The sequence below is a fragment of the Zea mays genome, chromosome 1 (genome assembly GCF_902167145.1).
Source record: "Zea mays cultivar B73 chromosome 1, Zm-B73-REFERENCE-NAM-5.0, whole genome shotgun sequence".
Classification (NCBI taxonomy): Eukaryota; Viridiplantae; Streptophyta; class Magnoliopsida; order Poales; family Poaceae; genus Zea; species Zea mays.
Window position 1 is genome coordinate 33,931,808 of NC_050096.1, and position 144,179 is coordinate 34,075,986.

The 144,179-nt window shown below is 47.7% G+C and overlaps 1 protein-coding gene across 1 annotated transcript; it reads right to left on the reverse strand.

Annotated features, from left to right (window-relative positions):
- Positions 1-36,991: 36,991 nt before the first annotated feature.
- Positions 36,992-40,725, reverse strand: LOC103633567 (geraniol 8-hydroxylase). The gene is made up of 2 exons (XM_008655260.3): positions 39,747-40,725; positions 36,992-37,794 (listed from the first exon to the last, which is right to left on the reverse strand). Exons 1-2 carry the CDS (start codon positions 40,638-40,640, stop codon positions 37,189-37,191), a joined length of 1,500 nt encoding a protein of 499 aa, XP_008653482.1. The 5' UTR covers positions 40,641-40,725; the 3' UTR covers positions 36,992-37,188.
- Between the last annotated feature and the right edge of the window lie 103,454 nt (positions 40,726-144,179).

The window sequence follows — 144,179 nt, forward strand, 5'->3', positions numbered from 1 at the left end:
AATTTTAGCCGTACGCCGTCGGCAAATTCCCGAGAGCGGCCACTTCGCTCGAGGCAACCTGGCGCACCGGACACTGTCCGGTGCACCACCGGACACTGTCCGGTGCACCACCGGACAGTCCGGTGCTCCAGACCGAACAGCCTTTTGGCTGTACACAGCCAACTTTTCTCTGACTCGATTTCTCCTGTTTCAAGCACTTAGACACAATACATTAGTCTTCAAAACAATGTACTAAGGCTTAGAAACATACCTTTACTCTTGATTTGCACTATGTCCACCCATGGGTATAGATTCACATTTAAGCACTTGTGTTGGCACTCAATCACCAAAATACTTAGAAATGGCCCAAGGGCACATTTCCCTTTCAATCTCCCCCTTTTTGGTGATTTATGCCAACACAACATAAAGCAACTAGAACAAGTGCAATATCACTTCAAATAAAACTCAAATTTATTTTGATTCAATTTGGCATATATGGATCATTCCTTTGCCACCACTTGGTTTGTTTTTGCAAATCAACCTCAAAATCCTATCTCTAAGTCAAATCCACTTGTAGAGACATCAAGAGAGGTTTTCCAAAGAAAATTGATTCAAGATTCCAAAAACTCCCCCTATTTCTCATAATCAATACTTCTCCCTACAAGAAGTCAACTTTTGACAAGAGAGACAACAAAAGAGTTTTGAAAAAGCTCTATTCTACTATTTTCAAAGACTCCCCCTATTTCTCATAATCAATACTTCTCCCTACAAGAAGTCAACTTTTGACAAGAGAGACAACAAAAGAGTTTTGAAAAAGCTCTATTCTACTATTTTTAAAGACTCTATTTTCAATCAAAATTTCTCAAGTGGTAGCTAATCCATTTATCGCTTTGGCCTTTATTTTCTCCCCCTTTGGCATCAAGCACCAAAACGGGATCAATCTTGGCCCCTTAACCCCATTGCCTCACCAAAATCTTCAACTAAGAGCAAATAGGCAATAAGAGTATAAAGATGAACTTGGAAGAGTTACTCTTTTCATCGGAGTGCAGTGGAAGTCTTGCATGGTCCAAGTCCACCTTTTTCCCTTTCAATTCTCCTTGGAGACTAAAACAACCGAACTCAAACAAATGGTTAGTCTCAAAGGGTCAAGTTGCAACACGTCTCCCCCTAAAACTGTGCATCACTTTGCAACGGACTTGTGAGGTCCAGGGAGTGTGTGTACAACTTGAGCAACAAAATGCAAAAAGGAACATGATCAAAGGCATAAACACATGTATGCTATAAATCAATCCAGGTTCCGCGAATCTAAGACATTTAGCTCACTACGCAACCTGCAAAAGGTCTTCTCATCTAGAGGCTTGGTAAAGATATCGGCTAGCTGGTTCTCGGTGCTAACATGAAACACTTCGATATCTCCCTTTTGCTGGTGGTCTCTCAAAAAGTGATGCCGGATGTCTATGTGCTTTGTGCGGCTGTGTTCAATAGGATTTTCCGCCATGCGGATAGCACTCTCATTATCACATAGGAGTGGGACTTTGCTCAGATTGTAGCCAAAGTCCCGGAGGGTTTGCCTCATCCAAAGTAGTTGCGCGCAACACTGTCCTGCGGCAACATACTCGGCCTCAGCGGTGGATAGGGCAACGGAGGTTTGTTTCTTAGAGTTCCACGATACCAGGGACCTTCCTAAGAATTGGCACGTCCCTGATGTACTCTTCCTATCGACCTTACATCCAGCATAGTCGGAATCTGAGTATCCAACCAAGTCAAAGGTCGACCCTTTTGGATACCAGAGCCCAAAACAAGGCGTAGCAACCAAATATCTTAAAATTCGCTTCACCGCCACTAAGTGACACTCCTTAGGATCGGATTGAAATCTAGCACACATGCATACGCTAAGCATAATATCCGGTCTACTAGCACATAAATAAAGTAACGACCCTATCATTGACCGGTATGCTTTTTGATCAACGGACTTACCTCCTTTGTTGAGGTCGGTGTGTCTGTCGGTCCCCATCGGAGTCTTTGCGGGCTTGGCGTCCTTCATACCAAACCGCTTTAGCAGATCTTGCATGTACTTCGTTTGGGAGATAAAGGTGCCGTCCTTGAGTTGCTTCACTTGGAACCCAAGGAAGTAGTTCAACTCGCCCATCATCGACATCTCGAATTTCTGCGTCATCACCCTGCTAAACTCTTCACAAGACTTTTGGTTAGTAGAACCAAATATTATGTCATCGACATAAATTTGGCACACAAATAGATCACCATCATATGTCTTAGTAAAAAGAGTTGGATCGGCTTTCCCAACCTTGAAAGCATTAGCAAGTAAAAAGTCTCTAAGGCATTCATACCATGCTCTTGGGGCTTGCTTAAGTCCATAGAGCGCCTTAGAGAGCTTACACACGTGGTCGGGGTACCGTTTATCCTCGAAACCAGGGGGTTGCTCCACGTACACCTCCTCCTTGATTGGACCGTTGAGGAAAGCGCTCTTCACATCCATTTGGTACAACCTGAAAGAATGGTGAGCGGCATATGCTAGCAAGATACGAATTGATTCTAGCCTAGCCACAGAAGCAAACGTCTCCTCAAAGTCCAAACCTGCGACTTGGGCATAACCTTTTGCCACAAGTCGAGCCTTGTTCCTCGTCACCACCCCGTGCTCGTCCTGTTTGTTGCGGAACACCCCCTTGGTTCCCACAACATTTTGCTTGGGACGAGGCACCAGTGTCCAAACTTCATTGCGCTTGAAGTTGTTGAGTTCTTCCTGCATGGCCAATACCCAATCCGGATCTAGCAAGGCCTCCTCTACCCTGAAAGGCTCAATAGAAGAGACAAAGGAGTAATGCTCACAAAAATTAACTAATCGAGATCGAGTAGTTACTCCCTTGCTAATATCACCCAGAATTTGATCGACGGGATGATTCCTTTGAATCATCGCTCGAACTTGGGTTGGAGGTGCCGGTTGCGCTTCTTCCTCCATCACATGTTCATCTTGTGCTCCCCCTTGATCACACGCCTCCTGTTGATGAACCTGTTCATCGTCTTGAGTTGGGGGATGCACCGTTGTTGAGGAAGAAGGTTGATCTCGTCCATCTTGTTCCTGTGGCCGCACTTCTCCAATCGCCATGGTTCGTATAGCGGCCGTTGGAACATCTTCTTCATCTACATCATCACAATCAACAACTTGCTCTCTTGGAGAGCCATTAGTCTCATCAAATACAACGTCGCTGTAGACTTCAACCAAACCCGATGATTTGTTGAAGACTCTATACGCCTTTGTATTTGAGTCATAACCTAACAAAAACCCTTCTACAGCTTTGGGAGCAAACTTAGAATTTCTACCCTTCTTTACTAGAATGTAGCACTTGCTCCCAAATACACGAAAGTAAGATACATTGGGTTTGTTACCGGTTAGTAGCTCATACGAAGTCCTCTTGAGGAGGCGATGAAGGTAGACCCTGTTGATGGCGTGGCAAGCTGTGTTCACGGCTTCCGACCAGAAACACTCGGGGGTCTTGAATTCTCCAAGCATCGTCCTCGCCATATCGATTAGCGTCCTGTTCTTCCTCTCTACCACACCATTTTGCTGTGGTGTGTAGGGAGCGGAGAACTCGTGCTTGATCCCTTCCTCCTCAAGGAACTCCTCCATTTGAAGGTTCTTGAACTCGGACCCGTTGTCGCTCCTTATCTTCTTCACCTTGAGCTCAAACTCATTTTGAGCTCTCCTGAGGAAGCGCTTGAGGGTTCCTTGGGTTTCAGACTTATCCTGCAAAAAGAACACCCAAGTGAAGCGGGAAAAGTCATCAACAATAACTAGACCATACTTACTCCCTCTTATGCTCAGATAGGCGACAGGTCCGAAGAGGTCCATATGCAGCAGCTCCAGGGGTCTTGAAGTGGTCATCACATTCTTGCTGTGATGCGCTCCTCCCACTTGTTTACCTGCTTGACAAGCTGCACAAGGTCTATCTTTTTCGAATTGCACGTTAGTTAAACCTATCACGTGTTCTCCCTTTAGAAGCTTGTGAAGGTTCTTCATCCCCACATGTGCTAAGCGGCGATGCCACAGCCAGCCCATGCTAGTCTTAGCTATTAAGCATGCATCTAGACCGGCCTCTTCTTTTGCAAAATCAACTAAATAAAGTTTGTCGTCTAATACACCCTTAAAAGCTAGTGAACCATCACTTCTTCTAAAGACAGACACATCTACATTTGTAAATAGACAGTTATATCCCATATGACATAATTGACTAACAGATAGCAAATTATATCCAAGACTCTCCACTAAAAACACATTAGAGATAGAATGCTCATTAGAAATTGCAATTTTACCTAACCCTTTTACCTTGCCTTGATTCCCATCACCGAATATAATTGAATCTTGGGAATCCTTATTCTTGACGTAGGAGGTGAACATCTTCTTCTCCCCCGTCATATGGTTTGTGCATCCGCTGTCGATAATCCAGCTTGAACCCTCGGATGCATAAACCTGCAAGGCAAATTTAGGCTTGGGACTTAGGTACCCAACTCTTGTTGGGTCCTACAAGGTTAGTCACAATTGTCTTAGGGACCCAAATGCAAGTTTTATCACCCTTGCATTTTGCCCCTAATTTCCTAGCAGTCACCTTTCTATCCTTTCTACAAATTGCAAAGGAAGCATTCAAAGCATGATATATTGTAGAAGGTTCATTTACTTTCCTAGGAACATTAACAACATTTCTCCTAGGCATATTATGAACAGCATTCCTTCTACCAACATTTCTATCATGCACATATGAAGAACTAGAAGCAAACATAGCATGAGAAAAATCATCGTAAGCATTATAACTCCTATAAGCATTTCTAGTTTGTCTCCTATCATGATACAAAAAGGCATGGTTCTTTTTAGCACTAGTAGCTATAGGGGCCTTCCCTTTCTCCTTAGCGGGAATGGGAGCCTTATGGCTTGTTAAGTTCTTGGCTTCCCTCTTGAAGCCAAGTCCATCCTTAATTGAGGGGTGTCTACCGATCGTGTAGGCATCCCTTGCAAATTTTAGTTTATCAAATTCATTCTTGCTAGTCTTGAGTTGGGCATTAAGACTAGCCAACTCATCATTAAGCTTGGAAATTGAAACTAGGTGTTCACTACAAGCATCAATGTCAAAATCTTTACACCTAGTACAAATTACAACATGTTCTACACAAGAATTAGATTTATTTGCAACTTCTAATTTAGCATTTAAATCATCATTAAAACTCTTTAACTTAGCAATAGTTTCATGACAAGTAGATAGTTCAAAAGAAAGCATTTCATTTCTCTTAATCTCTAATGCAAGTGATTTTTGTGCTTCTACAAATTTGTCATGTTCTTCATACAACAAATCCTCTTGCTTTTCTAAAAGCCTATTCTTATCATTCAAGGCATCAATCAATTCATTAATCTTATCTATCTTAGATCTATCTAAGCCCTTGAACAAGCATGAATAATCTATGTCATCATCATCACTAGACTCATTATCACTAGAAGAAGCATAAGTGGAGTCTTGAGTACTCACCTTCTTCTCCCTTGCCATAAGGCATGTGTGATGCTCGTTGGGGAAGAGGGATGACTTGTTGAAGGCAGTGGCGGGTGGCGGCGAGTCCTTCATTGTCGGAGTCGGAGGAGGAGCAATCCGAATCCCACTCCTTGCCTAGATGTGCTTCGCCCTTTGCCTTCTTGTATGCCTTCTTCTTCTCCCTCTTGCTCCCTTGTTCCTGGTCACTTTCATTATCGGGACAGTTAGCAATAAAATGACCAAGCTTACCGCATTTGAAGCATGAGCGCTTCTCCTTTGTCTTGGTCTTGCTTGGCTGTCCCTTGCGACCTTTAAGCGCTGTCTTGAAGCGCTTAATGATGAGGGCCATCTCCTCATTATTTAGCCCGGCCGCCTCAACTTGCGCCACCTTGCTTGGTAGCGCCTCCTTGCTCCTTGTTGCCTTGAGAGCAATGGGTTGAGGCTCATGGATTGGACCATTCAATGCGTCGTCCACGTACCTTGCCTCCTTGATCATCATTCGCCCGCTTACAAATTTTCCAAGAACTTCTTCGGGCGACATCTTGGTGTACCTAGGATTTTCACGAATATTGTTCACCAAATGAGGATCAAGAACGGTAAAGGACCTTAGCATTAGGCGGACGATGTCGTGGTCCGTCCATCGCGTGCTTCCGTAGCTTCTTATTTTGTTGATAAGGGTCTTCAGCCTGTTGTAAGTTTGGGTTGGCTCTTCTCCCCTTATCATTGCGAATCGTCCAAGCTCGCCCTCCACCAACTCCATTTTAGTGAGCATGGTGATGTCGTTCCCCTCGTGAGAGATTTTGAGGGTGTCCCATATCTGCTTGGCGTTGTCCAAGCCGCTCACCTTATTGTACTCTTCCCTGCACAAAGATGCTAATAGAACAGTAGTAGCTTGTGCATTTCTATGGATTTGTTCATTTATAAGCATAGGGCTATCCGAGCTATCAAATTTCATTCCATTCTCTACAATCTCCCATATGCTTGGATGGAGAGAGAATAAGTGACTACTCATTTTGTGACTCCAAAATCCGTAGTCTTCCCCATCGAAGTGTGGAGGTTTGCCAAGAGGAATGGAAAGCAAATGCGAATTCGAACTATGTGGAATACGAGAATAATCAAATGAAAAGTTCGAATTGACCGTCTTCCTGTAGTCGTTGTCGTCGTCCTTTTGGGAAGAGGTAGACTCATCGCTATCGTCGTAGTAGACGATCTCCTTGATGCGCCTTGTCTTCTTCTTCTTCCCGTCTTTGCGCTTGTGGCCCGAGCCCGAGTCATTGGACTTGTCATCCCTTGGCTCGTTGACGAAGGACTCCTTCTCCTTGTCGTTGATCACGATTCCCTTCCCCTTAGGATCCATCTCTTCGGGCGATTAGTCCCTTCTTGAAGAGAACGGCTCCGATACCAATTGAGAGCACCTAGAGGGGGGGTGAATAGGTGATCCTGTAAAAACTTAAACTTATAGCCACAAACACTTGTTAAGTGTTAGCACAATGATTGCCAAGTGGCTAGAAAGGAGTCTCAGTAAAACACAATACCACAAGAGATCAAACACAGAGATGACACAGTGGTTTATCCCGTGGTTCGGCCAAGACCAACGCTTGCCTACTCCACGTTGTGGCGTCCCAACGGACGAGGGTTGCAATCAACCCCTCTCAAGCGGTCCAAAGACCAACTTGAATACCATGGTGTTTTGCTTTGCCTTTCAATATCCCGTTTGCGAGGAATCTCCACAACTTGGAGCCTCTCGCCCTTACACTTAAGATTCACAAAGAAATACGGAGTAAGGGAGAAACTAGCAACGCACACAAGACTCAAAATCAAAGCAACAGCACGCACACAAGTCGCAACAAGAGCTCGCAACACAACTCAATGAGTCCACAACTCAACAAGAGCTCTAGATGCTATCACAATGAACCAAATGCGTGGAATCGATGTCTTGGTGCTTAGGAATGTTGTAGGAATGCTTGATATACTCCTCCATGCGCCTAGGGGTCCCTTTTATAGCCCCAAGGCAGCTAGGAGCCGTTGAGAGCAATTCTGGAAGGCTGATCTTGCCTTCTGTCTTCGGGCGCACCGGACAGTCCGGTGCACACCGGACACTGTCCGGTGCCCGATTTCTTTCCTTAAACGGCGCAGCCGACCGTTGCAGATCTGGGAGCCGTTGGCGCACCGGACAGTCCGGTGCACACCGGACAGTCCGGTGCCCCCTTCCGACCGTTGGCCCGACCACGTGTCGCGCACAGATTCCGCGGCCGACCGTTGGCCCGGCCGACCGTTGGCTCACCGGACAGTCCGGTGAATTTTAGCCGTACGCCGTCGGCAAATTCCCGAGAGCGGCCACTTCGCTCGAGGCAACCTGGCGCACCGGACACTGTCCGGTGCACCACCGGACAGTCCGGTGCTCCAGACCGAACAGCCTTTTGGCTGTACACAGCCAACTTTTCTCTGACTCGATTTCTCCTGTTTCAAGCACTTAGACACAATACATTAGTCTTCAAAACAATGTACTAAGGCTTAGAAACATACCTTTACTCTTGATTTGCACTATGTCCACCCATGGGTATAGATTCACATTTAAGCACTTGTGTTGGCACTCAATCACCAAAATACTTAGAAATGGCCCAAGGGCACATTTCCCTTTCACTTGTGTCTAATGCCAAAGGACCCAAAACCATTTGGGTACCTAAAGTCAAGAACTAAACTTGTTTTGTAGGTTTATGCATCCGGGGGCTCAAGTTGGATAATCGACAGCGGGTGCACAAACCACATGACAGGGGAGAAGAAAATGTTCTCCTCCTACGAGAAAAACCAAGATCCCCAACGAGCTATCACATTCGGGGATGGAAATCAAGGTTTGGTCAAAGGATTGGGTAAAATTGCTATATCACCTGACCATTCCATTTCCAATGTTTTTCTTGTAGATTCTTTAGATTACAATTTGCTTTCCATTTCTCAATTATGTCAAATGGGCTACAACTGTCTATTTACTAATGTAGGTGTCACTGTCTTTAGAAGAAGTGATGATTCAGTAGCATTTAAGGGAGTGTTAGAGGGTCAGCTATACTTGGTAGATTTTGATAGAGCTGAACTCGACACTTGCTTAATTGCTAAGACTAACATGAGTTGGCTCTGGCACCGCCGACTAGCCCATGTTGGGATGAAGAATCTTCATAAGCTTCTAAAGGGAGAGCACATTTTAGGATTAACAAATGTTCATTTTGAGAAAGACAGGATTTGTAGAGCATGCCAAGCAGGAAAGCAAGTTGGTGCTCATCATCCACACAAGAACATCATGACGACTGACAGGTCGCTGGAGCTCCTACACATGGACCTGTTCGGCCCGATTGCTTACATAAGCATCGACAGGAGTAAGTACTGTCAAGTTATTGTGGATGATTATTCTCGCTTCACTTGGGTATTCTTTTTGCAGGAAAAATCTCATACCCAAGACACCTTAAAGGGATTCTTGAGACGGGCTCAAAATGAGTTCGACTTAATGATCAAGAAAATTAGAAGCGACAACGGAACAGAGTTCAAGAACTCACAAATCGAAGGCTTCCTTGAGGAGGAGGGCATCAACCATGAGTTCTCTTCTCCCTACACGCCACAACAAAATGGTGTAGTGGAGAGGAAGAATAGAACTCTATTGGACATGGCAAGAACCATGCTTGATGAGTACAAGACTTCGGATCGGTTTTGGGCCGAGGCGGTCAACACCGCCTGCTATGCCATCAACTGGTTGTATCTACACTGAATCCTCAAGAAGACATCATACGAACTCCTGACCAGTAAAAAGCCCAATATTTCATATTTTAGAGTCTTTGGTAGCAAATGCTTCGTTCTTGTTAAAAGAGGTAGAAAATCTAAATTTGCTCCTAAGACTGTAGAAGGCTTTTTACTAGGATATGATTCAAACACAAGGGCATATAGATTCTTTAACAAGTCCTCTGGACAAGTTGAAGTTTCTTGTGACGTTGTGTTTGATTAGACTAACGGCTCTCAAGTAGAGCAAGTTGATCTTGATGAGATAGGTGATGAAGAGGCTCCGTGCATCGCTCTAAGGAACATGTCCATTGGGGATGTGTGTCCTAAGGAATCCGAAGAGCCTCCAAATGCACAAGATCAACCATCCTCCTCCACGCAAGCATCTCCACCAACTCAAAATGAGGATGAGGCTCAATTTGATGAAGGAGAAGATCAAAGAGATGAGCCACCTCAAGATGACGGCAATGATCAAGGGGGAGATGCAAATGATCAAGACAAGGAGGATGAAGAACCAAGACCGCCACACCCAAGAGTCCACCAAGCAATCCAACGAGATCACCCCGTCGACACCATCCTTGACGACATTCATAAGGGGGTAACCACTAGATCTCGAGTTGCACATTTTTGTGAGCATTACTCTTTTGTTTCCTCTATTGAGCCACACAGGGTAGAGGAAGCACTACAAGATTTGGATTGGGTGGTGGCGATGCAAGAGGAGCTCAACAATTTCACTAGGAATGAGGTATGGCATTTAGTTCCACGTCCTAACCAAAATGTTGTAGGAACCAAGTGGGTCTTCCGCAACAAGCAAGATGTGCATGGTGTGGTGACAAGGAACAAAGCCCGACTTATGGTCAAAGGATACTCCCAAGTCGAAGGTTTGGATTTCAGTGAAACCTATGCACCTGTAGCTAGGCTTGAGTCAATTCGCATATTATTGGCCAATGCTACTTACCATGGCTTCAAGCTTTATCAAATGGACGTGAAGAGTGCCTTCCTCAACGGACCAATCAAGGAAGAGGTCTATGTTGAGCAACCTCCCGGCTTTGAAGATAGTGAGTACCCTAACCATGTTTATAAACTCTCTAAGGCGCTTTATAGGCTCAAGCAAGCCCCAAGAGCATGGTATGAATGCCTTAGAGATTTCCTTATCATTAATGGATTCAAAGTCGGAAAGGCTGATCCTACACTCTTTACTAAAACACTTGAAAATGATTTGTTTGTATGCCAAATTTATGTTGATGATATTATATTTGGGTCTACTAACGAATCTACATGTGAAGAGTTTAGTAGGATCATGACACAGAAATTCGAGATGTCTATGATGGGGGAGTTGAAGTATTTCTTGGGATTTCAAGTAAAACAACTCCAAGAGGGCACCTTCATTAGCCAAACGAAGTATACTCAAGATATTCTCAGCAAGTTTGGCATGAAGGATGCTAAGCCCATCAAGACACCCATGGGAACCAATGGGCATCTTGACCTCGACACGGAAGGTAAATCCGTCGATCAAAAGGTATACCGGTCAATGATAGGTTCATTACTCTATTTGTGTGCATCTCGACCGGATATTATGCTTTCCGTATGCATGTGTGCAAGATTCCAAGCCGACCCTAAGGAAGCTCACCTTACGGCTGTAAAACGAATTTTGAGATATTTAGTTTATACTCCTAAGTTTGGGCTTTGGTATCCTAGGGGATCCACATTTGATTTGATTGGTTATTCGGATGCCGATTGGGCGGGGTGTAAGATTAATAGAAAGAGCACATCGGGGACTTGCCAGTTCTTGGGAAGATCCTTGGTGTCTTGGGCTTCAAAGAAGCAAAATTCCGTAGCTCTTTCTACCGCCGAGGCCGAGTACATTGCCGTAGGCCATTGTTGCGCGCAACTACTTTGGATGAGGCAAACCCTTAGGGACTACGGTTACAAATTAACCAAAGTTCCTCTTCTATGTGATAATGAGAGTGCAATCCGCCTGGCGGATAATCCCATTGAGCATAGCCGCACTAAACACATAGCCATTCGGTATCATTTCTTGAGAGATCACCAACAAAAGGGAGATATCGAGATTGCATATATTAACACTAAAGATCAATTAGCCGATATCTTTACCAAGCCACTTGATGAACAAACTTTTAACAAACTTAGGCATGAGCTAAATATTCTTGATTCTAGGAATTTCTTTTGATGTCTTGCATACATAGCTCATAAATATACCTTTGATCATATCTCTTTTATATGCTATGACTAATGTGTTTTCAAGTGAATTTCAAACCAAGTCATAGGTGTATTGAAAGGGAATTGGAGTCTTCGGCGAAGACAAGGCTTCCACTCCACTCCATAAATCATCCTTCGCCGTCGCTCCGAGCAACTCTCCGTCTTTGGTATAATCTTCACTCATGTTTTATTTTCCAAAGGGGAGAAAGTAGTTAGCAAAGGGCTTATATCTCACTCAAAGTATCCATTTTTGGCGATTCATGCCAAAGGAGGAGAAAGTATTATCCCAAAGCAAAAAGGACCGCACCACCTAATTAAAAAAAACTAATGATTTTCAAATTGGTATCTTATTGTGTTCAAAAGGGGGAGAAAGTAGTATTTTCAAAATCGATATCTCAAAACCCTCTTGAACACTAAGAGGAGAATTTCATTGAGGGGGAGTTTTGTTTAGTCAAAGGAAAAGCATTTGAAACAGGGGGAGAAAATTTCAAATCTCGAAAGTGCTTCTCAAACTTTTATTCATTTACCCTTGACTATTTGCAAAAGAACTTTGAAAAGAATTTATAAAAGAATTTGCAAAAACAAAACATAGTGGTGCAAGCGTGGTCCAAAATGTTAAAAATAAAGAAACAATCCATGCGTATCTTATAAGTATTTATATTGGCTCAATTCTAAGTAACCTTTGCACTTACATTATGCAATCTAGTTCAATTACACACTTCTATATTTGCTTTGGTTTGTGTTGGCATCAATCACCAAAAAGGGGGAGATTGAAAGGGAATTAGGCTTACACCTATTTCCTAAATGATTTTGGTGGTTGAATTGCCCAAACACAAATAATTGGACTAACTAGTTTGCTCTAGTCTATAAGTTATACAGGTGCCAAAGGTTCACACTAAGCCAATAAAAAGACCAAGAAAAGGGTTCAAACAAAAAGAGCAAGGGACAACCGAAGGCTGCCCTGGTCTGGCGCACCGGACTATCCGGTGTGCCACCGGACAGTGTCCGGTGCACCAGGGGACTCCAAGCTGAACACTTCACCTTCGGGAATTCTCAGAGACGCTTCGCTATAATTCATCGGACTGTCCGGTGCACCACCGGACAGTGTCCGGTGCCCCAGGGGAGAGCGACTCTGAACTCGCTAGCTTCGGGAATCTGCTCCGCTAAAATTCACCGGACATGTCTGGTGCACACCGGACTGTCCGGTGAGCCAGCGGAGCAACGACTACTTCGCGCACAACGGTCGACTGCAACGCATTAAATGCGCGCCTGCGCGCGCAGAGGAAAGAGCACGCGCGGGTGGCACACCGGACAGTCTACAGGACTTGTCCGGTGCGTCACCGGACAGCCAGGCGGGCCCACAAGACAGAGCTCCAACGGTCGGAACCCAACGGCCTGTTCGGTGGCGCACTGGACTGTCCGGTGCGCCATGCGACAGCAGCCTCCACCAAACGGCTAGTTTGGTGGTTGGGGTTATAAATACCCCCAACCACCCCACATTCAAGTCATCCAAGTTCTCCACCTCCCAACTACATTACAAAAGCTAGCATTCAATACAAGACACACCAAAAAGATCAAATCCTCTCCCAACTCCACACAAAGCTTTAGTGATTAGAGAGAGTGATTTGTTGTGTTCATTTGAGCTCTTGCGCATGGATTGCTTCTTTCTCTCATTCTTTCTTGTGATCATCTCATTTGTAATCGAGGCAAGAGACACCAATTGTGTGGTGGTCCTTGCGGGAACTTTGTGTTCCGATTGATTGAGAAGAGAAGCTCACTCGGTCCGAGGGACCGTTTGAGAGAGGGAAAGGGTTGAAAGAGAGCCGGTCTTTGTGACCACCTCAACGGGGAGTAGGTTTGCAAGAACCGAACCTCGGTAAAACAAATCCGTGTGTCACACTCTATATTCGCTTGCGATTTGTTTTGCGCCCTCTCTCTCGGACTCATTATTATTTCTAACGCTAACCCGGCTTGTAGTTGTGATTAAGTTGTTAAATTTCAGATTCGCCCTATTCACCCCCTCTAGGTGACTTTCAGTAGCAATATGCTAACGTGTCCGGTAGAGAGGAGCCAGAGCCCTATGTACATGCCAACGTGGCTGTCAGAGAGGTGCTAGAGCCCTGTGCATGCGATGTCGTGGCCGTCGGAGGAGCGCTTGAGCTTTGTAGAAGCATAGCTGTCGGGGCTGTCGGGACCTTGCTGATGTCTCCTTGCTTCCGTAAGGGGCTGAGAGCCGTCGTCGTCATGGGCGCATGCGGGGAGCCATCATTACTTGTCACCGAGGCGAGCCTGGATGGGACACCGGTCTTGTTCCCCCGTAGCCTGAGCTAGCTAGGGGTAGGGCAATGATGTACCCCCTGCGGCGTGGTCGGTCCGAGCCCAAGGTCGGGCGAGGCGAAGACTCCTCCTGAGGCCGAGGCCGGGGTTGGGTAAGGACGCGATTCCTCCCTAGGTCGAGGTTGAGTCCGAGCCCTGGGGTCGGGCGAGGCGGAGACCGCCTTCCGAGGTCGAGGTTTAGGCCGAGCCTTAGGGTCGGGCGAGGCGGAGACCACCTTCCGAGGCCGAGGCGGGGGCCGAGCCCTGGGGTCGGGCGAAGCGGAGCTTCCTGTGGCGCCTGAGGCTGGACTCGGCTGCTGTCAGCCTCACCCTGGCGGGTGGCACAATAGTCGGAGCAGGGCAGGCGGCGCTGTTTTCCTGTCAGGTCAGTCAGTGGAGGGGCGAAGTGACTGTGGTCACTTCGGCCCTGTCGACTGAGGAACGCGCGTCAGGATAAGGTGTCAGGCGATCCTTGCATTGAATGCTTCTGCGATACGGTCGGTTGGCGAGGCGATCTGGCCAAGGTTGCTTCACTGCGAAGCCTGCCTGAGCTGGGCCTCGGGCGAGTCGAGGGTGTGCCCGTTGCTTGAGGAGGCCCTCGGGCGAGGCGTGAATTCGCCTGGGTCTACTGTTCCTACCCGAGGCTGGTCTCGAGTGAGGCGAGATCGCGTCCCTTGAGTGGACGGAGCCTTGACCTGAATTGCACCCATTAGGCTCTACAGCTTGTGCTGATGGTGATTACCAGCCAAGTTTAAGAGTGTTGGGGGTACCCCTAATTATGGTCCCCGACAGTAGCCCCCGAGCCTCAAAGGGAGTGTTGGTACTCGCTTGGAGGCTTTATCGCACTTTTTTGCAAGGGGACCGGCCTTTCTCGGTTACATTTTGTTCCGGTGGGTGCGCGCGAGCGCACCCGCCGGGTGTAGCCCCCGAGGCCTCGGAGGGGTGGTTTGACTCCTCTGTGGTCTTAATGCCTTTCGTGATGCCTCGGCCGGTCTAGTTGTTCCCTCATGCGATCTGATCGTAGCCCGGGTGCATGGTCAGGTTCCAAGTTCTCGGGCTGGTTTGTTGACGCTGTCAACGGTTTGGCCGGAGCCGAGTTTGCGAGAGGAGCCCCCGAGCCTCTGCACAGAGCGAGAGGACGATCAAGGACTGACTCGGCTTTTATCATACGCCCCTTCATCGCCTTTCCGCAAGGAGGGGGGGAAGCGCCATGTTGCCCTCGGAGGGCGCCGAACATGGTGTCTTTAGTGAGTTGCTAACGGGTGATCCGAGTGGACGCCCGTGCCCCGTTCGATAAGGGTCGGCTAGTGGCCCAGAGGCGCGCTCCAAAAGTACCTGCAGGTGATTTGCCGGACCCGGTCCCGTTCGATAGGGTCCGAGGGCTCGATGCCTCCCTCTGATGGGATTCCGTTACAGAATCGCTCCTGCTGGTCTCGGAAATGTCCTAGGGTACCTCGGGAGCGTAGCTCGAGCCTCGGCCATGTATCGGACGTACCCAGAGTAATCCCTCGCTCTTTGTGTTCTGGGGCGGCTATCAAACCCTTTGAGGGGCCAGCCTTCGAACCCCTGATCAGTAGTGGGCGCGGAGCCCGAGTGCTCTGAGGCGGTTGTCGAACCCTTCCGAGGGGCCAGCCTTCGAACCTCTGATCAGGAATGAGCCTAAAGCTCGAGTGCTCTGGGGCGGCTGTCCAACCCTTCCGAGGGGCCAGCCTTCGAACCTCTGATCAGTAATGAGCCTGAAGCCCGAGTGCTCTGGGGCGGCTGTCGAACCCTTCTGAGGGGCCAGCCTTCGAACCCCTGATCAGTAGGAGGGCTTGGGGCCCGCTTCCTTCGTGGAGAAGGATCCCTTTCAAAATATCCCCTTTCCCGGTCCTTGTAGCAAGAGAGAGAAAGGGGAAGAGGAAAAGGATACGAAATTAAACGATATGGCGCACCTTTTTTGACATGGTCATCATGGCGGAGGTGAAACGTCGCCTGCTTCGCCTGCCAAAGGTGTCGCCTGCCCTACCACGAAGTTAATGCGACGGGACGGGTGGTTCGCGGGGCAGTCGTTGTGCGTGCGCGAGTCGTTCGAGGAACGAGCGTTTCGCCTTCGAGTTTGAATTTCGCGGCGGGTTTGAGCGAAGTGTTGAACGGGTCTTGCCCGGGCCTTTACATACCCAGAAGAGGGACTGGTGGTGGTTCTTTACTCTGCTGCTCGCCTCCTGCTTTGGTTTCTGCGACCCAAGGGAATAGCCAGAGAAAGAAAACCACGCACCTTGTCCGCTCCGCCGCCGCCCCTTCGTTTGGCGATGGCCGACCGGGTAACCGTCGTTCCGCCGCGCGACCCGTGGCCTTTCTCCACCGTCATGGTGGACGATCTGGAGGCCCTTGTCGCCGATGGTTTGCTCTGTCCCCTCTCCGGTGACCCGCAGCCGGAGTGCATGGTCCCTCCGAACGGGGCCGGCCCAACCCCGCCGCCGGGGTACGTGCTGAGTTTCGTCTCCTTCCATGAGCAGGGGTTCGAAGGGCCAGCAAGCCGTTTCATGCGGGCGCTCCTGCTTTACTACGGGGTGGAGCTGCACAATCTCAACCCCAACTCCATTGCGCAAGCGGCCATCTTCGCGGCGGTTTGCGAGGGTTTTTTGGGGATTGACCCCCACTGGGATCTGTGGACCCATCTCTTCACCGTGGAGCCTTTTGCCTTGACGATGGGGGAAAAGAAGGTCCGCATGGCGGTGCGAGCCGGTGGCTGCATCCTCCAGTTGAGGCAGGCGCGCGCGCAACAGTACATCCCCGCCATCCTTGTGTCTTCGAACAAGGGGTGGTAGCGCCGGTGGTTTTACCTCTGGAATGACGACGGGAGGCTCCCGTCGTTTTCTCAACGAGTGGTGACTGCCGCCGGCAGCAACTGGCGCTATGGGGCCACGCGCGAGAAACAGGAGAAACTCCAGCCCCTTCTGGAGGCCTTGCAGGAGCATACCGTTGGCACGCTCTACCTGCCCATTCGTCATGGGGTGAGCTACGGCGGCCCAGTCCACACGGATGTGGTGGTCCTCGCATAAGTCCAGGAACTTCCTGCCAGTGAACTGGGTGCCGTTGTCGGTGATGATGGAGTTCAGGACCCCAAAGCGATGGATGATGTTGGTGAAGAACGCCACCGCCTGCTCGGACCTGATGTTGTTTAGGGGTCGGACCTCGATCCACTTGGAGAATTTGTCGATATCGACCAGCAGGTGCGTGAAGCCCCCGGGTGCCTTCTGCAAGGGACCAACGAGGTCCAGACCCCACACAACAAACGACCAGGTGATGGGTATTGTTTGCAGGGCCTGAGCGGGCAGGTGTGTCTGCCTTGTGTAGAATTGACACCCTTGGCAAGTGCGTACAATCCTAGTGGCGTCAGCCACCGTGGTTGGCTAGTAGAAACCTTGTCGGAAGGCGTTTCCAACGAGGGCTCGAGGTGCTGCGTGGTGACCGCAAGCCCCCGAGTGTATTTCTTGCAATAGCTCCTGACCTTCGGCGATGGATATGCATCGTTGGAGGATGCCTGAGGGGCTGCGGTGGTAGAGCTCCTTCTCATCACCCAGCAAGACGAACGACTTGGCGCGCCGCGCCAGTCGCTGAGCTTCGGCTCTGTCGAGGGGTTGCTCTCCTCGGTGGAGATATTGCAGGTACGGGGTCTGCCAGTTTCAATTAGGCGTGACCCCATTCCGCTCTTCCTTGACGCGCAGTGCCTCACCCTCGGCGGCCGAGGGTGCCTCGGGCTGGGCCGAGGCCTCCTCGGGCTGGACCGAGGCCTCCTCGGGCTCGGGCGTGTCGTTGGTCTTGACGGAGGTTTGATGTAGGTCTCGGGAGAAGACGTCTGGGGGAACCGTTGTCCGCCCCGAGGCTATTTTAGCCAGCTCATCCGCAGTCTCGTTGTACTGTCGAGCGATGTGGTTGAGCTCGAGCCCGTAGAACTTGTCTTCTAGGCACCGAACCTCGTCGCAGTAGGCCTCCATCTTCGGGTCGCAGCAGTGGGAGTTCTTCATGACTTGGTCGATGACAAGCTGCAAGTCGCCACGAGCGTCGAGGCGCCGAACCCCTAGCTCGATGGCGATGCGCAACCCGTTAACCAGAGCCTCATACTCGGCCACGTTGTTTGACGTCGGGAAATGGAGGCGCAACACGTAGCGGAGGTGTTTCCCGAGGGGTGAGATGAAGAGCAGGCCCGCACCCGCTCCTGTTTTCATCAGCGACCCGTGAAATACATGGTCCAGAGTTCTGGTTGGATCGGAGCTGTTGGAAGCTGGGTGTTGACCCATTCAGCCATAAAGTCCGCCAAGACTTGGGACTTGATGGCCTTCCGAGGAGCGAACGAGATTGTCTCGCCCATGATCTCCACCGCCCACTTTGCAATCCTACCCGAGGCCTCTCGGCACTGGATGATCTCCCCCAGGGGGAAGGATGACACCACAGTCACCGGATGAGACTCGAAGTAGTGTCGCAACTTTTGCCGCGTCAGAATTACCGCGTACAGTAGCTTCTGAATTTGCGGGTAGCGGATCTTGGTCTCGGATAGCACTTCGCTGATGAAGTAAACCGGCCTCTGGACGAGCAATACATGCCCTTCTTCTTGTCTCTTGACCACGATCGTGACGCTGACCACCAAAGTGGTTGCGGCTATGTAGATCAAGAGGGCTTCTCCCGCAGCGGGGGGCACCAAGATGTGCGCGCTTGTAAGGAGCGCCTTTAAGTTCCCGAGGGCTTCCTCGGCCTCGGGGGTCCAAGTGAAGCGCTCGGTCTTCCTTAAGAGGCGGTACAGGGGTAGGCCTCTTTCGCCGAGGCACGAGATGAAGCGGCTCAGAGCCGTAAGGCATCCCATGACCCTCTGTACTCCTTTCAAGTCCTTGATAGGCCCCATGTTGGTGACGGCCGTGATTTTCTCCGGGTTGGCCTCGATGCCCCGCTTGGAGACGATGAACCCCAGGAGCATGCCTCGGGGGACTCCGAAGACACACTTCTCGGGATTGAGTTTTACGCCTTTCGCCTTGAGACACTTGAATGTCGTTTCAAGGTCAGAGAGGAGGTCGGAGGCTTTCCTCGTCTTGACTACGATGTCATCGACGTAAGCCTCGATCGTTCGGCCGATGTGCTCTCCGAACACGTGGTTCATGCACCTTTGGTATGTCGCGCCTGCATTCCTCAAACCAAATGGCATAGTAATATAGCAGTACATGCCAAAGGGTGTGATGAAAGAAGTCGCGAGCTGGTCGGACTCTTTCATCTTGATTTGGTGATACCCTGAGTAGGCATCGAGGAATGACAGGGTTTTGCACCCAGCAGTGGAATCCACGATTTTATCGATGCGAGGCAGAGGGTAGGGAACCTTCGGACATGCTTTGTTTAGACCAGTGTAGTCTACACACATCCTCCATTTCCCACCTTTCTTTCTCACAAGCACAGGGTTGGCTAACCATTCAGGATGGAATACCTCTTTGATGAACCCTGCGGCCATCAGCTTGTGGATCTCCTTGCCTATGGCTCTGCGCTTTTCTTCGTCGAATCGGCACAGAGGCTGCTTCACGGGTCGGGCTCTAGCTTGGATATCCAGCGAGTGCTCGGCGACATCGCTCAGTATGCCAGGCATGTTCGAGGGACTCCACGCAAAAACCTTGGTGTTCGCGTGGAGAAAGTCGATGAGCACTGCTTCCTATTTGGGGTCGAGCTCGGAGCCGATCCGGACTTGCTTGGAGGCGTCGTTGCTGGGGTCGAGAGGGATAGACTTAATCGCCTCTGCTGGTTCAATGTTGCCGGCATGGCGCTTCGCATCTGGCACCTCCTTGGAGAGGCACTCCAGGTCGGCGATGAGGGCCTCAGATTCGGCGAGGGCCTCAACGTACTCCATGCGCTCCACGTCGCATTCATACGCGTGTCGGTACGTGGATCCGACGGTGATGACCCCGTTGGGGCCCGACATCTTGAGCTTGAGGTAGGTGTAGTTGGGGACGGCCATGAACTTGGCATAGCATGGTCTCCCCAGCACTGCGTGGTAAGTTCCTCGGAACCCGACCACCTCAAACGTGAGGGTTTCCTTTCGGAAGTTGGAGGGAGTCCCGAAGCAGACGAGCAGATCGAGTTGTCCAAGGGGCTGGACGCGCTTCCCGGGGATGATCCCGTGAAAGGGCGCCGCACCGGCCCGGATCGTGGACAGATCGATCTGCAAGAGCTTGAGGGTCTCAGCGTAGATGATGTTGAGGTTGATGCCTCCGTCTATGAGGACCTTGGCGAGCCTGACGTTGCCGATGACGGGGTCGACAACGAGCGGGTACTTGTAACACTATAACAATCATCAAATAAAAATAATATATTTAGTTATTAATGGTATTTATGATAATAAATTTTCCATTTAAGTGTTTGTTATTTATTTCATTCAGAATGATTTTTTTATTGCTCATAAGTAAATTTGTAACACTATAACAATCATCAAATAAAAATAATATATTTAGTTATTAATGGTATTTATGATAATAAATTTTCCATTTAAGTGTTTGTTATTTATTTCATTCAGAATGATTTTTTATTGCTCATAAGTAATTTTTGATATTGAATATCATTTCTTCTTAAATTAAAATTCATATAAATAATAAATAAATATTAGTCCAAGAATTAATATGTTGTTTATAAATAATTTTGGTTTGATTATTATGATTTTTAGGGTTATTTTGAAATGTATTTTGAATTCGGAAAAGGAAAAGAAAAAAAAACAAAACCCTAACTAAATTGGCCCATTTGGCCCAGCAAGGAGCCGCGCCCTGCCCCTGGTGTCCAAGCCACCGCCGCCACCCTTCACTCTCTTTCTCTCTCTCCTCCCTTCTCTTCTCTCTCTGCTCTCTCCCAACGCACGCCGCCAGGAACCTGCAGCGCCGCACACGCCAAGCCCGCCTCCCCGCGCGCCACTCGGACCCGCCCTACAGCCGCGCGCCAGCGACCGTGTGACGTCCAGCTCCGGGACCGTGCACCGCGCGCCCAGCCGCTCGCCGAACTGGCTGCTCAGCGCCCTGCCCTGCGGTCGAGCAGCCGAGCTTGACCCGCCGAGCGACTAGCGCCCAAGGCCACCCGCGCCCTGCATCCACGACGCGAAGCCGCCGACCGATCCCGCCCCTGCACACCGAAGCCTGACCTCGCACCGTCCGTTTCTGCATCGCGTTAATGGAGATTTAACTCGTCTGTTCCTCTTCCTCCCCATTCCTCTCCCCGTTAGTGGTGATAATGACGACGTTAATGGCTTTGAAGACAGTCGTTTCTCTTCCCGTCTCTCCCTCTCCCCTCGCCTATAAAACGTGCTCGCCATCCCTGCTTTCACCGTCGCACACACTCCTCTGTTCTTCGCCTGCTCCTCACTTTCTCTCGTGTTCTCTTGTCGTGCGCCGCCCGTAGAGCCGGTCACCGTGTCCTTCATCGCCGGAGCAGCCGTGCTCGTCGCCGGACTGACCGCATCCGTACGCCGTTCCCCTGCTCGCCGGAGACGTGCCCGAACCCGTCCAAACCTCATCGTTTCCTGCCCGTCGAGCCGTTCACCGTCGTCCGTTCACTCAAGGTTGAAGTTAACCCACTGTTTTATTTTCTAAATCATATTTTGAATCTTGCGATTTATCGGTGTAACATTATGATGTGATTTGGTGATTTGTGTATGATTTTAGAGATTTCCGATGTACACGTGTAACAAAAATCGAACCTTGCGACAATATTTTAAAATGTGTATGATTTTATAGTTCTAAAAATGAACATGGTCACTATTCACTAACTCGGTGATTTTCATACTCGAAAACGTTTACAGATTTGATTTCGCTGTAGTGTGAGGAATAATAATGGTTAGTAGTATTTTAAATGTAAACATATTGACGTGAAGAAATTGAAATAGACACCAAGTCATGTATTTTCTAGTCGAATGAAAATATATATAGATTTTACTATTCCTAATAAAAGTATTCATAAGTATAACACTTAAGTACTTAGAGTTGGTAAAATATTTATGTGTGTAGTAATAACCATGAATATGTTATTAAAAGACTCATTTAGTAATTTAAAATTAATTCTTAGTATATTAATGTTAAAGGAATTAAACAAGTTTTAGTATACGTATAAATTCTATTTAGAAAAGAAAGGAGAAAACCGAAATAGTAGGATTTATAATGTTAAAATGACTTAACTAGGCACTCATACTTTTCTAATAAAGAAAATAATAGTTATGTTGATAAACATAGGTTTCTTACTAATGAAGTAGATAATTTGTTTCTAGTTTAAAATGACTTTTTTTAAATAGATATCATATTTAACAGGTTTCGTGTAAATGTTTAAGTATAGCCGTACTAAATAGTAATATGTCATATAACTTTTCTAATAATTATATAATGGCTTAATTAAGTGCTCACATTGTTATAACTAAAACAATAGTTAATAACATACCAATGAATATAATATTCATTTTAAATATTTAGGTCATATGTTTCGAAACTAAATGTAAAGATAAATAATAGAGTAATTATGTCCTCTCATAACCTAGTTAATTAGATTTATATTTATTTACAACTGGTTATATAGGCTTAATTTATCATTTAATCAAAATTAGTTCATATTATTTATATATGTGTCACTTAGTTTTTCCTAAAGAATAAACTAAGGAAATTAGTGTTCATGTTCTTTAATAACAATGTAAGTTTGTATATTGTTTTGTATATAGCTTTCTTAATAAAATATAGGACATGTACTTTCTAATAAAAATAAAATATAATTGTTTGTTCATTGTCTTTTTCATAAAAGTTCATTAAAGCATATATCATAACTTTCCATAAATAGGTGTTTAATAATAATAATGATCTTTTCACATAAAACCTATTTAGACTTATATCTTAATTTATCACAAGTGAAGGTTTAACAATGAATTATAATATGTTCCATAATGTTTACAAATAAATAACGTGTTTCGTAGCGCATTAACCTTAGATATAGAACATATATCTTTTATAAAAGGTTAAAAAGGTTTAGTAATGTTAAAACATGTTTTATCGTCTTATAAACCCTTAATATTAGACATATCACATATGACGATTTATAAAAGATTAATTTGGTGAACCTAATATTTGTATATTTTAAATTAAGATATTTTAAGCTTATGTCTTGTTTTGTAAAGTATATATCACACATTTTTGAAAAGAATATCTCTTATTATAACCATTACTTGCGACGTTTTTGAAAAGCGAACGCTCTTTTCGTTAGGCTTTCTTTTAGCTTTGCGTATGGTGAATGTTGTATGTTATTGAGTGGTGTTTGTTCTTCTTGTTTGTTTGTGTGATATTCAGTGGTTGATCTAGTAGTTAAGAATCAAGATCTATTCAGATCCGTGGAAGAGTCTCAAGTTTTCAATAAGCAAGGCAAGTGGACTTCTCCCTCTGCATACTCTGTTTGATCCTAAACAATACATTTAATAAAGTTTATTCTTTTGGATATATATATATGCATAATTTGACAGGTTACCTATTTAGATAACCTTTCCAACCTTATTCCTTGATCAAACCTGGGAATTATACTTTACATTTGTAGCTATGCTATTGCTACAACTTAACTTTATGCAGTCACTCCCGCTTATGATATTAATGTTACAAAATGGTAAGTTTACATTATTGTTGTTAACCCGATGGTTAAACAAGATTATTGCATATTAATTGGAACATGGAGTGACCACCCGGGAAAACAGTGCTACCATGAGAACTATCATGGCTCTGGTCTTGGCTAAATAACTAGGGAAGTCTTATGTTGGGTGTTGGTCGTGGTCGACCAGGAACATGGGCATCTGGCAAGCGCTTATAGTTCCGACTCAGGCAGATTGGATACGGGCATAGTTCCCAAAGCTTTACCCTGTAGTCTGGGCTATAAGTTGGTTACGGTAGGTGTACCTTATGCAGTTGACCATTTCCAGCATTTGCGTAATGAGGACTCTAGGGAGAAGCCTCGTAGTGAGACCCTGGCCATTCACCTCGGAAGTGAATACGGGTCTAGCTAACCCGGGCTAGAAGGGAATCGCGACTCATGGGTAAAGATGCGCCACCTCTGCAGAGTGTAAAACTGATATATCAGCCGTGCTCACGGTTATGAGTGGCCTGGACTCCTCACATGATAATTGAACTTGAAGATGGAAATAAATCGAGATCCGATGATCTGCCAATGGTTTGCTTAAGTGGTTTCACTTAAGTGTTTTTATATACTCTTATACCTTTGCTTAATGGGAATACTTGGGATTCACAATTATTAGTAAGACAGGTGTTGTTAATAAAATGTTGACCAACTAAAATGCTTACTGCTCAACCTTAGCCTCACCTTGTTACCTTGCATTAGTTTTCCCCCACTTGCTGAGCCCCGACCATAAGTGAGCTCACCCTTGCTTAATTTTGATCAGAAGTTGCAGATGAAGATATGATGCTGAACTTCATGGATGCTAGTCTAGTGATACCCCCGATCATCTTCCTATGGATGGATGTCCATATTTCGCTGTACTTTGATGAATAAAGGTTAAGACATTATGTCTGTTCGAAGTGTAATATGTTAATATAATCATTATTTACGCTCTTATGCATTGTTCTTTTGATATATTACACTTGTGACGTCAACATATGTGTGGAAATAGATCCTGGCACACATATGCCATGCACCCGACTCTGTCCCTTAGAAACGGGTGTGACAGAAGTGGTATCAAAGCAATGTGACCGTAGGTCGCTAGATTAGTTAGAAATGGAAAGCCCAGTCAGTCTTTCAAAGCCTGATATATTTTCTCCATAAAAACTTACTTTATATCAAAACTCGTCTCTTTTATCTTCAACCCTTCTTGTCTGATTCTTCATCTATCAGAAGGTTCTAATGAGAAGCATTGCAAGATGATCAAGCTAGGATTGCGGAACTTGAAGCAAAGTTTTCCAGAAGAAACCTTTTCGAAGCTATCAACGATGCCCTATCCTCTGTCTTATCCCCACTCCGCAAGAAGTTTTGCTATGGATCCTTTGGATCTATTACCAAACTTCTTGGCTAGGTTGATAGGATTGTTCTTTAGTATTAAGATTTTCGACTAGATCGGTAAAGACGATATTATATCATAGTGGTTTTCTAATCCCTAATATTGCTATATAATCCTTGACTTCTTATACTTTTGTTTTCTTGCCATTGTATTGCCACCCTTGCGCAATATGTACCTTGATATATTAAACTTTTGCCTCTCTACTTTTTTACTTGATAATGCTTTCTCCCTATTGAATTCTTATACTTTTGTTTTCTTGCCATTGTATTGTCATCCTTGGACAATATCCACCTCGAGATATTGAACCCTTTGTCTCTCTACTTGATAATGCCCTTGTATTTTGTATCCTTAAAAAAAGAAAAAAAACTTTCTCATATCCTTGGTTGTATAATTTATCCTCGCTTCACCAGTTAGTGGTTATCTTATTTCATTATTGGTCATTAACAATAATGTTTTGGTCTTGTCTAACTCCTTGATAATTCTTACCTGACTCCTTGACTTTATAATATCTTTCTTATTCCAAACCTTGTCTCACCTTTTGTTTTGGTTGAATGAGTAGAATTGGATTGTGTTGTGCTGGTATGCTTGAATTCATTGTTCTTTGTGTTCATGTTTGATTTGCTTCTTTGAAATGATTGTTGGTGTATTGTGTGACTTTTGTCCACAATGGCATCAGTTAGCTAGGTAAAACCTTAGATAAATGGTTTTTTCTGCTCTCTATAATCTGTCTTTGCTCAACCCTTTCGTCCATTCCATTCTTCCATACCCTTACAGATGTCAGACCTTGGAATGTCAACTACAAGAGATGTCACTAAATGCAAAGAATGCGGTGTGTTGGCAAGTCAAAACAACACTCTAAATAAAACAGCTGATGAACAGACATTGAAGACACAAAAGGATGCACAACCAAACCAACAAACAAGTGACCTTGGAACATGTTGTTGTTGTGAGTACTATGGAATTCCTTGTCGCCAGATCAGTACAAATGAAAGTGAAAGTACAAAACAGAAGAACCGAATTTTATTTTCTGACATAAACAGACAAATGTCTCCTCAAGAACAACTAATAGCATATTCTCTCATACCTAATGCACTGTCAGTTGATGAATTGCAAAGTATTCCAAAAAGGAAACATCACAAGGATGCCCATCCCCAAGAAGAAACACATGAGTGTTACATTGATGGATGGACTATTACTTGCACACAGTTTCAGCCTCGTCGTCGCATCAGGTCCAAGAAACAAAAAGGGAAACATGGAAAAAGTCAAGACATAACTTCAAGAAAAGCTTGCTATCAATGTGGACGTGAAGGTCATTACTTCCGTAACTGTCCTGAGAAGAGTTCACTACAGATCACCTCCGAGATGAAGCTATCTCAGTCTTTAGACATGGAATATGAACAAAAATGCACAGAAACTTCTACCAACAACGTAAAGACAACTCCACCATGTAACTTATCAAGTCGTGCTTGCTTTGGCTGTGGTAATACCGGCCATCTTGTTAATGGTTGTCCTAAGAAAGATGTGGAGATCAATAAGGTCCAAAAGAAAAGACAACACCCTCAAACCCATGCATCAACAAAGAATAAACAACGGAAAGAGACCACATGAAAGATAAGTTATGCAGTGACAGGAACCATTCCATATGATGATGCAGTAATTTTTGGAACACTAGTCATTCACTCAACTGTCGCCACCGTATTGTATGATCCTCGTACAACACATTCTTTTATCAGTGCCTAGTTTGCAACAAAGTATGGTATCTTTAAGTGTCCCTTAAGATCAAGAAAGACCATCAGTGCACCCGAAGGAAAAATGTTAGTAAACTACATATGTCCAAAAGTAAGTATTAAAATCAATGGTATAGATTTTTCCAGTTGATCTCCTAGTGATAGAATCAATGGGAAAGGATGTGATTCTTGGAAAGAATTGGTTACAAAGAACTAAAGCAGTAATCCAACATACTGAGAGAACCATATGTTTGGAAACTCCATCTGGAGAAACAACAGTAGTTGAAGACAACCGACCTCCAGCTCAGATTGGTACATCTATCAAGGACGAATAATATGTCGTTTAGCTAAAAGGAGTATGTCTCACGAAAAAAATGTCAAGTTGTTGCCCCTTTCAAGATTTGTAATCGTGCTAAGTGATATATGAATAAATTTGGAGAATATCTCGCACCTATTGTGTTTTGCCTCTTTATAAAGAAAATAAAGTATGGTGTCATCTACTATATGCAAACAATGTGATGCTCTACTCTAGTTGCCCTAAAGTCCCACTCAAGTCTTTCTCTCAATTTGTGCTCAAAGAAATACTGTTGGATCAGAAAGATGATTTGGATATCATGCTCTGAAATCTATAAGGTTCAAAAGATCTTTGTTAAGGATTATAACACTTGTACACTTTTGTAGTATGATGAAGCTAGGAGAAATATGAAACCATCCTTGTTCCTTGACTAATCTTATCTTGGAAAAGTTATGTTCGCTCTTTATCTTAATGTCATACAAGCCTCTTATGCAGTCTGTCTCACTAACTCTTTTACCCTCTGACTAGATGATGAACCCCAACGGAAATGAAGTAAATGGTGCCAATGACAATACCCCTACCTTAATAACTATGAATGAGAAAAATGAGTCACAGAGATATTCGATGAATGGAATGAAGAACAACAAAAGGAATAGAAAAATGTTTGGATACATGATTAGTCCACCTCAACCACAAGCAAAAGCTACGAAACACATGGATATCCAAACAGAAGAATCAAGTCAGGCTCAGCTATATGAGATACAGACACCCAGTCAACCCTCACCCCCTGTTGGTCAAACAAAGTTGACTCGCAAAGAACTCAAAGCAAGAGGTGCTTGCTACTACTGCAAAAACGAAGGACATCTCATTCGCGAATGCCCCAAGAAGCGTCTAGACCGAATAAAGAAGAAAGCTGCCAAGCATGACCTAAGCAATAGTTCAGAAGACCCACCATTCTATAAGTATGATGATGAAGGACGCATGATTAGTATACATTTTGGAGCAAAGAAGTAAGGAAGTTCCTTAAGTTTGGAAGAGTTCAATGAGAACTAAGAACCTACAAATAAACCATGTATCTCCCTTGCTTTCGTGCTAGCCTTTTTTAATCTCGAGGACGAGATTCTTTTTAAGAGGGGTAGATTTGTAACACTATAACAATCATCAAATAAAAATAATATATTTAGTTATTAATGGTATTTATGATAATAAATTTTCCATTTAAGTGTTTGTTATTTATTTCATTCAGAATGATTTTTTTATTGCTCATAAGTAATTTTTAATATTGAATATCATTTCTTCTTAAGTTAAAATTCACATAAATAATATAATAAATATTAGTCCAAGAATTAATATGTTGTTTATAAATAATTTTGGTTTGATTATTATGATTTTTAGGGTTATTTCGAAATGTATTTTGAATTCGGAAAAGGAAAAGAAAAAGAAAAAAACAAAACCCTAACTAAATTGGCCCATTTGGCCCAGCAAGGAGCCGCGCCCTGCCCCTGGTGTCCAAGCCGCCGCCGCCACCCTTCACTCTCTTTCTCTCTCTCCTCCCTTCTCTTCTCTCTCTGCTCTCTCCCAACGCACGCCGCCAGGAACCTGCAGCGCCGCACACGCCAAGCCCGCCTCCCCGCGCGCCACTCGGACCCGCCCTGCAGCCGCGCGCCAGCGACCGTGCGACGTCCAGTGCCGGGACCGTGCACCACGCGCCCAGCCGCTCGCCGAACCAGCTGCTCAGCGCCCTGCCCTGCGGTCGAGCAGCCAAGCTTGACCAGCCGAGCGACTAGCACCCAAGGCCACCCGCGCCCTGCATCCACGACGCGAAGCCGCCGACCGATCCTGCCCCTGCACACCGAAGCCTGACCTCGCGCCGTCCGTTCCTGCATCGCGTTAATGGAGATTTAACTCATCCGTTCCTCTTCCTCCTAATTCCTCTCCCCGTTAGTGGTGATAATGACGACGTTAATGGCTTTGAAGACAGTAGTTTCTCTTCCCGTCTCTCCCTCTCCCGTCGCCTATAAAACGTGCTCGCCATCCCTGCTTTCACCGTCGCACACACTCCTCTGCTCTTCGCCTGCTCCTCACTTTCTCTCGTGTTCTCTTGCCGTGCGCCGCCCGTAGAGCCGGTCACCGTGTCCTTCATCACCGGAGCAGCCGTGCTCGTCGCCGGACTGACCGCATCCGTACGCCGTTCCCCTGCTCGCCGGAGACGTGCCCGAACCCGTCCAAACCTCGTCGTTTCCTGCTCGTCGAGCCGTTCACCGTCGTCCCTTCACTCAAGGTTGCAGTTAACCCACTGTTTTATTTTCTAAATCATATTTTGAATCTTGTGATTTATCGTTGTAACATTATGATGTGATTTGGTGATTTGTGTATGATTTTAGAGATTTCCGATGTACACGTGTAACAAAAATCGAACCTTGCGACAATATTTTAAAATGCGTATGATTTTATAGTTCTAAAAATGAACACGATCACTATTCACTAACTCGGTGATTTTCATACTAGAAAACGTTTACATATTTGATTTCGCTGTAGTGTGAGGAATAATAATGGTTAGTAGTATTTTAAATGTAAACATATTGACGTGAAGAAATTGAAATAGACACCAAGTCATGTATTTTCTAGTCGAATGAAAATATATATAGATTTTACTATTCCTAATAAAAGTATTCATAAGTATAACACTTAAGTACTTAGAGTTGGTAAAATATTTATGTGTGTAGTAATAACCATGAATATGTTATTAAAAGACTCATTTAGTAATTTAAAATTAATTCTTAGTATATTAATGTTAAAGGAATTAAACAAGTTTTAGTATACGTATAAATTCTATTTAGAAAAGAAAGGAGAAAACCGAAATAGTAGGATTTATAATGTTAAAATGACTTAACTAGGCACTCATACTTTTCTAATAAAGAAAATAATAGTTATGTTGATAAACATAGGCTAATGAAGTAGATAATTTGTTTCTAGTTTAAAATGACTTTTTTAAATAGATATCATATTTAACAGGGTTCGTGTAAATGTTTAAGTATAGCTGTACTAAATAGTAATATGTCATATAACTTTTCTAATAATTATATAATGGCTTAATTAAGTGCTCACATCGTTATAACTAAAACAATAGTTAATAACATACCAATGAATATAATATTCATTTTAAATATTTAGGTCATATGTTTCGAAACTAAATGTAAATAAATAATAGAGTAATTATGTCCTCTCATAACCTAGTTAATTAGATTTATATTTATTTACAACTGGTTATATAGGCTTAATTAATCGTTTAATCAAAATTAGTTCATATTATTTATATATGTGTCACTTAGTTTTTCCTAAAGAATAAACTAAGGAAATTAGTGTTCATGTTCTTTAATAATAATGTAAGTTTGTATATTGTTTTGTATATAGCTTTCTTAATAAAATATAGGACATGTACTTTCTAATAAAAATAAAATATAATTGTTTGTTCATTGTCTTTTTCATAAAAGTTCATTAAAGCATGTATCATAACTTTCCATAAATAGGTGTTTAATAATAATAATGATCTTTTCACATAAAACCTATTTAGACTTATATCTTAATTTATCACAAGTGAAGGTTTAACAATGAATTATATTACGTTCCATAATGTTTACAAATAAATAACGTGTTTCGTAGCGCATTAACCTTAGATATAGAACATATATCTTTTATAAAAGGTTAAAAAGGTTTAGTAATGTTAAAACATGTTTTATCGTCTTATAAACCCTTAATATTAGACATATCACGTATGACGATTTATAAAAGATTAATTTGGTGAACCTAATATTTGTATATTTTAAATTAAGATATTTTAAGCTTATGTCTTGTTTTGTAAAGTATAGATCACACATTTTTGAAAAGAATATCTCTTATTATAACCATTACTTGCGACGTTTTTGAAAAGCGAACGCTCTTTTCGTTAGGCTTTCTTTTAGCTTTGCGTATGGTGAATGTTGTATGTTATTGAGTGGTGTTTGTTCTTCTTGTTTGTTTGTGTGATATTCAGTGGTTGATCTAGTAGTTAAGAATCAAGATCTATTCAGATCCGTGGAAGAGTCTCAAGTTTTCAATAAGCAAGGCAAGTGGACTTCTCCCTCTGCATACTCTGTTTGATCCCAAACAATACATTTAATAAAGTTTATTCTTTTGGATATATATGCATAATTTGATGGGTTACCTATTTAGATAACCTATCCAACCTTATTCCTTGATCAAACCTGGGAATTATACTTTACATTTGTAGCTATGCTATTGCTACAACTTAACTTTATGCAGTCACTCCCGCTTATGATATTAATGTTACAAAATGGTAAGTTTACATTATTGTTGTTAACCCGATGGTTAAACAAGATTATTGCATATTAATTGGAACATGGAGTGACCACCCGGGAAAACAGTGCTACCATGAGAACTATCATGGCTCTGGTCTTGGCTAAATAACTAGGGAAGTCTTATGTTGGGTGTTGGTCGTGGTCGACCAGGAACGGGGGCATCTGGCAAGCGCTTATAGTTCCGACTCAAGCAGATTGGATACAGGCATAGTTCCCAAAGCTTTACCCTGTAGTCTGGGCTATAAGTTGGTTACGGTAGGTGTACCTTATGCAGTTGACCATTTCCAGCATTTGCGTAATGAGGACTCTAGGGAGAAGCCTCGTAGTGAGACCCTGGCCATTCACCTCGGAAGTGAATACGGGTCTAGCTAACCCGGGCTAGAAGGGAATCGCGACTCATGGGTAAAGATGCGCCACCTCTGCAGAGTGTAAAACTGATATATCAGCCGTGCTCACGGTTATGAGCGGCCTGGACTCCTCACATGATAATTGAACTTGAAGATGGAAATAAATCGAGATCCGATGATCTGCCAATGGTTTGCTTAAGTGGTTTCACTTAAGTGTTTTTTATATACTCTTATACCTTTGCTTAATGGGAATACTTGGGATTCACACTTATTAGTAAGACAGGTGTTGTTAATAAAATGTTGACCAACTAAAATGCTTACTGCTCAACCTTAGCCTCACCTTGTTATCTTGCATTAGTTTTTCCCCCACTTGCTGAGCCCCAACCATAAGTGAGCTCACCCTTGCTTAATTTTGATCAGAAGTTGCAGATGAAGATATGATGCTGAACTCCATGGATGCTAGTCTAGTGATACCCCCGGTCATCTTCCTATGGATGGATGTCCATGTTTCGCTGTACTTTGATGAATAAAGGTTAAGACATTATGTCTGTTCGAAGTGTAATATGTTAATATAATCGTTATTTACGCTCTTATGCATTGTTCTTTTGATATATTACACTTGTGACGTCAACATATGTGTGGAAATAGATCCTGGCACACATATGCCATGCACCCGACTCTGTCCCTTAGAAACGGGTGTGACAGTACTTTCCTGGGCTCGGCACGCGGTCGGGGTGGTCGCGTTGGTCGAAGGTGATGGGCTTGTTGGACTAGTCTAGGTAAACTGGCGCCGCCACCTTCACCGAGCAGACCTCCCGGCGCTCCTGCTTGCGGTGCCAAGCCGAGGCGTTCGCCACTTGCCCACCATAATTCATGAAACAGTCGTGGACCTCGGGGAACTCCTCTGCCTTGTTGCCCTCCTTCTTGTCGTTGTCGTGGCCTCTGCCACCTTCTGCCGGGGGCCCGGTCTTATGGAAGTAGCGCCGAAGCATGACGCATTCCTCGAGGGTGTGCTTGACGGGGCCCTGATGATAGGGGCACGAATCCTTGAGCATCTTGTCGAACAAGTTGGCCCCTCCGGGAGGCTTCCGAGGGTTCCTGTGCTCGGTGGCGGCGACAAGATCTGCGTCGGCGGCGTCGCGTTTCGCTTGCGACTTCTTCTTGGCCTTCTTCTTCGTGCCGCGCTGGGCGGACGCCTCGGGGACGTCTTCCTGCTGGCGTCCCTGAGGCTGCTTGTCCTTCCGGAAGATGGCCTCAACCGCCTCCTGACCAGAGGCGAACTTGGTGGCGATGTCCATCAACTCGCTCGCCCTGGTGGGAGTCTTGCGACCCAGCTTGCTCACCAGGTCGCGGCAAGTGGTGCCGGCGAGGAACGCGCCGATGACATCTGAGTCGGTGATGTTGGGCAGCTTGGTGCGCTGCTTCAAAAATCGCTGGATGTAGTCCCGCAGGGATTCTCCTGGCTGCTGGCGGCAGCTTTGGAGATCCCAGGAGTTCCCAGGGCGCGCGTATGTGCCCTGGAAGTTTCTAGCGAAGGCTTTAACCAAGTCATCCTAGCTGGAGATCTGCGTAGAAGGTAGATGCTCCAACCAGGCACGGGCGGCGTCGGAGAGGAACAGGGGGAGGTTACGGATGATGAGGTTGTCATCGTTCGTTCCACCTAGCTGGCAGGCCAGCCGGTAGTCCGCAAGCCACATTTCCGGCCTTGTTTCCACCGAGTACTTGGTGATGGTAGTCGGGGCTCGGAACCGGGTCGGGAACGGCGCCCGCCGTATGGCCCGGCTAAAGGCTTGCAGACCAGGCGGTTCGGGCGAGGGGCTCCGATCCTCCCCGCTGTCGTAGCGTCCACCACGCCTGGGGTGGTAGCCTCGGCGCACCTTCTCATCGAGGTGGGCTCGACGGTCGCGGTGGTGGTGCTTGTTGCCGAGGCGACCCGGGGCTGCAGGCGTCGCGTCCCGCGTGCGCCCAGTGTGGACCGAGGCTTCCCGCATGAATCGGAAAGTCACGGCGCGATGCTCCGGGGGTACCCTTGCCTTTGGGAGGCAGAGCTCTTGGTCCGTCGGACCGCGGCATCCTCCAGGAGATTCTTGAGTTCTCCCTGGATACGCCGCCCCTCGGTGGTGGATGGCTCCGGCATCACTCGGAGTAGTATTGCCGCTGCAGCCAGGTTCTGGCCGACCCCACTGGAAGCCGGGGGCAGCCTTGCCCTAGCATCGTCAGCGATGTGGTGCTGGACATCCTGGGCCAGATGACGCGCTTCTCCGGCTAGTGCTCGGCCTGCCCACTCCTGCCCGATGTTCTGCCGGAGCTGCACAAGTTGTCCTGCTTCCTCGTCGAGCTTGGCCTGCATCTCGCGGATTTGCTCGAGCTGTGTGTCCTGACCCCCCGCAGGGACTGGGACCACAGCTAGCTCCCATAGGATGTCAACGCGAGGCGCAGGCCTAGGGGGATCATCGTCCTCCGGCAAACCAAGGTGGTTGCCTTCGTCGTGACCCCCCAGATCGACGTGGAAACATTCGCGACTTGGACCACAACCTTCATCGTCAAGGCTGTGGCCATCATCGGAGCAATCGGAGAGGCAGTAGTCACATGCGGTCATGAAGTCTCGCATGGCGCTAGGATTACCGAGCCCAGAGAAATCCCAACCAGAGTCGGGCTCGTCGTCTTCCTCGAAGCCCGGAGCCCGTAGGTCGAAACGGTCGTCAGTCGGTCCCAGGTTGACCACATATGGTACCCCGGAAGGTTAGGATATGCCTTTATGAAAGCGTCCACCGAAGCGGGGTCGCTTGGCGGATCGAAGCTGAATCTAAAAGGCACAGGGTGGAAAACAGACTGTACCTCCTGATCGACGGACGGTGACAAAGTCACGTAGGGGACGGACTGCACCGTTATCTCAGGTACGAGGCTAACGCCCAGCAAGTCCTTCGCGAGCGTGCTGGCATCATCCGTCCGCTTGGGGTTGGCATGTTGCGGGGAAACGACGCCCGTCTTCGTCTCAGACACGAGGTCAACGCCCGACGTGTCCCCCGCTGGGGCGCCGGCATCGTTGACTCGCTCAACAGCCGACGAGGTGCCGCCTCATGCTTGGCCATGGTTGCCCCACCTCCTTCTCCTGCGGCGAGGAAGGCGACGGGACAAACCCGGATGTTGCTTTTCCGCCATGGAGGGAAGACGTCGCCGAGTCCGCCGCCGCTTGGCGGGCTGACGGCCGTCGTTGTCGCGCGGCGGAGGAAGGAGTACCATGTCGTAGCTGCCGTCGAGGGACATGAACTCGAGACTCCCGAAACGGAGCATCGTCCCGGGTTGAAGAGGTTGCTGGAGACTACCCATCTAGAACTTGACGGGAAGTTGTTCGTCAACACGCAGCAGGCCCCTACCTGGCACGCCAACTATCGACGTTTCGACCCCGGGGGGTCCCTGGACCGACGAGTAAAATGTCGATGCGTGCCCTAGCCTAGATGGGTTAGCGCGAGACGGAACACAGAGGGGGGTGGGAAAACCGCGGCTTCGTGTTGTCCTGCGGTAGAGTGGATGCGCTTGTAGTAGGGGGTTACAAGCGTTCGCGAGGGAGAGAGAGAGAGAGAGAGAGCCTATTCGTCAGCCCGTCCTCCCGCGCGACCACCCTCCTCGTACGAGGGCCCTGGACCTTCCTTTTATAGATGTAAGGAGAGGGTCCATGTGTACAATGGGGGGTGTAGCAATATGCTAACGTGTCCGGCAGAGAGGAGCCAGAGCCCTATGTATATGCCAACGTGGCTGTCGGAGAGGTGCTAGAGCCCTGTGCATGCGATGTCGTGGCCGTCGGAGGAGCGCTTGAGCCCTGTAGAAGCACAGCTGTCGGGGCTGTCGGGACCTTGCTGATGTCTCCTTGCTTCCGTAAGGGGCTGAGAGCCGCCGTCGTCATGGGCGCACACGAGGAGCCATCATTACTTGTCACCGAGGCGAGCCTGGATGGGACGCCGGTCTTGTTCCCCCGTAGCCTGAGCTAGCTAGGGGTAGGGCAATAATGTACCCCCTGCGGCGTGGTCGGTCCGAGCCCAAGGTCGGGCGAGGCGAAGACTCCTCCTGAGGCTGAGGCCGGGGTCGGGTAAGGACGCGATTCCTCCCGAGGTCGAGGTTGAGTCCGAGCCCTGGGGTCGGGCGAGGCGGAGACCGCCTTCCGAGATCGAGGTTGAGGCCGAGCCTTGGGGTCGGGCGAGGCGGAGACCACCTTCCGAGGCCGAGGCGGGGGCCGAGCCCTGGGGTCGGGCGAGGCGGAGCTTCCTGTGGCGCCTGAGGCTGGACTCGGCTGCTGTCAGCCTCACCCTGGCGGGTGGCACAACAGTCGGAGCAGGGCAGGCAGTGCTGTTTTCCTGTCAGGTCAGTCAGTGGAGGGGCGAAGTGACTGCGGTCACTTCGGCCCTGTCGACTGAGGAACGCGCGTCAGGATAAGGTGTCAGGCGATCCTTGCATTGAATGCTTCTGCGATATGGTCGGTCGGGCGAGTCGAGGGTGTGCCCGTTGCTTGAGGAGGCCCTCGGGCGAGGCGTGAATCCGCCTGGGTCTACTGTTCTTGCCCGAGGCTGGGCTCGAGTGAGGCGAGATCGCGTCCATTGAGTGGACGGAGCCTTGACCTGAATTGCGCCCATCAGGCTCTGCAGCTTGTGCTGATGGTGATTACCAGCCGAGTTTAAGAGTGTTGGGGGTACCCCTAATTATGGTCCCCGATAATGGGTGAAGATTTTAACACGCAGGTGTTACCCGACCCAAAGTTTCGCGGGTGTGGGTGCGGGTTTCTATTTTAACCCGCGATTAACCGCACCCGACCCGAAACTCGGTTTATTCTTTATTTTGCGCAAAAATCAATTAAGATATAATAATAAATATTTTTAATAAGTAAATTGGCTAATAATTTATGATTTTTTGATGCTACTCAACATAAAAAGTTTAAAATTCGTACAATAACTCAACTTTTGTTGCTACTTAATTTCGTATTGCTAAATTATTATTTAAAATTTACACTCAGTAAAACCAGCTTGACCCGAAACCCGATAGGTTCGGATGCGGGTTTGAAATTGTACCGCGGTCCGCGAGTGCGACCGTGGCGCGTGCTTCGGTAGTCTTCACAGATGCGATCGTGGATGAGTTTTTGCTCCACCCGATCTGAACCCGACCCATTGTCATCACTGTACGGTAATTTTTCATGATTTAAATGTTTCTTCACAATCATTTGAGCCCTTAATTAATTTCAGTTTAAAATAAATATAAATAGAACTCATCTTAATCCGATCCCTAAATTTTACAGTCTAAATTTTAGAGTCCGTTACCAATTATTTTAAAATCAGTTTCTATCCCTCTATTTTCTAAAAACTGGTTATACAAATAGTTGGGTGGGATGTTCAGAACTTAGTTTCTATCTTTTTATACATGATTACTATTATACTCTTCCTCTATTTAAAAAAGGTAATAGATGTAAATTTCATAAAACCAAGGATATAATTAAATAAACAAAATCTGATTTTAGCTAGAGAAGTGTAGTTTCTTATTTTTTAAAAACTGGAAATATAGTTTCTACAAACTAAAACATAAACTAGTATATTTTGGAACTACTTTAGTTTCTCCAAACGAGTGCGTCCTATGGCAACGATTCAAATCGGCATAGCCATAGCCTGGAGCGGCGTAGACATTCCGAGTGTCACCCCAAGATTCTCCGACATGTCCACCCCGTTCCTTTCAACATCAGCCGGAAGCCTCCACTCGAACCGGTGGAGCAAGGTCGCGAGCATCAGATGCACCATGCGAGCGGCCAGCGGCAGGCCGGGGCATATCCTCCGGCCAGCCCCAAACGGGAGCAGATCGAAGTCCCTGCCGCGGAAATCGACCTCCTTCTCCAGGAACCTCTCCGGCATGAACTTCTCTGGCTCGGCCCACCGCGCGGGGTCCTGACCGATCGCCCACACGTTCACCAGGACGCGCGTGCCCTTCGGCACCGTGTATCCTCTGACCTCCGTCGTCGTCTCGGCTTGGCGGGGCAGGAGCAGTGGCGCCGGAGGGTGGAGGCGGAACGTCTCCTTCACGACGGCCTGGAGCCACTTGAGCTGCCCGACGTCGGATTCCTCCACCTCTTGTTTGGAGCCGATCACTTCCACGAGCTCGTCACGAGCCTTCGCCATCGACGAGGGGCTCTGTAGTAGCTCGGCCATCGCCCATTCTATTGTGGCTGCGCTTGTATCACTCCCAGCAGTGAATAAATCCTGCGAGTAGAGTTAGTTATGAGTAAAACCGAATTTATGCATGGTAAAACACAAACTGAAAAGCAACAGCGTAGGTTATATTTTCTGACTCTTGTTTTTTTCTTAACTGTACGTTGATCAGACTTGTTATCTAATTCTACCCGGGACTGAAGAAAAATGTTACCCTTATCTTTGAATAAGATGGAGTCTCTAAGTATCTTTCTAAAATCCGCTCTACAATCAATATTTAAAGACTTGTTTAAATGAAATTCATGTTCCATATATTTTCGCTTTTATAAGTTCAACTATTCATCTCTGTCTTCCTTTATTGTTGTATAATAGGGGCGCTCATAAGAACCTGTCACATTGTTGTTGTGTACTGCGCGCACAGGTTGTCGAAAGAGCAAACCTCTGAAACTCTGTTCACGCATACAGATTGTCGGAAGATCACGTCTTTGAAACTATGACTTGTACATATAGACGGGCAATCAAGTTTTTGGATTGTGCATCGGCGTGATTGCTCGATTTATCGCACGTCTAGTTCTGCTGTTCGCGTACAAGACAATCAACTATTTCAACTGTTTTGTGGTGGTATCTTACTCACGTTGTCGCTGTCTACTTTCATGCTTAGTTTAGAAACTCAAATTGATTCAGTCGAGATTGAGGGCTAGTTTAGAAACTCAAATCCTCTTCGAAATTGAAAAGGGTTGGACAGGATTTCCACCCCAATCCCCTCCAATACCGAAATGAATTTGAGTTTCCCAAAGTAACCCTAAGGAGATTGAAGGGATTAAATTTTTTCCTAATTAAAATTGAATAGAAAGGGGTTTAATCTCGTTCAATCTCTTCCGATTCATGTGCAACCGAACAAAGCCTCCGGGTTGGAGAGGGTCAAGAAAAAATAAACTAATTTCTCTCTCAATTATGAATATTACTTCATCCTCAGATGGTAGTGATCAGTGCCGGCCCTGAGGGGGGCAAAGGGGTCGTCGCCCCGACACCCAAGTCCATAGGGCCCAATTCTAGATATATATAGTCAGACCATAAAAAAACTTTTAAGGCAACACTGTAATATGTATCTTTTTTATTTACTCGTTGTTTGATATGTTTTTATATGCATGTTGAGTGTTTATATTGGTAATGTTTATCTATAAAAATAATTAAAAAAAATCTCTGTTTTAAATTTTGTCACGAGCCCCTATAAATCTTAGTAGTGATGGCCATTGTGACCTCTATGCACTACATTAAGGTGGTGTTTGGTTCTAGCATTGAATGTTTAAATAACAATTACGGATATTAAATATAATTTAATTACAAAACTAATTATATATTTGAAGACTAAACGGCGAGACCAATTTACTAAACTTAACTAATACATGATTAATAATTGTCTAATGTAGCATCACATGAAAGAATCCTGGACCAAATAGATTTAATAGATTCATATTGTCATTTAGTATCTATCTATGTAATTAGTTTTATAATTATATCTTGCCATTTAGTGTTCATTAGTGTTAGCGGTCATTGCTAATTAGATATTTGAATATTATATTTAAATAAGTATTAAATATTATATTAAAAGTATATTCTATAATTAAATTATATTTAATACTTATAACTAATATTCAAACATCCAATACAATAGGGTTAAAGCTTAGCCTCGAGGAACCAAACGACTAATATTCAGACTAGTTCGCAATGTCCACTAGCGAAAACAGGGCTGGTGGGTACGTTGTAGAGATTCGAAGACTACTTGGCAATGTCCAGTTGTCCACTAGCGAAAACAGGTCTCGTGGGTACGCTGTAGCGATTCGTTTTCTATTCTCTATGATTAAAATTATGATCGATATCATGTTTGTTAATTGATTTATGATTACATTATACATTTACATATATTAGTAAATTTCTGTATTAAATTTGATAACGAATTTGTCTAATTTTGCAACATATTGTATGTCGTTCAGGAGAGTTACCGTAAGCAATGACAGCAGAGTTTGCCGATCGAAGCCCCGGTCATCCTCCGCGCCGCGGTAGTCAAGCAACAGGTCCAGAAAGTCGTTCTTGGGTGGATCCCCGGCGGCACGCTCCTGCACGCGCCGCTCAATCTGCTCGTCGAAAATGGCGTGCAGCTTCTTGAACACCCTCACGAGGCGCGCCCTAATCCGCTGCGGGTCCAAGGGCGCGATTGCCGGGAAGAAGTCCGACAAGTTGGGCGCCCCGACGGCCATCGGGAATTCCTCGATCACCGCCATGAACTCACCCGACGCGCCGCGGTCATCAAGGTCCGCAAGGTCGTCGGAGAAGATGGTGCAGGAGAGCAGGTTTAGGGCTGTCGTGAAGGCCACGCGGCGGACGTCGACGGCCGCGCCTTCGCGCGCCAGCCCGGCCACGTGCGACACGAGCCGCTGCACCTTGTCGCGGCGGAGGGCCTGGTGCGCGTCGAGGCGCTGCGGCGCGAAGAGCTCCGCGGAGCACACCTTGCGCAGGGCGCGCCACAGGGGGCTCCCCGGCGGGAGCCAGCCCATGGAGCGGTGGTCGTGCGCGCACGCCCGGGCGGCGTCCGGCACGGAGCGCGTGGAGAAGACGGCGTCGTGGCGCTGGAGGACGTCGCGCGCGGCGTCCGCGGAGGACGCGACGACCGTGGTGACCACCCCGAGACGCAGCGCCATGAGCGGGCCGTGGCGGGCCGCGAGTCGCGCGAGGGAGCGGTGTGGGCGGGAGCCGAGGTCGAGGAGGTTGCCGACGAGAGGCAGCGGGCGGGGGCCCGGGGGCAGGTTGTGGCGGCTGCGGGCGAAGAAGAAGTGGAGGTACAGGGAGGAGACGATGAGGATGGAAGATATCAGCGTGTAGAGGTAGAAGAACTCCATGGTGAGCTACTGAGCTGAGCTCTGTGGCACGTGCGCATTACTATGCGACGTGGTCTCGTTCTTGTAGAGGCGGACGCCGGACAAGCTCCACGGCACGAGTAATAAATAATAAAACGTCTGAGGATTTTTTTTTTAATTTTGCTGGCTGCTACGCTACGGACCGCATGATTGGTTGAGCTCTGGCTGCTAAGCTACGGATAGTGATTGATCGAGCAGTAATATCTACGTACGACTATCGCCGAAAAAATCTTACCAATAACAATATACTACCTCCGTTTTTAACATTTATCGTTTGTTAATTTATTTTTAACTAAACTATAAAAAACGGAAGTATTTCACAACAAAAAGGATGCGCCGCGTGTCTTTGATGATGGCCGCGTGACGACAACGTCGACATGGACATTAGGACGGAAACTAATATGAGGACTCTATCCACCTTCTAGTATATATGTGTTGATATACCTATAGTTTCTACATTGCTATCGTCAAAACTTGACATTTCTCTTCGTAATTCCTGTTGTTGTCAGTTGTCACCAAAGTTGACATTTCTCTTCATAACCCCTATTAGGGCTTGTTCGCTTTCCTCTCAATTCATGTGGATTAGGTGGGATTGAATGAGTTTAAATCCCGAACAAGTCAAAATCCTTCATATTTTTTTTTCCAATCTTATCCAATCCACATGAGACAGAAATAACCGAACAAACCCTTAGGCTTTGTTCGTTTACACCAATCCCGCTCTGGATTAGCATGGATTGGAATTAAATCCATGTCTCAATCCATGTCCCAAAATAATCCATGATTACTTAAATTTTTTTATTCGGTTAAACCCATCATGGAATATAACCCAAAGGTTTGGGAATTTTTTAAACTATGGAAGACATGGATTCTATCCATAGCCCATTAGGTATGGAACAAATCCATGAGATATTGCACAAGTTTACATTAGAATCCATGGATCAAAAGAATAACTAGCTTTGAAAGTCACATGGATTTGTTGATGGATTTAATCTCACCATGGGATTGGGTGTGAGATATGGATTCACCCAATCCATACCCGGATTAAATCCATAGTGGGATTATATCCCATGTAACCGAACAAGGCCTTAGTTGGTTTCTCACTCCACGAGAAATATCGCCAACTTGGCAATTGCGTTCACCCAAGCACTGGAATTGTTTTGGAAACATAGCCAATAGCCTCTTCTGTGTGTCTCTCTTTCTCTGAGTCTATCAAGTCATTTGCACGTTTCTCCTTTTTTTTTCCTCACCTTTTTTCTTTACCGGAAGCATGCTTTATGAACGGGACGCCACAATCCACTTGATGGTAAAAGTAAAAATGCATCAATCAAAGGTGATTGACAGCTCGTGTGAGTCATGACGCTCATGCATGGAGAGTGGAGTCCTGAGTTCATGCATAGGGCGGGAAACGAGCCGAGTCGACTGTTCGAGCTCAACTCATCCATTGCACGAGCTCAAGAATAAAACTCAGCTTAGTTTAAAGGTGGCTTGCGAGCCACATCATTATTAATATTAGCATTATAAAATAGTTAAAATATATAAATATAAAATATAAAATCATCATTCAATATTATGAGTAATATAAATTATGAATGTCATAAATTCATCACCAAAAGCTAAGAAATTATCATATTATCCATAGAATTATCCAATATCATTGTTATTTTATGAATTAATTGATTTGGCAAGATTGATCTATAAAAGATGAATGTGATTGTTGATAGTCGCCTAGAGGGGGATGAATAGGGCAAAACTAAAATTCTCAAAAATAATCACAACTACAAGCCGGGTTAGCGTTAGAAATATAAACGAGTCCGCGAGAGGGCGTAAAAACAAATCGCAAACGAGTAAAGCGGTGAGACACAAGGATTTGTTTTACCGAGGTTCGGTTCTCGCAAACCTACTCCCCGTTGAGGAGGCCACAAAGGCCGGGTCTCTTTCAACCCTTTCCCTCTCTCAAACGGTCTCTCAGACCGAGTGAGCTTTCTTTTCTCAATCACTTGGAACACAAAGTTCCTACAAGGACCACCACAAGATTGGTGTCTCTTGCCTCAATTACAAGTGAGTTTGATCGCAATAAAGAATCAAGAAAGAAGAAAGCAATCCAAGCGCAAGAGCTCGAAAGAACACAAACAAATCTCTCTCACTAGTCACCAAAGCTTTGTGTGGAATTTGGGAGAGGATTTGATCTCTTGAGTGTGTCTAGAATTGAATGCCTAGCTCTTGTAAGTGGTTGGAAGTGTGAAAACTTGGATGACTTGAATGTGGGGTGGTTGGGGTATTTATAGCCCCAACCACCAAACTAGCCGTTTGGTGGGGCTGACTGTCGTATGGTGCACCGGACAGTCCGGTGCACACCGGACATGTCCGATGCGCCAGCCACGTCACCAAAGCCGTTGGGTTCCGACCGTTGGAGCTTTGTCTTCTGGGCCCGCCTGGATGTCCGGTGGCGCACCGGACATGTACTGTAGAGTGTCCGGTGCGCCAGTATGGGCGTGCCTGACTTCTGCGCGCGCTGGCGCGCATTCAATGCGCTGCAGGTAGCCGTTTGCGCCGAATTATCCGTTGCTTCGTTGTCACACCGGACAGTCCGGTGTACACCGGACATGTCCGGTGAATTATAGCGGACTAGCCGTTGCGAATTCCCGAGGCTGGCGAGTTCCAGAGCCGCTCTACCTTGGAGCACCGGACACTGTCCGGTGAATTATAGCGGAGCGCCTCTAGATTTTCCCGTAGGTGACGAGTTTGACTTGGAGTCCTCTGGTGCACCGGACACTGTCCGGTGGCACACCGGACAGTCCGGTGCGCCAGACCACAGGTGCCTTCGGTTGTCCCTTTGCTCTTTTGTTGAACCCAATACTTGGTCTTTTTATTGGCTAAGAGTGAACCTTTGACACATGTATAACTTATACACTAGAGCAAACTAGTTAGTCCAATTATTTGTGTTGGGCAATTCAACCACCAAAATCAATTAGAAAAATAGGTGTAAGCCTAATTCCCTTTCAATCTCCCCCTTTTTGGTGATTGATGCCAACACAAACCAAAGCAAGTATAGAAGTGCATAATTGAACTAGTTTGTATAATGTAAGTGCAAAGGTTGCTTGGAATTGAGCCAATATAACTACTCATAAGATATGCATGGATTGTTTCTTTGTTTTTAACATTTTGGACCACGCTTGCACCACATGTTTTGTTTTTGCAAATTCTTTTGTAAATCCTTTTCAAAGTTCTTTTGCACATAGTCAAAGGTAAATGAATAAGATTTTGCAAAGCATTTTCAAGATTTGAAATTTTCTCCCCCTGTTTCAAATGCTTTTTCTTTGACTAAACAAAACTCCCCCTTAATGAAATCCTCCTCTTAGTGTTCAAGAGGGTTTTGATATTAATTTTGAAAAGGGTATACCAATTTGAAATTATATCACTAGTGAGATCAATTTGAAAACACTCTTTGAAAAACTAAATTTTTAGAAATTGGTGGTGGTGCGGTCCTTTTGCTTTGGGCTCATACTTTCTCCCCTTTGGCATGAATCGCCAAAAACGGAATCATTAGAGCCCTTAAATTACTCTCTCCCCCTTTGGTCATAAGTAAATGAGTGAAGATTATACCAAAGACGAAGTCCTTTTGCTTTGGATTCTCCCCCAAAAGATGGAGAGGTGCGCGGAGCGACGGCGAAGGATGAGTTACGGAGTGGAAGCCTTTGACTTCGCCGAAGACTCCCATTTCCTTTCAATACACCTATGACTTGGTTTGAAATTCACTTGAAAACACATTAGTCATGGCATATGAAAGAGACATGAGCAAAGGTATATAAATGAGCTATGTGTGCAAATCAACAAAAGAAGTTCCTAGAATCAAGAATATTTAGCTCATGCCTAAGTTTGTTAAAAGTTTGCTCATCAAGTGGCTTGGTAAAGATATCGAATTGATCTTTAGTATTAATGTAAGAAATCTCGATATTTCCCTTTTGTTGGTGATCCCTTAAAAAGTGATATCGAATGACTATGTGTTTAGTGCGGCTATGCTCAACGGGATTATCCGCCATGCGGATTGCACTCTCATTATCACATAGAAGAGGAACTTTGGTTAATTTGTAACCATAGTCCCTAAGGGTTTGCCTCATCCAAAGTAGTTGCACGCAACAATGGCCTGCGGCAATATACTCGGCTTCGGCGGTAGAAAGAGCTACGGAATTTTGCTTCTTTGAAGCCCAAGACACCAAGGATCTTCCCAAGAACTGGCAAGTCCCCGATGTGCTCTTTCTATTGATTTTACACCCCGCCCAATCGGCATCCGAATAACCAATCAAATCAAATGTGGATCCCCTAGGATACCAAAGCCCAAACTTAGGAGTATAAACTAAATATCTCAAGATTCGTTTTACGGCCGTAAGGTGAGCTTCCTTAGGGTCGGCTTGGAATCTTGCACACATGCATACGGAAAGCATTATATCCGGTCAAGATGCACATAAATATAGCAAAGAACCTATCATCGACCGATATACCTTTTGATCGACGGATTTACCTCCCTCGTCGAGGTCGAGATGCCCATTGGTTCCCATGGGTGTCTTGATGGGTTTGGCATCCTTCATTCCAAACTTGGTTAGAATATCTTGAGTGTACTTCGTTTGGCTTAGGAAGGTGCCCTCTTGGAGTTGCTTCACTTGAAATCCTAAGAAGTACTTCAACTCCCCCATCATAGACATCTCGAATTTTTGTGTCATAATCCTACTAAACTCTTCACATGTAGATTCGTTAGTAGACCCAAATATAATATCATCAACATAAATTTGGCATACAAACAAATCATTCTCAAGTGTTTTGGTAAAGAGTGTAGGATCGGCCTTTCCGACTTTGAATCCATTTGCAATAAGAAAATCTCTAAGGCATTCATACCATGCTCTTGGGGCTTGCTTGAGCCCATAAAGCGCCTTAGAGAGCTTATAGACATGGTTAGGATACTCACTGTCTTCAAAGCCGGGAGGTTGCTCAACATAGACCTCTTCCTTGATTGGTCCATTGAGAAAGACACTTTTCACGTCCATTTGATAAAGCTTAAAGCAATGGTAAGTAGCATAGGCTAATAATATGTGAATTGACTCAAGCCTATCTACGGGTGCATAGGTTTCACCAAAATCCAAACCTTCGACTTGGGAGTATCCTTTGGCCACAAGTCGAGCCTTGTTCCTTGTCACCACACCATGCTCATCTTGCTTGTTGCGGAACACCCATTTGGTTCCTACAACATTTTGGTTAGGACGTGGAACTAAATGCCATACCTCATTCCTAGTGAAGTTGTTGAGCTCCTCTTGCATTGCCACCACCCAATCCGAATCTTGTAGTGCTTCCTCTACCCTGTGTGGCTCAGTAGAGGAAACAAAAGAGTAATGCTCACAAAAATGTGCAACACGAGATCTAGTGGTTACCCCCTTATGAATGTCGCCGAGGATGGTGTCGATGGGGTGATCTCGTTGGATTGCTTGGTGGACTCTTGGGTGTGGCGGCCTTTGTTCTTCATCCTCCTTGTCTTGATCATTTGCATCTCCCCCTTGATCATTACCGTCATCTTGAGGTGGCTCATCTCTTTGATCTTCTCCTTCATCAACTTGAGCCTCGTCCTCATTTTGGGTTGGTGGAGATGCTTGCGTGGAGGAGGATGGTTGATCTTGTGCATTTGGAGGCTCTTCGGATTCCTTAGGACACACATCCCCAATGGACATGTTCCTTAGCGCGATGCACGGAGCCTCTTCTTCACCTATCTCATCAAGATCAACTTGCTCTACTTGAGAGCCGTTAGTTTCATCAAACACAACGTCACAAGAAACTTCAACTAGTCCCGAGGACTTGTTAAAGACCCTATATGCCCTTGTGTTTGAATCATATCCTAGCAAAAAGCCTTCTACAGTCTTAGGAGTAAATTTAGTTTTTCTACCTCTTTTAACAAGTATAAAGCATTTGCTGCCAAAGACTCTAAAATATGAAATATTGGGCTTTTTACCGGTTAGGAGTTCATAGGATGTCTTCTTTAGGATTCGGTGTAGATACAATCGGTTGATGGCGTAGCAAGCGGTGTTGACCGCCTCGGCCCAAAACCGATCCGAAGTCTTGTACTCATCAAGCATGGTTCTTGCCATGTCTAATAGAGTTCTATTCTTCCTCTCCACGACACCATTTTGTTGCGAGGTGTAGGGAGAAGAGAACTCATGCTTGATGCCCTCCTCCTCAAGGAAGCCTTCAATTTGTGAGTTCTTGAACTCCGTTCCGTTGTCGCTTCTAGTTTTCTTGATCCTTAAGCTGAACTCATTTTGAGCCCGTCTCAAGAATCCCTTTAAGGTCTCTTGGGTTTGAGATTTTTCCTGCAAAAAGAATACCCAAGTGAAGCGAGAATAATCATCCACAATTACTAGACAGTACTTACTCCCGCCGATGCTTATGTAAGCAATCGACCCGAATAGATCCATGTGTAGGAGCTCCAGTGGCCTGTCAGTCGTCATGATGTTCTTGTGTGGATGATGGACACCAACTTGCTTTCCTGCTTGGCATGCGCTACAAACCCTGTCTTTCTCAAAATGAACATTGGTTAGTCCTAAAATGTGCTCTCCCTTTAGAAGCTTATGAAGATTCTTCATCCCAACATGGGCTAGTCGGCGGTGCCAGAGCCAACCCATGTTAGTCTTAGCAATTAAGCAAGTGTCGAGTTCAGCTCTATCAAAGTCTACCAAGTATAGCTGACCCTCTAACACTCCCTTAAATGCTATTGAATCATCACTTCTTCTAAAGACAGTGACACCTATATCAGTAAATAGACAGTTGTAGCCCATTTGACATAATTGCAAAACTGAAAGCAAGTTATAATCTAAAAAATCTACAAGAAAAACATTGGAAATGGAATGGTCAGGTGAAATAGCAATTTTACTGAATCCTTTGACCAAACCTTGGTTTCCATCCCCGAATGTGATAGCTCGTTGGGGATCCTGGTTTTTCTCGTAGGAGGAGAACATTTTCTTCTCCCCAGTCATGTGGTTTGTGCACCCGCTATCAATGATCCAACTTGAGCCCCCGGATGCATAAACCTACAAAACAAGTTTAGTTCTTGACTTTAGGTACCCAAACGGTTTTGGGTCCTTTGGCATTAGAAACAAGAACTTTAGGTACCCAAACACAAGTCTTGGAGCCCTTGTGTTTGCCCCAACAAACTTGGCAACTACCTTGCCGGATTTGTTAGTCAAAACATAGGATGCATCAAAAGTTTTAAATGAAATGTCATGATCATTTGATGCACTAGGAGTTTTCCTTTTAGGCAACTTAGCATGGGTTGGTTGCCTAGAACTAGATGTCTCACCCTTACACATGAAAGCATGGTTAGGGCCAGAGTGAGACTTCCTAGAGTGAATCCTCCTAATTTTGCTCTCGGGATAACCGGCAGAGTACAAAATGTAACCCTCGTTATCCTGAGGCATGGGAGCCTTGCCCTTTACAAAATTAGACAATCTTTTAGGAGGGGCATTAAGTTTGACATTGTCTCCCCTTTGGAAGCCAATGCCATCCTTGATGCCAGAGCGTCTCCCATTATAAAGCATACTACGAGCAAATTTAAATTTTTCATTCTCTAAGTTATGCTCGGCAATTTTAGCGTCTAATTTTGCTATATGATCATTTTGTTGTTTAATTAAAGCCATGTGATCATGAATAGCATTAACATCAACATCTCTACATCTAGTACAAATAGAAGTGTGCTCAACGGTAGATGTAGAGGGTTTGCAAGATTTTAATTCTACAACCTTAGCATGTAATATATCATTTTCACTTCTAAGGTTAGAAATAGTAATATTGCAAACATCAAAATCTTTAGGCTTAGCAAGCAATTTCTCATTTTCAATTCTAAGGCTAGCAAGAGAAACATTCAACTCATCAATCCTAGCAAGTAAATCAACATTATCATCTCTAGGACTGGAAGTTGAAACATTACAATCATGAGAATCAACCTTAGCAATTAATTTGGCATTTTCATTTCTAAGGTTGTTAATAGTTTCATGGCAAGTGCTTAGCTCACTAGATAGTTTTTCACATTTTTCTACTTCAAGAGCATAAGCATTTTTAACCTTAACATGCTTCTTATTTTCTTTAATTAGGAAGTCCTCTTGGGAATCCAAAAGGTCATCCTTCTCATGAATGGCACTAATTAATTCATTTAACTTTTCCTTTTGTTCCATGTTAAGGTTGGCAAAAAGGGTACGCAAATTGTCTTCCTCATCACTAGCATTATCATCACTAGAAGATTCATATTTAGTGGAGGATTTTGATTTAACCTTCTTCCTTTTGCCGTCCTTTGCCATGAGGCACTTGTGGCCGACGTTGGGGAAGAGAAGTCCCTTGGTGACGGCGATGTTGGCGGCGTCCTCGTCGGAGGAGGAGTTGCTAGAACTTTCGTCGGAGTCCCACTCGCGACATACATGGTCATCGCCGCCCTTCTTCTTGTAGTATCTCTTCTTCTCCTTTCTTCTCCCCTTCTTGTCGTCGCCCCTGTCACTATCACTAGATAATGGACATTTTGCAATAAAATGACCGGGCTTACCACATTTGTAGCAAACTTTCTTGGAGCGGGACTTGTAGTCTTTCCCTCTCCTTTGCTTGAGGATTTGACGGAAGCTCTTGATGATGAGCGCCATCTCCTCGTTGTCGAGCTTGGAAGCGTCGATAGGTTGTCTACTTGATGTAGACTCCTCCTTCTTCTCCTCCGTCTCCTTGAATGCGACCGGCTGTGCTTCGTGTGTGGAGGAGGTGCCTTGCTCGATGATTTTCTTTGAGCCTTTAATCATTAGCTCAAAGCTCACAAATTTTCCTATGACTTCCTCGGGAGACATTAGCTTATATCTAGGATCACCTCGAATTAATTGAACTTGTGTAGGATTAAGAAATACGAGGGATCTAAGAATAACCTTGACCATCTCATGGTCATCCCATTTTTCGCTCCCGAGGTTGCGCACTTGGTTCACCAAGGTCTTCAAGCGGTTGTATATGGCTTGTGGATCCTCCCCTTGGTGAAGCATGAAGCGACCGAGCTCCCCCTCGATCGTTTCCCGCTTGGTGATCTTTGTCACCTCGTCTCCTTCGTGTGCGGTCTTGAGTACGTCCCAAATTTCCTTCACACTTTTTAACCCTTGCACCTTATTATACTCCTCTCGACTTAGAGAGGCGAGGAGTATAGTAGTGGCTTGGGAGTTAAAGTGGTGAATTTGGGCCGCCTCGTCCGAGTCGTAGTCTTCATCCCCTACGGATGGTACCTGTACACCAAACTCAACAACATTCCATATTCTTGTGTGGAGTGAGGTTAGATGATGCCTCATTTTGTCACTCCACATATTATAATCTTCACCGTCAAAAACCGGTGGTTTGCCTAATGGAACAGAGAGCAGGGGAGTACGTTTTGAAACATGGGGATAGCGTAGAGGAATCTTACTATACTTCTTGCGCTCTTGGCGCTTAGAAGTAACGAACGGTGCATCGGAGTCGGAGTTCGATGGTGATGAAGAGTCGGTCTCGTAGTAGACCACTTTCCTCATCCTCTTGTGTTTGTCGCCTCTCTGATCCGACTTGTGGGAAGAGGATTTCTTCTCCTTCCCCTTCCCTTTGTTGAAGGAGCTTTTCTTCTCCTTCCTCTTGTTGCGGGACTCTTCCGATGAAGTCGACCCGTGGCTTGTAGCGGGTTTGTCGCCGGTCTCCATCTCCCTCTTGGCGAGTTCTCCCGACATCACTTCGAGTGGTTAGGCTCTAATGAAGCACCAGGCTCTGATACCAATTGATAGTCGCCTAGAGGGGGGGTGAATAGGGCGAAACTGAAATTCTCAAAAATAATCACAACTACAAGCCGGGTTAGCGTTAGAAATATAAACGAGTCCGCGAGAGGGCGTAAAAACAAATCACAAGCGAGTAAAGCGGTGAGACACAAGGATTTGTTTTACCGAGGTTCGGTTCTCGCAAACCTACTCCCCGTTGAGGAGGCCACAAAGGCCGGGTCTCTTTCAACCCTTTCCCTCTCTCAAATGGTCCCTCGGACCGAGTGAGCTTTCTTTCTCAATCACTTGGAACACAAAGTTCCTACAAGGACCACCGCAAGATTGGTGTCTCTTGCCTCAATTACAAGTGAGTTTGATCGCAATAAAGAATCAAGAAAGAAGAAAGCAATCCAAGCGCAAAAGCTCGAAAGAACACAAACAAATCTCTCTCACTAGTCACCAAAGCTTTGTGTGGAATTTGGGAGAGGATTTGATCTCTTGAGTGTGTCTAGAATTGAATGCCTAGCTCTTGTAAGTGGTTGGAAGTGTGAAAACTTGGATGACTTGAATGTGGGGTGGTTGGGGTATTTATAGCCCCAACCACCAAACTAGCCGTTTGGTGGGGCTGACTGTCGTATGGTGCACCGGACAGTCCGGTGCACACCGGACATGTCCGGTGCGCCAGCCACGTCACCAAAGCCGTTGGGTTCCGACCGTTGGAGCTCTGTCTTCTGGGCCCGCCTGGATGTCCGGTGGCGCACCAGACATGTACTGTAGAGTGTCCGGTGCGCCAGTATGGGCGTGCCTGACTTCTGCGCGCGCTGGCGAGCATTCAATGCGTAGCAGGTAGCCGTTTGCGCCGAAGTATCCGTTGCTTCGTTGTCACACCAGACAGTCCGGTGTACACCGGACATGTACGGTGAATTATAGTGGACTAGCCGTTGCGAATTCCTGAGGCTGGCGAGTTCCAGAGCCGCTCTTCCTTGGAGCACCGGACAGTCCGGTGAATTATAGCGGAGCGCCTCTGGATTTTCCCGAAGGTGACGAGTTTGACTTGGAGTCCTCTGGTGCACCGGACACTGTCCAGTGGCACACCGGACAGTCCGGTGCGCCAGACCAGAGGTGCCTTCGGTTGTCCCTTTGCTCTTTTGTTGAACCCAATACTTGGTCTTTTTATTGGCTAAGAGTGAACCTTTGACACCTGTATAACTTATACACTAGAGCAAACTAGTTAGTCCAATTATTTGTGTTGGACAATTCAACCACCAAAATCAATTAGAAAAATAGGTGTAAGCCTAATTCCCTTTCAATTGTCAAGGGAGTACGACGGTCGTAATAACGATACCCCTAAAGCAAAGAAATAGCCAAATTCCTAAACGAACATGGTTTTGATAGGAATATAGCGAAGTCAGCTGGTTTTCATAATGGCAAAGAATATAGTTTAAAAGCTGCTTAAGGATTCATTTGAGTTTTAACAAAATAAACCCAACCAAAATTGAGAAAGGTTGAATATACATTATCTTTATAGAAGATGGAGTAATCCGGGGAGCATGATGTATATAAACCTAAGACTTTAAGAGAAGTGGGACTGTATTCCTACTCCAGTGATTCAAGAACAACAAATTGCTCAATACATGTTGATGTTGTATGACTGATACAACACATGTTGTTGTACCTTCAAAGACCTTCAAAGACAAAGAAAAAGTAAACAAGGATCATGTGATGCAGAAGATTATAGAATAAATTGCTTCTTAGCAATAAAGAGGAACATCAGCACTATATGAAATAAGTGACAATAGTTGAGACCTTGTATAGTCTTAAAGAATAAGAAAGTGTGAAATTCATATGGAGGCCAATACCACCTCCTTTGAAGAAGCCATGGAGGCGCTCGCTCGTCAGACATTGCTGTTTTAGAAACTAATTTTCTTCACAGTACAATGGTCATACATTGCGTTGTGAAATTTGGCGTGTATTAAAATACATAATATATTTGGGGTTCCACATATTCAGATTAAGTGAAGTAAAAAGGTATTTTCGAACAAACATGCAATAATAATAATATAGAAGGAGAGGTTATGAATCATTTTATTATCTAAATATAGAGGGATAGACCATTTTCTCTAGAAAGAAAAAACTAAAGCAGATGTGCATACAACATGCAGGAAGGCATACCGTTGTAGGAAGCAAGGTAATATAGAAGGAGATGTTATGTGTCATTTTATTCTCAGAACATAGAGGGAGAGTCCGTTTTCTCTAAAAAAATATTGAAACAGATGTGCAAAAAGCATCCAAGAAGGCTGGCAATTCTAGGAAGTGAGGCAAAGATTCCCGACAATAATTTGCAGCGAACGAATAACCTGACCTAATGTAAAATATCTATTATATTCCAACGAGGAAATGGATGCACACTTGTACGTACACCCGATAATCTTTTGCAGAAGAATCGGAATTGGTAGCCATAACAATACACGTACATAGTTGGAACCAGACCAGATCTGTTTACAATATAGTCAAAATACCTCGATGCTCCTTGACGGAGAAGTCGCTGGGAAATTGGCGTAGGGGCAGCGGCGGTAGCCGAGTCGTCCGCCGCCCGCGCGAGGGGGTGGGGGAAGGGGATCTGGGGAGGGAAGTTGTTTTGCTTCAACTTGTGTCTGTTGCCCAGCTACACCGACGGAGCAAGCAAGTTGTAAGGAAAATGGACCCCGAGCCATTTGGCTCAATAAGTTTTGGTGTTTGATGAGCAACATAACCTGTGGACTAATGTATTTGTAGTGTTTGTGTTTGTAGTTCACATGATGCTAAAGTTACTTGGACCAAGGCATTGAGGAAAGCAACATCTCAAAAGAAGACATTATGAAGATCAAGTGAAGTCCAAGAAACAAAGAAAGTGTTGCATGCGGACTGTCGGGTCTGTAGCACCGGACTGTCCGGTGCCACACGCCGGACTGTCCGATACACCAGGAACAGTAGCCCCAATGGCTAGTTCCAGGTGGCACTATGGAGAGAAGACCGATGGACTGTCCGGTATGACATCCAGAGTGTCCGGTGTAAAAAGCCTGTGCGCCAATGGTCGTCTGCGGTGTCACACCAACGGCTAGGCACACCGGATAGTGAAAAGTGCACTGTCTGGTGCACCACCGGACTGTCCGGTATGCCGCAGAGAGCACAACTTTTCTCCAATGGCTAATTTTGTGTTAGGGGCTATAAATACACCCTCAACCGGCCATTCCAAGGTGTGGGAGCCCAAGCAACATTCCAAAGCATATAATAGACATTTCCAAGTGCCCATACACCCAAGTGCTTAATAGAATCACTCATTAATTAGCGTAGGTGCTTTGTGAAGTGCTTAGGTTAGTTAGACCGCTTTAGCGCTTGCTCTAGCTGAACCCTAGTTAGTTAAGTGAGTTTAGATAAACCACACAACCCCTCGGCTCTTGCGCGAGCCGTTGTAATTGTACCAAGTGGAACGAGAGTTTTGCGAGACCGTGACAACTGCGTTTGTGTCACGGCCTCCACCATGTACCAGAGGGAACGAGGCCCACGACGTTTTCAAGCGGAAGCTTGATAGTGGATACAGTTAGTAGTGTCCGAGAGGAGCCGGAAGTGGAGCACCACTTGCGCATGGAGAAGGCTCGCGACTCTCTATGGAGTTACTCGACCGAGGTGCTTGGCCCTCGCATGGGCTTGCCTTTGCGTAGGGGCAGCAACGAGAATTAGTCGGGACCTTGCGTGGTTCCGGATACCTCGGTAAAAATACCGGCGTCATCCACAAGAGTTTGCATCTCTACCTTGATCTTTAGCTTCCGCATTTACATTAAGTAGTTAAGTTCCAATCTTGTATTCATACCTATATTGTTTAGGATTGAAACCTATCCATTGCGATAGAGATAGCAACACTTAGACAAAACCTAGTTTGCACATTCTAGTTTGATTATTTGCATAGGTTTTGCTATAGGGATTTATTTGTGGCCTAGTTTAGAGAAAGTTTTAGAAGTCCTAATTCACCCCCACTTAGGTGTCACCTGTTTCCTTCAATTGGTATCAGATTCTGGTTTGGCTCATTTGAAACGCTTTAGCTTCACTGCTAAAAGAGTCGACGCTTTTTAGAGGAAGAGATGGATACACGTAGGCCACCACACTTCGACGGCACTAACTTCCCATATTATTGAAAGGGAAATGTGCCCTTGGGCCATTTCTAGTATATTTTGGTGATTAAGTGTCCAACACATATTAAGTGGATTATTATATGCCAAATGATGAATGAAGTGCAAATCAACAAGAAGGTATGATTCTAGACTCAGTACATTGGTTTTTGAGTACTAATATATTTGTCTAAGTGCTAGAATCAGAGAAAAGAAAAGGAGAGAAGAACTTGGCTCGAAGCAGCCAAGACTCTGCTCAGTCTGGCACACTGGACTGTCCGGTGCGCCAGGCTGGACTCCGGCGAACTGGCCACTCTCGGGAAACTGTGGCGACGTACGACTATAATTCACCGGACTGTCCGGTGGTGCACCGGACTGTCCGGTGAGCCAACGGCCGCCAGCGCAACGGTCGGCCGCCAAATCCGCGGGCGACGCGTGGCCCGCTCCAACGGTCACCAGGGGGCACCGGACTGTCTGGTGTGCACCGGACAGTGTCCGGTGCGCCAACCAGCCCGAAGATCCAACGGTCGGCTGTGCCAGGAATGGAAGGAGATCCGCACTGAACATGCTACAGTGGTTGTCCGGTGGTGCACCGGACTGTCCGGTGCGTCACCCGACAGAAGGCAAGAATTGCCTTACTTGTTGGGTTCAAACGGCTCCTAGCTGCCTTGGGGCTATAAAAGGGACCCCTAGGCACATGGAGGAGTCACCCAAGCATTCCTTGATCATTCCTAAGAACCAAGACTCCATTCTCGCGCATTCGATTCTTTGAGATAGTGACTTGAGCCCCATTTGATTAGAGAACTCCTCGAGTTGTGTTGTGAGCTCAAGTTGTGGCTTTGTGTGCGTGATTGTGCTCTTGTTTTGAGTCTTGTGTGTGTTGCTCTCCCCTCCCTTACTTTTGTGCTTCTTTGTGATCATCAATTGTAAGGGCGAGAGGCTCCAAGTTGTGGAGATTCCTCGCAAACGGGAGAAAGTATAAGAAAGGAAAACACCGTGGTATTCAAGCTGATCATTGGATCACTTGAAAGGGGTTGAGTGCAACCCTCGTCCATTGGGACGCCACAACGTGGAGTAGGCAAGTGTTATACTTGGTCGAATCACGGGATAAATCACCGTGTCTTTTGTGTTGTTTTTCTTTGTGATCATTGTGTTTCATAAAAGCTCGGTCCTTAGCCACTTGGTCCTATTGCACTAACTCTTAACCAAGTTTTGTGGCTACAAGTATTTGATATTTACAGAATCACCTATTCACTCCCCTCTAGGTGCTCTCAATTGGTATCGGAGTCGTTCCCTTCACGTAAGGGACTAATCGCCTGAAGAGATGGATCCTAAGGGAAAGGGGATGGTGGTCAACGATAAGGAGAAGGAGTCCATCTTCAACGAGTCAAGAGATGACAATCCCACTGAATCTGGCTCGAGTCACAAGAAGAAGGACGGGAAGAAGAAGAGGCGCATCAAGAAGATTGTCTACTACGACAGCGACGAGTCTTCTTCTTCCCTAAGAGATGATGACTACGATGAGAAAAAGAAACCGGTTAACTCAAACTTTTCATTTGATTATTCTCGTATTCCGTATAATTCCAATGCCCATTTGCTTTCTATTCCTCTTGGTAAACCTCCACACTTTGATGGAGAGGACTACACCTTTTGGAGTCACAAAATGCGTAGTCACCTTTTCTCTCTTCATCCTAGTATTTGGGAGGTAGTTGAGAACGGGATGCATTTTGATAGTACTGACAACCCCGTTTTCATTAATGAGCAAATCCATAAAAATGCACAAGCTACCACTGTTTTGCTAGCATCCTTGTGCAGGGACGAGTACAATAAGGTGAGTGGCTTGGACAACGCCAAACAAATCTGGGACACCCTCAAGATTTCTCATGAGGGGAACGACGCCACCATGATCATCAAGATGGAGTTGGTGGAAGGCAAGCTGGGAAGGTTCGCAATGATCAGGGGAGAAGAGCCAACACAAACGTACAACAAGCTCAAGACCCTGGTCAACAAGATCAGGAGCTATGGAAGCATGAAATGGACGGACCACGACGTCGTCCGACTTATGCTCAGGTCCTTAACTGTTATTGATCCTCATCTTGTGAACCTCATCCATGAAAATCCCAGGTACACAAAGATGACTCCCGAGGAGATTCTTGGGAAATTTGTGAGCGGGCGGATGATGGTGAAGGAAGCGTGATACGTTGATGATGCTCTCAATGGCCCTCTACCTGTCTATGAGCCTCAACCGGTTGCTCTCAAAGCAACAAGCAGCAGGGAGGCGCTACCTAGCAAGGTGGCACACATTGAGGTGGCCGGGCTAAACGAGGATGAGATGGCCCTAATCATAAAGCGTTTCAAGACCGCATTGAAAGGACGCAAGGAGTACCCTAACAAGAACAAAGCAAAGGGAAAGCGCTCCTGCTTCAAGTGCGATAAGACTGGTCATTTTATAGCAAATTGTCCCGATAACTCTAGTGACCAGGAACAAGGAAAGGGCGAGAAGAAAGAGAAGAAAAAGAGCTATAGGAAGGCAAAGGGCGAGGCACACATCGAAAAGGAGTGGGACTCGAACTGCTCGTCTTTCGATTCCAATGACGAAGGACTCGCTGCCTCAGCCTTCAACAAGTCCTCTCTCTTCCCCAACGAACGCCACACCTGTCTCATGGCAAAGGAGAGAAAGGTGAGCGTTCGTGAAACCCCTAAGTATACTACTTCAAGCGATGATGAATCTAGTGATGATGAAGTAGACTATACTGAATTATTTAAGGGTTTAGATAGATCAAAGGTAGATAAAATTAATGAATTAATTGATGCCTTAAATGAAAAGGATAGACTTTTAGAGAAGCAAGAAGACATACTGTATGAAGAGCATGACAAATTTGTTAGTGTACAAAAATCTCTTGCTTTAGAAACTAGAAGAAATGAAATTCTATCTTCTGAAATATCTGCCTGCCATGAGTCTATTTCTAGCTTAAAGAATGTTAATGATGAATTAAATGCTAAGCTAGAGATAGCTAATAAATCTAGTTCATGTGTAGAACATGTTGTAATTTGCAATAGATGGAAGGATTTTAATGTTGATGCATGTGATGAACATTTAGTTTTCATTTCTAAATTAAATGATGAAGTAGCAAGTCTTAATGCTCAACTTAAGACTTGCAAAAGTGACTTTGATAAATTAAAATTTGCTAGGGATGCCTACACGGTTGGTAGACATCCCTCAATTAAGGATGGGCTTGGCTTTCTAAAGGAAGCCAAGAACTTAACAAGCCAAAGGGATCCCATTCCTGTCAAGGAAAAAGGGAAGGCCCCTATGGCTAATAGTGCTCAAAGGAATCATGCTTTCATCTATAGTGATAGAAAATTTTCTAGAAATGCTCATAGGAGTTATGCTTATGATTCACTTGCTATGATTGCTTCAAGTTCTTCTTTTGTGCATGGTAGAAATATGCCTAGGAAAAATGTTGTTCATCATATGCCTAGGAAAGTTTGTAATGAACCCTCTACAATCTACCATGCGTGCAATACTTCTTTTGCAATTTGTTGTAAGAATAAGAAAGTGGTTGCTAGGAAGTTGGGGGCCAAGTGCAAGGGAGACAAGACTTGCATTTGGGTCCCAAAGACTATTGTGACTAACCTTGTAGGACCCAACAAGAGTTGGGTACCTAAAACCTAAGCGTAAATTATCTTGCAGGTTTATGCATCCGGGGGCTCAAGCTGGATTATCGACAGCGGATGCACAAACCACATGACGGGGGAGAAGAAGATGTTCACCTCCTACGTCAAGAACAAGGATTCCTAGGATACGATTATCTTTGGAGATGGGAACCAAGGCAAGGTCAAAGGCTTGGGCAAGATAGCATCACAAATGAGCACTCTATCTCTAATGTATTTTTAGTAGAGTCGCTAGGCTATAATCTCCTGTCTGTTAGTCAATTGTGCCACATGGGCTACAATTGTTTGTTTACAAATGTTGATGTATCTGTCTTTATAAGGAGTGATGGTTCATTAGCATTTAAGGGTGCACTAGATGGCAAAATCTACTTAGTTGATTTTTCGAAAGAGGAGGCCGATCTAGATGCATGCTTAATTGCTAAGTCTAGTATGGGCTGGCTGTGGCATCGCCGTCTAGCACATGTTGGGATGAAGAACCTTCACAAACTTCTAAAGGGAGAGCATGTGTTAGGACTAACCAATGTATGCTTCGAAAAGGATAGACCTTGTGCAGCTTGTCAGGCAGGAAAACATGTGGGAAGCACTCATCACAACAAGAATGTGATGACTACATCAAGACCACTGGAGTTACTACATATGGACCTCTTCGGACCCGTCGCCTACCTTAGCATCGGGGGAGGTAAGTATGGTCTTGTTATTGTTGATGATTTTTCCCGCTTCACTTGGGTATTCTTTTTGCAGGATAAATCAGAAACCCAAGGGACCCTCAAGCGCTTTCTAAGGCGAGCTCAAAACGAATTTGAGCTCAAGGAGAAAAAGATTAGAAGCGACAACGGGTCCGAGTTCAAGAATCTTCAAGTGGAGGAATATACCTTGAGGAGGAAGGGATCAAGCACGAGTTCTCCGCTCCCTACACACCACAGCAAAACAATGTGGTAGAGAGGAAGAACAGGACGCTTATTGACATGGCGAGGACGATGCTTGGAGAGTTCAAGACGCCCTAACAGTTTTGGTCGGAAGCTGTGAACACAGCTTGCCATGCCATAAACTGGCTCTATCTCCTTCGCCTCCTCAAGAAGACCTCACATGAACTACTGACTGGTAACAAACCCAACGTTTCATACTTTCGTGTATTTGGGATTAAATGTTACATTCTAGTGAAGAAAGGTAGAAATTCTAAATTTGCTCCCAAAGCTGTAGAAGGGTTTTTACTAGGTCATGACTCAAATACAAAGGCGTATAGAGTCTTCAACAAATCATCGGGTTTGGTTGAAATCTCTAGCGACGTTGTATTTGATGAGACTAATGGCTCTCCAAGAGAGCAAGTTGATCTTGATGATGTAGATGAAGATGATGTTCCAATGGCCGCAATACGCACCATGGCGATTGGATATGTGCGACCACAGGAACAACAAGAACAAGATCAACCTTCTTCCTCAACCATGGTGCATCCCCCAACTCAAGATGATGGACAGGTTCCTCAAGAAGAGGCATGTGATCAAGGGGGAGCACAAGAAGAACAAGTTATGGAGGAAGAAGCACCACTGGCCCCTCCAACTCAAGTCCGAGCGACGATTCAAAGGAATCATCCCGTGACCAGATTTTGGGTGATATAAGCAAGGGAGTAACCACTCTCTCTAGATTAGCTAATTTTTGTGAGAATTACTCGTTTGTCTCTTCTATTGAGCCTTTCAGGGTAGAAAGGCCTTGCTAGATCCGGACTGGGTGTTGCCCATGCAGGAAGAGCTCAACAATTTCAAGCGAAATGAAGTTTGGAGCCTGGTGCCACGTCCCAAGCAAAACGTTGTGGGAACCAAGTGGGTGTTCCGCAACAAGCAAGGCGAGCACGGGGTGGTGACACGAAACAAGGCTAGACTTGTGGCAAAAGGTTATGCCCAAGTCGCAGGTTTGGATTTCGAGGAGACTTTTGCTCCTGTGGCTAGGCTAGAGTCTATTCGCATTCTATTAGCCTATGACGCTCACCACTCTTTCAGGTTGTTCCAAATGGATGTGAAGAGCGTTTTCCTCAACGGGCCAATCAAGAAGGAGGTGTACATGGAGCAACCCCCTGGCTTTGAGGATGAACAGTATCCCGACCATGTGTGTAAGCTCTCTAAGGCGCTCTATGGACTTAAGCAAGCCCCAAGAGCATGGTATGAATGTCTTAGAGATTTCCTAATTGCTAATGCTTTCAAGGTTGGGAAAGTCGATCCCACTCTTTTCACTAAGACTTGTAATGGTGATCTTTTTGTGTGCCAAATTTATGTCGATGACATAATATTTGGTTCTACTAACCAAAAGTCTTGTGAGGAGTTTAGCAGGGCGATGACACAGAAATTTGAGATGTCGATGATGGGCGAATTGAACTACTTCCTTGGGTTCCAAGTGAAGCAACTCAAGGACGACACCTTCATCTCCCAAATGAAGTACACGCAAGACTTGCTCAAGCGGTTCGGGATGAAGGACGCCAAGCCCGCGAAGACGCTAATGGGAACCGACGGACATGTCGACCTCAACAAAGGAGGTAAGTCTGTTGATCAAAAGGCATACCAGTCTATGATAGGATCCTTGCTTTATTTATGTGCTAGTAGACCAGATATTATGCTAAGGGTATGCATATGTGCTAGATTTCAATCCGATCCAAGGGAGTGCCACCTTGTGGCCGTTAAGCGGATTCTTAGATATTTAGTTGCTACGCCTTGCTTCGGGATCTGGTATCCAAAGGGGTCTATCTTTGACTTGATTGGATACTCAGACTCTGATTATGCTGGATGCAAGGTTGATAGGAAGAGTACATCAGGGACGTGCCAATTCCTAGGAAGGTCCCTGGTGTCTTGGAGTTCTAAGAAACAAACCTCCGTTGCCCTATCCACCGCTGAGGCCGAGTATGTTGCCGCAGGACAGTGTTGCGCGCAACTACTTTGGATGAGGCAAACCCTCCGGGACTTTGGCTACAATCTGAGCAAAGTCCCACTCCTATGTGACAATGAGAGTGCAATCCGCATGGCCGATAATCCTATTGAACACAGCCGCACTAAGCACATAGACATCCGGCATAACTTTTTGAGAGATCACCAGCAAAAGGGAGATATCTGAAGCGTCCCGATCCTTTGGGACTCAAATGTGATACAATTACTAGTCCCAGGAGGCTAGTAACCACATTCATTACTTCAAATAGTTACAAAGTCTGAGAATGTTATTACAATACCGGGGGATACATGCTCGAGAGTGAGCCGAAAATCATAAAACGCAGTGGAAGATAAATTAGCCCAGGCCACAGGCAGAACTGGGTGAAGACACAGCCCCTTCAATCAAGCATAGCAGAAAAGAAGTCTTCAGCTGCTGAAAAACATAAATAAATCTGGGTGAATACACTAGGTATTCCGCAAGCCCACCCGACTCCCGTAAACAGAAAGTGACCTATATTGTACATGCTTCATATGGTGGAGTTGAAGTCACTCATACTTTTTTCAGAGAAAGGCAGTATTCATTATTTATGGTTTTCCCAAGAAAATAGAATGACACTTGCTTGACCACCACTGAGCTTCCCGCTCCCGTGGCACTACTTTCTTTCCAGAAACAAACACACATTTCCCTGTTCCCGGTTGTAGTAGAAACACTAATTGTCATACCATACCAGACTCGTCCATACCGGTGGACACGGACTATTCGAATAGGTTTAGACTCTGCGCAGAGGGGTACACTTTACCCACTAGTCCGGCTCTGCGATCTCATGGACAATGAGATCCGAATCTGAAACTCTTTCCTTCCTTGCACGTCCTAACCTTAACGGATATACTGGAAGGAGTCAGGCCACCGCCATGTCCAAACCGGACAAATCATTCCCCCTCCTTATCCTCCCAGTGCTCCCCAGCCTTCATAACCCTGGGGTTGGATCGTACGAGTTCAGATCGAGTGGCTGCCCACACAGCCTCGAGTGGTTGTACTTTTTGTGAGTACATGTAATGAAAGATGACAAACTGGTCCTTATACGAGAGGACAATCCTTCTGCTCACGCCTAAACCAGCTGAGCCAACACCTTAGGCCCTCCCCTAAACCAGGGAGTCCCTGATCATCCTACTCACCAGGTGATGAGGGTGAATACCCTTCATCACACACTTTTTGGAAAACATGTTACTTGCACCCTTTTATTTATCCCATATCTTGTAATCAAAGGTGATCGTTAATGCGGGCTCTCTCATGCTCACCATGCAATTTGATTCCATCCCATATTCCAGGCTTAGGCAGTGGTAGAGAGAGATAGGTAAATAATGCATCAAGGGAAGGATGGACTTGCCTTCGTCGAAGCTTTCCTGGCACAAGAGGTTTATTTCGGAGGGGTCGGGTTCTTGCCCTTCTTCCGGAGCTATAAATTCCGGAGGATCAGATCCCTCTTCCGCTAATCAAACACAGATAATAACAAGACATCAATCATGGTGACTTTAGTGGGGTGTGCAAATTCTTATACCTTATTATTTTTGTGCCCTATAATTTATTTAGACTATTTTTGGTGCATAAAATATCAGCATATAAATATATATATGAAAATGGGAAAAAGAAATGGGAAAAGAAAAAGGAGAAAGGATTTCCAGCTAGTTGGGCCGGGGGGGGTGATTTTGTCCCAGCCGGGCGCGAGCGCGCGCGCAGCCGCGCGGGCAGGCGGCCCACTCGGCCCACCAGCGGGGGAGGCGGCGGGGAACAGCGCCATGGCGCGGGCCCACATGCCAGGGAGAGGGAGGGGGCTGACGGCGTTTGAACGACGACGGGGAGGGGGAAGTCGACCGGAGTTCGGCCGGCGGTGGAATCCGCGGCGGTTCTCCGCCGTGGTTCCGGTTCTGCGGCGGGGAGGCGGTGGCGAGGCACGGGCGGGGGCAGGCGATCACAGGGGTGGGGCCAATTTGACCTGCGGGGGCCTATGGCGGCCGGTCCGCGGCGCGGTGACGGGTGTCCGCGGCGGTGATGTTGCCGGTGCAGTTGCCGGGCACAATAGGAGGGGGAAAGTGGTGCCTTGTGACCGTGAGAGTGTGGCGGAGCTTCGAGCACAATTTAATTGGACAGAGGATCACTAGAAAGGGGGTAGGGAGCTCACCGGAGCGACGGGGGAAGCACGGCGGCGCTAGCTTGATTGGCTCGGGGGAAAGCGGAGGAGATGGCCAGAGCTGGTGTGGTGAAGACGGGGCTCGGGCGGGTCCTTTTATAGGCGCCCGGGGGAGGTAGAGGGATGGAGGGGATGGCGAGCACCGACGAGCTCGCCATGATGGCGGGAATGGCGCTAACGTTGATTGAGACGGCTTGGGTAGGCGGGGGGGGGGGGGTGAGGGGACGGCTCGGGTACAGTGGCGGGGTGGTCGTTGAGGTTGGGCGAGCCTTAATGGCGAGGCGACGGGGCGAGAGGGGCTTAGCGGCGGATGCGCCGGTGAGGCATGGGCGAGAACGACGAAGCTGACGGGTGGGCCCGGGCTGCCAGGGAGAGAGAGAGCAGCGCGAGGGGAGGGAGGCGAGTCGCTGACGGGCGGGGCCAAGCTGTCAGCGAGGCGCGCAGAGCTGGGCCGCCTGGGCCGGGGAGAGGGGAAGGGAAGCGCGGGCGCACGGAGCTGGTTGGGCCGGATTCGGCCCAGCCGAGGGAGGGAGTTTCTCTTTCTCTTTTCTTTTTCTGATTTCTAATTCCTTTCTTTTCCTTTTTCTATTTTTGTTTATTTTTGTTTCTTTTTCCTTTGAATCAAAAATTCTCTAAATGATCTTGAGTGATAAATATAGTCTATGTGAGGTGCTCTAATTATTTCAAGTGTATGCACATGATGAGGTGTTCTAAGGGTAGAGTTAAGGGAGAAAATAAAATAAGGGGGGGGGGGGTTAGGAGGTTAGGGTTTCAAACCTTGGTTGGGATTTTTGGGATGTTACAATATCAAAGTGTTTTATGTTAGCACCGAGAACCAGCTAGCCGATATCTTTACCAAGCCTTTAGATGAGAAGACCTTTTGCAGGCTGCGTAGTGAGCTAAATGTCTTAGATTCGCGTAACTTGGATTGATCTATAGCATACATGTGTTTTATGCCTTTGATCAAGTTACTTTATGCATTTATGAGATTTATATGGTGCTCAAGTTGTGCAAGGGATCCTCGCACCTCACAAGTCCATATGTGAATGATGCACATATTTAGGGGGGAGAAGTGCTACAACTTGACCCTTTGAGACTAACAATTGTGCTTGAGTTTACTTGATGTAGTCTCAAAGGTGAATTGAAAGGGAAAGGTGAACTTGGAGCATGCAAAAACTTCCACTGCACTCCGGTATTAACTCCAAGTTCATATCTATGCTCTTATTGCCTTTTTGCTCTTAATTGACAATTTTGGTGAGACAATGAGGTTAAAGGGCCAATCGTTATCCCATTTTGGTGCTTAATGCCAAAGGGGGAGAAATTAAGGCCAAAGCAAATGGATCAGCTACCACTTGAGAATTTTGAAAATAGTAGAGTTAGAACTTTTGATTTGTCAAAATACTCTAATTGTCAAAATTTGGTCTCTTGTGGGGAGAATGTTTGATTACGGGAAAAGGGGAGTTTTTGGCTCTTAATCATTTTTACTCTTGGATTATCTCTCGTTGTGTCTAACCATGTGTGTTTGACTTAGAGATAGGAAAATGAATTTTATTTGCAAAAACAAACCAAGTGGTGGCAAAGAACGATCCAAATATGTCAAATCTTGTCAAAGACTATTTTTGTTCTCAATTGGTGATGTTGCACTTCTATTCATTGTTTTTTGATGTGTTGGCATAAATCACCAAAAAGGGGGAGATTGAAAGGGAAATGTGCCCTTGGGCCATTTCTAGTATATTTTGGTGATTAAGTGTCCAACACATATTAAGTGGATTATTATATGCCAAATGATGAATGAAGTGTAAATCAACAAGAATGTATGATTCTAGACTTAGTACATTGGTTTTTGAGTACTAATATATTTGTCTAAGTGCTAGAATCAGAGAAAAGAAAAGGAGAGAAGAACTTGGCTCGAAGCAGCCAAGACTCTGCTCAGTCTGGCACACCGGTCTGTCCGGTGGTGCACCGGACAGTGTCCGGTGCGCCAGGCTAGACTCCGGCGAACTGGCCACTCTCGAGAAACTGTGGCGGTGTACGGCTATAATTCACCGGACTGTCCGGTGAGCCAACGGCCGCTAGTGCAACGGTCGGCCACCAAATCCGCGGGCGACGCGTGGCCCGCTCCAACGGTCGGCAGGGGGCACCGGACTGTCCGGTGTGCACCGGACAGTGTCCGGTGGGCCAACTAGCCCGAAGATCCAACAGTCGGCTGCGCCAGAAATGGAAGGAGATCCGCACCGTACATGCTACAGTGGCTGTCCGGTGGTGCACTGGACTGTCCGGCGCGCCACCCGACAGAAGGCAAGAATTGCCTTCCTTGTTGGGTTCCAACGGCTCCTAGCTGCCTTGGGGCTATAAAAGGGACCCCTAGGCGCATGGAGGAGTCACCCAAGCATTCCTTGATCATTCCTAAGCACCAAGACTCCATTCTCGCGCATTCGATTCTTTGAGATAGTGTCTTGAGCCCCATATGAGTAGAGAACTCCTCGAGTTGTGTTGTGAGCTCAAGTTGTGGCTTTGTGTGCGTGATTGTGCTCTTGTTTTGAGTCTTGTGTGTGTTGCTCTCCCCTCCCTTACTTCTGTGCTTCTTTGTGATAATCAATTGTAAGGGCGAGAGGCTCCAAGTTGTGGAGATTCCTCGCAAACGGGAGAAAGTATAAGAAAGGAAAACACCATGGTATTCAAGCTGATCATTGGATCACTTGAAAGGGGTTGAGTGCAACCCTCGTCCATTGGGACGTCACAACATGGAGTAGGTGAAAGGGAAATAGGCTTACACCTTTTCTTAAAATGATTTTGGTGATTGAATTGTCCAACACAAATAATTGGACTAACTAGTTTGCTCTAGTCTATAAGTTTTACAGGTGCCAAAGGTTCACAACAAGCCAATAAAAAGACCAAAGATGGGTTCAAACAAGAAGAGCTAAAGACATCCCAAAGGCACCCTAGTCTGGCGCACCGGACTGTCCGGTGTGCCACCGGACAGTGTACGGTGCACCAGGGAACTCGACGCTGAACTCCTCACCTTCGGGAAAATGGGAGGCCGCTCTGCTATAATTCACCGGACTGTCTGGTGTCACACCGGACTGTCCGTTGTGCCAGCGGAGCAACGGCTACTTCGCACCAACGGTCGACTGCAAACGCATTCAATGCGCTACAGTGCGCGCCAGAGTCAGAGCAGCACCGGACAGTCTACAGGACCTGTCCGGTGCACCACCGGACAGCCCAGAGGCCCCACCAGTCAGAGCTCCAACGGTCATAACCCAACGGCCAGCTGATGTGGCTGGCGCACCGGACAGTGTCCGGTGGCGCACCGGACTGTCCGGTGCGCCATGCGACAGACAGCCTCCCAACGGCCACTTTTGGTGGTTGGGGCTATAAATACCCCAACCACCCCACATTCAACAACATCCAAGTTTTCCATCTTCAACACATTACAAGTGCTATAGCATTCAATTCTAGACACAACCAAAGAGATCAAATCCTCTCCCAAGTCCGGAATCACTCCAAATCAAATAGTGACTAGAAAGAGCGACATTTGTGTTCATTTGAGCTCTTGTGCTTGTATTGCTTCTTTTCTTTCTCATACTTTCTTGTGATAAACTCAATTGTAACCGAGGCAAGAGACACCAATTGTGTGGTGGTCCTTGCGGGAACTTTGTGTTCCGTTTGATTGAGAAGAGAAGCTCACTCGGTCTAAGTGACCGTTTGAGAGAGGGAAAGGGTTGAAAGAGACCCGGTCTTTGTGACCACCTCAACGGGGAGTAGGTTTGCAACAACCGAACCTCGGTAAAACAAATCATCGTGTCTCACTCTTTATTTGCCCGTGATTTGTTTTCACCCTCTCTCTCGGACTCGTTCATATTTCTAATGCTAACCCGACTTGTAGTTGTGCTTAAGTTTATAAATTTCAGATTCGCCCTATTCACCCCCCCTCTAGGCGACTTTCAATTGGTATCGGAGCCCGGTGCTTCATTAGAGCCTAACCGCTCGAAGTGATGTCGGGAGCATCCGCCAAGAGGGAGATCGGGACCGGCGAGAAACCCGCCAAAAGCCATGGAAAGGCTCCATCTGGAGAGTCCGCCAACAAGGTGAAGGGACCCCCTTCACACGACAAGTCGCGTCGGAGCAGTGACAAGAAGAAGAAGATGAGGAAGGTGGTCTACTACGAGACCGACTCTTCGTCGCCATCCACCTCCGGCTCCGACACGCCGTCCGTAACTTCTAAGCGCCATGAGCGCAAGAAGTTTAGTAAGATTCCCCTACTCTATCCTCGCATTTCCAAACGTACTCCATTACTTTCCGTCCCATTAGGCAAACCACCTATGTTTGATGGTGAAGATTATAACATGTGGAGTGATAAAATGAGGCATCATCTAACCTCACTCCACACTAGCATTTGGGATGTTGTTGAGATTGGAGTACAGGTACCATCACCAGGGGATGAAGACTATGATTCAGACGAGGTCGCCCAAATCCGACACTTCAACTCTCAAGCCACCACTATACTCCTCGCCTCTCTAAGTCGAGAGGAGTATAACAAGGTGCAAGGATTAAAGAGCGCCAAGGAGATTTGGGACGTGCTCAAGACCGCGCACGAAGGAGATGAAGTGTCTAAAATCACCAAGCGGGAGACAATCGAGGGGGAGCTCGGTCGCTTCCGGCTTCGACAAGGAGAGGAGCCACAAGAGATGTACAACTGGCTCAAGACCTTGGTGAATCAAGTGCGCAACCTCGGGAGCAAAAAATGGGATGACCATGAAATGGTCAAGGTTATTCTAAAATCCCTCGTTTTCCTTAACCCTACGCAAGTTCAATTAATTCGAGGTGATACTAGATACACGCTAATGTCTCCCGAGGAAGTAATAGGCAAATTTGTGAGCTTTGAGTTGAAGATCAAAGGCTCAAAGAAAATCATTGAGCATGATGGCCTCTCCACGCCCGAAGCACAACCGGTCGTATTCAAGGCGACGGAGGATAAGAAGGAGGAGTCTACATCAAGTAGACAACCCATCGACGCCTCTAAGCTCGACAATGAGGAGATGGCGCTCATCATCAAGAGCTTCTGCCAAATCCTCAAGCAAAGGAGGGGGAAAGACTACAAATCCCGCTCCAAGAAAGTGTGCTACAAGTGTGGTAAGCCCGGTCACTTTATTGCAAAATGTCCATTATCAATTGACAGTGACAGGGATAACGACAAGAAGGGCAAGAGGAGAGAAAAGAAGAGGGGCGGCGATGCCCATGTGTACCGCGAGTGAGACTCCGACGAGAGCTCCACCGACTCCTCCTCCGACGAGGACGCCGCCAACATCGCCGTCTCCAAGGGACTCCTCTTCCCCAACGTCGGCCACAAGTGCCTCATGGCAAAGGACGGCAAAAGGAAGAAGGTAAAATCAAAATCCTCCACTAAATATGAAACCTCTAGTGATGAGGATAACTCTTGTGATGAGGAGGATAATTTGCGCACCCTTTTTGCCAACCTAAACATGCAACAAAAAGAAAAATTGAATGAATTAATTAGTGCTATACATGAGAAGGATGAACTCTTGGACTCTCAAGAGGACTTCCTAATTAAGGAAAATAAGAAGCATGTTAAGGTTAAAAATGCTTACGCTCTAAAAGTAGAAAAATGTGAAAAACTATCTAGTGAGCTAAGCACTTGCCATGATATTATTGCCAACCTTAGAAATGAGAATGCTAGTTTAATTGCTAAGGTTGATTCAAATGTTTGCCATATTTCAATTCCCAATCTTAGAGATGATAATGTTGGTTTACTTGCTAAGATTGAAGAATTGAATGTCTCTCTTGCTAGCCTTAAGATTGAAAATGAAAAATTAATTGCTAAGGGTAAAGACTTAGATGTTTGCAATGTTACAATTTCCAATCTTAAAAGTGAAAATGACATTTTACATGCTAAGATTGTTGACCTAAAATCTTGCAAACCCTCTACATCTACCGTTGACCATGTTTCCATTTGCACTAGATGTAGAGACATTAATGTTGATGCTATTCATGATCACCTAGCTTTAATTAAGAAACAAAACGATCACATAGCTCAACTTAATGCTAAAATTAATGAGCATGACTTAGAAGATGAGAAATTTAAATTTGCTAGAAGCATGCTCTATAGTGGGAGACGCCCTGGCATCAAGGATGGCATTGGCTTCCAAAAGGGAGACAATGTCAAACTTAATGCCCCTCCTAAAAGATTATCAAACTTTGTTAAGGGCAAGGCTCCCATGCCTCAGGATAACGAGGGTTACATTTTGTACCCTGCCGGTTATCCTGAGCACAAGATTAGGAGAATTCACTCTAGGAAGTCTCACTCTGGCCCTAATCATGCTTTTATGTATAAAGGTGAGACATCTAGCTCTAGGCAATCAACCCGTGCTAAATTGCCTAAGAAGAAAACTCCTATTGCATCAAATAATTCTAACATTTCATTTAAGACTTTTGATGCATCTTATGTTTTAACTAACAAATCCGGCAAGGTAGTTGCCAAGTATGTTGGGGGCAAGCACAAGGGGTCAAAGACTTGTGTTTGGGTACCCAAAGTTCTTGTATCTAATGTTAAAGGACCCAAAACCGTTTGGGTACCTAAAATCAAGAACTAAATTTGTTTTGTAGGTTTATGCATCCGGGGGCTCAAGTTGGATCATTGATAGCGGGTGCACAAACCATATGACAGGGGAGAAGAAGATGTTCTCCTCCTATGAGAAAAACCAAGATCCCCAATGAGCTATCACATTCGGGGATGGGAATCAAGGTTTGGTCAAAGGATTGGGTAAAATTGCTAAATCACCTGACCATTCCATCTCAAATGTTTTTCTTGTAGATTCTTTAGATTATAACTTGCTTTTAGTTTCGCAATTATGTAAAATGGGTTACAACTGTCTTTTTACGGATATAGGTGTTACTGTCTTTAGAAGAAGTGATGATTCAGTAGCATTTAAGGGAGTGTTAGAGGGTCAGCTATACTTAGTAGATTTTGATAGAGCTGAACTCGACACTTGCTTAATTGCTAAGACTAACATGGGCTGGCTCTGGCATCGCCGACTAGCAAATGTTGGAATGAAGAATCTTCACAAGCTTCTAAAGGGAGAACACATTTTGGGACTAACAAATGTTCATTTTGAGAAAGACATGATTTGTAGCGCATGTCAGGCAGGGAAGCAAGTTGGTGTTCATCATCCACACAAGAACATCATGACGACTGACAGGCCACTCGAGCTCCTACACATGGACCTATTCGGCCCGTTAGCTTACATAAGCATCGGCGGGAGTAAGTACTGTCTAGTTATTGTGGATGATTATTCTCGCTTCACATGGGTGTTCTTTTTGCAGGAAAAATCTCATACCCAAGAGACCTTAAAGGGATTCTTGAGATAGGCTCAAAATGAGTTCGGCTTAAGGATCAAAAAGATTAGAAGCGACAACAGGACGGAGTTCAAGAACTCTCAAATTGAAGGCTTCCTTGAGGAGGAGGGCATCAAGCATGAGTTCTCTTCCCCCTACACCCCACAACAAAATGGTGTAGTGGAGAGGAAGAATAGAACTCTATTGGACATGGCAAGAACCATGCTTGATGAGTACAAAACTTCGGATCGGTTTTGGGCCGAGGCGGTCAACACCGCTTGCTACGCCATCAACCGGTTGTATCTACACCGAATCCTTAAGAAGACATCATATGAACTCCTAACCGGTAAAAAGCCAAATGTTTCATATTTTAGAGTCTTTGGTAGCAAATGCTTTATTCTTGTTAAAAGAGGTAGAAAATCTAAATTTGCTCCTAAGGCTGTAGAAGGCTTTTTACTAGGATATGATTGAAACACAAGGCATATAGAGTCTTTAACAAGTCCTCTGGACTAGTTGAAGTTTCTTGTGACATTGTGTTTGATGAGACTAACGGCTCTCAAGTAGAGCAAGTTGATCTTGATGAGATAGGTGATGAAGAGGCTCCGTGCGTCGCACTAAGGAACATGTCCATTGGGGATGTGTGTCCTAAGGAATCCGAAGAGCCACCACATGCACAAGATCAACCATCTTCCTCCACACAAGCATCTCCACCAACTCAAGATGAGGATAAGGCTCGAAATGATGAAGGAGAAGATCAAGAAGTTGAGCCACCTCAAGAGGAGAGCAAAGATCAAGGGGGAGATGTCCATGATCAAGATGAGGAAGATGAACAAGTTCCAAGACCGCCACACCCAAGAGTCCACCAAGCAATCCAACGAGATCACCCCGTGAACACCATCCTCGGCGATATTCAAAAGGGGGTAGCTACTCGATCTCGTGTTGCTCATTTTTGTGAACATTACTCTTTCGTTTCCTCTATCGAGCCACACAGGGTAGAGGAAGCACTTCAAAATTCGGATTGGGTGGTGGTGATGCAAGAGGAGCTCAACGATTTCACTAGGAATGAGGTATGTCATTTAGTTCCACGTCCTAATCAAAATGTTGTAGGAACCAAGTGGGTCTTCCGCAACAAGCAAGATGAGCATGGTGTGGTGACAAGGAACAAAGCTCGACTTGTAGCCAAGGGATACTCACAAGTCGAAGGTTTGGATTTCGGTGAAACCTATGCACCCGTAGCTAGGTGTCGGGGACCATAATTAGGGGTACCCCCAAGACTCCTAAACTCGGCGGGTAAACACCATCAGCACAAAGCTGCAAAGGCCTGATGGGCGCAATTCAAGTCAAGGCTCCGTCCAGTCAAGGGACACGATCTCGCCTCGCCCGAGCCCAGCCTCGGGCAGGAACAGTAGACCCAGGCAGATTCACGCCTCGCCCGAGGGCCTCCTCAAGCAACGAGCGCACCTTCGACTTGCCCAAGGCTCAGCTCGGGCAGGCTTCGCGGAGAAGCAACCTTGGCCAAGATCGCCTCGCCAGCTGACCGGATCGCAGGAGCATTCAATGCAAGGATCGCCTGACACCTTATCCTAACGCGTGCTCTTCAGTCGACAGGGCCGAAGTGACCGCTGTCACTTCGCCCCTCCACTGACCGACCTGACAGGAAAACAGCGCCGCCTGCGCTGCTCCGACTGCTGTGCCACCCGCCAGGGTGAGGCTGACAGCAGCCAAGTCCAGCCTCGGGCGCCATAGGAAGCTCCGCCTCGCCCGACCCCAGGGCTCGGACTCAACCTCGACCCCGGAAGACGGTCTCCGCCTCGCCCGACCCTAGGGCTCGGACTCAACCTTGACCCCGGAAGACGGTCTCCGCCTCACCCGACCCCAGGGCTCGGACTCAACCTCGACCTCGGACGACGGTCTCCGCCTCGCCCGACCCCAGGGCTCGGACTCAACCTCGACCTCGGACGACGGTCTCCGCCTCGCCCGACCCTAGGGCTCGGACTCAACCTCAACCTCGGAGGAGCCTTCGCCTCGCCCGACCTTGGGCTCGGACCGACCACGTCGCAGGGGGTACATCATTACCCTACCCCTAGCTAGCTCAGGCTACGAGGAACAAGACCGGCGTCCCATCTGGCTCGCCCCGGTAAAACAAGTAATGATGACACCTCGCGTGGTCCATGACGACGGTGGTTCTCAGCCCCCTATGGAAGCAAGGAGACGTCAGCAAGGTCCCGACAGCCCCGACAGCTGTGCTTCTACAGGGTTTAAGCGCTCCTCCGACGGCCACGACACCACATGAACAGGGCACCAACACCTCTCCGACAGCCATGTCGGCATGTACATAGGACTCTGGCTCCTCTCTGCCGGACACGTTAGCACGCTGCTACACCCCCCATTGTACACCTGGGCCTCTCCTTACGTCTATAAAAGGAAGGTCCAGGGCCCTCATACGAAAAAGGTGGCCGTGCGGGAGGATGGGCTGACGAGCAGGCTCTCTCTCTCTCCCTCGCGAACGCTTGTAACCCCCTACTGCAAGCGCATCCGCCCTACGCGCAGGACAACACGAGCCGCGGTTCCCCTTATTGTTTCCCCCTTGTGTTCTGTCTCGCGCCAACCCATCTGGGCTGGGACACGCAGCGATAATTTACTCGTCGGTCCAGGGACCCCTCGGGGTCGAAACGCCGACAGTTGGCGCGCTAGGTAGGGGCCTGCTGCGTGTTGACGAACAGCTTCCCGTCAAGCTCCAAATGGGAAGTCTCCAGCAACCTCTCCAGCCCGGGACGCTGCTCCATTTCGGGAGTCTCGAGTTCATGTCCCTTGACGGCAGCTACGACATGGTACTCCTTCCTCTGCCGCGCGACAACGACAATGGCGGCAGTCAGCCCGCCCGCCGGCGGCGGAATCGACGACGTCTTCCCCGAGTGGCGGAAGAGCAGCATCCGGGTCTATCCCGTCACCTTCCCCACCGACGGAGGAGTGAAAGGGTAATGTGCCCTTGGGCCATTTCTAAGTATTTTGGTGATTGAGTGCCAACACAAGTGGGCTTATGTTAATCTATGCAAAGTGATGGACAAAGTGCAAATCAAGTAAAAAGGTATGTTTCTAAGACTTAGTACATTGTTTTGGAGACTAATGTATTGTGTCTAAGTGCTGGAAACAGGAGAAATCAAGTTGGAAAAGAGATGGCTTTGTTCAGCCAAAGACAACTCGGTCTAAGTGCACCGGACTGTCCGGTGGTGCACCGGACAGTGTCCGGTGCGCCAGGCCGGCGTCTGTCAACTGGCTGCTCTCGGGAAGCAATTAACGGCGTACGGCTATAAATCACCGGACTGTCCGGTGGTGCACCGGATTGTCCGGTGAGCCAACAGTCGGCCGGGCCAACGGTCGGCCGCATAATCCGCGCGCGACGCGTGGCAAGAGCCAATGGTCAGAAGGGGCACCGTACTGTCCGGTGTGCACCGGACAATGTCCGGTGCGCCAACGGCTCCAAAGCGCCAACGGTCGGCTTCGCCAAAGAAGGAAAGAAATCCGCACCGGACAGTGTCCGGTGGTGCACCGGACTGTCCGGTGCGCTAGGCGATAGAAGGCAAGAATTGCCTTTCTGGAATGCTCTCAACGGCTCCTAGCTGCCTTGGGGCTATAAAAGGGACACCTAGGCGCATGGAGGAGTACACCAAGCAACCTTTGAGCATTGTTGATCATTCACGCTTCATTCTTGCGCACTTGTTCGACTTTCTTAGTGATTTGAGCTCCGTTCTAGTGAGAACCTTGTGATACTCTTTTGAGCTCAAGTCTTGATCTTGTGTATGCGTATTTGCTGTGGATTTGAGTGTGTTGCTTCCCTCCCTTACTCTAGTGCTTCATTGTGATTCTTATTGTAAGGGCGAGATACTCCAAGTTGTGGAGATTCCTCGCAAACGGGAAAGAGTAAAGTAAAGAAGAACACCGTGGTATTCAAGTTGATCATTGGATCACTTGAGAGGAGTTGAGTGCAACTCTCGTCCGTTGGGACGCCACAACGTGGCGTAGGCAAGTTTTGTACTTGGCCGAACCACGGGATAAATCCTCGTGTCTCTTGTGCTTGTCCTTATTGTGTCTATTGTGCTTCACAAGAGCTCTTCTCTCTACTCACTTAATTTAATTGTTCTAACTCTTAATCAAGTTTGTGGTGTTAAGTTTTAAGTTTTATAGGATCACCTAATCACCCCCCCTCTAGGTGCTCTCAATTGGTATCAAAGCCGTTCTCTTCAAGAAAGGGACTAATCGCCCGAAGAGATGGATCCTAGGGGCAAGGGGATGGTGGTCAATGATAAGGAGAAGGAGTCCTTCGTCAATGATCCAAAGGATGACAAGCCTACTGACTCAGGCTCGTGCCACAAAAGAAAAGACGGGAGGAAGAAGAAGACAATGCGCATCAAGGAGATAGTCTACTACGACAGCGACGAATCTTCCTCTTCCCAAAAGGATGACGACAACGACTACGAGAAAAAGAAGACGATTAATTCAAACTTTTCCTTTGATTATTCTCGTATTCCGCAAAGTTCCAATGCTCACTTGCTTTCCATTCCCCTCGGTAAACCCCCCACTTTGATGGAGAGGACTACGGATTTTGGAGTCACAAAATGCGTAGCCACTTGTTCTCTCTCCATCCAAGTATATGGGAGATAGTAGAAAATGGAATGCACTTTGATAGTACGGATAGTGCCATGTTCATTAATGAGCAAATGCACAAAAATGCACAAGCTACTACTGTTCTTCTAGCTTCATTGTGCAGGGATGAATACCACAAGGTGAGCGGCTTGGATAACGCCAAGCGGATTTGGGACACCCTTAAAATCTCACATGAGGGGAACGACGTCACCATGCTCACCAAGATGGAGTTGGTGGAGGGTGAACTTGGGAGATTCGCAATGATCAGGGGCGAGGAGCCAACCCAAACGTACAACCGGCTTAAGACCCTCGTCAACAAAATAAGGAGCTATGGAAGCACGCGATGGACGGACCACGACGTCGTCCGCCTAATGCTAAGGTCTTTTACTATCCTTGATCCACATCTTGTGAATAATATTCGTGAGAATCCTAGGTACACCAAGATGACGCCCGAGGAGATACTTGGAAAGTTTGTAAGCAGGCGGATGATGATCAAGGAGGCTAGATACGTTGACGATGCGTTGAATGGCCCAATCCAAGAGCCTCATACCATTGCTCTCAAAGCAACGAGGAGCAAGGAGGCGCTACCTAGCAAGGTGGCACAAGTTGAGGCGACCGGGCTTAATGATGAAGAGATGGCACTGATCATTAAGCGTTTCAAGACGACTCTAAGGGGTCGCAAGGAGCATCCAAACAAGACTAAGACAAAGGGGAAGCGCTCATGCTTCAAATGTGGTAAGATTGGTCACTTTATCGCTAACTGTCCCGATAATGATAGTGGAACAAGGGAACAAGAGGGAAAAGAAGAAAGCTTACAAGAAGGAGTGGGACTCGGATTGTTCGTCGTCCGACTCCGACAATGAAGGACTCGCCGCCACCGCCTTCAACAAGTCGGGCCTCTTCCCCAACGAGCATCACACCTGCCTCATGGCAAGGGAAAAGAAGGTAAGCATTCATGATACTAGTACTTACGCTTCCTCAAGTGATGAAGAATCTAGCGATGATGAAATAGACTATTCATGTTTATTCAAGGGCCTAGATAGAACTAAGGTAGATAAGATTAATGAATTAATAGATGCCTTGAATGATAAAAATAGGTTGTTAGAAAAGCAAGAGGATCTTTTGTATGAAGAACATGATAAGTTTGTAGAGGTACAAAAATCCCTTGCTTTAGAAATTAAAAGGAATGAAATGCTTTCTTGTGAATTGTCTACATGTCATGACTCTATTTCTAGCTTAAAGAGCATAAATGATGATTTGAGTGCTAAGTTAGAAATAGCTAATAAATCAACATCTTGTGTAGAACATGTTGTAGTTTGTATTAGGTGTAAAGATTTTAATGTTGGTGCTTGTAGTGAACACCTAGTTTCAATCTCTAAATTGAATGATGAAGTGGCTAGTCTTAATGCCCAACTTAAGACTAGCAAGAGTGAATTTGACAAACTAAAATTTGCAAGGGATGCCTACACGATTGGTAGACACCCCTCAATTAAGGATGGTCTTGGCTTCAAGAGGGAAGTCAAGAACTTGACAAGTCATAAGGCTCCCATCTCCATCAAGGAGAAAGGGAAGGCCCCTATGGCAAATAGTATTCAAAAGAACCATGCTTTCTTATACCATGATAGGAGATATTCTAGGAATGTTCATCATGATAGAAGTTGCAATGATGTTGTTTCACATGCTTATGATTCAAATGCAATGTTTGCTTCAAGTTCTTCTATGATGTATGATAGAAGTTTGGCTAGGAAAAATGTCATTCATCATGTGCCTAGTAGAAATGCTCATGTACCTAGGAAAACAAGTAATAAACCTTCTACAATTTATCATGCTTTAAATGCTTCCTTTGCTATTTGTAGAAAGGATAAGAAGGTAATTGCTAGAAAATTAGGGGCCAAATGTAAGGGAGACAAGACTTGCATTTGGGTCCCTAAGACTATTGTAACTAACCTTGTAGGACCCAAGCCTAAATTGCCTTGCAGGTTTATGCATCCGGGGGCTCAAGCTGGATTATCGACAGCGGATGCACAAACCACATGACGGGGGAGAAGAGGATGTTCTCTTCCTACGTCAAGAACAAGGATCCCCAAGATTCAATCATATTCGGTGATGGGAACCAAGGCAAGGTGAAAGGGTTAGGAAAAATTGCTATTTCATCCGAGCACTCTATTTCTAATGTGTTCTTAGTTGAGTCGCTTGGATATAACTTGTTGTCTGTGAGTCAACTTTGTAATATGGGGTATAACTGTTTATTCACAAATGTAGATGTGTCTGTCTTTAGAAGAAGTGATGGTTCATTAGCTTTTAAGGGTGTACTAGACGACAAACTTTATTTAGTTGATTTTGCAAAAGAGGAGGTCGGTCTAGATGCATGCTTAATTGCTAAGACTAGCATGGGCTGGCTGTGGCATCGCCGTTTAGCACATGTGGGGATGAAGAACCTTCACAAGCTTCTAAAGGGAGACCACATGATAGGTCTAACTAATGTAACTTTCGAAAAAGATAGACCTTGTGCAGCTTGTCAAGCAGGTAAACAGGTGGGAAGCTCTCATCATGCCAAAAATGTGATGACAACATCAAGACCCCTGGAGTTACTTCATATGGACCTCTTCGGACCCGTCGCCTATCTAAGCATAGGAGGAAGTAAGTATGGTCTTGTTATAGTTGATGATTTTTCCCGCTTCACTTGGGTATTCTTTTTGCAGGATAAATCTGAAACCCAAGGGACCCTCAAGCGCTTCCTAAGGAGAGCCCAAAACGAGTTTGAGCTCAAAGTGAAGAAGATAAGGAGCGACAATGGGTCCGAATTTAAGAACCTTCAAGTGGAGGAGTATCTTGAGGAGGAAGGAATCAAGCACGAGTTCTCCGCTCCCTACACACCACAACAAAATGGTGTGGTAGAGAGGAAGAACAGGACGCTACTAGACATGGCAAGGACGATGCTTAGTGAATTCAAGACGCCCGAACGGTTTTGGACGGAAGCCGTGAGCACGACTTGCCACACCATAAACCGGGTCTACCTTCATCGCCTCCTCAAGAAGACTTCATATGAGCTTCTAACCGGTAACAAACCCAATGTGTCTTACTTTCGTGTATTTGGGAGCAAATGTTACATTCTAGTAAAGAAAGGTAGGAATTCTAAGTTTGCTCCCAAAGCTGTAGAAGGGTTTTTGTTAGGTTATGACTCAAATACAAAGGCGTATAGGGTCTTCAACAAATCATCGGGTTTGGTTGAAGTCTCTAGCGACGTTGTATTTGATGAGACTAATGGCTCTCCAAGAGAGCAAGTTGTTGATCTTGATGATGTAGATGAAGAAGATGTTCCAACAGCCGCAATGCGCACCATGGCGATTGGAGATGTGAGGCCACTGGAACAAAAGGAGCAAGATCAACCTTCTTCCTCAACAACGCTGCATCCCCCAACTCGAGAAGATGAACAGGTTCATCAAGAGGAGGCGTGTGATCAAGGGGGAGCACAAGATGTTCATGTGATAGAGGAAGAAGCGCAACCGACACGTCCAACCCAAGTTCGAGCAACGATTCAAAGGAATCATCCCGTCGACCAAATTTTGGGTGATATTAGCAAGGGAGTAACTACTTGCTCTAGACTAGTTAATTTTTGTGAGCATTACTTTTTTGTCTCTTCTATTGAGCCTTTCAGGGTAGAAGAGGCCTTGCTAGATCCGGACTGGGTGTTGGCCATGCAGGAAGAGCTCAACAACTTCAAGAGAAATGAAGTTTGGACACTGGTGCCTCGTCCCAAGCAAAATGTTGTGGGAACCAAGTGGGTGTTCCGCAACAAACAAGACGAGCACGGGGTGGTGACAAGGAATAAGGCACGACTTGTGGCAAAAGGTTATGCCCAAGTCGCAGGTTTGGACTTTGAGGAGACTTTTGCTCCTGTGGCTAGGCTAGAGTCAATTCGCATATTGTTAGCCTATGCTACTCACCATTCTTTCAGGTTGTTCCAAATGGATGTGAAGAGCGCTTTCCTCAACGGACCAATCAAGGAGGAGGTGTACGTGGAGCAACCCCCTAGCTTTGAGGATGAACGATACCCCGACCACGTGTGTAAGCTCTCTAAGGCGCTCTATGGACTTAAGCAAGCCCCAAGAGCATGGTATGAATGCCTTAGAGACTTTTTAATTGCTAATGCTTTCAAGGTTGGGAAAGCCGATCCAACTTTTTTTACTAAGACTTGTGATGGTGATCTTTTTGTGTGCCAAATTTATGTCGATGACATAATATTTGGTTCTACTAACCAAAAGTCTTGTGAAGAGTTTAGCAGGGTGATGACTCAAAAGTTTGAGATGTCGATGATGGGCGAGTTAAGCTATTTCCTTGGGTTCCAAGTGAAGCAACTCAAGGATGGCACCTTCATCTCCCAAACGAAATACACACAGGACTTGATCAAGCGGTTTGGGATGAAGGACGCCAAGCCCGCAAAAACTCCAATGGGAACCGACGGACACACCGACCTCAACAAAGGAGGTAAGTCCGTTGATCAAAAGGCATACCGATCTATGATAGGGTCCTTACTTTATTTATGTGCTAGTAGACCATATATTATGCTTAGTGTATGCATGTGTGCTAGATTTCAATCCGATCCAAGGGAGTGTCACTTAGTGGCCGTGAAGCGAATTCTTAGATATTTAGTCGCTATGCCTTGCTTCGGGATCTGGTATCCAAAGTGGTCTACCTTTGACTTGATTGGATATTTAGACTCCGACTATGCTGGATGTAAGGTCGATAGGAAGAGCACATCGGGGACGTGCCAATTCTTAGGAAGGTCTCTGGTGTCGTGGAGCTCTAAGAAACAAACTTCTGTTGCCCTATCCACCGCTGAGGCCGAGTATGTTGCCGCAGGACAATGTTGCGCACAACTACTTTGGATGAGGCAAACCCTCAGGGACTTTGGCTACAATCTGAGCAAAGTCCCACTCCTATGTGATAATGAGAGTGCTATCCGCATGGCGGATAATCCTGTTGAACACAGCCGCACAAAGCACATTGACATCCGGCATCACTTTTTGAGAGACCACCACCAAAAGGGAGATATCGAAGTGTTTCATGTTAGCACTGAGAACCAGCTAGCCGATATCTTTACCAAGCCTCTAGATGAGTCGACCTTTTGCAGGCTGCGTAGTGAGCTAAATGTCTTAGATTCGCGGAACTTGGATTGATTTATAGCATACATATGTTTTATGCCTTGATTATGTTCCTTAATGCATTTTGTTGTTTATTCATGGTGCTCAAGTTGTACAAGCACTCCCCGGACCTCACAAGTCCATTTGCAAGTGATGCACATATTTAGGGGGAGATGTGCTACAACTTGACCCTTTGAGGCTAACTGTGTGTTTGAGTTTGCTTAATTTAGTCTCAAAGGAGGTTTGAAAGGGAAAAGGTGGACTTGGACCATGCAAGACTTCCACTGCACTCCGATGAAAGAGTAACTGACTCCAAGTTCATCTTTGTACTCCTATTGCCTTTTTACTCTTAGTTGAAGATTTTGGTGAGGCAATGGGGTTAAAGGGCCAAAATTGATCCCGTTTTGGTGCTTGATGCCAAAGGGGGAGAAAATAAGGCCAAAGCAAGAAATGGATCAGCTACCACTTGAGAATTTTGAAAAAGCAGAGTTAGAGTTTTTGTTTGTCAAAATACTCTTGTTTGTCTCTTGTGGGGAGAATATTTGATTATGGGAAATAGGGGGAGTTTTTGAAATCTTTGAATCAATTTCTCTTGGAACAACTCTCTTTATGCCTCAACAAGTGTGTTTGACTTTGAGATAGGGAATTGAGTTTGATTTGCGAAAACAAAACAAAGTGGTGGCAAAGAATGATCCATATATGCCAAATTTGAATCAAAACAATTTTGAGTTCTCATTTGTATTGATGTTGCACTTCCTTTAGTTGCTTTTTATTGTGTTGGCATAAATCACCAAAAAGGGGGAGATTGAAAGGGAAATGTGCCCTTGGGCCATTTCTAAGTATTTTGGTGATTGAGTGCCAACACAAGTGGGCTTATGTTAATCTATGCAAAGTGATGGACAAAGTGCAAATCAAGTAAAAAGGTATGTTTCTAAGACTTAGTACATTGTTTTGGAGACTAATGTATTGTGTCTAAGTGCTGGAAACAAGAGAAATCAAGTTGGAAAAGAGATGGCTTTGTTCAGCCAAAGACAGCTCGGTCTGGGTGCACCGGACTGTCCGGTGCGCCAGGCCAGCGTCTGTCAACTGGCTGCTCTCGGGAAGCAATTAACGACGTACGACTATAAATCACCGGACTGTCTGGTGGTGCACCGGACTGTCCGGTGAGCCAACAGTCGGCCGGGCCAACGGTCGGCCGCATAATCCGCGCGCGACGCGTGGCAAGAGCCAACGGTCAGAAGGGGCACCAGACTGTCCGGTGCGCCAACGGCTCCAAAGCGCCAACGGTCGGCTTCGCCAAAGAAGGAAAGAAATCCGCACCGGACAGTGTTCGGTGGTGCACCGGACTGTCCGGTGCGCCAGGCGACAGAAGGTAAGAATTGCCTTCCTGGAATGCTCTCAACAGCTCCTAGCTGCCTTGGGGCTATAAAAGGGACCCCTAGGCGCATGGAGGAGTACACCAAGCAACCTTTGAGCATTGTTGATCATTCACACTTCATTCTTGCGCACTTGTTCGACTTTCTTAGTGATTTGAGCTCCGTTCTAGTGAGAACCTTGTGATACTCTTTTGAGCTCAAGTCTTGATCTTGTGTGTGCGTATTTGCTGTGGATTTGAGTGTGTTGCTTCCCTCCCTTACTCTAGTGCTTCATTGTGATTCTTATTGTAAGGGCGAGAGACTCCAAGTTGTGGAGATTCCTCGCAAACGGGAAAGAGTAAAGTAAAGAAGAACACCATGGTATTCAAGTTGATCATTGGATCACTTGAGAGGAGTTGAGTGCAACTCTCGTCCGTTGGGACGCCACAACGTGGAGTAGGCAAGTTTTGTACTTAGCCGAACCACGGGATAAATCCTCGTGTCTCTTGTGCTTGTCCTTATTGTGTCTATTGTGCTTCACAAGAGCTCTTCTCTCTACTCACTTAATTTCATTGTTCTAACTCTTAATCAAGTTTGTGGTGTTAAGTTTTAAGTTTTACAGGATCACCTATTCACCCTCCCTCTAGGTGCTCTCAAGGAGGAGGCGGGGCAACCATGGCCAAGCAAGAGGCGGCACCTCGTCGGCTGTCGAGCGTTTCGACGATGCCGACGCCCCAGTGGGGGACACGTCGGGCGTCGACCTCGCGTCTGAGACGAAGACGGGCGTCGTTTCCCTGCAACACGCCAACCCCAAGCGGACGAATGACGCCAGCACGCTCGTGAAGGACCTGCTGGGCGTTAGCCTCGTACCTGAGATAACGGTGCAGTCCGTCCCCGACGCGACTCCGTCACCATCCGTCGATCAAGAGGTACCGTCCGTTTTCCACCCTATGCCTTTTAGATTCAGCTTCGACCCACCAAGCGACCCCGCTTTGGTGGACGCTTTCATAAAGGCATATCCGAACCTTCCGGGGTACCATATGTGGTCAACCTAGGACCGATTGACGGCCGTCTCGACCTACGGGCCCCCGGGTTCCGAGGAAGATGACGAGCCCGACTATGGTTGGGATTTCTCCGAGCTCGGGAACCCCAGCGCCATGCGGGACTTCATGACCGCATGTGACTACTGCCTCTCTGATTGCTCCGATGGTCGCCACAGCCTCGGTGATGAGGACTGTGGCCCAAGTCGCGAATGTTTCCACGTCGATCTAGGGGGTCTCGACAAAGGCAACCACCTTGGTATGGCGGAGGACGGCGATCCCCCTAGGCCTGCGCCTCGCGTTGACATCCTTTGGGAGCTAGCTGTGGTCCCAGTCCCTGCGGGGGGTCAGGACGCACAGCTCGAGCAAATCTGCGAGATGCAGGCCAGGCTCGACGAGGAAGCAGGACAACTTGTGCAGCTCCGGCAGAACATCGGACAGGAGTGGGCAGGCCGAGCACCAGCAGGACAAGCGCGTCATCTGCCCCAGGACGTCCAACACCGCATCACTGATGATGCTAGGGCAAGGCTGCCCCCGGCTTCCAGTGGGGTCGGCCAGAACCTGGCAGCAACAGCAATACTACTCCGAGCGATGCCGGAACCATCCACCACCAAGGGGCGGCGTATCCAGAGAGAACTCAAGAATCTCCTAGAGGATGTCACGATCCGACGGGCCGAAAGCTCTGCCTCCCGAAGGCAGGGGTACCCCCCGAGCATCGCGCCGCGACTTCCCGATTCATGCGGGAAGCCTCGGTCCACACCGGGCACACGCGGGACACAGAGCCTACGGCCCCGAGTCGCCTCGGCAACGAGCACCACCGGCGCGACCGTCGAGCCCACCTCGACGAGAAGGTGCACCGAGGCTACCACCCCAGGCATGGGGGACGCTACGACAGCGGGGATGATCGGAGCCCCTTGCCCGAACCACCCGGTCCGCAAGCTTTCAGCCGGGCCATACGACGGGCGCCGTTCCCGACCCGGTTTCGAACCCCGACTACCATCACTAAGTACTCGGGGGAAACAAGGCCGGAACTGTGGCTCGCGGACTACCGGCTGGCCTACCAGCTGGGTGGAACGGACGATGACAACCTCATCATCCGCAACCTCCCCCTGTTCCTCTCCGACGCCGCCCGAGCCTAGCTGGAGCATCTGCCTCCTGCACAGATCTCCAACTGGGACGACCTAGTCAAAGCATTCGCCGGAAACTTCCAGGGCACATACGTGCGCCCTGGGAACTCTTGGGATCTTCGAAGCTGCCGCCAGCAGCCGGGAGAATCCCTGCGGGAGTACATCCGGCGATTTTCGAAGCAGCGCACCGAGCTGCCCAACATCATCGACTCAGATGTCATCGGCGCGTTCCTCGCCGGCACCACTTGCCGCGACCTGGTGAGCAAGCTGGGTCGCAAGACTCCCACCAGGGCGAGCGAGCTGATGGACATCGCCACCAAGTTCGCCTCTAGCCAGGAGGCAGTCGAGGCCATCTTCCAGAAGGACAAGCAGCCTCAGGGACGCCAGCAGGAAGACCTCCCCGAGGCGTTCGCTCAGCGCAGCACGAAGAAGAAGGGCAAGAAGAAGTCGCAAACGAAACACGACGCCGCCGACACAGATCTTGTCGCCACTGTCGAACACAGGAACCCCCGGAAGCCTCCCGAAGGGGCCAACCTGTTCGACAAGATGCTCAAGGAGTCGTGCCCCTATCATCAGGGTCCCGTCAAGCACACCCTTGAGGAGTGCATCATGCTTCGGCGCTACTTCCACAAGGCCGGGCCACCGGCGGAAGGTGGCAAAGCCCACGACAACGACAAGAAGGAAGGCCACAAGGCAGAGGAGTTCCCCAAGGTCCATGACTGCTTCATGATCTACGGTGGGCAGGTGGCGAACGCCTTGGCTCGGCACCGCAAGCAGGAGAGTCGGGAGGTCTGCTCGGTGAAGGTGGTGGCGCCAGTCTACCTAGACTGGTCCGACAAGCCCATCACCTTCGACCAAGGCGACCACCCCGACCGCGTGCCAAGCTCGTTGTCGATCCCGTCATCAGCAACGTCAGGCTTACCAAGGTCCTCATGGACGGAGGCAGCAACCTCAACATCATCTACGCCGAGACCCTCGGGCTCTTGCAGATTGATTTGTCCACGATTCGGGCCGGTGCGGCGCCCTTTCACGGGATCATCCCCGGGAAGCGCGTCCAACCCCTTGGGCAACTCGATCTGCCCGTCTGCTTCGGGACTCCCTCCAACTTCCGAAAGGAAACCCTCACGTTCGAGGTGGTCGGGTTCCGAGGAACCTACCACGCAGTGCTGGGGAGACCATGCTACGCCAAGTTCATGGCCGTCCCCAACTACACCTACCTCAAGCTCAAGATGTCGGGCCCCAACAGGGTCATCACCGTTGGATCCACATACCGACACGCGTACGAATGCGACGTGGAGTGTGTGGAGTACGCTGAGGCCCTCGCCGATTCCGAGGCCCTCATCGCCGACCTGGAGAGCTTCTCCAAGGAGGTGCCAGATGCGAAACGCCACACCGGCAACTTCGAGCCAGCAGAGGCGGTTAAGTCCATCCCTCTCGACCCCAGCAACGACGCCTCCAAGCAAGTCCGGATCGGCTCCGAGCTCGACCCCAAATAGGAAGCAGTGCTCGTCGACTTTCTCTGTGCAAATGCCGAGGTTTTTGCGTGGAGTCCCTCGGACATGCCTGGCATACCGAGGGATGTCGCCGAGCACTCGCTGAATATCCGAGCTGGAGCCCGACCCGTGAAGCAGCCTCTGCGCCGATTCGACGAAGAAAAGCGCAGAGCCATAGGCGAGGAGATCCAAAAGCTGATGGCTGCAGGGTTCATCAAAGAGGTATTCCATCCCGAATGGCTAGCCAACCCTGTGCTTGTGAAAAAGAAAGGCGGGAAATGGCGGATGTGTGTAGACTACACTGGTCTAAACAAAGCATGTCCGAAGGTACCCTACCCTCTGCCTTGCATCGATCAAATCGTGGATTCCACTGCTGGGTGTGAAACCCTGTCGTTCCTTGATGCCTACTCTGGGTATCACCAAATCAGGATGAAAGAGTCTGACCAGCTCGTGACTTCTTTCATCACACCCTTTTGAGAGCACCTAGAGGGGGGGGGTGAATAGGTGATCCTGTAAAACTTAAAACTTAAGCCACAAAACTTGGTTAAGTGTTAGCACAATAATCACCAAGTGGCTAGAGAGAAGATCTTGCACAATACGATAACCACAAAGAGTTCAACACAGAGATGACATAGTGGTTTATCCCGTGGTTTGGCCAAGTACAAAACTTGCCTACTCCACGTTGTGGCGTCCCAACGGACGAGAGTTGCACTCAACTCCTCTCAAGTGATCCAATGATCAACTTGAATACCACGGTGTTTTGCTTTTCTTTTCTTATCCCGTTCGCGAGGAATCTCCACAGCTTGGAGCCTCTCGCCCTTACACTTTTGATGTTCACAAAGAATCACGGAGTAAGGGAGGGATGAGCAACTCACACAAGACACAAAGATCATAGCAAATACGCAAACACAAGACCCAGACTTGAGCTCAAAAAGACTAGCTGTAACACCCTGAATTTAGGGGTATAAAATTTCTTTGCTCATATTCACAAATTCAGGTGTTACTTCCCTTTTCTCATCCTTCCCCAATCTTTTCTTTCTCATTTCTATAGGAGAAAAGTGCTTATTTTATTTGTAATTATGGTTTAATAGGCTAAACCCTAAGGGAGTATGAATTGTTGCATCATGTTGAACCCTAGATTCCACTTTTGTTTGGTGCATAATTCTTGGAAAGTCTAATTTGAGTTTGTGGCTTATTTGGATTTGAATCAAATAGAGAAAATAAAAAGAAAAGGGAAAACAATTCCAGAATAAAAGAAAAAAGGAAAGAAGCCCACTCCCCCGCCCCCCTCAGCCTTTCGGCCCAGCTAAGCCCATCCCGCGCGCGCGCCTCTTCCCCCCCCCGCTCTCTCTGCCCTGGCGGGCCCGCCCGTCAGCGCGGCCGCCTTCCGCGCGCCCGCCCCCGCTTTCCCCTCTCTCTCTGCTCGCGGGCCCGGCCTGTCAGCCCCGTCGTCCTCGCGTAACCGCCGCCCGAGCTGCGCGCGGCCGCCTTCTCCGCGCCCACGTCGCGCGTGGAGCTCGCAACCGCCCCGCCCCTGGCCACTTGAGCCCAGAGCCCCACTCGCCCTCTCCCCCTCCCTCATTTGCGCTCCAGCAGACCCCTCTTCCACCTCCCCCTCGCTGCGCGCACGCCCGAGCGCCGCCGCCATAAACCCCCGCCGTCCCGAGCTCGTTTCCCCGTCGCCGTTGGAGCTCCGCCGTGCCCTTTGCCCCGGTGAGCTCCGCCCCGACGTCCGCAACCCGAGACGCGCCCCAATTCCCCCTCCCCCTCCCTATTTCTCTCTGCCCGCGCTCACCCGCCGTCCTCCGTGCAGCCGCGGAGGTCCGCCACCGTCGCCCCGAGCCACCGTCGCGCCACTGCCGCCACCGAGGAGTCACCGGAGCCCGCCTTGAGGTAAAGAACCTCTCCTGCCCCCTCCAAACCCGTGTATTGCCTTCTGCTGCGCTTAATTCCTCGCCGGAGTTGTTTTATGCCGCCGCCGAGCCGCTTCGCCGTGAACCGCCCCCTCCGGTGTCCCTGCCCCGACCCAGCCCCCACCGGGCGATTCCCCGTGCCCTCCCCAACCTTCCCGGCCGCTCAGGTCGCCCCAGAGACCCGCCAAGCGCCCGCGCCCCTCGTCTCCGGCGAGTCCTCCGCCGCGGGGACGAGCGCCACCGCCCCAGCTAGCCGTAGGAAAGGCCCAAGCCGGCCACCCGATCCCCGCCGTCCGTCCCAGATCGGGCGACCCCGTTTTAATTAGGCCGAGCCTAATCCTGGTCGTCCGCCGGAGATCCAACGGCCCAGGCCCGCTTCCCCCACACCCCGCCTCCCTGCCGTTTGGGCCCCGCCTGTCAGCCCGCTCGCGCCCACGCTACCCGCTGGCCCCGCCTGTCAGCCGCGCGCTCGCGCTGCCCGCCCGGCCCCGCCGGTCAGCCGCTCAGGTTGCCGCGCGCTCGCGCGCCCGCCCGCGGATCTAATCCTGGCCGTCCGCCTGAGATCCAACGGCCGTAGGAGCCCGATACCCCTTCGCCCGCGCGTTTTCTTAAAGAGACCCCCGGTTTTCTAGAATTTAAACCCGCCGTCCCTGGTTTCTCATAGTTAGGTCCTCGGACCTTTTTATTTAATTCAAAATAGGTATTTAGGGTATATTTTTAACCCCTAAACTTGTAAAATTCATAACTTTGTCATATGAACTCCAAATTAGGTGCTTCAAATTGCAAAATGCTCATGATGTTTTTGTCTATCTATTTAAACAATGTTTCCCTGCTGTTTCCATGTACCAATTAAGGGTTAATCATTAGGATAGGATTAAGGTTATTGGAACCCTATTTGAGATAATTAGAAGTTGGTAGACTTTAATAAAAGTTGGAGTACATAAGTTTATGGACTTAAACACCTAAGTTTAGGAACTTAAAACCATGTAATGATTTAATCCCACCACTGACTTAAACCTGATTAGTGGATAATGAATCACTTTGTATAGTCCTCTACCCCAGACCTAGGGAACACCAGAGTGCCTATCCCTTTTCTACTATGAACTTGTGATCTCTTTGCTGCATATGTTTGGTATGTTGCTTTTGTTTGTTATCTTCCCAAGTGCATAGTGTGAATGATTACTTTACGTAGACAACGAGCAGTCTGTGTTTCTCGAGGAGGTTGCAGAGGAAGTCCCTGATCAGCAGTTTGGTGAAGGCAAGTGTCCTCTGTCCCATTATGTCCTATTCATTTATAACTTACTACCCCGCATTACTTACTTGAAACCTAAGGATTGACTAGCTTTACACTATACTTTATCCTTGGTAACCTTATGGGCTGTTATGGTTAGCACTCTGCTATTGCCTTAACTTAATCAATGAACATGATGTGACTATTTATGATACTGTTATCCTGATGATGTTGATGATCTTGTGATACTCTAGGGGGCTCAGGCTGTTTCCTGAGTACCTCTCCGTAAGGACTTGTTCGTTGAGAGACCATCCGGGATAACAGTGCAACCATGAGGGTGAAATGGGATGCCCTTAGCTGATTAATTGGATGAACTAGAGGTGTAGTTGCTTAGCCGTCGTGCCGTCAATGGGGTCCAGGCACAGTGCTTGCTCTGCCGAGGCTGAGTGCCGAGGTTCTTTCATTTTGCTCTTTGTTAGTCACTCTCCTGCGGGGAGGGGTACTGTGTTTATCAAACTGGAGAAACCTAACGGGCAGCTATGATCTCTAGGGAATCTTTGTAAAAGCTACGTAGTGATCCCCTGCCGGACCACCTAGGTAGTGGTCAATGGGGATTAGCTCTCCCCGGGTAGAAAGGGAATCATGACTCATGGGTAAAGTGTGCAACCTCTGCAGAGGGTAGTGAAACTGATATATCAGCCGTGCTCACGGTTAAGAGCAGCCTTGGGATCCTCTTTGATTAGAGATACAGATGGTTCGAGATTCAAGGATTATGTTATGGTTTTGGTTCGACTATGATGATGTTGCTCCTCGATGAGGAAATGGTTTACGGGTTGTTAAATGCTAAAATCTGGCTTCTACTAATGATAAATACTTGACCAACTAAAAGCAACTGCTGGAGCCTAACCCCACATAAAGCTAGTCCACTTCAGCCAAACGGGACATTTGCTGAGTACGTTGATGTGTACTCATCCTTGCTTTACCACAAAACACCAGGTTGTCCGCATTGTAACCACTGCTCAGGAGAAGGTGAAGCCGTGGAAGGAGACTTCCAGGAGTTTCAAGACTACGACGAATTCTAGGTGTGGGTTGGCGGCAACCCCCAGTCAGCTGCCTGTGAAGGCCTTATCTTTACTGCGTTCCGCTAGTACTTTGATTTAACTGTTAAGACGATGACTTTGTGGATGTCTATGACTCTGTGATGTAATAAGTTAATACTCTTTTATGTTATTATTCGAGCACTGTGCAATGATGTTCATTTATGTAATCGCTGTGTACGTGAGTTCTGATCCTGGCACGTACATAGTTCGCATTCGGTTTGCCTTCCAAAACCGGGTGTGACATAAGTGGTATCAAAGCCGTGTTGACTGTAGGACCGCTGACCTAGAGTAGCACTGGTCGTACTAAGGACTATTGACCTTCCCTCTCACCTTGACCTCTGTTGTTACTTCAAAAATCGGTCACCTCGACCAACCCTATGTTTTACTACATATATATACTATATTATACCTTGTTAAAATTTTTATCTTATTCTGTCTATGGTTTATTCACTTGTCATATTAGTTCTGTTCTTACTCTTGTGCTTACGGTGTCTTTTGTAGATGGCTCGTCTTAGACACACTGCACGTAAGTCGGTGATTCCTTTCCTGCCGTCTCGACTTGCGGAGCGTCCTCTGCACCGCACCGTGTCCGGTCAGTCGAGTCACCTGGAGAGGCTGCACCACCGCCTGCGTGAGGAGCAGGAACGCCGGCGCCAGCACAGAGAGCAGCAGGGCTCTTCCTCCCCACCCCAGCGAGAGGTGGAGTCCGTGAGGCCCCGTTCCTCTGTGGCCCAGCTGGAGGCGCCCCCTGCACCACCGCGGGACGCCCCGGCTGTTGGAGGAGCTACTGGAGGAGATCCTGGAGGAGACCCCGACGACGACTCGGACCACAGCACGGAGTCTTCTGAGCCACAGGAGGCGGAAGGATGGGTCGCTCGACCCATCACCCGTGACGCCGCCCGCGGTTGTCACTTCCACGACGCACTCGACACCTTGCTGCGCCAGGCTTTCGACCGGCACACCTGGTCGATCGAGTATCGTTGTGTAGTCTACCAGCACAGTCGCGGGAGGTACCCGGACCGCTGGGAGGCTACCTGCCTAGTTCGCCGTCCGGAGGATGACCTCCGGGGTGCGGAGGCCGTTTCGGAGCACTACTCCATCTCCGAGAGGGACACCGCAGAGGCGGCTATGCAGGATGCAGCACGGCGTGCACTCTCCCAGTACTGTTCTTTGTTCGGTGGGGTGGCCGACGGTCTTAACCTTCAGTACTACCCCCGCCGCCCTACTGGCAGCACCGAGAGTGTGGTTGTCTCACCTGTTGGTGAGGGTAACCCTAGGTTGAGCAGCACAGTCAACCTGGTCGCGGTGCTTAACACTGAGCTGGATCACTCTCTGGACGAGCTGAGCAGGGCTCGAACGGAGATCGCAGAGTTGCGTGCTGAGCTGGCAGAGCGCCATCACCAGGAGGGTGGTTCTCCCGCTCCTGTTGAGACTCAGCACCCATACCGCTCGCCGCCACGTGGTCACCACACTTATGGTTCCCCTGTCTGTAAGACCAGGATAGATCTGGATCCTTAGATCGTTAGCGTCGGAGTTTGTAATAATTCTTAAGTCAGATGTCTCAGTCTTAGGTAGTCAGTTTAGTTTGCTTATCAGTTGCTTCCATTTAGTTTAGTTTGCTTATCAGTGGCTTTCATGCTTGTTATGATGAACTTGTGCTGGATTCAAATCTTTGTAATGACTGTTGCCAACCTGTGGGTTTCCCCTGCAGTTTGGCCTAGCTAGTAATGTTAATGAAGTCAGTTGCTTAGTTGGGAAACCATTTACTTCTACTTTCCTTCTTATCTGAGAAGCTGTGTTGAATCATAGTGAGGATCAGTGAAGATCTTTGTTCACTCAGTGTCATGAAGAATTCTGTATTCTCTTTTCTTATGCTGAAGGGTGGTAAGATCAATGCTGATGTATGAATGTCTTCCACAGATGTCTGACAACAGGCGCCGATGCAACAGGCGTGCTCAGCAGGAGCAACATGACCAGCAGGAGGAACAACAGAGGCAGCCTCCCCCACCACCCCCAATGTCAGTGGAGCAGATGTTCTTGATGCAGACTCAGGCAGTGCAGGCCATTGGGCAGACTCTGGCAGCCATGCAGCAGGCTCAACAGCAACCCCAACCCCAGCTGCAAGTGCAGATGCCCCAGATGCCACGAGATAAGCGTGGTGAGTTCATGAGAGGGCACCCTCCTACCTTCGCCCATTCTGCTGACCCCATGGATGCAGAAGACTGGCTGCGCGCAGTGGAAAGGGAACTGCGCACCGCCCAATGCGACGACAGGGAGAAGGTTCTGTATGGTCCTCGTCAGCTAAGGGGAGCAGCCCAGTCCTGGTGGGAGTCCTACCTCGCCACCCATGCTGACCCCGAAGCCATCACCTGGGAAGAATTCAGCGAGAGTTTCCGCAGGTACCATGTGCCAGAGGGACTGATGATCGTGAAGAAGGAGGAGTTTCTGGCTCTGAAGCAGGGACCCCTGTCTGTTAGTGAATACAGAGACAAGTTTTTGCAGCTATCTCGTTATGCACCTGAGGATGTCAACACTGATGCTAAAAGGCAGTACAGGTTCATGAGAGGTTTGGTGGATCCCCTGCATTACCAGCTGATGAATCACACCTTCCCCACCTTCCAGCACCTGATCGATAGGGCAGTTATGACTGAGAAGAAGCGTAAGGATATGGAAGATCGGAAGCGCAAGATGAGTGGACCCCAGACCGGAGGCATCAGGCGTCCACGTTTCTCAGGCAGTTCATCTCAGCAAGGCAGGCCTGATCACCCACAGGGATACCAGAATCAGAATCAGCGTCCGCATCAGCAGCAGTTTCAGAGACAGTACCCGCAGCAGCAGCAGCAGTATCATCAGCACAGCCAGCAGGGAGGTAATCGGTATCAGAAGCAGAACAACCAGGCACCCCGCCTTCCTGCCCCAGCAGCAAATCAGAGCAACCAAGCAGCCCCAGCCCAAGGAGGAGGCAGAGGTTGTTTCCACTGTGGAGATCAAGGCCATTGGGCGATGTAGTGCCCAAAGAAGATGGCTCAGCAGCAGGCCAACCCCAATGCTCCAACAAGGCAAGGTGTACTGCAGCCGGCAGCAGGCAATCGTAGCCAAGCGTACAACCGTGGAAAGGTGAACCACTTGGAGGCCGAAGCAATCCAGGATGCACCAGATGTGGCAGTAGGTATGTTCTCAGTCGAATCTCATCCCGCAAAAGTGCTATTTGATATTGGTGCAACTCATTCATTTGTCACTGCAACATGGGTAGAATTGCATAACATCTCAGTAGAGGCAATGATGCCGCCCATGAGGATTAATTCGGTTGGTGGCAAGGTACAAACAGATAAAATATGCTCAAATATAATGGTGGAAATAAGGGGGATAGGATTCCCCAGTGACTTAATAGTAATAGACACCCCTAGGATAGATGTTATTCTAGGGATGAATTGGTTAATGAAGTATGAAGCAAATATTAGTTGTGACAAGAGGACCGTAACATTGAAGTCCCCGTCAGGAGAAGAGGTAGTGGCCGAGCTAAGGATGCCTAAATCAGCGGAGGGAGTCTGTCACCAGATTTCAGTTGATAGTAAGGAGCCCAACCCGCTCGAGACTATCAAGGTTGTGTCGGACTTTCCGGACGTGTTCCCCGAGGAGCTAACGGGCATGCCACCCGAGAGAAAAGTCGAATTTGCCATAGAGCTTATCCCTGGTACCGCCCCCATTTCCAAAAGGGCCTATCGAGTGTCTGGACCGGAATTGGTGGAACTCAAGAAGCAGATAGATGAGATGTTAGAGAAGGGTTACATCAGGCCGAGCACCTCGCCTTGGGCCGCTCCAGTGTTGTTTGTAGAGAAGAAAGATGGTACCAAAAGGATGTGCATAGATTACAGAGCCTTGAATGAAGTCACTGTCAAGAACAAGTACCCCCTGCCAAGAATAGAAGATTTGTTCGACCAGCTCAGGGGTGCCAGCGTATTCTCGAAGATAGATCTGAGATCAGGTTACCATCAACTCAGAATCCGACCCTCGGATATACCGAAGACAACATTCATCACCAAGTACGGGTTATATGAATTCACAGTTATGTCCTTTGGTTTGACAAATGCGCCAGCCTTCTTTATGTACCTGATGAACAGTGTGTTCATGGACTATCTAGACAAGTTTGTGGTAGTGTTCATCGATGATATCCTCATATACTCTCAAAGTGAGGAAGATCATGTGGAGCATTTGAAGATGGTATTGCAAAGACTTCGAGAGCATCAGTTGTATGCCAAGCTGGGCAAATGCGAGTTCTGGATTCATGAAGTCTTATTTTTGGGTCATATCATAAATCAAGATGGGTTAGCAGTGGATCCAAAGAAAGTAGCAGATATCCTGAACTGGAAAGCACCGAAGGATGTTCGTGGGATCAAGAGCTTCATTGGAATGGCTGGGTATTATAGGCGTTTCATTGAAGGCTTCTCGAAGATTGCTAGGCCAATGACAGCGTTGCTAGCGAAGAAAGTTGAGTTTAAATGGACTCAAAAGTGTCAGGAAGCATTTGAAGAACTGAAGAATAGATTGACTACAGCTCCTGTGTTAGTCCTGCCTGATGTTCACAAGTCATTCTCAGTGTATTGCGATGCTTCGTACACCGGATTGGGATGTGTGCTGATGCAAGAAGGAAGAGTTGTAGCATACTCATCTCGACAGCTGAAGATTCATGAGAAAAATTATCCCACACATGACCTGGAGTTGGCAGCAGTGGTTCATGCCTTAAAGACCTGGAGACATTATCTGTATGGGCAGAAGTGCGACATCTACACAGATCATAAAAGTCTAAAATACATATTCACCCAGTCAGAGTTAAACATGAGGCAGCGAAGATGGTTGGAATGGATCAAAGACTATGAGTTGGAGATACATTACCATCCAGGCAAAGCCAATGTTGTTGCAGATGCTCTGAGCAGGAAGAGTCAGGTCAATATGTTGGCCTCGTACCCGATGCCGTATGAGTTAGCCAAAGAGTTCGACAGACTGAGCCTTGGTTTCCTGAACAGTACGCAAGGAGTAACAGTGGAATTAGAGCCCACCCTAGAGCGGGAGATCAAAGAAGGGCAGAAGGATGATGAAAACATCAACAAGATCCGGCAGCTGATCTTAGAAGGAAGAGGCAAAGACTTTCAAGAGGACGAAGAGGGAGTAATATGGTTCAAGGACCGATTGTGTGTCCCCGACCTCAAACCTATTCGGGAACTGATCCTCAAGGAAGCTCATGAGACAGCCTACTCCATACACCCTGGAAGTGAGAAGATGTATCAGGATTTAAAAAGGAGGTTTTGGTGGTATGGCATGAAAAGAGAGATCGCAGAATATGTCGCCATCTGTGACAGCTGTCAGAGGACCAAAGCAGAGCATCAGAGACCTGCCGGATTGTTGCAGCCATTGCGGATTCCTCAGTGGAAGTGGGATGAGATTGGGATGGATTTTATAGTTGGCCTACCTCGTACCCGGGCCGGCTATGATTCCATCTGGGTGGTTGTGGACCGCTTAACAAAGGTGGCCCATTTCATACCCGTGAAGACAACATACACCGGAGCAACGTTAGCTGAGTTATACATGTCACGGATAGTCTGCCTTCATGGTGTGCCGAAGAAGATAGTGTCAAATCGAGGAACGCAGTTCACCTCTCATTTTTGGCAGCAGCTACAAGAAGCTTTGGGCACCCATTTGAACTTCAGCTCAGCTTATCACCCGCAGACAGACGGTCAGACTGAAAGAACTAATAAGATCCTAGAGGATATGTTGAGAGCCTGTGCGTTGCAAGACAAGTCAGGATGGGACAAAAGGTTACCTTATGCAGAATTCTCCTACAACAACAGTTATCAGGCCAGCTTGAAGATGTCGCCGTTTCAGGCACTCTACGGGCGGAGTTGTAGGACTCCGCTGCATTGGGACCAGCCTGGAGAGAGACAGGTGTTTGGCCCCGACATCTTGCTTGAAGCCGAAGAGAATATCAAAATGGTTCGGGAGAATCTGAAGATAGCCCAGTCAAGACAGCGAAGCTATGCAGACCGAAGGAGAAGAGAACTGAGTTTTGAAGTGGGAGACTACGTCTATCTGAAGGTGTCACCTATCAGGGGAGTCAGAAGGTTCGGAGTCAAAGGCAAGCTAGCACCCCGGTACGTTGGACCATATCAGATTCAAGCAAAGCGTGGAGAAGTGGCCTACCAGCTCAACCTACCAGAGAGCTTGTCAGCAGTGCACAATGTGTTCCACGTGTCGCAATTGAAGAAGTGTCTGCGAGTACCAGAAGAACAGTTGCCAGTGGAGGGTTTGGAGGTCCAGGAGGACCTGACATACATAGAGAAGCCAACGCAGATTCTGGAGTTTGCAGACAGAGTCACCCGGAGGAACACCATCAGAATGTGCAAAGTTAGATGGGGTCACCACTCGGAGGAAGAAGCAACCTGGGAACGAGAAGATGATCTGAAGGCCAAATACCCTGAACTCTTTGCTGACCAACCTTGAATCTCGGGGCGAGATTCTTTTAAGGGGGATAGGTTTGTAACACCCTGAATTTAGGGGTATAAAATTTCTTTGCTCATATTCACAAATTCAGGTGTTACTTCCCTTTTCTCATCCTTCCCCAATCTTTTCTTTCTCATTTCTATAGGAGAAAAGTGCTTATTTTATTTGTAATTATGGTTTAATAGGCTAAACCCTAAGGGAGTATGAATTGTTGCATCATGTTGAACCCTAGATTCCACTTTTGTTTGGTGCATAATTCTTGGAAAGTCTAATTTGAGTTTGTGGCTTATTTGGATTTGAATCAAATAGAGAAAATAAAAAGAAAAGGGAAAACAATTCCAGAATAAAAGAAAAAAAGGAAAGAAGCCCACTCCCCCGCCCCCCTCAGCCTTTCGGCCCAGCTAAGCCCATCCCGCGCGCGCCTCTTTCCCCCCCCGCTCTCTCTGCCCTGGCGGGCCCGCCCGTCAGCGCGCCCGCCTTCCGCGCGCCCGCCCCCGCTTTCCCCTCTCTCTCTGCTCGCGGGCCCGGCCTGTCAGCCCCGTCGTCCTCGCGTAACCGCCGCCCGAGCTGCGCGCGGCCGCCTTCTCCGCGCCCACGTCGCGCGTGGAGCTCGCAACCGCCCCGCCCCTGGCCACTTGAGCCCAGAGCCCCACTCGCCCTCTCCCCCTCCCTCATTTGCGCTCCAGCAGACCCCTCTTCCACCTCCCCCTCGCTGCGCGCACGCCCGAGCGCCGCCGCCATAAACCCCCGCCGTCCCGAGCTCGTTTCCCCGTCGCCGTTGGAGCTCCGCCGTGCCCTTTGCCCCGGTGAGCTCCGCCCCGACGTCCGCAACCCGGGACGCGCCCCAATTCCCCCTCCCCCTCCCTATTTCTCTCTGCCCGCGCTCACCCGCCGTCCTCCGTGCAGCCGCGGAGGTCCGCCACCGTCGCCCCGAGCCACCGTCGCGCCACTGCCGCCACCGAGGAGTCACCGGAGCCCGCCTTGAGGTAAAGAACCTCTCCTGCCCCCTCCAAACCCGTGTATTGCCTTCTGCTGCGCTTAATTCCTCGCCGGAGTTGTTTTATGCCGCCGCCGAGCCGCTTCGTCGTGAACCGCCCCCTCCGGTGTCCCTGCCCCGACCCAGCCCCCACCGGGCGATTCCCCGTGCCCTCCCCAACCTTCCCGGCCGCTCAGGTCGCCCCAGAGACCCGCCAAGCGCCCGCGCCCCTCGTCTCTGGCGAGTCCTCCGCCGCGGGGACGAGCGCCGCCGCCCCAGCTAGCCGTAGGAAAGGCCCAAGCCGGCCACCCGATCCCCGCCGTCCGTCCCAGATCGGGCGGCCCCGTTTTAATTAGGCCGAGTCTAATCCTGGCCGTCCGCCGGAGATCCAACGGCCCAGGCCCGCTTCCCCCACACCCCGCTTCCCTGCCGTTTGGGCCCCGCCTGTCAGCCCGCTCGCGCCCGCGCTGCCCGCTGGCCCCGCCTGTCAGCCGCGCGCTCGCGCTGCCCGCCCGGCCCCGCCGGTCAGCCGCTCAGGTCGCCGCGCGCTCGCGCGCCCACCCGCGGATCTAATCCTGGCCGTCCGCCTGAGATCCAACGGCCGTAGGAGCCCGATACCCCTTCGCCCGCGCGTTTTCTTAAAGAGACCCCCGGTTTTCTGGAATTTAAACCCGCCGTCCCTGGTTTCTCACAGTTAGGTCCTCGGACCTTTTTATTTAATTCAAAATAGGTATTTAGGGTATATTTTTAACCCCTAAACTTGTAAAATTCATAACTTTGTCATATGAACTCCAAATTAGGTGCTTCAAATTGCAAAATGCTCATGATGTTTTTGTCTATCTATTTAAACAATGTTTCCCTGCTGTTTCCATGTACCAATTAAGGGTTAATCATTAGGATAGGATTAAGGTTATTGGAACCCTATTTGAGATAATTAGAAGTTGGTAGACTTTAATAAAAGTTGGAGTACTTAAGTTTATTGACTTAAACACCTAAGTTTAGGAACTTAAAACCATGTAATGATTTAATCCCACCACTGACTTAAACCTGATTAGTGGATAATGAATCACTTTGTATAGTCCTCTACCCCAGACCTAGGGAACACCAGAGTGCCTATCCCTTTTCTACTATGAACTTGTGATCTCTTTGCTGCATATGTTTGGTATGTTGCTTTTGTTTGTTATCTTCCCAAGTGCATAGTGTGAATGATTACTTTACGTAGACAACGAGCAGTCTGTGTTTCCTGAGGAGGTTGCAGAGGAAGTCCCTGATCAGCAGTTTGGTGAAGGCAAGTGTCCTCTGTCCCATTATGTCCTATTCATTTATAACTTACTACCCCGCATTACTTACTTGAAACCTAAGGATTGACTAGCTTTACACTATACTTTATCCTTGATAACCTTATGGGCTGTTATGGTTAGCACTCTGCTATTGCCTTAACTTAATCAATGAACATGATGTGACTATTTATGATACTGTTATCCTGATGATGTTGATGATCTTGTGATACTCTAGGGGGCTCAGGCTGTTTCCTGAGTACCTCTCCGTAAGGACTTGTTCATTGAGAGACCACCCGGGATAACAGTGCAACCATGAGGGTGAAATGGGATGCCCTTAGCTGATTAATTGGATGAACTAGAGGTGTAGTTGCTTAGCCGTCGTGCCGTCAATGGGGTCCAGGCATAGTGCTTGCTCTGCCGAGGCTGAGTGCCGAGGTTCTTTCATTTTGCTCTTTGTTAGTCACTCTCCTGCGGGGAGGGGTACTGTGTTTATCAAACTGGAGAAACCTAACGGGCAGCTATGATCTCTAGGGAATCTTTGTAAAAGCTACGTAGTGATCCCCTGCCGGACCACCTAGGTAGTGGTCAATGGGGATTAGCTCTCCCCGGGTAGAAAGGGAATCATGACTCATGGGTAAAGTGTGCAACCTCTGCAGAGGGTAGTGAAACTGATATATCAGCCGTGCTCACGGTTAAGAGCAGCCTTGGGATCCTCTTTGATTAGAGATACAGATGGTTCGAGATTCAAGGATTATGTTATGGTTTTGGTTCGACTATGATGATGTTGCTCCTCGATGAGGAAATGGTTTACGGGTTGTTAAATGCTAAAATCTGGCTTCTACTAATGATAAATACTTGACCAACTAAAAGCAACTGCTGGAGCCTAACCCCACATAAAGCTAGTCCACTTCAGCCAAACGGGACATTTGCTGAGTACGTTGATGTGTACTCATCCTTGCTTTACCACAAAACACCAGGTTGTCCGCATTGTAACCACTGCTCAGGAGAAGGTGAAGCCGTGGAAGGAGACTTCCAGGAGTTTCAAGACTACGACGAATTCTAGGTGTGGGTTGGCGGCAACCCCCAGTCAGCTGCCTATGAAGGCCTTATCTTTACTGCGTTCCGCTAGTACTTTGATTTAACTGTTAAGACGATGACTTTGTGGATGTCTATGACTCTGTGATGTAATAAGTTAATACTCTTTTATGTTATTATTCGAGCACTGTGCAATGATGTTCATTTATGTAATCGCTGTGTACGTGAGTTCTGATCCTGGCACGTACATAGTTCGCATTCGGTTTGCCTTCCAAAACCGGGTGTGACACTAGCACACTAGAACAGGGCTCAAATCACTAGAATGTCGAACAGGTGCGCAAGAGTGGAGTGTGAGTGATCAAGAATGCTCAAAGGATGCTTAGTGTTCTCCTCCATGCGCCTAGGGGTCCCTTTTATAGCCCCAAGGCAGCTAGGAGCCGTTGAGAGCAATCTGGGAAGGCAATTCTTGCCTTCTGTCGTCTGGCGCACCGGACAGTCCGGTGCCCGATTTCTTTCCTTTTCTAGCGAAGTCGACCGTTGGCAGCCAGAGAGCCGTTGGCGCACCGGACATGTCCGGTGCACACCGGACAGTCCGGTGCCCCCTTCTAGTCGTTGGCTCGGCCACGTGTCCCGCGCAGATCGCGCGGCCGACCGTTGGCCCGGCCGACCGTTGGCTCACTGGACAGTCCGGTGCACACCGGATAGTCCGGTGAATTATAGCCGTACGTCGCTGGTGAATTCCCGAGAGCGGCCACTTCGCTCGTTCCAGCTTGGCGCACCGGACACTGTCCGGTGCACCACCGGACAGTCCGGTGCTCCCAGACTGAGCAGATTCTTGGCTGCCCGAGCCAAGACATTTCCAATTGGATTTTTCCTGTTTCCAGCACTTAGACACAATACATTAGTCCATAAAACAATGTACTAAGTCTGAGAAACATACCTTTATCCTTGGTTTGTACTTTGTCCACCATTTTACATTTAAGCACTTGCTTAAACACTAAATCACCAAAATACTTAGAAATGGCCCAAGGGCACATTTCCCTTTCAATCTCCCCCTTTTTGGTGATTTATGCCAACACAATATAAAGCAAGTAGAACAAATACAAACTTACTTCAAATAAGAACTCAAATTGTTTTGATTCAAATTTGACATATATGGATCACTCTTTGCCACCACTTGGTTTGTTTTTGCAAATCAAACTCAAATTTTGATCTCTAAGTCAAACACACATGTTAAGACATAAAGAGAGTCATTCCAAGAGAAATTGATTCAAGATTTCAAAAACTCCCCTTTTTCTCATAAGCAACACTTCTCCCCACAAGAAGCCAACTTCTGACAAGAGAGACAATAAAAGAGTTTTGACAAACCAAAAGCTCTATTCTACTATTTTCAAAATCTCTCAAGTGGTAGCTGATCCATTTATCGCTTTGGCCTTTATTTTCTCCCCCTTTGGCATCAAGCACCAAAACGGGATTAATTTTGGCCCCAGAACCCCATTGCCTCACCAAAATCTTCACTAAGAATACGAAGGCAATAAGAGTACATGAGATGAACTTGGAATAAGTTACCCTCTCATCGGAGTGTAGTGGAAGTCTTTCATGGTCCAAGTCCACCTTTTCCCTTTCAAACCTCTTTTGAGACTAAAACAAGCAAACTCAAGCACATGGTTAGTCTCAAAGGGTCAAGTTGTAACACATCTCCCACTAAACATGTGCATCACTTTGCAACGGACTTGTGAGGTCCAGGGAGTGTTTGTACAACTTGAGCACCATTATTAAGCAACAGAATGCATAAGGAACATGATCAAAGGCATAAACACATGTATGCTACAAATCAATCTAAGTTCCGCGAATCTAAGACATTTAGCTCACTACTGTAACGCCCCGAATTTTGCAGTTGATTTTTTTTCTTTTCTTTACTCGCCAAATTCGGGCGTTACCTTTTCTTTTCTTTTTTCCCCTCGCTAAACCTTGACCTTTTCCAAAGCTCTAGCGGGATTCGGTTTGGATTTCCCGTGTAAGAAAACCCTAAGTACTTCATGTTGTTTGATGCACCATGCCGAACCTTGCATTTCTTTTGATTGCTTTGAAAGTGCAAATGCATTCATGTAGAAAGATCGAATTTCGAAAATGAGGAGAAGATCTTTTCTTTCTTTTTCTCTCTCTCTTTCTCTCTCCTCTTTTTCTCTCTCTCCCGCGCCGTGGGCCGACCCCGGCCGGCCCAGCCGCCCCTGGCGCCCCCCCTTTGGGCCCAATTGGCCCATGCCGCCCCCCCTCCCCTTAATTTTCCCCAAAACCCCCCAATCCCTCTCCCTCTCTCTCATTTTCCCTCTCTCTCCCCTAGCGCCGCCCCTACCCGCCCCTGCCCTAAGCCGCCGCCGCCCCCTGCTCGGCCGCCGCCCCCTGCCGGCCGCCCCTCGCCGTCGCTCCCCCGCCGGTGAGCCCCCCCCTCCCTCTCTCCTCCCTCCCCCATTCCCCCTCCCCTTTCCCCTCGCCGCTCGGCGCCCTGGCCGCCCCGGCCGCCCCGCCCCGGCCACCCCGCCCCGGCCGCGCCCTGGCCGCCGCCATGGCCGGCTCGGCCAGCCCCGCCCGGCTCGCCCTGGCCGCCCGGCCGCGCCCCAGCCCCGACCGCGCCCCCAGCCCGCCTGGCCGCGCGCTCGCCTGGCCGCTTGGCCGGCTCGGCCGCTTGGCCAGCCCGACCCCCCCCCCCCCCGCGCGCTCGCCTGGCCGCCGGTTCAACCGGGCCGGCTCAGCCGCCCCGCCGCCCAGCTCGCCGCCCAGCCGGCCGGTTCAACCGCCCCTAGGGCCGGTTCAACCGCCCCCCCCCCCTTCTGTTTTTTATTTATTTTTTATTTTATTTTATTTACTTTCTGTGATCATAGTTATTTTATTTTAGGTAGGCTAATCATTGTTAATGTTATTGAAATAGGAAGTTTAATTTAAAATTCTGTTATGCTAATTGATTCATGTAGTTAATTGTTTATCTCGTGCGATGTTGATCAACTTAAGATGATTAGGTTCCCACTAGTGCACATAACAGAATTCTTTTGTTAAGAACCAATTATAATTGATCGTTAGTGCATAAGATTTAACCCCCTGCGAGACCCTTTCCCGTTTCTTTCTAACCATAACAAATGCGATATCGAATGTCATACTTGATGCATATTCGCTTTATTTGTTCCCTTGTATGGTGTACTGTTCTTTTGTATTAAATGTGGATGGATGTATGTATGTTTGCGCTCGCATAGAGAACGATCCGGTCGAAGAGCCCGAGGAACCCGCAGGAGAAGCCCCTGAGCAGCAGTCGTTTGGTGGAGGCAAGTGTCCCTTGACCTATCTCTGTCCTATTCATTCTTTAATTCACCTCCCGCTTTACACATTTATGCCTAAGGATTGACTAGTTTTGTTATCCATGTCCTTGTTTACCTATCTGGGTTGGATTATTACTGTTTAGCTTTACGCTATTGCTCAACCTCTAATCAATGAACATGATGAGATTATCTATGATACGCTGTTTTCCCTTCTCTTATGATGATGTGATACTTGTGGTCTTCAAGGGGGCTCGAGCGGTTTCTCGAGTGCCTCTCCGTAAGGACCTGTTCTATGGATGACCGCCCGGGAAAACAGTGCAACCATGAGGGTGGAATGGGGTGCCCTTAGCTGAATAATTAGAGGATCCGGGATGTAGTTCACTTAGCCGTCGTGCCGTCAATGGGGCTCGGTGTATGCGGCTCGCTCTGCCAAGTTTGGGTTCGCCCCTTGGGGAGGAGTGCGGTGCATTTAGGAAACCTAACGGGTGGCTACAGCCCCGGGGAATCTTTGTAAAGGCTTCGTAGTGAATCCCTGGCCATTCACCTCGGGAGTGAATAAGGGTCTTGCAAGCCCGGGCCAGAGAGGGAATCACGGCTTGTGGGTAAAGTGCACAACCTCTGCAGAGTGTTATGAAACTGATATATCAGCCGTGCTCACGGTTATGAGCGGCCAAGGGAGCTCCAGTGATTAGTGGTACTTGATCAGAGATACTTTGGTACAGGTGGATATGAGAATGATGGTTTTGATTATGATTATGGTGCTGGTAAGTGGTACTCTTTCCGTTTGGAAAGGAGTACGTTTGGGTTAATAACTTGGGTTAATGCTAAAACTTGGCTTTCTACTAGTAAGTAATAATCTGACCAACTAAAAGCAACTGCTTGACTTATCCCCACATAAAGCTAGTCCACTACAGCCAAACAGGATACTTGCTGAGTATGTTGATGTGTACTCACCCTTGCTCTACACACCAAACCCCCCCCCAGGTTGTCAGCATTGCAACCACTGCTCAGGCGAAGATGAAGCTGTGGAAGGAGACTTCCAGGAGTTCCAAGACTACGACGAGTTCTAGGTGTGGGTTAGCGGCAACCCCCAGTCGGCTGCCTGTGAAGGCCGCGGTTATCTACGTTTCTTTTCCGCACTTTGATTTATTGTAAGAACTATATGGACGTCTCAGACGTATGATGTAATCGACTATTTCCCTTATTAATACTATTTTGAGCACTGTGTGATGATGTCCATATTATGTAACTGCTGTGTACGTGAATAACTGATCCTGGCACGTACATGGTTCGCATTCGGTTTGCCTTCTAAAACCGGGTGTGACATAAGTGGTATCAAAGCCGTGCTGACTGTAGGACCGCTAACCTAGAGTAGAATGGTCGTTCTAAGGACTATAGACCTCTATCTCTGCCTTGACTTTGATATCCCTTCAAAAGTTGGTCATACCGACCAAACCTATGTTCTACTATATATTATACCTTGCTGAAAATCATGTTTTATTCTAATCCTTCATTTACTTATGATTCATTATTTGCTGGTCATATTATATCTGTTCTCACCCTTTTGCTTGCGATGTCTTTTGTAGATGGCTCGACTTAGACACACTGCACGAAAGTCAGTCATCCCCTTCTTACCCTCCCGCCTTGCTGAGCGTCCGCTTCGCCGTCCCGTGGCCGGACAGTCCAGCCACTTGGAGAGACTACACCATCGCCTGCATGAGGAGCAGGAACGTCGACGATAGGAGTAGCAGAGCTCTTCCTTCTCGCTCCAACAGGAGATAGAGTCTGTGAGGAGCTGCTCCCCTGTGCTTCCTCTGGAGCCGCCCCCTGCACCACCACTGGGCGCCCCAGCTTCTGGAGTAGCTGCTGGAGGAGACCCAGACGACGGAGATGGCGACGACAGCTCGAGCCACGACACCGACTTCTCTGCTAACCCTGAGCCGGAAGGATGGGTTGCTCGACCCATCACTCGCGACGCTGCTCGCGGGTGTCACTTCCACGATGCGCTCGACACCCTGCTACGTCGGGCATTCGACCGGCATACTTGGTCCGTCGAGTATCGCTGTGTGGTCTACCAGCACAGTCGCGGGGTCTACCCGGACCGCTGGGAGGCAACTTGCTTGGTGCGCTGCCCGGAGAACAGTCTCCAGGGTGCGGAGGCCTGCTCAGAGCACTATTCTATCTCTGAACGGGACTCAGCTGAGGCAGCCATGCAAGATGCTGCACGGCGTGCGCTTTCGCACTACTGCTCGGTTTTCGGTGGGGCAGCTGATGGTCTTGACCTGAAGTATTACCCCCGCCGTCCATCTGGCAGCACAGGAGGCGTGATTGTCTCACCTGTCGGTGAGGGCAATCCTAGGTTGAGCAGCACAGTCAACCTAGCCGCCGTGCTAAACACGGAGCTGGACCATGCATTAGACGAGCTGAGTAGGGCTCGTGCTGAGATCGCCCTGCTGCGGGCTGAGCGCGCGGAACGTCGTCATCTGGATGGTGGTTCCCCCGCTCCCGTCGGGACTCAGCACCCGTACCGCTCACCTCAGCGTGGACACCAGTCTTATGGCAATCCCGACTGCAAGACCAAGATAACTCTAGAACCATAGATCGTTAGAGTTGGATCTTGTAATTAATACGAAATATATATACATAGAAGCTTCAGTCTTAGCTTTAGTCTCAGTCTTAGTTAGTCTTAGTTAGACAGGGTAGTTTGCTATATCCTGTGCATTTATGTTTGTCATGATGAACTATGTTTGGTTTGGATCTTTGTAATGATTGTCACCAGAGTGTGGGTGTCCCCTGCATTTTGGTTTACATATTATGATAATGGAGTTAGTTATATAGTTGGGAAACCCCTTTTATTCCACTTTCCTTTCTATCTGAGAAGCTGTGTGGTCTGTGTTGGAGATCAGTGAAGATGCTCATCTGTTCAGTGCTGTTGAAGAATTCTATTCTCTTTTCTTATGCTGCAAGATCTGCCAGATCAGTTCTGATGTGTGGTTGCATTCTGCAGATGTCAGAGAACAGGCGCAGAGGAGGAAGGCGTGCTCAGCAGGAGCGAGCCGCTCAACAGGAAGAGGTGCCCCAGCAGCAGCACCTGCCGCCCCCGCCCCTGATGTCCATCGAGCAGATGTTTCTGATGCAGACTCAGGCAGTTCAAGCCATCGGTCAGACTTTGGCCGCCATTCAGCAGCAGCAGCAGCAGCAGGCCCCACCTCAGCCTCAGATGCCTCAGATGCCCAGAGACAAGCGTGCTGAATTCATGAGAGGTCATCCACCAACGTTCGCTCATTCTTCTGACCCTATGGATGCTGAAGATTGGCTGCGCACTGTGGAGCGGGAGTTGCATACCGCTCAGTGTGATGACAGGGAGAAAGTTCTGTATGGTCCCCGTCTGTTGAGAGGAGCAGCCCAGTCATGGTGGGAGTCTTACCTCGCCACCCATGCCCATCCTGACGCCATCACTTGGGAAGAGTTTAGAGGTAGCTTTCGTCAGTACCATGTCCCTGCAGGTCTGATGACAGTGAAGAAGGAGGAGTTCCTGGCCCTCAAGCAAGGGCCATTGTCTGTCAGTGAGTACCGGGACAAGTTTCTGCAATTGTCTCGCTATGCTCCTGAAGATGTCAACACCGACGCCAAGCGACAGTACCGTTTCCTGAGAGGCTTGGTTGACCCTCTGCAGTATCAACTGATGAATCACACCTTCCCGACATTCCAGCACCTGATTGACAGAGCAATCATGACAGAAAGGAAGCGCAAGGAGATGGAAGATCGTAAGCGCAAGATCAGTGGACCCCAGCCTGGAAGCAGCAGCCGCCCTCGTTTTTCAGGCAATCAACCTCAGCAGTTCAGGCAAAACCAGCGTCCACCTCAGCAGCATCAGCAGTTTCAAAGGCAGTACCCTCAGAATCAGTACCAGAACCGTCAGAGCAACCAGTCAGGAGGTCAGTTTCAAAGGCAGAATCAGCAGGCACCTCGTCTTCCTGCCCCAGCAAGCCAGCAGAACAGTCAGGCAGCACCAGCTCAGGTTGGAAACAGAGCATGTTTCCACTGTGGAGAGCAAGGCCACTGGGTGATGCAATGTCCGAAGAAGGCAGCCCAGCAGCAGTCAGGCCCCAATGCCCCAGCCAAGCAGAATGTGCCTCAGCCTGGAGCAGGCAATCGCTCTCAGCCGCGCTATAATCATGGAAGACTGAACCATTTGGAAGCTGAAGCAGTTCAGGAGACCCCCGGCATGATAGTAGGTATGTTCCCAGTCGACTCCCATATTGCAGAAGTGTTATTTGATACTGGAGCAACGCATTCTTTCATTACTGCATCATGGGTAGAAGCACATAATCTTCCAATAACTACCATGTCAACCCCCATTCAAATTGACTCAGCCGGTGGTAGAATTCGAGCCGATAGCATTTGTTTGAATATAAGTGTGAAAATAAGGGGGATAGCTTTTCCCGCCAACCTTATAGTAATGGGTACTCAGGGAATAGATGTCATCCTAGGGATGAATTGGCTAGATAAGTATCAGGCAGTTATCAGTTGTGATAAAAGGACAATCAAGTTGGTGTCCCCACTAGGAGAGGAAGTGGTGACCGAGTTAGTCCCGCCTGAGCCGAAGAAAGGAAGTTGTTATCAGATGGCTGTCGATAGCAGTGAAGCAGATCCAATTGAGAGTATCAAGGTTGTTTCCGAATTCCCAGATGTGTTTCCAAAGGACCTACCGGGTATGCCACCAGAGCGGAAAGTTGAGTTTGCTATAGAGCTTCTTCCTGGAACCGCCCCTATCTTCAAGAGAGCTTACAGAATATCTGGACCAGAGTTGGATGAACTTAAGAAGCAAATTGATGAGCTGTCAGAGAAAGGTTACATCCGGCCAAGCACCTCGCCTTGGGCCGCCCCTGTCCTATTTGTGGAAAAGAAAGATGGCACCAAGAGGATGTGTATCGATTATCGAGCTTTGAATGAGGTCACGATCAAGAACAAGTATCCCTTGCCCAGAATAGAAGATCTGTTCGACCAGTTGAGAGGAGCCAGTGTGTTCTCCAAGATTGATCTGAGGTCAGGTTATCATCAGCTCAGGATCCGACCTTCGGACATTCCGAAGACGGCATTCATTTCCAAGTATGGTTTGTATGAGTTCACAGTGATGTCTTTTGGTTTGACCAATGCGCCAGCATTCTTTATGAACTTGATGAACAGTGTATTCATGGATTATCTTGATAAGTTTGTGGTGGTATTCATTGATGACATTCTGGTTTATTCTCAAAGCGAAGAAGAGCACGCAGATCATTTGAGGATGGTGTTGCAGAGATTGCGAGAGCACCAGTTGTATGCAAAGTTGAGTAAGTGTGAGTTCTGGATCAGTGAAGTCCTGTTCTTGGGTCATATAATCAACAAAGAAGGATTGGCTGTGGATCCGAAGAAAGTGGCAGACATTCTGAACTGGAAAGCGCCAACAGATGCTAGAGGAATCAAGAGCTTCATTGGAATGGCCGGATATTATCGGCAATTCATTGAAGGGTTTTCGAAGATCGCGAAACCAATGACAGCGTTGCTAGGCAACAAAGTTGAGTTCAAGTGGACCCAGAAATGCCAAGAGGCCTTTGAAGCGCTGAAAGAGAAGTTGACTACAGCGCCTGTCCTAGTCTTGCCTGATGTGCACAAGCCCTTCTCGGTGTATTGCGATGCTTGTTACACAGGTTTGGGATGCGTGTTGATGCAAGAGGGAAGAGTTGTGGCTTACTCGTCCCGACAGCTGAAGGTTCATGAGAAGAATTACCCAATCCATGATCTAGAGTTGGCAGCAGTGGTTCACGCACTGAAGACATGGAGGCACTATCTGTATGGACAGAAATGCGATGTTTACACAGACCACAAGAGTCTGAAGTACATATTCACTCAGTCAGAGTTGAACATGAGGCAACGAAGATGGTTAGAGTTGATCAAAGACTATGAGTTGGAGATTCATTACCATCCAGGCAAGGCAAATGTAGTGGCAGATGCTTTGAGCAGAAAGAGTCAAGTCAATCTGATGGTCGCTCGTCCGATGCCTTATGAGTTGGCCAAAGAGTTTGACAGGTTGAGTCTCGGATTTCTGAACAATTCGCGAGGAGTCACCGTTGAGTTTGAACCTACCTTGGAGCGCGAAATCAAAGAAGCGCAGAAGAATGATGAAAAGATCAGTGAGATTCGGCGATTGATTCTAGATGGCAGAGGCAAAGATTTTCGAGAAGATGCTGAAGGCGTGATATGGTTCAAAGACCGCTTATGTGTTCCCAATGTCCAGTCTATTCGAGAGTTGATCCTCAAGGAAGCTCATGAGACAGCCTATTCGATTCACCCTGGCAGTGAGAAGATGTATCAGGATCTGAAGAAGAAATTCTGGTGGTACGGAATGAAGAGGGAAATCGCAGAGCATGTGGCTATGTGCGATAGTTGCCGAAGAATTAAGGCAGAACACCAGAGACCAGCTGGATTGTTGCAACCGTTGCAGATCCCTCAGTGGAAATGGGATGAAATCGGTATGGATTTCATAGTCGGATTGCCTCGCACTCGAGCCGGCTACGATTCCATTTGGGTAGTAGTGGACCGTTTGACCAAGTCAGCCCACTTCATACCTGTCAAGACCAACTACAACAGTGCAGTATTGGCAGAATTGTATATGTCTCGGATCGTTTGTCTTCATGGTGTGCCAAAGAAGATAGTGTCAGATAGAGGAACGCAGTTCACCTCTCATTTCTGGCAGCAGTTGCATGAAGCTTTGGGCACACATCTGAATTTCAGCTCAGCTTATCACCCGCAGACAGATGGTCAGACTGAAAGAACCAATCAAATTCTTGAAGACATGTTGAGAAGCCAGCTCAGATCCTTGAGATTGCAGACAGAGTCACCCGAAGGAAGACCATTAGAATGTGCAAAGTCAGATGGAATCACCACTCTGAGGAAGAAGCAACCTGGGAGCGTGAAGATGATCTAGTGGCCAAGTACCCAGAGCTCTTTGCTAGCCAGCCCTGAATCTCGAGGGCGAGATTCTTTTAAGGGGGATAGGTTTGTAACGCCCCGAATTTTGCAGTTGATTTTTTTTTCTTTTCTTTACTCGCCAAATTCGGGCGTTACCTTTTCTTTTCTTTTTTCCCCTCGCTAAACCTTGACCTTTTCCAAAGCTCTAGCGGGATTCGGTTTGGATTTCCCGTGTAAGAAAACCCTAAGTACTTCATGTTGTTTGATGCACCATGCCGAACCTTGCATTTCTTTTGATTGCTTTGAAAGTGCAAATGCATTCATGTAGAAAGATCGAATTTCGAAAATGAGGAGAAGATCTTTTCTTTCTTTTTCTCTCTCTCTTTCTCTCTCCTCTTTTTCTCTCTCTCCCGCGCCGTGGGCCGACCCCGGCCGGCCCAGCCGCCCCTGGCGCCCCCCCCTTTGGGCCCAATTGGCCCATGCCGCCCCCCCTCCCCTTAATTTTCCCCAAAACCCCCCAATCCCTCTCCCTCTCTCTCATTTTCCCTCTCTCTCCCCTAGCGCCGCCCCTACCCGCCCCTGCCCTAAGCCGCCGCCGCCCCCTGCTCGGCCGCCGCCCCCTGCCGGCCGCCCCTCGCCGTCGCTCCCCCGCCGGTGAGCCCCCCCTCCCTCTCTCCTCCCTCCCCCATTCCCCCTCCCCTTTCCCCTCGCCGCTCGGCGCCCTGGCCGCCCCGGCCGCCCCGCCCCGGCCACCCCGCCCCGGCCGCGCCCTGGCCGCCGCCATGGCCGGCTCGGCCAGCCCCGCCCGGCTTGCCCTCGCCGCCCGGCCGCGCCCCAGCCCCGGCCGCGCCCCCAGCCCGCCTGGCCGCGCGCTCGCCTGGCCGCTTGGCCGGCTCGGCCGCCTGGCCAGCCCGACCCCCCCCCCCCCCCCCGCGCGCTCGCCTGGCCGCCGGTTCAACCGGGCCGGCTCAGCCGCCCCGCCGCCCAGCTCGCCGCCCAGCCGGCCGGTTCAACCGCCCCCCCTTCTGTTTTTTATTTATTTTTTATTTTATTTTATTTACTTTCTGTGATCATAGTTATTTTATTTTAGGTAGGCTAATCATTGTTAATGTTATTGAAATAGGAAGTTTAATTTAAAATTCTGTTATGCTAATTGATTCATGTAGTTAATTGTTTATCTCGTGCGATGTTGATCAACTTAAGATGATTAGGTTCCCACTAGTGCACATAACAGAATTCTTTTGTTAAGAACCAATTATAATTGATCGTTAGTGCATAAGATTTAACCCCCTGCGAGACCCTTTCCCGTTTCTTTCTAACCATAACAAATGCGATATCGAATGTCATACTTGATGCATATTCGCTTTATTTGTTCCCTTGTATGGTGTACTGTTCTTTTGTATTAAATGTGGATGGATGTATGTATGTTTGCGCTCGCATAGAGAACGATCCGGTCGAAGAGCCCGAGGAACCCACAGGAGAAGCCCCTGAGCAGCAGTCGTTTGGTGGAGGCAAGTGTCCCTTGACCTATCTCTGTCCTATTCATTCTTTAATTCACCTCCCGCTTTACACATTTATGCCTAAGGATTGACTAGTTTTGTTATCCATGTCCTTGTTTACCTATCTGGGTTGGATTATTACTGTTTAGCTTTACGCTATTGCTCAACCTCTAATCAATGAACATGATGAGATTATCTATAATACGTTGTTTTCCCTTCTCTTATGATGATGTGATACTTGTGGTCTTCAAGGGGGCTCGAGCGGTTTCTCGAGTGCCTCTCCGTAAGGACCTGTTCTATGGATGACCGCCCGGGAAAACAGTGCAACCATGAGGGTGGAATGGGGTGCCCTTAGCTGAATAATTAGAGGATCCGGGATGTAGTTCACTTAGCCGTCGTGCCGTCAATGGGGCTCGGTGTATGCGGCTCGCTCTGCCAAGTTTGGGTTCGCCCCTTGGGGAGGAGTGCGGTGCATTTAGGAAACCTAACGGGTGGCTACAGCCCCGGGGAATCTTTGTAAAGGCTTCGTAGTGAATCCCTGGCCATTCACCTCGGGAGTGAATAAGGGTCTTGCAAGCCCGGGCCAGAGAGGGAATCACGGCTTGTGGGTAAAGTGCACAACCTCTGCAGAGTGTTATGAAACTGATATATCAGCCGTGCTCACGGTTATGAGCGGCCAAGGGAGCTCCAGTGATTAGTGGTACTTGATCAGAGATACTTTGGTACAGGTGGATATGAGAATGATGGTTTTGATTATGATTATGGTGCTGGTAAGTGGTACTCTTTCCGTTTGGAAAGGAGTACGTTTGGGTTAATAACTTGGGTTAATGCTAAAACTTGGCTTTCTACTAGTAAGTAATAATCTGACCAACTAAAAGCAACTGCTTGACTTATCCCCACATAAAGCTAGTCCACTACAGCCAAACAGGATACTTGCTGAGTATGTTGATGTGTACTCACCCTTGCTCTACACACCAAACCCCCCCCCAGGTTGTCAGCATTGCAACCACTGCTCAGGCGAAGATGAAGCTGTGGAAGGAGACTTCCAGGAGTTCCAAGACTACGACGAGTTCTAGGTGTGGGTTAGCGGCAACCCCCAGTCGGCTGCCTGTGAAGGCCGCGGTTATCTACGTTTCTTTTCCGCACTTTGATTTATTGTAAGAACTATATGGACGTCTCAGACGTATGATGTAATCGACTATTTCCCTTATTAATACTATTTTGAGCACTGTGTGATGATGTCCATATTATGTAACTGCTGTGTACGTGAATAACTGATCCTGGCACGTACATGGTTCGCATTCGGTTTGCCTTCTAAAACCGGGTGTGACAACTACGCAACCTGCAAAAGGTCTTCTCATCTAGAGGCTTGGTAAAGATATCGGCTAGCTGGTTCTCGGAGCTAACATGGAACACTTCGATATCCCCCTTTTGCTGGTGGTCTCTCAAAAAGTGATGCCGGATGTCAATGTGCTTTGTGCGGCTGTGCTCAACAGGATTTTCCGCCATGCGGATAGCACTCTCATTATCACATAGGAGTGGGACTTTGCTCAGATTGTAGCCAAAGTCCCTGAGGGTTTGCCTCATCCAAAGTAGTTGCGCGCAACACTGTCCTGCGGCAACATACTCGGCCTCAGCGGTGGATAGGGCAACAGAGGTTTGTTTCTTAGAATTCCATGACACCAGGGACCTTCCTAAGAATTGGCACGTCCCCGATGTACTCTTCCTATCGACCTTACATCCAGCATAGTCGGAATCTGAATATCCAATTAGGTCAAATGTAGACCCCTTTGGATACCAGAGCCCGAAGCAAGGCGTAGCAACTAAATATCTAAGGATTCGCTTCACTGCCACTAAGTCACACTCCTTAGGATCGGATTGAAATCTAGCACACATGCATACTCTAAGCATAATATCCGGTCTACTAGCACATAAATAAAGTAACGACCCTATCATTGACCGGTATGCTTTTTGATCAACGGACTTACCTCCTTTGTTGAGGTCAGTGTGTCCGTCGGTCCCCATCGGAGTCTTTGCGGGCTTGGCATCCTTCATCCCAAACCGCTTCAGCAAGTCTTGCGTGTACTTTGTTTGAGAGATGAAGGTGCCGACCTTGAGTTGCTTCACTTGGAACCCAAGGAAGTAGTTCAACTCGCCCATCATCGACATCTCGAATTTCTGCGTCATTACCCTGCTAAACTCTTCACAAGACTTTTTATTAGTAGAACCAAATATTATGTCGTCAACATAAATTTGGCACACAAAAAGATCACCATCACAAGTCTTAGTAAAGAGAGTTGGATCGGCTTTCCCAACCCTGAAAGCATTAGCAATTAGAAAGTCTCTAAGGCATTCATACCATGCTCTTGGGGCTTGCTTAAGTCCATAGAGCGCCTTAGAGAGCTTACACACGTGGTCGGGGTACCGTTCATCCTCGAAGCCAGGGGGTTGCTCCACGTACACCTCCTCCTTGATTGGCCCGTTGAGGAAAGCGCTCTTCACATCCATTTGGAACAACCTGAAAGAATGGTGAGCGGCATATGCTAGCAAAATACGAATGGACTCTAGCCTAGCCACAGGAGCAAAAGTCTCCTCAAAGTCCAAACCTGCGACTTGGGCATAACCTTTTGCCACAAGTCGAGCCTTGTTCCTTGTCACCACCCCGTGCTCGTCTTGTTTGTTGCGGAACACCCACTTGGTTCCCACAACATTTTGCTTAGGATGAGGCACCAGCGTCCAAACTTCATTCCTCTTGAAGTTATTGAGCTCCTCTTGCATGGCCAACACCCAGTTCGGATCAAGCAAGGCCTCTTCTACCCTGAAAGGCTCAATAGAAGAGACAAAGGAGTAATGCTCACAAAAATTAACTAACCGAGATCGAGTAGTTACTCCCTTGCTAATATCACCCAGAATTTGATCGACGGGATGATCCCTTTGAATCATCGCTCGAACTTGGGTTGGAGGTGCTGGTTGCGCTTCTTCCTCCATTACATGATCATCCTGTGCTCCCCCTTGATCGCACGTCTCCTGTTCATCGTCTTGAGTTGGGGAATGCACCATAGTTGAGGAAGAAGGTTGATCTTGCTCCTTTTGTTCCTGTGGTCGTACATCACCAATCGCCATGGTTCGTATAGCGGCCGTCGGAACATCTTCTTCATCTACATCATCAAGATCAACAACTTGCTCTCTTGGAGAGCCATTAGTCTCATCAAATACAACATCGCTAGAGACTTCAACCAAACCCGATGATTTGTTGAAGACTCTATACGCCTTTGTATTTGAGTCATAACCTAACAAAAACCCTTCTACAGCTTTGGGAGCAAATTTGGAATTCCTACCCTTCTTCACTAGAATGTAGCATTTACTCCCAAATACACGAAAGTATGATACATTGGGTTTGTTACCGGTTAGTAGCTCATACGAAGTCTTCTTGAGGAGGCGGTGAAGGTAGACCCTGTTGATGGCGTGGCAAGCCGTGTTCACGGCTTCCGACCAAAAGCACTCGGGGGTCTTGAACTCTCCAAGCATCGTCCTCGCCATATCGATGAGAGTTCTATTCTTCCTCTCTACCACACCATTTTGTTGTGGTGTGTAGGGAGCGGAGAACTCGTGCTTGATCCCTTCCTCCTCAAGGTACTCCTCCACTTGAAGGTTCTTGAACTCGGACCCATTGTCGGTCCTTATCTTTTTCACCTTGAGCTCAAACTCGTTTTGAGCTCTCCTTAGGAAGCGCTTGAGGGTCCCTTGGGTTTCAGACTTATCCTGCAAAAAGAATACCCAAGTGAAGCGAGAAAAGTCATCAACAATAACTAGACCATACTTACTTCCTCCTATGCTTAGATAGGCGACGGGTCCGAAGAGGTCCATGTGTAGCAGCTCCAGGGGTCTTGATGTGGTCATCACGTTCTTGCTGTGATGCGCTCCTCCCACTTGTTTACCTGCTTGACATCCTGCACAAGGTCTATCTTTTTCGAATTGCACATTAGTTAATCCTATCACGTGGTCTCCTTTTAGAAGCTTGTGAAGGTTCTTCATCCCTACATGTGCTAAGCGGCGATGCCACAGCCAGCCCATGCTAGTCTTAGCTATTAAGCATGCATCTAGACCGGCCTCCTCTTTTGCAAAATCAACTAAATAAAGTTTGCCGTCTAATACACCCTTAAAAGCTAGTGAACCATCACTTCTTCTAAAGACAGACACATCTACATTTGTAAATAGACAATTATATCCCATATTGCATAATTGACTAACAGATAACAAGTTATATCCAAGAGACTCAACTAAAAACACATTAGAGATAGAGTGCTCATTTGAAATAGCAATTTTACCTAATCCTTTTACCTTGCCTTGATTCCCATCACCGAATATTATTGAATCTTGGGAATCCTTATTTTTGACGTAGGAGGTGAACATCTTCTTCTCCCCCATCATATGGTTTGTGCATCCGCTGTCGATAATCCAGCTTGAACCCCCGGATGCATAAACCTGCAAGGCAAATTTACGCTTGGGACTTAGGTACCCAACTCTTGTTGGGTCCTACAAGGTTAGCACAAATATCCTTAGGGACCCAAATGCAGGTTTTGTCTCCCTTGCATTTTGCCCCTAATTTTCTAGCAACTATCTTCCTATCCTTTCTACAAATAGCAAAGGAAGCATTTAAAACATGATATATTGTAGAAGTACTATCAACTTACCTAGGAACATTGACAACATTTCTCCTAGGCATATGATGAACAACATTTCTTCTAAACACATTTCTACCATGCATATAGGAAGAACTAGAAGCAAATATGGCATGAGCATCATAAGTATTACAACTCCTATAAGACTGTCTTTTATCATTGTACATGAAAGCATGGTTCCTTTTAGCATGACTAGCCATAGGGGCCTTCCCTTTCTCCTTAGCGAGAATGGGAGTCTTATGGCTTGTTAAGTTCTTGGCTTCTCTCTTGAAACCAAGTCCATCCTTAATTGAGGGGTGTCTACCAATCATGTAGGCATCCCTTGCAAATTTTAACTTATCAAATTCGCTTTTGCTAGTCTTAAGTTGGTCATTAAGACTAGCCACTTCATCACTTAACTTTGTAATAGAAGCTATGTGTTCACTACAAGCATCAATATCAAAATTTTTACACCTATTGCAAATCATGACATGTTCTACACAAGAGTTAGATTTATTTGCTACTTCTAGTTTAGCATTTAAATCATTGTTTATGTCCTTTAAGTTAGAAATAGAATCATGGCATGTAGACAACTCACAAGCAAGCATTTCATTCCTCTTAATTTCTAATGCAAGGGATTTGTGAGCCTCTACAAACTTATCATGTTCTTCATACAGAAGATCCTCTTGCTTTTCTAGTAGCCTATTCTTATCATTTAAAGCATCAATCAATTCATTAATCTTGTCAATCTTAGATCTATCTAAGCCCTTAAATAAACATGAATAATCTATTTCATCCTCATCACTAGATTCGTCCTCATTTGAAGAAGCATAAGTAGAGTTTCGAGTACATACCTTCTTCTCCCTTGCCATAAGGCATGTGTGACGCTCGTTGGGGAAGAGGGATGACTTGTTGAAGGCGGTGGCGGCGAGTCCTTCATTGTCGGAGTCGGAAGAGGAGCAATCCGAATCCCACTCCTTGCCTAGATGCGCCTCGCCCTTTGCCTTCTTATAGTTCTTCTTCTTCTCCCTCTTGTTTCCTTGATCCTGATCACTATCATTGTCGGGACAGTTAGCAATAAAATGACCAAGCTTACCACATTTGAAGCATGAGCGCTTCCCCTTTGTCTTGGTCTTGCTTGGCTGCCCCTTGCGACCTTTTAGCGCCGTCTTGAATCTCTTGATGATGAGAGCCATCTCTTCATCATTAAGTCCGGCCGCCTCAATTTGTGCCACCTTGCTAGGTAGCGTCTCCTTGCTTCTTGTTGCCTTGAGAGCAAGAGGTTGAGGCTCATTGATTGGACCATTCAATGCGTCGTCCACGTATTTTGCTTCCTTGATCATCATTCGCCCGCTCACGAACTTTCCAAGTATCTCCTCGGGCGTCATCTTGGTGTACCTAGGATTCTCACGAATATTGTTCACAAGATGAGGATCAAGGACAGTAAAAGACCTTAGCATTAGGTGGACGACGTCGTGGTCCGTCCATCGCGTGCTTCCATAGCTTCTTATCTTGTTGACGAGGGTCTTTAGCCGGTTGTACGTTTGAGTTGGCTCTTCTCCCCTTATCATAGCGAATCTTCCGAGTTCGCCTTCCACCAACTCCATCTTGGTGAGCATTGTGACATCATTCCCCTCATGAGAGATCTTGAGGGTGTCCCAAATTTGCTTGGCGTTATCCAAGCCGCTCACTTTGTGGTATTCATCCCTGCACAAAGAAGCTAGAAGAACAGTAGTAGCTTGTGCATTTTTATGAATTTGCTCATTGATAAACATGGGACTATCACTACTATCAAAATGCATTCCATTCTCAACTATCTCCCATATGCTTGGATGGAGAGAGAACAAATGACTACGCATTTTGTGACTCCAAAATCCGTAGTCCTCTCCATCAAAGTGAGGAGGTTTACCAAGTGGAATGGATAATAAATGAGCATTTGTACTTTGCGGAATACGAGAGTAGTCAAAAGAAAAGTTTGAATTAACCGGTTTCCTTCTCTCGCAGTCGTTGTCGTCGTTGTCCTTTTGGGAAGAAGTGGACTCATCGCTGTCGTCGTAGTAGACGATCTCCTTGATGCGTCTTGTTTTCTTTTTCTTCCCATCTTTGCGTCTGTGGCCCGAGCCCGAGTCGGTAGGCTTGTCATCCTTTGGCTCGTTGACGAAGGACTCCTTCTCCTTGTCGTTGATCACGATTCCCTTCCCCTTAGGATCCATCTCTTCGGGCGGTTAGTCCCTTTCTTGAAGAGAACGGCTCTGATACCAATTGAGAGCACCTAGAGGGGGGTGAATAGGTGATCCTGTAAAACTTAAAACTTAAGCCACAAAACTTGGTTAAGTGTTAGCACAATAATCACCAAGTGGCTAGAGAGAAGATCTTGCACAATACGATAACCACAAAGAGTTCAACACAGAGATGACACAGTGGTTTATCCCGTGGTTCGGCCAAGTACAAAACTTGCCTACTCCACGTTGTGGCGTCCCAACGGACGAGAGTTGCACTCAACTCCTCTCAAGTGATCCAATGATCAACTTGAATACCACGGTGTTTTGCTTTTCTTTTCTTATCCCGTTCGCGAGGAATCTCCACAGCTTGGAGCCTCACGCCCTTACACTTTTGATGTTCACAAAGAATCACGGAGTAAGGGAGGGATGAGCAACTCACACAAGACACAAAGATCACAGCAAATACGCAAACACAAGACCCAGACTTGAGCTCAAAAAGACTAGCACACTAGAACAGGGCTCAAATCACTAGAATGTCGAACAGGTGCGCAAGAGTGGAGTGTGAGTGATCAAGAATGCTCAAAGGATGCTTAGTGTTCTCCTCCATGTGCCTAGGGGTCCCTTTTATAGCCCCAAGGTAGCTAGGAGCCGTTGAGAGCAATCTGGGAAGGCAATTCTTGCCTTCTGTCGTCTGGCGCACCGGACATTCCGGTGCACACCGGACAGTGTCCGGTGCCTGATTTCTTTCCTTTTCCAGCGAAGTCGACCGTTGGCAGCCAGAGAGCCGTTGGCGCACCGGACATGTCCGGTGCACACCAGACAGTCCGGTGCCCCCTTCTAGCCGTTGGCTCGGCCACGTGTCCCGCGCAGATCGCGCGGCCGACCGTTGGCCCGGCCGACCGTTGGCTCACCGGACAGTCCGGTGCACACCGGACAGTCCGGTGAATTATAGCCGTACGTCGCCGGTGAATTCCCGAGAGCGGCCACTTCGCTCGTTCCAGCCTGGCGCACCGAACACTGTCCGGTGCACCACCGGACAGTCCGGTGCTCCCAGACTGAGCAGATTCTTGGCTGCCCGAGCCAAGACATTTCCAATTGGATTTTTCCTGTTTCCAGCACTTAGACACAATACATTAGTCCATAAAACAATGTACTAAGTCTGAGAAACATACCTTTATCCTTGGTTTGTACTTTGTCCACCATTTTACATTTAAGCACTTGCTTAGACACTAAATCACCAAAATACTTAGAAATGGCCCAAGGGCACATTTCCCTTTCACCTTTGGCATGTACTGCTATACTACTATGCCATTCGGTTTAAGGAATGCAGGCGCGACATACCAAAGGTGCATGAACCACGTGTTCGGACAGCACATTGGCCGAACGGTCGAGGCTTACGTCGATGACATCGTAGTCAAGACGAGGAAAGCCTCCGACCTCCTCTCTGACCTTGAAACGACCTTCAAGTGTCTCAAAGCGAAAGGCGTAAAACTCAATCCCGAGAAGTGTGTCTTCGGAGTCCCCCGAGGCATGCTCCTGGGGCTCATCGTCTCCGAGCGGGGCATCGAGGCCAACCCGAAGAAAATCGCGGCCATCACCAACATGGGGCCTATCAAGGACTTGAAAGGAGTACAGAGGGTCATGGGATGCCTTGCGGCTCTGAGCCGCTTCATCTCGCGCCTCGGTGAAAGAGGCCTACCCTTGTACCGCCTCTTAAGGAAGATCGAGCGCTTCACTTGGACCCCCGAGGCCGAGGAAGCCCTCGGGAACTTAAAGGCGCTCCTTACAAGCGTGCCCATCCTGGTGCCCCCCGCTGCGGGAGAAGCTCTCTTAATCTACGTAGCCGCAACAACTTAGGTGGTCAGCGCCATGATCGTAGTCGAGAGACGAGAAGAAGGGCATGCATTGCTCGTCCAGAGGCCGGTGTACTTCATCAGTGAGGTACTGTCCGAGACCAAAATCCGCTACCCGCAAATTCAGAAGCTACTGTACGCGGTAATTCTGACACGGCGAAAGTTGCGACACTACTTCGAGTCTCATCCGGTGACTGTGGTGTCATCCTTCCCCCTGGGGGAGATCATCCAGTGCCGAGAGGCCTCAGATAGGATTGCAAAGTGGGCGGTGGAGATCATGGGCGAGACAATCTCGTTCGCCCCTCGGAAGGCCATCAAGTCCCAAGTCTTGGCGGATTTCGTGGCAGAATGGGTCGACACCCAGCTTCCAGCAGCTCCGATCCAACCGGAACTCTGGACCATGTTTTTCGACGGGTCGCTGATGAAAACAAGAGCGGGCGCGGGAAGCACCTCCGCTACGTGCTGCGCCTCCATTTCCCGGCGTCCAACAACGTGGCCGAGTACGAGGCCCTAGTTAACGGGTTACGCATCGCCATCGAGCTAGGGGTTCGGCGCCTCGACGCTCGTGGCGACTCGCAGCTTGTCATCAACCAAGTCATGAAGAACTCCCACTACCGCGACCCGAAGATGGAAGCCTACTGCGACGAGGTTCGGCGCCTGGAAGACAAGTTCTACGGGCTCGAGCTCAACCACGTCGCATGATGGTACAACAAAACTACGGACGAGCTGGCTAAAATAGCCTTGGGGCGGACAACGGTCCCCCGGACGTCTTTTCCCGAGACCTACATCTACCCTCCGTCAAGACCGACAACACGCCCGAGCCCGAGAAGGCCTCGGCCCTGCCCGAGGCACCCTCGGCCGCCGAGGGTGAGGCACTGCGCGTCGAGGAAAAGCGGAATAGGGTCCCGCCTAATCGAAACTGGCAGACCCCGTACATGCAATATCTCCACCGAGGAGAGCTACCCCTTGATAGAACCGAGGCTCGGCGATTGGCGCGGCGCGCCAAGTCGTTCGTCTTGCTAGGTGACAAAAAGGATCTCTACCACCGCAGCCCCTTAGGCATCCTCCAGCGATGCATATCCATCGCCGAAGGACAGGAGTTATTGCAAGAAATACACTCGGGGGGCTTGCGGTCACCACGCAGCGCCTCGAGCCCTTGTTGGAAACGCCTTCCGACAAGGTTTCTACTGGCCAACCGCGGTGGCCGACGCCACTAGGATTGTACGCACCTACCAAGGGTGTCAATTCTACGCAAGGTAGACCCACCTGCCCGCTCAGGCTCTGCAAACAATACCCATCACCTGGTCGTTTGCTGTGTGGGGTCTGGACCTCGTCGGTCCCTTGCAGAAGGCACCCGGGGGCTTCACGCACCTGCTGGTCGCTATCGACAAATTCTCCAAGTGGATTGAGGTCCGACCCCTAAACAGCATCAGGTCCGAACAGGCGGTGGCGTTCTTCACCAACATCATCCATCGCTTTGGAGTCCCAAACTCCATCATCTCCGACAACGACACCCAGTTCACCGGCAGGAAGTTCCTGGACTTCTGCGAGGACCACCACATCCGAGTGGATTGGGCCACCGTAGCTCACCCCATGACGAATGGGCAGGTAGAGCGTGCCAACGGCATGATTCTACAGGGACTCAAGACGAGGATCTACAACGACCTCAACAAGTTCGGCAGGCGATGGATGAAGGAACTCCCTTCGGTGGTCTAGAGTTTGAGGACGACGCCAAGCCGAGCCACGGGCTTCACGCCATTTTTTCTAGTCTATGGGGCTGAGGTTATCTTGCCCACAAACTTAGAATACGGCTCCCCGAGGACGAGGGCATACGACGCCCGAAGCAACCAGACCAACCGAGAAGACTCACTGGACCACCTGGAAGAGGCTCGGGACATGGCCTTACTACACTACCACGCCCGAGGGGTTCGGTCCCGAGACCTCCAGGTGGGCGATTTGGTGCTTCGACTACGACAAGACGCCCGAGGGCGCCACAAGCTCACACCTCTCTGGGAAGGGCCGTTCATCATCGCCAAGATTTTGAAGCCCGGAACGTACAAGTTGGCCAACAGTCAAGGCGAGGTCTACAACAACGCTTGGAACATCCAACAACTACGTCGCTTCTACCCTTAAGATGTTTTCAAGTCGTTCATATACCTCGTTTACATACACAAGTAAAGTCTAACCATCAAGGAAGGGTCAGCCTTGCCTCGGCAAAGCCCGACCCTCCCTCGGGGGCTAGAAGGGGGGAACCCCCTCTGCGTCAAAATTTTCCTCGGAAAAAGTCTTTCTGTTAGAACGTCTTTCGCGCTTTTCGACTACTTCGATAGTGGGATCCTGAAAACGACGGAGTACACGTAAGCAGCAAGGCCGACCGAGCAGAGGGACTCCTACGCCTCCGGGATACGGATACCTCACTCATCACCTTCTGCGATAAGTAACTCACGCTCGAATAAGCGATTCCGCTGACCGGACAAGTCTTAACGCTCGAAAACTTTTCTGCCGAAACGATTTTTCGTGCCTTCTCGACTATATCGATAACAGAATCATGCGAACGAGTAAGAGTACACGTAAGCGGCAAGGCCGACCGAGCCGACGAACTCCTACGCCTCTGGGATACGGATACCTCACTCATCACCTTCCGTGAAAAGTAACTCTCGCTCGCACAAGTAATTCTGCTACCGACAAACAAGTCCTCATACTCGAAACAAGGGGAAAAGAAACACAGCTTTACAACACGATGATGATATGTTTGGGCCTCGGCGGCCGCAAAAAACATACGCACACTACAGATAAACCGTTCCTGCAGGTTCAGACATCAGTGAGAGGAGCAACAGCACCCTCGGCATCGACTCCACCTTCGGCGGAATCCGACCCGGCCTCGGACAGCAACACGGTCGGAGGATCTCCACCTCAAAGGAAGATGTCAACACTGCGCCTGAGCCATCGCCACCAGGATCTCCTCTAGGAACCTGGCCCAAGTAGACGGCTGGACCGGCCGCTCCGTAGCCTTAGCCAGTCGTCCCCCGAGGACGCCAGCCTGGCTCATGGCCTCGGCAGCCTGACTCCAGGGTTGTTTCCGCCAGTGGACGACCCGGCCAGGCTCCGGCCGACAAAGCTTCTTCTCCAGCCGACTCTGCCTCTGTCCACGCTCACACCGCTGCCTCCGGCTCTGGCTCATCGTAGAGCGGCCGAGGGTTCTCTTTAACTAAGCAAGAGAAGCCTTGAGTGGCAAGGCCGACCGAGCCGAGGGACTCCTATGCCTCCGGGATATGGATACCTCACTCGTCACCTTCTGTGCAGGGCAACTCACACTTGGTTAAGCGGTTCAGCTAGCCGACAGGCAAGACCTGGTGCTCGAAATGAGGAAGAAACACGATATTACACCCAAAATACCTAGATGTTTAGGCCCTGACAGCTGCAATGAACATACACCAGCACTCAAGATGCCATTACAAATGGAACTCCGGTTCCACTCCCGCAGGTATGAACAACCTCCACATCAGAGAACCTGCGGGACGACAAACTCCGGGTGACTCGCCAGTGACCTCTGCAGCAGCAGCGATGGTCCCAAGGCGGACGCTACCGCTGGAAGGCTCTCGTTCGCGTCCCCACTCGAGGGACGAGAACCAGACATTAAAGCCAAAGAGCCGGAGGTAGGTCCGTGGGTGGCGCTGACGGTCTCGTCGGCGGAGAAGCTTTCCCCAACTGCCACCACCTCAGCACCGGCGGCGGCGTCCACCTGCCCACCAACACCGCACCAGCAGGCGCCCCAAAGCGCACCGGCAGGTCCTCACTCCCTTCCTCGCCACGAAAACGAGAATGGGACCATCCCAGAACACGAGTACCGGCCTCGCGGCGTACGACGTGTTGTGAGACCCCCCCCCGGTGCGGCTGGCCACCGTCGCCCGGACGGAAGACGGAATGCTGCACCCTGGACTGGGCAGCAGCAGTTCGCCTTCCCCGGCATGGCTGGAGGGCGCCTCCTCCGCAGAGCTGGAGGATGGTTTCCACCCCCAGAAGCTGGAGGAAGAAGCGGGACGCCAGCCCACGCGAAGGCAGGCCCTGGCTCGCCTCGCCCTCCTCCCCAGCAAGGATGATGAATATCCTTGAAGCTCAGGACGGGGCAGAGGTTGCAGCCCGGCTTGCTTCTCCCCACCATTGAACTGGTGGTCACCGTCTTGGGTGACCATCGGTGAGGGGATGCAGCCGGGCTGCCTGATGAAGATCCTTGAAGCCGAGCGATGGCTGAAAGGTACCAACCTCCACGAGGTTGCGCTCCTCCCGCAAGTGCGAAGGCACGGCAACCACCGGGGGCTCGGAAGGCGGAAGGGCGCGATGCATGAGGAAAGTGCGAAGGCACGGCAACCACCCAGGAGGTCGATCCCTTTTTAAAGGCGACTCACCCCACTCGCGTCCTCAGGCGTCGCGGGCTAAGTCTTCACCAACGCGCTCAAAGGTCCTCCCCCTACGACACGGGGGCTAGGTCCCACACGACGTGCAAGCTGGCCCAGGACAGAAGAAGCCAAACCGCCACGCGCGGAGCGTGTAACTGCCCAGCGGTTACAAGCACTCCTCCGTCTTCGCCTAAACCAGCGGGTGAGAGGGCGGACCCCCATGCAGGCGGCATGCAACCGCACCACGGGGATGCACCCTTTCGACTTCGACGCGTCCAGCATGGAGTCCCAGGCCCACACATCATGTAATCGGCGCGCCGGTTACTGCGTGCGAAAAACTGCACCGCCACTTACGCTAATGACTGCGTCTTCTCGACTGCGGAACCGGTGCCGCGACTCAAGGCGACCCTGCGCATAGCCCAACAGTGCCAACCAGGCACATCGGTCACGGGTCAGTCAGCCGCGAGAGAAGGCGCGATGATCGATATGGCCAAAAGTGGGCCGACAGTAATGGCGGCAGCAGGCGAGCGGAAGCGGCGGTCAAATCATCTGCAGGCTCACGTCCCCTCCTGGGGCAGCAGGAGAGCCCTCTCCCACGGCGTGAAGACGACGCACCCGTGTTCCGTTCCTCGAACGGCTCGCGCAATGGCTGCCCCACGAACCACTCGTCCCGTCGCATTAACTCCGCGGCAGGGCAGGCGACACCTTTGGGAGGTGAAGCGGGCGACGCTTCACCTCCGCCATAATGACCGCGTCAAAAAAAGGTGTGCCACGTCGTTTGATTTCGTATCCTTTTCCTCTTCCTCTTTCTCTCTCTTGCTACAGGGACCGGGAAAGGGGATACTCCGAAAGGGATCCTTCTCTGCGAAGGAAGCGGGCCCCAAGCCCCCCTACTGATCAGAGGTTCGAAGGCTGGCCCCTCGGAAGGGTTCGACAGCCGCCTCAAAGCACTCGGGCTCCGAGCCCTCCTACTGATCAGAGGTTCGAAGGCTGGCCCCTCGGAAGGGTTCGACAGCTGCCTCAGGCCACTCGGGCTCCACGCCCACTACTGATCAGGGGTTCGTAGGCTGGCCCCCCGAAGGGTTCGACAGCCGCCTCAGAACACGCAGAGCGAGGGATGACTCTGGGTACGTCCGATACATGGCCGAGGCTCGGGCTACGCTCCCGAGGTACCCTAGGACATTTCCGAGACTAGCAGGAGCGATTCTGTAACGGAATCCCATCATAGGGAGGCATCGAGCCCTTGGACCCTATCAAACGGGACCGGGTCCAGCAAATCACCTGCAGGTACTTTTGGAGCGTGCCTCTGGGCCACTAGCCGACCCTTATCGAACGGGGCATGGGCGTCCACTCGGATCACCCATTAGCAACTCACTGGAGACACCATGTTCGGCGCCCTCCGAGGGCAACATGGCACTTTCCCCCCTCCTCCTTGCGGAAAGGCGACGAAGGGGCGTATGAAAAAAGCCGAGTCAGTCCTTGACCGTCCTCTCGCCCTGTGCGGAGGCTCGGGGGCTGCTCTCGCGAACCCTCCGGCCAAATCGTTGACAGCGTCAACATACCAGCCCGAGAACTCGGAACCTGACCATGCACCCGGACTACGATCAGATCGCATGAGGGAACAACCAGACCGGCCGAGGCATCACGAAAGGCACTAAGACCTCGGAGGAGTCAAACCACTCCTCCGAGGCCTCGGGGGCTACACCCGGCGGGTGCGCTCGCGTGCACCCACCAGAACGAAGTGTAACCGAGAAAGGCTGGTCCCTTGCAAAAAAGTGCGACAAAGCCTCCAAGCGAGTACCAACACTCCCTTTGAGGCTCGGGGGCTACTGTCGGGGACCATAATTAGGGGTACCCCCAAGACTCCTAAACTCGGCGGGTAAACACCATCAGCACAAAGCTGCAAAGGCCTGATGGGCGCAATTCAGGTCAAGGCTCCGTCCACTCAAGGGACACGATCTCGCCTCGCCCGAGCCCAGCCTCGGGCAGGAACAGTAGACCCAAGCAGATTCACGCCTCGCTCGAGGGCTTCCTCAAGCAACGAGCGCACCTTCGACTCGCCCAAGGCCCAGCTCGGGCAGGCTTCACGGAGAAGCAACCTTGGCCAAGATCGCCTCGCCAGCCGACCGAATCGCAGGAGCATTCAATGCAAGGATCGCCTGGCACCTTATCCTGACGCGTGCTCTTCAGTCGACAGGGCCGAAGTGACCGCCGTCACTTCGCCCCTCCACTGACCGACCTGACAAGAAAACAGCGTCGCCTGCGCTGCTCCGACTGCTGTGCCACCCGCCAGGGTGAGGCTGACAGCAGCCAAGTCCAGCCTTGGGCGCCATAGGAAGCTCCGCCTCGCCCGACCCCAGGGCTCGGATTCAACCTCGACCCCGGAAGACGGTCTCCACCTCGCCCGACCCCAGGGCTCGGACTCTGCCTCGCCCGACCCCAGGGCTCGGACTCAACCTCGACCCCAGAAGATAGTCTCCGCCTCGCCCGACCCCAGGGCTCAGACTCAACCTCGACCTCGGACGACGGTCTCCGCCTCGCCCGACCCCAGGGCTCGGACTCAACCTCGACCTCGGACGGAGGTCTCCGCCTCGCCCGACCCCAGGGCTCGGACTCAGCCTCGACCTCGGAGGAGCCTCCGCCTCGCCCGTCCTTAGGCTCGGACTGACCACGTCGCAGGGGGGTACATCATTACCCTACCCCTAGCTAGCTCAGGCTACGGGGAACAAGACCGGCGTCCCATCTGGCTCGCCCCGGTAAAACAAATAATGATGACACCCCGCGTGCTCCATGACGACGGCGATTCTAAGCCCCCTACGGAAGCAAGGAGACGTCAGCAAGGTCCCGATAGCCCCGATAGCTGTGCTTCTACAGGGTTTAAGCGCTCCTCCGACGGCCACGACACCACATGAACAGGGCACCAACACCTCTCCGACAGCCACGTCGGCATGTACATAGGACTCTGGCTCCTCTCTGCCGGACACATTAGCACGCTGCTACACCCCCCATTGTACACCTGGGCCCTCTCCTTACGTCTATAAAAGGAAGGTCCAGGGCCCTCGTACGAAAAAGGTGGCCGCGCGGGAGGACGAGCTGACGAGCAGGCTCTCTCTCTCTCTCCCTCACGAACGCTTGTAACCCCCTACTGCAAGCGCATCCGCCCTGGGTGCAGGACAACACGAGCCGCGGTTCCCCTTATTGTTTCCCCCTTGTGTTCCGTCTCGCGCCGACCCATCTGGGCTGGGACACGCAGCAACAATTTACTTGTCGGTCCAGGGACCCCCCGGGGTCGAAACGCCTACACTAGGCTAGAATCAATTCGCATTTTACTTGTCTATGCTACTTACCATGGCTTTAAGCTTTATCAAATGGACATGAAAAGTGCCTTACTCAATGGACCAATCAAGGAAGAGGTCTATGTTGAGCAACCTCCCGGCTTTGAAGATAGTGAGTACCCTAATCACGTATATAAACTCTCTAAGGCGCTTTATAGGCTCAAGCAAGCCCCAAGAGCATGGTATGAATGCCTAAGAGATTTTCTTATCACTAATGGCTTCAAAGTCGAAAGGTCGATCCTACTCTATTCACTAAAACTCTTGACAATGATTTGTTTGTATGCCAAATTTATGTTGATGATATTATATTTGGGTCTACTAACGAATCTACATGTGAGGAATTTAGTAGGATCATGACACAGAAATTCGAGATGTCGATGATGGGGGAGTTGAAGTACTTCTTAGGATTTCAAGTGAAGAAACTCCAATAGGGCACCTTCATTAGCCAAACGAAGTATATTCAAGACATTCTAAACAAGTTTGGGATGAAGGATGCCAAGCCCATCAAGACACCCATGGGAACCAATGGGCATCTCGACCTCGACACGGGAGGTAAATCCGTAGATCAAAAGGTATACCGGTCGATGATAGGTTCTCTACTCTATTTATTTATGTGCATCTCGACCGGACATTATGCTTTCCGTACGCATGTGTGCAAGATTCCAAGCCGACCCTAAGGAAGCTCACCTTACGGCCGTAAAACGAATCTTGAGATATTTAGTTTATACTCCTAAGTTTGGGCTTTGGTACCCTCGGGGATCCTCATTTGATTTGATTGGTTACTCGGATGCCGATTGGGTGGGGTGTAAAATTAATAGGAAGAGCACATTGGGGACATGCCAGTTCTTGGGAAGGTCCCTGGTGTCTTGGGCTTCAAAGAAGCAAAATTCTGTGGCTCTTTCTACTGCCGAAGCCGAGTATATTGCCGCGGGCCATTGTTGCGCGCAATTGCTTTGGATGAGGCAAACCCTTAGGGACTATGGTTACAAATTAACCAAAGTTCCTCTTCTATGTGATAATGAGAGTGCAATTCGCATGGCGGATAATCCCATTGAACATAGCCGCACTAAACACATAGCCATTCGGTATCATTTTTTAAGGGATCACCAACAAAAGGGGGATATCGAGATTGCATATATTAACACCAAGGAACAATTAGCCGATATCTTTACCAAGCCACTAGATGAACAAACTTTTAACAAACTTAGGCATGAGCTAAATATTCTTGATTCTCGGAATTTCTTTTGATGTTTTACACACATAGCTCATTAATATACCTTTGATCATATCTCTTTCATATGCTATGACTAATGTGTCTTCAAGTGTATTTCATGCTAAGTCATAGATTGAAAGGGAATTGGAGTCTTCGGCGAAGACAAAGGCTTCCACTCCACTCCGTCAAATTACTCATCCTTCGCCGTTGCTCCGAGCCACTCTCCAACTTTGGTATAATCTTCAATCATATTTTGTTCGCCAAAGGGGGAGAAAGTAATTGAAAGGGCTTATATTTCACTCAAAGTATCCGTTTTTGGCGATTCATGCCAAAGGGGGAGAAAGTATTAGCCCAAAGCAAAAGGACCGCACCACCACCAATTTTCAAAATTTGAGTTAAGAAAAGATTTTTGAAATGATGAATTTTTCAATTGGTATCTTATTTTTGATAGAATTTCAAATTGGATCACCCTCTTCAAAAACTAATATCTAAAACCCTCTTGAACACTAAGAGGAGGATTTTATTGAGGGGGAGTTTTGTTTAGTCAAAGGAAAAGCATTTGAAACAGGGGGAGAAAATTTCAATCTTGAAAATGCTTCTCAAAATCTTATTCATTTACCTTTGACTATTTGCAAAAGGACTTTAAAAGAATTTACCAAAACAAAACAAAACAAAACATGTGGTGCAAGCGTGGTCCAAAATGTTAAAAGTAAAAGAAACAATCCATGCATATCTTAAGAGAATATTTATTGGTTCAATTCTAAGTAACCTTTGCACTTACAATTATGCAAACTAGTTCAATTATGCACTTCTATATTTGCTTTGGTTTGTGTTGGCATCAATCACCAAAATGGGGGAGATTGAAAGGGAAATAGGCTTACACCTTTTCCTAAAATGATTTTGGTGATTGAATTGCCCAACACAAATAATTGGACTAACTAGTTTGCTCTAGTCTATAAGTTTTACAGGTGCCAAAGGTTCACAACAAGCCAATAAAAAGACCAAAGATGGGTTCAAACAAGAAGAGCTAAAGACATCCCAAAGGCACCCTGGTCTGGCGCACCGGACTATCCGGTGCACCAGGGAACTCGACACTGAACTCCTCACCTTCGGGAAAATGGGAGGCCGCTCCGCTATAATTCACCGGACTGTCCGGTGAAGCACCGGACAGTGTCCGGTGTCACACCGGACAGTCCGGTGTGCCAGCGGAGCAACGACTACTTCGCACCAACGGTCGACTGCAAACGCATTCAATGCACTACAGTGCGCGCCAGAGTCAGAGCAGCACCAGAAGGCGCACCGGACAGTCTACAGGACCTGTCCGGTGCACCACCGGACAGCCCAGAGGCCCCACCAGTCAGAGCTCCAACGGTCAGAACCCAACGGCCAGCTGACGTGGCTGGCGCACCGGACAGTGTCCGGTGCGCCATGCGACAGACAGCCTCCCAACGGCCACTTTTGGTGGTTGGGGCTATAAATACCCCAACCACCCCACATTCAATAGCATCCAAGTTTTCTATCTTCAACACATTACAAGAGCTATAGCATTCAATTCTAGACACAACCAAAGAGATCAAATCCTCTCCCAAGTCCGGAATCACTCCAAATCAAATAGTGACTAGAGAGAGCGACATTTGTGTTAATTTGAGCTCTTGCGCTTGGATTGCTTCGTTTCTTTCTCATACTTTCTTGTGATAAACTCAATTGTAACCGAGGCAAGAGACACCAATTGTGTGGTGGTCCTTGCGGGAACTTTGTGTTCCGTTTGATTGAGAAGAGAAGCTCACTCGGTCTAAGTGACCGTTTGAGAGAGGGAAAGGGTTGAAAGAGACCCGGTCTTTGTGACCACCTCAACGGGGAGTAGGTTTGCAAGAACCGAACCTCGGTAAAACAAATCATTGTGTCTCACTCTTTATTTGCCCGCGATTTGTTTTCACCCTCTCTCGGACTCGTTCATATTTCTAACGCTAACCCGGCTTGTAGTTGTGCTTAAGTTTATAAATTTCAGATTCGCCCTATTCACCCCCCCCCCTCTAGGCGACTTTCAGTAGGCAAGTGTTATACTTGGCCGAACCACGGGATAAATCACCGTGTCTTTTGTGTTGTTTTTCTTTGTGATCATTGTGTTTCACAAAAGCTCGGTCCTTAGCCACTTGGTCCTATTGCACTAACTCTTAACCAAGTTTTGTGGCTACAAGTATTTGATATTTACAGGATCACCTATTTACCCCCCCCTCTAGGTGCTCTCAATTATAGTGCTAGAATGGCTTGTTACCTAGAGGTCGTTGATCTAGGTGTTTGGAGAGTCACTCGTGACGGGATGAAATCCCCAAGAATCCCAAGAAACCCACCACGCGTGAGGAAAAAGAAATTCTTCTAAATGCTAGAGCCAAAATTGCTTGTACGAATATCATAACATGGTTATTTTTAATCAAGTTTTTACATTGAAAACTCCTAATGAGATTTAGCTAAAATTGCATGAGCTCCATGACGGCACATTCAATGTTCGTGAGCAAAAACATTGTCTAATCTTAAATGAATATAATTTTTTTGCTATGAAGGATAATGAGCTTGTTAGAGACATGTATTCTCATTTGAATCTAATTATCAATGAGCTCAATTCTATTGGCATAAATAAGCTAGGTGATGCGGACATTGTGAGGAAGATTATCTCCCTGCTACCACAACAATTCTTCACAACATGGAGGACTTGAGTACAATGACCCCGACCATTGTGATTGAGAAAATCGCGGCCTTTGAGATGTCGCGAAAAATGTGTCGGGGAAAGGATCCAACTTCCTCAAGGCCATATGCTTTTGCATGTGATGAAAGGAAGGGTAAAAATAAGGCTCCCACTCTAAGTTCCTCGAGTGAAGAAGAGGAAGAGGAAGAAAGTGATGATGATGATGAAGATAATCAACCCACAACATCATCCTTCGTGGACGAAGAAACAATCTGACGCGTCAGAAAGGTAATGTGGATGATCTGCAAAATTAATCTAATGGGTCTGCCCCTGTAGGTGGAGGATCTTCTCTTTAACATTGACAGGAAAAAGCAAATAAAGAGAGGATGCTTCGCGTGTGGGGAGAAGGGCCACTTCAGGGACAGCTGTCCAACTATGGCTAAATCTAAAAATGGGAGGAGCAAAGGCAAGGCACTAACAAGTGTCAAAACTTAGGATGATTCTTCAAGTGAAGATGAACCTCCAAGGACGTGCAGCCACCGGTCCTCGTCTCACTCATCACAGTCATCACGCAAGTGCCTTATGGCAAGAGGTAAAATGAGTATCCCATCCTCTAGTGATGAAAGTAACAATGATGATGAAGGTGAGGAAACGCCCTCTGTAGATGAGCTTGCGGAAGCCGTTAAGTTTTTCCGAGATGTATGCACTAAACAAAAGACTGAACTTAAAACTTTGAAAAATAAGTTGATTAGCTCACAAAATGATTATAAAGGTTTACTAGAGAAATTTGAAACATTTGCAAATTTGAATTGTGAGTTATCAACTAAAATTTAGCAATTAGAGTCTAGTGCTCCATCCACTGCTACCGATGATGGCCTTATTAAAAAGAATGAAAAACTTAAGGCTAAGTTAGCTAGCTCTCAAGAAGCTATTGAAAAATTGCTAGGAAAATGGAAATTCTTAGCATACACAATAATGAGCTAACTACTAAGTTAGAGAGCATTGGTAGCACCCCAGGGACATCTTTAGTTGAAATTCCAGAAATTATTAAGAAAGATGTTTCTACTTCTTGCTTTGATTTAATTGATGATTCTAACCCCTGTAACCAAGTTCTTGTTGAGAATATTGTTGTAGAAACATGTTCGGATGAGGTTGCAAAGGAAAATGAGCAATTAAGACAAGAAGTGGCTCACCTTGGAAAGACCTTGTATGACAAGAAAGGCAAAGCCAAACAAATCCAACCTCCATAGGATAACACAATTGCGGGAGTGAACAAGTCCGTGGAGGAAGTGAAAGTCGCCTAGAGGGGGGGTGAATAGGCAAAACCTGAAATTTATAAACTTAAACTTGCAGTAAGGCTAGGGTTAGCGTTAGAATTAAATCGGAGTTCAAAAGATAGTTCTCCTTGCTTAGAGTTGCTCACTCAATGCGGATAACGTTTGGGAGCAAACTCAACTCAATACGAGCAAGGGAACTTTTAGAGAGAGGAATGGGGAAAACAAATCAAATGGAAATCAACACAAGTGGGCATGGTGATTTGTTTTATCGAGGTTCGGTTCCAAAGAACCTAGTCCCCGTTGAGGAGGCCACAAAGGCCAGGTCTATTTCAACCCTTTCCCTCTTTCAAACGGTCACTTAGACCGGATGAGCCTTCTCCTTAATCACTTAGGTCACTAAAACCCTGCAAGGACCACCACACACTTAGGTGTCTCTTGCTAGCTTTACAAAGCACCTAGATGAATAAGAATGGGGAAGGAGAAAGCAATCCAAGCAACAAGAGCAACAAAAGAACACAAATAATCCTCTCACAAGTCTCTAAGCACTAGAGTTGATTTTGGGAGCTTGGACTGAATTGAATGCTTTGAATGTGTCTTGGAGTGTTTGGCTTTGCTCTTGCAATGAATATGGAGTTCAGAAAACTTAGATGGAATTGAAGGATGTGGTTGGGGGTATTTATAGCCTCCAACCACTTCCTAGCTGTTGGTTGTTTTTGCTGGCGATGGGCACACCGGACATTCCAGTGGCGCACCGGACATGTACTGTTCACTGTTCGGTGTGCGCCACGTCAGCACGCCCGTTGGGGTTTGGAGCAGACGACCGTTGGAACCCTTTGTCCTGTAGTTGCACCGGACACTCCGGTGCCACACCAAACATGTTAGGTGCGCTCTGACTTCTCTGCTCTAAGCTCTGCCGCATACTGTTCATCACTGTTCACTTTTGGCAGACGACCGTTGGCGCCAGGTTACCGTTGCTCCGTTGGCTCACCGGACATGTCCGGTGCACACCGGACAGTCCGGTGAATTATAGCGGAGCGCACCCTTTGAATTCTCGAGAGTGGCTGGTCCACTTGCTGCTCGGCCTGGTGCACCGGACAATGCCCGGTTGTCCGGTGCACACCGGACACTGTCCGGTGCGCCAAAAGTAGCACACTCTCATGTCCTTTGCTCCAAATGTTTTTGTGTCCCCAACTGAATTTCTTTCTTGGTTTGTGTTGAACCTTATGCACCTGAGATAAATGACATCTAGGCAAACTAGTTTGCCCACGTGGTTTGTGATGGACATCAACCACCAAAATCGATTATAGAAAATGATTAAGCCCATTTCCCTTTCAGGAAGAAACTATGATTTATAGGCTATGTCACAAAGAAGGCCACAAGTCTTTCCAATGGAAGGCTAAGACCGGAGATAAGCAAAAGCAAAAGCTCAAGCAAAAGCCAACAAGCAAAATCTCCAACACCTACATCAAAAAGGTGGATAAAAAGGCTGCTACACCATATTTTATTAAGAAGAAAAAGAATGGAAATGTGATAGCAATCAAGGCCAACAAGCAAGCCAACAAAGGGAAAGATGCCAAACGCATCTGGGTGCCAAAGGAAATAATTTCAACCATGAAAAGCACCAAGAAGGTTTGGATCCCGAAAGAAAAGTAAGGAGTCCGAAGGACATCGGGGAATTTGGAAACTTGGCAAAATTGGGATGTATATCATGGGATACATCATATTGGATCAAGTTTATTGCCAAGTGGGTTAGTGCATACTTTGGACCCAAATTTCCTCACCCATGACTAAGGTAACTAGATTTATTGTATTTCTTATTTTTAGATATGCGTATCTATTTTCATGTATCTAGTTTTACCTTTCATGCCTAGTATTACAATTGGTATTTACTTAAATACATGCATACTAGGTAAATCATATGGTAGGATTTCTCAATTTCAAATTCATGCTCTTGAGCAAACCTACATGGTTTAAAATGATAAGCACGACACATAGCTTACTTAACATTCCTAAGAAAATGATACATCAATTGATATGGTAAAATACTTCAAATGGTATGCTTCAATTGATATCATTTAACTTATATGTGCCAAAGCTTGGATTATGGATAATCTGCCTCTCTTGATATCAAATCAAAGTGTATGTCTCCTACAAGTATTCAAAACTTGTATGCACACTTTCAGAGGGAGGTTACTCTATAATCTTAGACTTTGAGACTAACACCTTTTTCAAGTCTATTTCATGTGGTAGTCTCAATGCAAGGAAAATGAAGTCCCCGGAGAAAGACAACAAGCTTCCACTGCAAATCTACAAGAACTCTTATATCTCACAAGCCTACCATTGGTCTTCAAATGGTTCGCCATCGATTTTCATTTGGTAACTTTGAGACTACATTTGACACTATTTACATGTCTTCTCCAACATTTGGTTAAACTATATTTCTTATCTTATACTTCCCATGTTGCTATGCATGCATAAGTAGTTAAATCATATTCTGTTACCTATGCATAAGGAAAGTCAGTCTAATCAAATCGTATCTTGCACCTCTATTATTCACATGTTTTTTCCTAAAGAGAACACTTATTTAGGGGGAGCAATAATGTTGAGTGCTTCAATTGATAATTTTTAAGGGCAAGTCTTATTTGCTTCCTACATGCTTTTAATGTCTTCCTTTTGGGTGGTTGATGCCAACGGGGGAGAAGTTTAGGGACCAAAGCAACAAAAATTGTATCAAACACCAAATACCACCAAATTAAAAAATATCAATCTTTATTCCTTCAAATGGTTTTGGTTCTTTGGCCTAAAATAGGAAGTAAGTGAATTATGGAGTTAGGGGGAGGCTTAAGTCCATAATGTCACATTAAGGGGGACAAACATGCATCCTAGCAAGTAGACTGCATATTTTCATTCAAATGTTTGTTATATTTGCTTGCTTTGGTTGTGTTGTCATCAATCACCAAAAAGGGGGAGATTGTAAGTAAAATGGACCCCGACCATTTGGCTCAATAAGTTTTGGTGTTTGATGAGCAATATAACCTATGGACTATTGTATTTGCCAGTGTTTGTGTTTGTAGTTCACAGGATGATAAAATTACTTGGACCAATGCATTAAGGAAAGCAACACCTCAAAAGAAGACATTATGAAGATCAAGTGAAGTCAAAGAAACAAAGGAAGTGTTGCCTGCGAACTGTCTGGTCTGGAGCACCGGACTATCCGGTGCCACACACCGGACTGTCTAGTGCACCAGGAACAGTAGCCCCAACGGCTAGTTCCTGGTGGCACTGTGGAGAGAAAACCATCGGACTGTGCGGTATGACATCCGGAGTGTCTAGTGTAAAAAGTATGCGCGCCTAACGGTCATCTGCGGTGTCAGACCAATGGCTAGGCGCACCAGACAATGAACAATGCACTGTCCGATGCACCACCGAACTGTCTGGTGTGCCGTAGAGAGCACAACTTTACTTCAACGGCTAGTTTTGTGTTGGAGACTATAAATACACCCTCAACCGGCCATTCCAATGTGTGGGAGCCCAAGCAACATACGAAGTCATGTAGTAGACATTTCCAAGTGCTCATACACCCAAGTGATTAATAGAATCACTCGGTGATTAGCATAGGTGCTTTGCGAAGTGCTTAAATTAGTTAGATCGCTTTAGCGTTTGCTCTAGGTGAACCCTAGTTAGTTAAATGAGTTTAGATAAACCACACAACCCCTCGGCTCTTGCGCGAGCCGTTGTAATTGTACCGAGTGGGGCGAGAGTCTTGCGAGATCGTGACAACCACGTTTGTGTCACGGCCGCCACCGTGTACCGGAGGGAACAAGGCCCACGACGTTTTCAGCCAGAAGCTCGATAGTGGAGACGGCGGGGAGCGTCGGAGAGGAGCCGGAAGCGGAGCACCACTTGCACGTGGAGAAGGTCCGCGGCTCTCTACGGAGTTACTCGACCGAGGTGCTTGGCCCTCGCGTGGGCTTCCCTTTGCGTAGGGGCACCAACGAGGATTAGTCAGGACCTTGCGTGGTTCCGGATACCTCGGTAAAAATACCGGCGTCATCCACGAGAGTTTGCATCTCTTCCTTGGTCTTTAACTTCCGCATTTACATTAAGCAGCTAAGTTCCAATCTTGTATTCATACCTATATTGTTTAGGATTGAAACTTAGCCATTGCGGTAGAGATAGCAACACTTAGACAAAACCTAGTTTGCACATTCTAGTTTGATTATTTGCATAAGTTTTTCTCTCGGGATTTGTTTGTGGACTAGTTTAGAGAAAGTTTTAGAAGTCCTAATTCACCTCCCCTCTTAGGCGTCACATGTTTCATTCACAAGTAAAAACCTTTTTTTCTCTTTTTTACTTTTTTTCATTGACGTTGTCTCGATGTTTCTGGGGTGTTCTCCATATACAAAACTCATATGAAGCGTTGGTTGCCTATCAGACGGATGTCGTTATTTAAGTTGACGTGGCCTAATGTCGTGTCGGAGTTGCTCCCATTGTTAATATAGTAAATAAATGTGCTAATTATAAAAAACAATTGTTTGAAGGTGATATTAACAACATTCCATTTGTATAGCCAATTATCACTCTCCGTGCATATATAAATTGTAAAGGATAGATAAGTTTTCCGTATGATGTCCACTTTCACTAACAAAGACTCCTGACGATTTAATCAAAGTCACATTTGTTCAGAGAATTGGATTATACACCACACAGTACATGAGTAAACGTAGATCCCTTCTAAAAGGTATTTATTCAAAGACGCAGTGCAATGCACATGGCCTATAAATCACGATGCATACATTTTTTATCCACCTCAAAAAGGGAAATATATTCACATATTGTCTCATCAAAACTGTAAGGTGTGTCAATTCAATATGTTACTGAATTGAACTTAGACCTCTCTGAATATGTACAGTGGGCTGCTGAATCACATGATAAAGTGATGTGCTGCAACAGTAACCACTGTTGTAGTGCATGACAAGAGGTGAAAACACCTTCAAAGACCACCACGCTTTGGTGTGTCCTGTATCTTAATCAGAGGTAAGGGCGTGACCATTCCATCACCATTATTTACCAAATAGAAGCCCTCCGCTTCCGCTGTGCAGCAACAATAGTGTTAAATGAAGAGGCACCCAGGCCATCTGATACGAGAGTTGTACATAAGTGAAAGCAGCCACTCTAGCCACTGAGTAGGCAGATGTCTTTTTCCCTCGAACACGCAGGAAAACTATGCATCATTATATTAACAAGAAGAGAAAAAAGTCCAATAAGAACCTGCACAAAAACCACCAAAAAGCGGTTACGAAAAAACTTAGGACTATTACATGGATAAAAGAAAATAATGTAACACCCAAGATTTTATTCTTGGAGCTAGGAAGATTCTCCAAAGGTTTCGAATTAAAATACCTGTTAATAATGATTTCCTTGTTCACAAAGTTACATATCCAAAACAAATATATATATATAATTTTAATAAAGATTTATAAATATCCCCATATGATTTTAATTATTCCTTTATGAAGTATATATATTTATAAGTGCTCTCTAAAGTATTTCATGCCTTAGAAATTTACCTTTCTTAAAAGGACACTTATTTCTTTATGCAAAAGTGTTATCTAAATAAATAAGATGTACGATAAAAGAATAGTTTTACTACATGTCATGCTGGGTTTTTGTTTGTGCATACAATCTAAGTTTGAACAAGTGAAAAAAAAACATATTTGAATCAAGTTGGAACATAGGAATAAAAAAAAGAAAAGTAAAGCATTGTGCGCTGGTGGGCCGAAACCCCTTGTCCCGGCCCAGCTCACTCTCACCCGCGCCAGCCCAACTGCACACACTACCACCGCCAGGTGGGCCCATGCCGCAGCGTGACCCTCAAAAACGCGCGCGCATGGTCTTGTGCATTGACCGACGCCTGGGCCCCACAGTCCGGCCCCTCGTCCCCGTGAACATGCGCTTCCTTACCACTGCCTTGCGGGCCCCGCTGGTCAGGTTTGGCGCCTACCTTGCGTCTACGCTCACAACCGGACAACGGACTCCGCGCCGCGCGTGCATTGTAGTCGCTGCCCCACGGGACAGTTCCCCGCCACACGGTCTGTGCGCCCTGTGCTAGTGACAGGATGGGCCCACGCAGTCAGCTTCAACCGCGGGCCGAAGCCGTCGCATACTTCCGCCGTGGATCCCGCACGCTCACCATCACGCTCTGCTGCGTATCGCAACAAAATCGCGTGGATGGATTTCCATCTACCCTGCGCCGCTTCTTTCGCTCGGACCTTGTCCATGGTGGGCTATATAACCCAAATCACATCACCATTGCCCCTCCCCGCAAGCTGTGCAGCACCGGAAACCATGGCGGCAACCAGAGAGAAGGAAGAAAAGGAAGCCGCCCGCGACCGAACTCGTGCCCCGCCATCGCCAAGACCTCAGATGGGGCCTAGGGTGACCGCCAGGGCTTGTGGATGATTGTGTGGCGTTCGCGGGCACGGTCGACCGATCAGAGCAGTGGAATTTCTCATCGGGACAACGGATCCGCCGCATTGCCGCCATGCGTCGTGGCCGGGGTTTATGGCTGTGTGATTCACGGTATGGCACCCACCCTCTTGCTCGCATGGTTACCCGCTTCGTATAGCGCTGTTCGATTTGGCGTTTGGGGAAACTGGGGAGCTCAGTTATGCCTCGCCGGCCATGGCGCCGCTGGGGAATACTCATGCGCCGCCGTCCGGGTGGCTGGGGAGGGGGGGAACCCTGTGTGACCGTCCGATTTCGAGTGAATGGCTGTGATTAAAACACATGTATCACTTCAACCTAATGGATCCGAACCGTCGATGCACTGATAGGTGGCCATGATTTAATCTAGCATACCCTTTCGATCAAAAGAATCGCGGCCGTTCGATCAGAATTCCGTGACCCAGATTCGGTCTCGGGCATTTTAAATCAAGGCCGTGGATCGGCGATCTTGCGGCTGAGATTAGAACCAACTTACCCCTTCGTTTTATAAAATCTGAACCATCCACTTTTAATCCAACGGCTAGAATTAATCGATACCCCCTTCGGCCTGGATATTTTTCTAAAGAACCCTCGGACTTTAGTGCAATCAACCCGCCGTCCTGTGCGGGGAAAGCTGAGTCTTATGTAATTTTATGAGTTAGACCCTGTGTTCTCTGTTATTGTGTGCGCAGCCCGGAACTCAGAGAAAATAGGAGAAATGAATTTAGAAAATGAATTTCCAATATAAAAAGAATTCCAGAACTTATTTAATTCATAGAAAATTCATTTTTACTCCAAATTGAGTCATTCCAGTGGTAATAATTTTGTATTAATATTGTCTATCAACTAGTAACACTGTTTAGCCATGAAACTTGAATTAAAATTGTTCATTTGGATTAATCTATTCTAAGCACTAAATAATTTCAGAAATTCATAACTTAACAACCGCAACTCCGAATTTAGCGGTTCTCGTTCCCACGATCTCGTAGCAATGCGTAGATTATTATTATTCAGTTTATTCTTATGTTTGGTGTAATGTTAATTTTGTCTATACCATATTTGTTTGTATTGCTACGACTAGCGTGAGGTCACGAGTCACCTGAAGATCATCCTGGTACCTGGAATCTCAAGTCTCAGGCAAGTTGTGCCCTTGATCACTTTTTTTACCCACTCATGTTCTAATTAATCATAATGATCTGCATAGGTTAATTTTGATGGGACCTAATAGGTTACCCTAGTTTGTCTATCTTTATGCCTTGTTTACCCCTGAACTTTTTGGGTAGTACTTGCTAGTGCTATATGTGGTTTTGGGCATTGAGATACACATTATTCATGATTATACTTTTGTTATCCGTTGTTATTTACTGTTCATGTCAAGATCATTAATGCTAATTGGAACATAGAGCTTAACTTGAGAAACGCGTGCCACCACAAGGGTTTATGGACGCCCTTGGCTGATTAATTAGGAAAGCTAGTGGAGGACTACCTTACCCGAAAGGGGCAAGGGCAGTAGGGGAGTGGTCAGTGTAGGGAGGTCCTTGCTTGATTTTGCTGCGATGGCGGTCAGGCAAGAACCCTGCATTGGAGCTTCCTATAAAATGTAGCGGGTTTTCTGAAGCTAGTGGAACTTTGTAAAGGCCTCGTAGTGTTACCCTGCCTCGCCTCCTCGGTAGAGGTGTATGGGGAGTCGCGATCCCTTGGCAGATGGGTAACATGACTTGTGGGTAAAGGGTACCACCTCTGTAGAGTGTAAAACTGTATACTAGCCGAGCTCATGGTCATGAGCAGCTCAGGACTCTCTGATGATTAATTTATGGAACTTAAATTCAATTGGTCATATGCATTGCATCGCAGGTGATGTTGTTACTTTTGTTCTACTACTTAATCGGGTTGGTATTTACTTATACTTAGTAATTGCTAATAAAATTTTGACCAACTTTAAAAGCAATGCTCAGCTCTAACCATCCTCTTTGGTAAGCCTTACACTTCACGTGAGCTCCCACCTTTGGCGAGTTCATGCACATTATTCCCCACAACTTGTTGAGCGATGAACGTATGTGAGCTCACTCTTGTTGTCTCACACCCCCCCACAGGTCAAGAACAGGTACCGCAGGATGAGGCGCAAGGTGGATGCTGCGATGAGTTCGTGAGAGATCTAGGTCGTCGTCTCCCAGTCAACTTTGGGTTGCTGGACCGTTGTCTCCATATAATGTAATTATTTATTTATTTTGTACTAAACTCCGATTATATAGTAAAGATGTGACATTCGATCCTGTGCCATGATTCATCATATGTGTGAGACTTGGTCCTAGCACACCTGGTGATTATGTTCGCGCCCGGGCTTTGGACCCCTAAAACCCGGGTGTGACAGAAGTGGTATCAGAGGAATGTTGATTGTAGGACGAAACCTAGATAGAACTGGACAACCATTATCTACTTACCTTTGCTATTCTGATTCTTTCTAAACTCGTCTTAATCTTTTCTCATCTATTTCCGCTTTACTCTGATTATTCTTACCTTTTCCTTCTAAATACAAATGTGGATTTCACACTTTGAAATCTTGTGCCTAAAGTGACCTTTAGGAATAGGAGACCTAATCTTAGGAACAAAAAAACAAAACTATTTTTATACATATAGATGTGCTTTAATGCTTGTTCTTATGATACTTGTTTGATTTGGATCTTTGATTGAGTGTGATGGGTTGCGGATCAATGTCCACAATTACATCTGCATATACATATAAGCATAAATATAAATAAATAAAATTCATAATATAACTAAACAACCTAAATTATCCCTCATTAAAGTATCTAACCTAACAATATCCATATCATCTTGAAAGATTCTATCATACACTCATAGATCCATCTTATCTTAAAAGATACTCATCTTTATGTCACCCTAATAGATCTAACTAACCTCAAAAGATTTTACATTATCCTTATGGATTCATCTTGCCCTAATTAGCGTATTTATCCCACTCTAGAATAACAACATGAGCTAACCCAACCAATAGAGTCATGATGGATTGCATAATCTATCAACCCCCACCTAAAACAAACTTTTGACCTATATCATGTAGGCTATCTCCTCCTTATCTATCTTAACCATATTCTCCCAACTTCGACGATATACACTAACCTCGAATAAATAACACCAAGGCCGAAGAAGAAAGGATCAACCTCGTCAAGGAAGTAAAACTCAATCTTCAGGTGCTTTACCATCCAACACAGAGTTCTTCCTTACCATGAACCTTCTTATCCCCAAACTATTCTTGCCCCAACCTACCATCTTGTATCCGACATAATTAGATGGCCATACATATATACCCATGTCTTCCTAATCACCAGATACTTAGATATAATCTAAAAAAAATCTTTTGGTACTAACACCAAATAATAACTGAAACATATACTACAAACCAAACATGTTGCATCCCTTATCTTACTAATCTCGAAGACGAGATTATTTTTAAGGGGGTAGAATTTGTAACCCCCAAGATTTTATTCTTGGAGCTAGGAAGATTCTCCAAAGGTTTCGAATTAAAATACCTGTTAATAATGATTTCCTTGTTCACAAAGTTACATATCCAAAACAAATATATATATATAATTTTAATAAAGATTTATAAATATCCCCATATGATTTTAATTATTCCTTTATGAAGTATATATATTTATAAGTGCTCTCTAAAGTATTTCATGCCTTAGAAATTTACCTTTCTTAAAAGGACACTTATTTCTTTATGCAAAAGTATTATCTAAATAAATAAGATGTACGATAAAAGAATAGTTTTACTACATGTCATGCTAGGTTTTTGTTTGTGCATACAATCCAAGTTTGAACAAGTGAAAAAAAACATATTTGAATCAAGTTGGAACATAGGAATAAAAAAAAGAAAAGTAAAGCATTGTGCGCTGGTGGGCCGAAACCCCTTGTCCCGGCCCAGCTCACTCTCACCCGCGCCAGCCCAACTACACACACTACCACCGCCAGGTGGGCCCATGCCGCAGCCTGACCCTCAAAAACGCGCGCGCATGGTCTTGTGCATTGACCGACGCCTGGGCCCCACAGTCCGGCCCCTCGTCCCCGTGAACATGCGCTTCCTTACCACTGCCTTGCGGGCCCCGCTGGTCAGGTTTGGCGCCTACCTTGCGTCTACGCTCACAACCGGACAACGGACTCCGCGCCGCGCGTGCGTTGTAGTCGCTGCCCCACGGGACAGTTCCCCGCCACACGGTCTGTGCGCCCTGTGCTAGTGACAGGATGGGCCCACGCCGTCAGCTTCAACCGCGGGCCGAAGCCGTCGCATACTTCCGCCGTGGATCCCGCACGCTCACCATCACGCTCCGCTGCGTATCGCAACAAAATCGCGTGGATGGATTTCCATCTACCCTGCGCCGCTTCTTTCGCTCGGACCTTGTCCATGGTGGGCTATATAACCCAAATCGCATCACCATTGCCCCTCCCCGCAAGCTGTGCAGCACCGGAAACCATGGCGGCAACCAGAGAGAAGGAAGAAAAGGAAGCCGCCCGCGACCGAACTCGTGCCCCGCCATCGCCAAGACCTCAGATGGGGCCTAGGGTGACCGCCAGGGCTTGTGGATGATTGTGTGGCGTTCGCGGGCACGGTCGACCGATCAGAGCAGTGGAATTTCTCATCGGGACAACGGATCCGCCGCATTGCCGCCATGCGTCGTGGCCGGGGTTTATGGCTGTGTGATTCACGGTATGGCACCCACCCTCTTGCTCGCATGGT

Excerpts from the sequence above, each read along its gene's own strand:
- LOC103633567 (XM_008655260.3), bottom strand. The coding sequence starts at position 40,640 with ATGGAGTTCTTCTACCTCTACACGCTGATATCTTCCATCCTCATCGTC. Across the intron at positions 37,795-39,746 it reads CTCTGCTGTCATTGCTTACG|GATTTATTCACTGCTGGGAG; the intron begins GTAACTCTCCTG and ends CTCTACTCGCAG.